Raw genomic sequence first — 144,179 nt, 5'->3', positions numbered from 1 at the left:
AGGCCTCGAGGGTTTAATGCGGGGGAGGAAGAAGTGTTCTCATAATGACACCTTAAAAATCCAGAGGTCTGCTAATGCCTAGGGATAGAAAAGCATTGTCTGTAATAGTGGGGGTGGGAGTTGGGGGGTGCATTCTGGTCTCCGGACTTCGGTCTCCAAGATCCCAAGGCTGCATCATCGAGAAACTTCTTTCTCCTCATAGGTTTATGATTAGCTACCCAATAAAAGTGGGGCTAATTTTACAACCCAAGTAAAATTTAAGCCAAGAAGGCTTCAACATTAGGATTTATGAAAGTAAACATTTAGAGTGCTTGCAGGATTTTGCAACATTAAAATTTCAGTGTCTTTATGTCAGGTGTATGATATATTCATTTGTACATGTACTTAAAGATTACGATTTTAAGAGCTTTGCACTGCGAACTATTCGGGGGACTACACTGAAGATACTGCTCCCATCTCCACCTTCAAAATGACTGTTTTAGTGAATAGGGAGTAGAAAGCAACTGAAAACCAGTGTCTTTTAAGGATCAGCTCTATCAGATTTTTTCACCTGGCTTCCTATTCTAGTGGGCTTTCTAGACTCCCTCACTGAACCCTCAGGTGTGGAAGTCCAGGGTCACAGCACTGACCGCAGTCGATTTTACAAAGTAGAAGCTTAGTAAATAATTCTCCTTTAAATAAATGTCTTCTTCGGTAACTGTAAGTGCTTTAATAATAATTGTATGTTACCTCAGTGTAGCACTTTTTAAAAGCTTTTACACAACTTGATAGGATCCTCATGACTGTGACTTACAGGGTCGAGAGGTCAGTTATTAGCTTCATCTTATAGATAAGAAAACCATAGCTCAGAGGACTTGGGAGGTTGCCTAAGGATATGCAAATGTTAAATGTAGAAGGAGAATTTTGTTCTCCTGATTTTTACTCTAAAGTACTTTAACTTAGAAGCTAAAGAGGAAAAATGATGCTTTGTTCAGATGATGTGTTGGTTCCAGCCAGGTTAACGGGGGAGGAGCATCCAGGGTAGAAGTCCGCCCATAAACCTGGCAGATAGCCTTCTGCTTGGCTGTGGTCTGCCTTTCAGAAGCAGATTGATATTCTGTACTCTGGTGTCTTGAGCTTATCATAGGCCCTTGTGGAAGGTTTTGGCCTCTGTCCTTTCAAGCTGAACCTGCCATCTTGGGTCCTAATCTCCAGCCTTAGATCTCCAGCCATTTGCCAGACTGTCACTAATCACATCACTTTCTGGTATCCCCTTGTCTTCAGAATAAAATCTCTGCCCTCCCTTTTATTATTGTCATTTGAGGCAGCAAAAATTTTTTAAAGATTATTTTTTTTAAGTTTTAGGGGATTATGAAAGCAAGCATCCATTGGCATTTGCTCTGGATTTCCTGGGATTTAGTGACTCATTTGAAATTGTCCGGTCCGTGGTTTGCCATGGACCTCTCTCTGCAGGGTGGAGAGAATAGGTCTCAAGCAGGAGCCACGTAACTGGACTGCCCTCTGGTTTCTTTCCAGCTGCCCCCAGCTTCTCACCCCGTGGAGTCTCCTAACTGACATATCAGTCCGAGTGTACCTTGGTGATAACGCGTCCACGCCTTTGTAGCAAATGAAGAGGAAATAATCTGTGCTTAAAAAACGAAAAACTGTAGAACATGTGCCCAGATTTCCAACTCATTCCCTCTTTACTCTTACAACTACATCATCTGCCAGCCCACCACCAGCTGCGAAAATAAAAGTGTTTTCTCCCATATTTAAGGATGATTTTGTGCTTCAGGATGATTTTTCTGGGGGTGAAGGAAACTTGACCGACGTGACCAACAGATGTTTTAAACGATGGAGGGAACTGAGGAAAAAGTCGGATTCCTTCGCCCACTCTTTAGGATACTGTGCCCGACTGCGCCCCCTAGTGACTGTCTGGGGCATCGCGCAGTCAGAGCCAACTGCAAGTGTGTACTGCACCCTCTCATGTCTGTGCTCTGTTTTTAGAGATGAGTATGAAGAAGATGGATTCTGTCAGCCGTACAGAGGGATTGCGTGTGCAAGATTTATTGGCAACCGCACTGTCTATATGGAGTCTCTGCATATGCAAGGGGAAATAGAAAATCAGATCACAGGTAGGTAGCAATGAAATTATATTTATACTTTGCATAACAATTTTTCTCGCCAGAAATTTTACTGAGCTCTTCTCTTGACAAAGGATTAGGCTAAGCGTAGGGGTTAGGAGCAGGGCCATAAAAAAGCAGGAGATGCAATCTCTGCTCTGGAATTTACATTAGAATAATTTATTGAGTTTGCCCTTAGAGGAAAAGGAGGCTTTGAGAAGTCTCACATTCATTCAAACACTCAGTAAATATTATTGGGTGCCTTTGGCATACCAGGACCTGGGCTGGGCACTGGGGATGTGATGCTGTGGGGAATAAGCCAGGTACGTTTCTGCCCTCACAGAGCTTACTGTTTGGAAGCAACGTTGTGTCGACTGAAAGCAGATGAATTTAGAGTCCATAATTCTGGATGCTAATCCCAATATTGCCATTACTGTGACTTTGGGGAAAGACTCTTACTCTCCATGGAAATCTCTTTCTTTCCCTGTGAAGTGAGCGAGGAGGCAGGATGATCATAGGTCTCTTCCTGCTCTAGCTTTCTCTATTTTACCCTTCACTTTCCTGAATTGAAAGTATCTTTTTCATGGAAATCTAATAGTGAAGCACTACCTAGCACACGTGAGGTACGTAGTGTCGGCCACCTTGCACGATTTCGTACACCTAGTTCTGGTGGTTGCGGCCGCCTGTGCCTCTCCCATTAGTGTAGTTATTATGCCTCTGTGCCCCGTACCCTGGCAACACATTAAAATGGCCTTTCTGAAATTCTAATAAGGTTGCCAGCTTTAGCACTGAAAAATACAAGACACCCAGTTACATTTGATAATTTTTTAGTATATGTCCCAAATGTTTATCTGAAGTTCACGTGTAACTGGGTCCTTTGTAGTTTATCTGGCAACTCTAGGATCTAAGAGAGGCAAGAACAAACCCAAGACAGGCACACAGAATAGCCAACAGTCCAGAAACTATGTCCCGTGAGGACTTTGAAGGAGCTAAGAGAGGGCCAGGGGAGCTATTTAACCTGAAGAAGCAACTGTAGGAAGATGTATTTGCCCATTGCGGAAGCCCTCAGGCTTTCAAGCGGAAAGACTGTGAAATTCCAGAGCGGAGGCAGGACTGTGGGGGAGGGGCTATTGAAGAAACCTTTCAACCTAGTAAAAGAACATTTGAACATACTTTTTACTAAGTATTCACAAAAATAAATGGGAGTTCTGATATAAATATTGGGTCACCCAATTATATTAATCCTCTCTTGGACATTTTCCAGCTTACTGGAAAGTATTAACATTTTTTTTTAATCCATTTAACTTTTTTAACAAGCATTTCCCAAACTTGTTTGCTTATGGAACCCCAACTTCTCAAACACTTTTAACATTCTACAGAATTAATGTTCTGAGGAACATACTTTGGGAAACAGTGTACTAACAGCCTCTTAGGCTGCCTTGTGAGTATAAGCTCCTTGTCAGTAGAGTTATGCAAAGGCTAGTGCTCTTTTTGTACAGGGATAAGAGGTTAGGCTAAGTGACCACTAATATCCTATAATACACACTGGAACAACTGAGTTGTGCTCTTCGAGAACTTCCAGATGAGTTGCCGCATTTTCAGAAGATGGAATAGAAAGTATTCAAGCCACAAAGAAGTTAAACAAGTCACCCAGAGTCATCCAGCAGCTCAGAGGCAAGACACAGAACTAGATCCTGTGATCGGGCTCAGTCACTGCATAAAGCAAGTTCTGCCCTGCAGCTGTCAAATGTTTTAGAAGCCTCACAAAACTAATAAAAAGTACCGGATGAAACGCAAAGTTCTGTTGCTTTGTAGTAAAAATGAAAAATATATTGTACTTTAACCTAATTAATTCTTTTTATTAGGAAACGGTACATATGTAACTTAATCCTGTTATTTTAACTTTGTAGTCAAAATTATTTTTTTCAAGCCAGTGAAAGTAAGCTGCTTAGACATCTGAAATGAATCTCCTTCTCTTGGCCTTGTCTGTTTGAGCACAGCAGATTCTTTCCAATGTGTGTTTACATCTGATATCTGTTGACTAGATAACCGGGAGAGATAAACCCTGCCCCTGGGAGTTAATAATTGTGTTTGTTTTCCAGCTGCCTTCACCATGATCGGCACCTCCAGTCACTTGTCTGATAAGTGTTCTCAGTTCGCCATTCCTTCCCTGTGCCACTACGCCTTCCCATACTGTGATGAAACCTCATCCGTCCCAAAGCCCCGGGACTTGTGTCGCGATGAATGTGAAATCCTGGAAAATGTCCTGTGTCAGACGGAATACATTTTTGCGCGATCAAATCCCATGATTCTGATGAGGCTGAAACTGCCGAACTGTGAAGATCTCCCCCAGCCAGAGAGCCCCGAAGCTGCGAATTGTATCCGGATTGGAATTCCCATGGCGGATCCTATAAATAAAAGTAAGTGGTAGCCCCTGACCGTCTGTGCTGCCTCGGGGGCCGGCAGCCGCATGAAAACTGGATCTTGATCCCTAGTGATGATTCGTGTTGATAGTCAGATTACCTTCCAATGGGCCAAATACTGTGTGGGGCTGAGCATTCAGCGGGGGATTAGAGGCAGTGCCTATCTTCAAGAAGTTGCATGAGGATGATAATTTTAAAATATGGTTTCTGGTTCCTTAATAACTTAAAAATAGAATTACCATACGTCCCAGCAATGCCACTCCTGGCTATATACCCGAAAGAATTGAAAACAGGTGTTCAAACAAAAACTTGTACGGAAAGGCTCATGACAGCTCTATTCACCACAGCTAAAAGGTGGAAACAGCCCAAATGTCCATCAGTAGGAGAGTAGATAAATACATTGTGGTATATCCACATAATGAAATATTATTCATCCATGAAAAGGAGTAAAATCCTGTTACATGGTACAACATGGCATGAACCTTGAAGATACTGTCATAGAAAGAAGCCAGACACCATTGTATGAGTCCATTCATATGAGATATCCATAGTAGACAACTCCATAGAGATAGAAAGCAGATTAATGGTTGCCAGGGGCCGGGGGAAGGGGAGAGTGGGCAGTGACTGCTTAAGGAGCATAGAGTTTCTTTGGGGGATAATATAAGTGTTCTAGGAGGAGATAGAGGTGAAGGTTGCACAATATTTTGAATGTTCTAAATGCACTAATGGTAAATTGTATGATATGTGCATTGCACCACAATTAAAAAAATATGTATATGGAGGCTTACCTCCATCCTCCTTCGTCTCTCCTCCATGAAACAAAAGACTTTTTCTGTGCATTTCCCATGTGCACTGGCATGGCAATGGCCCTAACCCCTGTCAGAAACCCATAGTGCCCTGCCACTAACTAACACTTTCTGAGAACTAGATTCTTTAGTACAGGACTCATGTGCAGAAATGGAAGAAACAGTCCCTGCACCATTCACTAGGAAATGACTCCAGTGCCCCCAGGTCCCACCCCGGTTCTGATTCTTTTCTGTGTTCAATATCAAAAATACTTGTGGAGGACTGGTTCTCTTCCTGAAGCATAAGCTGTAAATCCTCCCAGGAATGTCACTGCAAGGCCCGCTCTGTGTCCCATCAGGGAAGCCTCGGCCGTGAGGGTAATTGCACGTCCTCCCTCCAGAAACTGCTGGCCGGGAGCTCCAGCACCTCCTCTGCTTCTCTCTCACAGTTTGGGCTCTTCTTCTGTGTTTTTCAGATCACAAGTGCTATAACAGCACAGGTGTGGACTACCGGGGAACTGTCAGTGTGACCAAATCAGGGCGCCAGTGCCAGCCGTGGAATTCCCAGTACCCACACACACACACCTTCACCGCCCTCCGCTTCCCAGAGCTGAACGGAGGGCACTCCTACTGCCGCAACCCAGGGAATCAGAAGGAAGCTCCCTGGTGCTTCACCTTGGATGAAAACTATAAGTCTGACCTGTGCGACATCCCAGCATGTGGTAAATACCGTCATTGCCTTTAAAGGATTCAGTCACTTTAAAAGATCTGCACTCCATGCCCCTTCCCTTAGGAGAATCGTGTGAGGGGGCAAAGGAGATTGATAGTGTTTGTTTGATCTCCGTCTGTTTCTAGGATAGATAAACCTTGCTGCTTTGACATAAAACACGTTTTAGGGTACCAAAGCACACTCTCAAGGAGGAAACTGCTTTTATCCCTGCAGCTATTGTGTTAGTGAGTATAACAGGCACCGTCTCTCTCTTATCACCATCATTCATGTAGTGAAGTGTGTTACCCACGATGGTCTGTGTCCAGGTGTACCTTTTTTAGCACAACAGGTGTATTGGAAGCAGAAAGAGAATTGTTTTCCCTGTGTCCTTGAGAACACCCACAAGGGAGGATGAATCTATAGCCATTACTCAGTGATCCAAGGCAACCTGTGGATAAACTGTGTCCTTCGTCTCATCCTTTTATACTGCAGAAGTATAGAAAGAAAATGAAGTTTCTGAATCAGTTTGTTCCTTTTTCTAGAAAATGTTTGGAAGGTAGGAGAAAGAGAATGGAAATGCTGCTGATACCTGGAGTCTCAGACTTTTTTGGAACTGATTCAACTTCCTTATCCTAGTTCTACTGATAATGTCACCTGGGTTTCCCAGGCATAGTGGGAGAGTCAGGATGTCACAGGAAAGCCACACCAAGTAAAATGGAGCTAATAATGATATACATCCAGGGTTTATTGAGAGAATACATGAGTTGATATCTGGAAAACTCTACAATGTCTGGAAGATAATAAATGTTTAATAAATATTTTCTAATGTAACTATTATATAGTCAATATATAAAGAGGAATTTATTATAATTAGTATGTAGTCTTCACATATAGAGGAATGCTTACTCTCAGTTTAGCAAATATTGTTTGAGCCCACTATGGAGTCAGGAGTGTGAAAAAGGAAGAAAATACGATTCATGTTACAATCGCAATGCGGTGTGTGTGATATAGTAGAAGTTAGCACAAATGCTGTGGAGTAAAGAAGAGGAAGCTAAAACATACTACAGAGGTCATTGGGAAAAAGTAATAAAAATATTAAAAGAACCCTTAGTGATAAAAATTTGGGAAACTATTATACTACAGTTTCATTCTTACATGTTACCTGTTACCACGGTATCTTTTCCTGCAAAATGATTTTATAAATGGTTAAACATACTCAGTTTGAGAAAGAGGTAAGCAGACCCTTTTTGTGTCGCTGGGCTTTAAAATGCCTTCATATGCAGCATAAAGAACAAATTATGAAGTTAACTCTTCCAGAGCCACCATTGGAAACATCAAAGCAAATTATCCTGTATTTTTTAAATGGTTTGCACCTAAAATTTATGACTTTTCCCACATGCTATATTAATAGGAAATTAATTAATAAGAAAGGAATAAAATAAAATGTAGATTTATAATCATTTACTTAGTTGCCTCATCCCTTCTCCTACACCAGGTAAGTGTGAAGATTTGCAAGAGAGCCAGGTATAAAAGCAATACTTACTGAGCATCTCCCATGTGCCAGGCGTCATTCTTAGAGTTTCAGAGGCTTTATTTACGATAAGGGGGTTAAGAGGGTTAAGAATACCCTCACGTTGTGACAGGTATTCTTAACTTTATGCTGCCAAGGAAGAAACAGAGGCTCAGAGAGCAACAGAGTCACCCCGCTAGTCTGACTCCAAACTCATCTTCCTGCTACTTCACTGTGCTATCTCGGGAGACTGATGTATGTCCTTAAGGAAACCAAATGAATTATTTTAAGGAAGAAACACATTGTTTACTCGACTCTGGGTGAACACCGTTGTCCTTTAGGTGACTTCTGACCCTTAATTTCCAACTATAATCCTCGTCAGAAGTAGGGAGATAATCAGACACAGGGAACATACTTGTGGTTGCCGGGGGGAGGGGGAGGGGGGAGGGGAGAACTGGGAGTTTGGGATTAGCAGATGCAAACTAGTATACATAGGGTTGGATAAACAACAAGGTCCTACTCTGTAGCATCGGGAACTATATTCAATACCCTATGAAAAAGAATGTATACCAAGATATGTATATCCGAGTCACTTTGCTATAGAGCAGAAATTAACACATTGTAAATCAACTATGCTTGAAAACAATTTTTAAAAATAATATAAAAATAAAGAAGTAGGGAGATAATTTGCTCATAAACTGGAAGATTTGTTGATAATCAGATTCAAGCTTTATTACAATTAGTTTAAGTCAACATTCGAAATGATACCTAAAAAATGTATTGCTTTCCATTTCAACGGTGTTCCTAAAGCAGTCAGACAAACACACTCTCCAAAAGATGAAAGAAACCCTTGAACAGTCTTTCAGACTGTGGACACAGAAAAAACGACCACCTATATTACCTACCATGTGCCTGCACGGTGCTTTGTACTTTACATCTTCATCTCCATTTAAAACTCATCACCACGCTATGGGATAGATGTTATTAACATATTCCACCAAGGTTCAGAAGGGTTAAAGGACTAGTCTAAATGAGACAACTCATGGGATTGGACCTTGAACCCTCGTCTACTTGCACATAGCTCTGACCAAACTCAAAGCTTGCACTCTTTCCCCAGACACTCTGCTGTTCCCCATTTAAAGATTTTTCAGAAATAAGTAAAAGAGTGACAATAGGGTTAACCTCTGGATTTCAGTATACTGAGTCCCGTAACATGATACAACAACTAAACATGTTCCCTTGCTGATGAAGAATTCCATCGTAGTATTGTTAAGTATATTATTATTGTATTAATCAGTACAGTGATGTTGGAAACCCTAAGATATTTCTTTTTGAATATCAATCTGCATAATTCTGAGGACTGGTTAATTCTAGTCATATGAGGGATAAATTTAGATGAAAGTTAAATCTGCAGATAACAAGCCAGTTTTCACCACTTACAATAATACTTTTTTTAAAAAGAAATTTTCATTTCATTTGGAAAGAAAACAGTTCCTTTTGAATTCTTCAGGCCAAACCACAAATACATCCATTAAAGGAACAGGGAATCCTTGACATGTGATCAATAAGAAGCTGCTGAGAGGCCAGCGGCTCCCCAGGGTATGAAATAAAGAGAGCAGGTCGGCATCAACTGTTGCTCCAAGGCAAGCTTTCTTGTAATTGCCCCTTCATAGCCCACCTCTAACAAAATAATCATACTAGAATCCTACTTTTTTTGTGTGTGTGTGTGGTACATGGGCCTCTCACTGCTGTGGCCTCTCCCGTTGTGGAGCACAGGCTCTGGACACGCAGGCTCAGCGGCCACGGCTCACGGGCCCAGTGGCTCCGCGGCACGTGGGATCCTCCCAGACCGGGGCACGAACCCGCGTCCCCTGCATCGGCAGGCGGACTCTCAACCACTGCGCCACCAGGGAAGCCCGTAGAATCCTACTTTTATAACATTTCATTAGAGCGTTTGATTTTTTTCCCATTTCATCCTTACAAAAATCATAAAAGATAAAGCAGGAATTTCCTGCCCTACTTTAACATATGAGACAACCAAGGCCCAGGGAAGTGGTAGGACTGACCCAAGAACACAAGTTAGTTAACAGAAACCAAGTCTCCTATCCCTAGGGCCACTCACTGCTGTTTGTTCTGTACCAGTGGTTCTCAAACAGGGAAAGTTTTGCCTTCCAGGGTGCATTTGGCAATATCTAGAGATATTTTGGTCATCGCAGCTGGGTGGGGTTGGGGGATGCTACTGGCATCTATCGTGTAGAGGCCAGGGATGCTGCTAAACATCCCAGAGTGCACGGAACCGCCCTCACAAAGAATTATCCAGCCCAGAACGCCAGTAGTGCCAGGTTTGGGGAACGCTGAGACTGAATAAGAATTATACAATTTAGACTATAGAATATAGCATATTGTATATACTGTATAAATTATACAATTTAGACTATAGAATAACAATATTAAACAACAGTTAACATTTACTGAGTGCTTACAAAAAACCACTATGCGAAGAGTTTTTTATGCATTGTCTCATATATAATAGTTCTATAACTGTATGAGTTGAGTTTTATTCTACCCAAGAAGAGGAAAATGAGACATAGGTTAAATAACTTGTCCAAGGCCGCATGGTTAATAAGAAGTAGACCCAGGACTCAGAGCTATAGCCAGTCTTGTAAATTCTATGATTTATATATGTGTGTGAGTATTTGTGTGTTTATGTATACAAGTAGGTAGGTAGATGGATGGATTGATAGATGATAAATAGATTGATAGAGATAGGATAAGTTTGCATCTTATAATGAGGTGTAAGCTGTGGGGCATATCTGAAATGAGTTATTTTCCTCCTTCCTCTCAAATGGGATGGAGTCTCATGGGAATGTTCCTGCATTCTTTGTTAAGTCAAAGTTAAGGAGGTTTCAAAATCTCCACGGGGTTTCTCATTTTCCTACTGATATCTTTTGTTTTCATTTCAACTAAGTAAGGCTAAAAGAAGTATAGACCTAATTAAATGCAGAATGTGAGCATTTGTTGTACTTTCTAGAATAAAGGCACTTGAGAACAGTCTGCCCCAGATTGTTTTATCTGTGAACTTTTACTCTAAGACAGAACATAAAATTAAACACAACCAAGTATGTCTGCTGTGAATTCTGGGAATTGGCTCAGCGAGGGCTGTGTGCGTGTGCCCAGGCAGTGCCTGGGAAAAGCTAAAGAACAAAAGATAGTTTGAGCCAGACTTGACCTCTCATATTCCCTGTTTTTTCTTTCCTATCCCAGGCATCCAGCAATTAGAATGGTTATTATTTATTCATTCACTTACTAAAACCAATATGTGTTGAACTTCTACTACACTTCAGATTTTGCTAACAAGCCACGCCCTCGTGTAGCTTACAATCTAGCGGAAGAATCAGATGAAAAAGAATACAAATCACATTAAGCACTGTCTTACAGTTCCCAGCGTTAATGTGTGCTGTTATGTGCTTTTCTGTTTGTGCCATGATGTCTGCTGTTGGTTGAACACTGTGCTAAGTTCTTTACAGCAGCATCTGGCCTACGACTTAGCTGATGCTCAATAAAATGTGCTGAGTTAACCCTCATAATAGCCACATGTTAAAGGTATCGCCTCCATTTTACTGATGGAGAAACTGAGACAATGTTATTTTACTAAAGCCAAGATCAGATCCACGGGACTCAAGGTCCAGCCTCTGTCCACCATGCTACAACTACTTAAAGGACACATTCTAGCTTATTCAGAGGAATAAACATTCCTTTATAATTTTCCTCTTCCCTTTGATCCTTATGAGCTCTCTAGGTCTTTGATTTTCTTATCTGAAGCTGCACAGATGCAGGAATGGAGCCCCCAGCCACAAGACATCTACTCTGAGACCCCAGGGTGCTCTACTTAGCCTCAGCCTGATAGGGACTAGGTCCCCCGGCAGCTCCACCCAGGCCTCACAGCGTTTGTCCTTTTCCCATTAAGCCCTAGATCTCCTCCCTTCCTGGCAGCCCCAGGTCCCCAGTCCTCAGAGTTGGCCATCTTCTGTGAGATCCTGCCTGCAAACCTTCATTCACTACACTCTCACCTCTAGTCACTGTGGCCACCTTCCAAGCCAAATACTGTGGGCTGGGTGGAAACAAAGTTGAAAAAGAAACATTTGCCTCTGGTCTTTCCAGCTGGCACCTAGGCACAACTCCCAGCTTCACAGCTTCACTGTAGCCCTTATCATTGCTTTTCTGTGCAGCCCTGAGTGGAGAACTGTGGGAAATATGTTTCTTTGGGAGCTCCTTTTGCAATGACCTAGCCATTTGCCCTTGTCCGTATTCTACCACATAGCTTATATTCTGTCTGTCTCCCCAGCTAATTGAGATCCCCTATTTGTTTCTTTCTTGAATTGTATGGGGAGGCGGAACCTTGATTACATTCATGTTTTCATATTCAAACCTTGGCCTTTTATTTCACTCTAGATAAGTCCTGAGCCACAGTTCTTCCACTAGCCAGGCCAGCATGTCCGATTCACCTCTAATTAAAGGTTTCTCCATCTACCAAACAACTAGAACTTCCAAACAGCAGTGGAATCTAAGTCCCTTACATACGAACCTTCAGGTTGCGAACTTTCAAAGATGCAAACTCACGTTCCATCAGCGTCAGGCGTGAGTGAACTTGCAGCTTGCCCTCCGTCTCCTATTGCTGACGATCCTTCAGCTCTACCATCTCCCACCTCCTCTCCCTCCTCCAGTCAGTAATTCTTCTTGTCTGTTCACTCGATGCCAGCCCCTGTATGCCTGCTGTTGTACTGTGCTACTGTACTTCTCAAGGTACTGTGCTGTAAGATTAAAAATGTTCTCTTTATTTTCTGTGTTTGTTTTTAATATATTATTTGTGTGAAAAGTATTATAAACCTATTACAGTACGGTACTATATAGCCGATTGTGTTAGTTCGGTACCTAAGCTAACTTTGTTGGACTTACGTACAAATTGGACTTACGAACGTGCTCTCAGAACGGAACACGTTCGTATGTAGGGGACTTACTGTGTTGTTTTTACACCTAAACCAGCTTCACTGACGAGTACCCATTGATAAGAAAGTAGTGAACCATTTGGCTCAATTTGGAGTTTTCATACCTGGCCTGTTGCTTTTGTATTTCCTTTTAAGTCCTTGCCTTGCAACGGTTTGCCAAAGGGCACGTTGCCCAGTTCTGTGCCTGAATAGCCCTGACTTGTCCCATAACCTTACAAACACCCGCCCTGGGTTCTGCTTTGTCACAAACCATTTTCTCCAACGTGGTGGTTTACAGTTTGGGGCAAGGCAGATGCTTTCCAGATTGCGAACATTGCAGTTTTTAACTCACTCTGTCAGCAGCCTTCTCCCATATTTCACAGAAGACCTGTTGTAAGGCAATTTGTCTTTCAGCCATTTCTTCAAACCAAAATTGAACATTACAGTGAATTGGATGGTGGGGAGCGGGGGGACGAGGTAGGAGGAAGGAATAGGGTACTGCTTTGTATAGTCTGAAGTTTTCCGGAAGAGTTATTTTTGTGCTACAGAGATTTTCAAGATGTACTTTGGTCTCCAGTCTTTATATATTTTCGACAAAGTAAAGAACAATAGTTACCGAAAACTTATAACTGAGTCATATTCTATAAACATTTTTCACCAGGAAATAATTTTCTCTCAAAAGTTTTTTTTTTATTGTCCCCAGTATGCATTGAGTCATTTACGCAGTGTGTCAGCTACTCTAGTAATAAGCTTTTGGAAGCCCTTAACCCTTCGGGCCCAGTACCACGCCAACAGGAAATGCTGCTCGTCATCTTGGACTTTTGGTGACAGAATTCTGCTATAACGCCACAATGATTGTTGTTATTGGCTTTGCATCAGTCAAGATTCTGGCAGGAAACAAAAGGCACAGGCAAATAGACTTAAGAATTTTATAAAGAGATTGTTTTTAAAGGTGTTGGCAGAGTTGGGGTAAACCAATGAGGTACAGGACCTGGGGCTAGCAGGAGTGAGAAGCATTACCATTCTAGGCCTGGAGAATCAAGGGAATGATCGGTTACCCCTCCCCATAGAGTACAGCTGAGGCTGAAGAGAGGGCTGTCCAGTGTGTGCTGTGGCCTTTGGTGGAGGGATGCGGAACACACCAACCCTACTCTCTCTTCTTGCCCTGGGGTTCTTCTTATCATACCAATGCCTCCTATCAGTTGGACATAACTGGAAGCCAGAGTCCATTACTCCTGTACATAGAGGTCAGCCTCAGCATAGAGCTGGATAGAAAAGGACTAAGACTGGACCAGAGGACACGCAGGGAAAATATTCATCACTGGCTTGAAAACAATTGCTTCGTAAGAGAGTCTGAAGTTCAGTAGGGGTCTAAATAAGGTATGTCAGTCAACTCAGTTTATAAGATCAGAGAATCTTGAGAGGAACGTAGAAGTCAACCAGCCTCTGCTTGAACATGCCAGAGACCTCCAGAGACAGGGATATCTCTCTACACCAAAGTGATTATGGGGTGGCTCCCCCCGCTCAAAATCTGCCTTTGTATGCCAGAAACTAAAACTCGTATGTGAAATCTCCTGAATTTTTTTTAAAAATGTGAGCCACTAATTCAAACTGGGGTGGGGGCGGGGGGGAAGCCTAGTAAGGAACAAGTGTATTTACTACATCTGGTTTTTAACCTCTTGTGTCATTTCTCATCCAAATGTGAAGACATCTATTGCATCCTTCTTCGATTTTTTTTCTTTGGTCTAAAGAGCATGTAGCTCTTCCCACCTTTCCTTCCCCATCCTCTTCCTCCTCTGGATGTTTCCTGCTCCTTCAAAGTCCTTCTTAAAAACATGACTCTTAGAGTAGAAAACTTTTGATGTCTTTTAACCAGAACCGACCAGAAGAGGACCATGATATTCTTGACCATGACTCAGTCCTGCCAATGAAGGGTGTTTCGTTGCTATAATGCCATCTATGAAAAATTTTTGATCAATTTCATCATGCTGTTGTTGGGTCCAACTGAGCCTTCAAGTCTTCACTAAAACTTATTAGTCTTCTTTTGTTTGTTCATTTGTCTTTAATTTGGTTACCTCCAAAATTATTTAGTAGATTTGCTGAATCATGGACTTCTCTAAGCAAGGTCTTTAACCTAATTCCAAGCTATCATATTTATTTGTAAAATTTCAACTGTTAGTTTAAGGGTCATTATTTTAGCCTGTTGTGTATGAATCTCTAAAATTTTATTTCTATAGTCAATTAGGTATCTTCCCTAGATTCAGGCCATTTTCAAATTTGATAAACATATCACCATCAAGTAGTTGATGACAATGTTGAACAGGAAGGTTCTCTCAAGGACAGCCTTCTATAATTTGATGTTGTTTTGCTGAGTACAGCCATGTGGTGAAGTACAAAACCATCTATTGATATTATTATCTAGCCCTCCATCTTTTGTCCATAAGGATATCATGCATCACCTGATCAAATGCTTTGCTAAAGTTTAACTGTGCTTGGTCTACCACTCCAAAATAATCCTATCAAAGATGAAAGACATTTAATTTTATAAAACTTATTGGATTTTGGAACTTAAAAAATTAGCTCAACTAAAAAGTGGGCAAAGGACTTAAATAGACATTCCTCCAAAGACGATATACAAATGGACAACAAGCATATAAGGATATGCTCAACATCACTTATAAAGATTAAAGTAATTAAAGAAATCAAAGCTACAATAAGATCTCACCTCGTACCCATTAAGATGGCCACTATCAAAAAATAGAACATAGCAAATGTTAGCAAAGATGTGGAGAAATTAGAACCATTTTGCACTGTAGGTAGGAAGCCAAAATGCTGTAGCTACTATAGAAAACAGTATGGATATTTCTCAAAGAGTAAAAAATAGAATTACCATATGATCCAGCAATCCCACTTCTGGGTATACAACTAAAAGAACTGAAAGCAGGATCTCAAAAAGATATTTGCACACCCATGTTCATTGCATTATTCACAATAGCCGAGAGTAGGAAGCAAGCCACATGCCTACCAGTGGACGAATGGATTGAAAAAAATGTGGTGTACACATACAATGGAGCATTATTCAGCCTTAAAAAAGAAGGAAGTCTTGTCACATGTAACAACATGGATGAACCTTGAGATTATACTGAGTGAAACAAGCCGACAAAAAGACAAATACTATGATTCCACTTATATGAAGTATCTAAAGTAGTCAAATTCCTGGAAACAAAAAGTTGAATGGTGGTTGCCAGGGTCTTGGCGGAGGGGGAAATGGAGAGTTGCTGTTCAATGAGTATGGAGTTTCAGTTTTGCAAAATGAAAAAGTTCTGGAGACCTTCTGTACAACAGTGTGACTATACTTCACACTACTGAAATGTACACTTAAAAATGGTTAGGATGGGGGCTTCCCTGGTGGCGCAGTGGTTGAGAGTCCGCCTGCCGATGCAGGGGACACGGGTTCGTGCCCTGGTCGGGGAAGATCCCACATGCCGCGGAGCGGCTGGGCCCGTGAGCCATGGCCGCTGAGCCTGCGCGTCCGGAGCCTGTGCTCCGCAACGGGAGAGGCCACAACAGTGAGAGGCCCGCGTACCGCAAAAAAAAAAAAAAAAAAAAATGGTTAGGGTGGTAAATTTTGTTATGTGTTTTTTACCATAATTAAAGATTTGTTTTTGATTTAAAAGAAAAGTTTAGCCCAACTCTTTCCTTTTATAGAGGAGAAAACTGAGGCCCTGAGATTTAAAGAAACTTTTAGTGAACTCGTGTGGATTCTAGTTGCTAAGATTTTTTCTCAAGTGCTCACAAATGAGTTACTGCCCCTAACTTAATGTGGTTAAAACATTTTCCAAAGAGAAAAATGTTAATCACTGTATATGGGCTATTCAGAGTCTTTTAAAGAATTCGTTTGAGAATACATAAGGCAATAGATCATCTACTTAGTATTTCCATTATCAAGTCAAGAGAGCGAATGGCTGGACCCAGCATGCCAACTGAAGGCCTAATTACCACAGTTTCTCCTTCGGCTTCCAGGTATACGCCTAAATATCACCAATGCAAGCCCCTGTCTGCCACAGACCTGCTTATATTGTAGTTTTCGGATAATAAATGGTGGCTATTCCTGTTTGTTTTCTATGGTTTTAATTTTTTTTCAGACAAGATCATAATTCAACTTGTTTAATTTCATTTGAATTCTAAGGTTCTATAAGACTCCTTCCCACCTTTGCCAGATTTAAGATCTGAGCACTTTCGTGTTTTAACTCAAAGTAATATCCCAGATATGTTTCACTTCATAAAAGTACCTCTTGAATGAGAAATTGTGTTTACCTTGCTTTAAGCCCCAGGAGAAGAAAGAAATATTTTTTCTCCATTATATTTAATTACTAATCAAAGTATTGAATATCATTGTAAAAATAAAATAGGAATGTCAGATGTGAACTGTGATACCAAATGGTTGATTTTTAAAAGGAAATTAATCATGTGGTCTGGACTAAATTGTTCGTTTCAAAAATCCCAAGTATTTAACTTGATGTAACTAAATATGTGCATTTAACTTTTAAACAGTTATTCCAAAGTATTAAAAATCTTCCCCATTTTAATTTTCAGCCAATTTTCTTTGCAGTGCCTCGGAAGTGTCCATTACCCTTTAAAGTGAATAGTAAGAATAATGTCCATTGTTCTTATGTGATTCTTCTGAATAGTATAGTTCCCACTAGATATTAGTCCTTACTGAGAAGGAATCTTGGAATCTTAAGAATGATGAAAAACAATTCCATATAGTATTTTAATTTTTATTAGCCATATAATTTAAAAAGCACAGAGGCATCAAAGACAGACTCGCATTCCAGCCCTGACTCCACCACTTCCTAGCTTTGGCAAATTTATCCTTTCTCAGCCTCAGTTTCTCTGTTTATGAAATCAAGATAACCCAAAGTGCTGGGTTACAATGAAGAATAAAAATGCTAGGATATTAAAAAGGAGTTGGTCAAATGTTAGTTTTCTAATTTTCCATGAGTAAGGTTTAGTTGTTCTGTGGAATGTTTTGTTTTTGGGGGGTTTTTAATATTTTTTAAAATTAATTAATTTATTTATTTTTGGATGCATTGGGTCTTTGTTGCTGCGCGCAGGCTTTCTTTAGTTGCGGCGAGCAGGGGCTACTCTTCATTGCAGTGCGCGGGCTGCTCATTGCAGTGGCCTTGCGTTGCAGAACACAGGCTCTAGGCACGTGGGCTTCAGTAGTTGTGGCACGTGGGCTCAGTAGTTGTGGCTTACGGGCTCTAGAGCTCAGTAGTTGTGACACATGGGCTTAGTTGCTCCGCAGCATGTGGGATCTTCCCGGACCAAGGCTCGAACCCATGTCCCCTGCATTGGCAGGTGGATTCTTAACCACAGCACCACCAGGGAAGCCCCTATGAAATGTTTTTATATGAAGTTTTTTGAGCCAGACACCGACTCCCCTTCTGGCCAAATGCAGAGAGCTGTGTGGGAAAGGAAGCATGTCATCAGTAAGACTTACAATAGGCCTGAATTTGTTTTCTGTCACTTCCAACATGACCACGTAGTGTTCTGCTTGATTATTTCACTTGGCAAGAAGACATTGTGCTAGTTTTGCATATCCTCGCTGTAATCAGAAGGAGCCAAGTCTGACGATGTTTAAAGGATTTAGCTTCTTGAAGTTTGTTCTCCTGCAGACCTACAGGGGGATTTGTCCCAGACCTCCCGTTTACAGTCAAAGGCGTTCTGTGAATAATCTGATACGGACTAAGTACAGAATAGACTCCTTTGTTTGCCAGACAGGTGAGAGCCCTACTTTCTCTTGTTGCTAAAAATGTCGGCCTGAAAAATGACTAGCATTGCATTCGTACTAAATTAGCCTCGTTCCTTTTGTAATCTTACCCTCATAATGATTTCACTGAGAATCCAAGAATAACAAGAAGAGCTTACCCCCCTAGGGTCCTGAGAAATTTGAAAGTATTTTATAATGTTAACGCTAAGCATAACATCCAACAACTATGCAGCAGTTTTAGATTTTCCGAGGTTCTTTTGTGAACATCCTCTCTCACGTGAACTAAACAAGATGGGCAGAGCAGGTACCATTATCCTCCTTGAATGACTGAGGAGATGGAGGTCAGTGAGGTGACTCTTGCTTAAGGTTATTTAGAATTTCCTGCCCCAAACTTTTATTTCCTGAATCTTTTCCTACTCTGAGGGTGGGGGGTAAACGTTGGGTGATTGAGTTGTAACAGGTACTAGAATAGATAGTTTCTATGTTACTTCACTTATGGTTTACAACAGTTCTATGAAATAATCCCATTTTACAGATGAGTTTGCTCAGAGTGGCCAAGTGCCTACTCAAGGTTACATAGATAATGTCAAAGGCAGTCTTCAGAGGTTTCTCACTCTAAAACATAATCTTCCTTTATTCTGCTACATTGTCTATATAGATATAGCAATCTCTCTCTCTCTATCTGTCCACCCACCCACAGACAGGCAGACACAATTGTTACTAAAACACCCGAGACCCAGTTCCTAATGACTAGAATGATTAGAGTAGCCTCCAGAGATGCCTGGGTTATATGTCTACCTGCCACAGCCTACAAAGCGGGGAGTTCAAAAGCAGAGTACCTGGCAAAGCTTTTGTGTTATTCCCCACCTTTCAGACCTCCTTCATTCTTCCTACCTGTGTGAAACAAGAAAAATCCTACCATGAGAAAATAGGTGCAAAACAACAGCCACTCTCAAAGTCTGGCGGTCTAGTGTAGTAGCTGGAACAGGAGGTGTGAAGCAAGACCAACAGGAGAGGAATCCAAGCGTTGAATTACTAGCTGCAGGTCCTTGGGCAAGTAAATTAACCACTCTGCCCCTCAGCTTCCTCACCTGTAAAAATGGGGATGAGGATGGCGCCTACCTCATGGGGTTGCTTGTAAGGATAAAATGAATGAGTTTTGAAAAGTGCTTAGAATAATACTTAGCCCATATTAATAATAACAGCTAACATGATTTTCTGCTGGTAGAAAACACTCAAGAAATATTAAAACGATCATTTTTATTATACTCAGTCAGCAGATTTTACCCTTCCCCAGCCCCTCTGAGGGTTAACCCACAGATCACAGTCCCAGCACCCAGGTTTTGGTGCCCCTTCCTAATTTCTTGTGTTGAGTCTGTTTCTGTGGGGAGTGTGATTAATTACTGCCATATCTCACTGAACAGGTTCCCGAAGAAGGTGTTGTGCGAGTAAAGACTATGTACAAGTATATTCTCACTTACCAAGCTTTGCTGGGTATGCAGCTTTTGACCTCCCCACTTTGTATGCTGTGTCAGGGAAGAGGGACTGTTGGGCTCTCTTCACCACTCTATCCATACTTCCCTTGTAGTATTTCCAATAGCATGTTGTAATTACCTTTTCTCTGTTTTCCTTAGCAGATCACGAGGTCCTTAAGGGCAAAGGACGTGTCTTAATTCATTTTATATTCCCAGTACCTAGTGGAGTGCTTGGCAGTAGTAGCTGTTTGTTTACTGACTGACTGAAACAAATGGGGGGATGAGGGAATGGATGCATGGTTAATTCTTTTAAGTAAATAATCATCTCTGAATTTTGTGTCAATCTGAATTTTCACACTTTGGATTTTCTTAAAGCTAGATAACTGATAAGGTTACTGGTGATCAGGACATGTCATTATGCATCCCCTCTAATTACTGTCCCATAATGCTTGCATTGTTTTACCAGTCAAATCATTCATTCATTTTAGTCTATGCCCAGGGTATTTAGTTTAATGGTCAGACTCAAGCCAAAAAAAAGAAAAGTATGTGTCCTTGTGTCCTTGTATACACGTTATATTCTTTTCCAAGCAATGGTAACAGTGGATGTATAAGATTTCAAAAATGTACTTCAGAGGGTTAGCACTCATAATTATTGAGTTCATATGAAACCATTTAAGAAGAATTCTTGGGTTTCAAAAAAGTGTCAAGTTATACAGTGATGCTGTGCAAGAGGGAATTGTAGACACCATCCCAAACAGATACTTCACTTTTGTGGATGAGAAAAACTGAGACACAAAGAGGTGAATGATTTGTTCAAAGTCATACAGCTCATCAGAGACTGACCTGGCCCTGAGTTCAGGTCCCCATATTCTCAGGCCAGTGGCTTTGTGGACCCTGGGCCAGGATTCTTTGGTGATATTGCTTCTGGAAGATGCAGGACTGGCCCTTTTTGTCCAAGCCAGCCAAGACAAGGGCATGATTTCTGGAACACCACGTTGCGGTGTTTGATTTGGGCTGGCAGCCAGTGGAAGAAGACCCCTGGGGTCCACATTAATGCTCTTAGATGTATACAGTCCATCCATGTGGCGTTTAACTTTTAAGGTGTTGGAGAAATGCAGGTCTGCTGCTGAAGAGAGGCAACATCAGAGGGGGGACCCACACACACACGAAGTCTTCACAGTGTCCCTCTGCAATTTTTAAACGTTTGAACTTTAAACTTTTCAACTTTGATAAACTACACTGAAGGTTTGATGGAAACAAATTGTAATAAGCAAGGGTTCTTTTTTCTCATAGTAGATTTGTGTGTATAGAAGAATAGGAGGACATTTTAAGCTCTGCCATGTAATATTATTCCATGTTATTTGAACTAGTATAACTTTTGCTGTTTTCCATTTTCTACACCCAGATTCAAAGGATTCCAAGGAGAAGAATAAAATGGAAATCCTGTACATACTGGTGCCTAGTGTTGCCATCCCCCTGGCCATTGCTTTGCTCTTCTTCTTCATTTGTGTCTGTCGCAATAACCAGAAGTCATCGTCACCGCCTGTCCAGAGGCAGCCAAAACACGTCAGAGGTCAAAACGTGGAGATGTCAATGTTGAATGCGTATAAGCCCAAGGTAAAACTAGCAGTCCTGAGCTGCGCTTATTCTATAGACTTCAAGTTAAAGCAACATTTATAACCCACCCAAGCTTAGAAATCAAATGATATAGAATCAGAAATTTTATCAGTGCTAGAGTTCATTTTCAGCATAGCCATGCATTTCTAACTTTGTCCAAGGCAGCTTGAGTATACTTTCATCAGTGTGACCAATTCGGTGCTGGGCCCGTCCTAGCACTACCTTACGTAGAGTTTGGGCTGGAAGGAATTCTTATGAGATCATCTCTTCCAGCCCCTGGGGACTCAGAATGTGGACTATTTTTCCACATTTTAAAGAAGGAAATTCCATTCTCTTCCAATCAAACTGAAAGAGATGAACAGAGAGAGAGAAATCAGACATTGTTTACTAACTTCACTTTCACAAAATCCTTTTGCTTGCACAGCAGTGCACAGGCATTAATACTACTGTACTGTACGCTTAAAATGGTCAATTTTGGGCTTCCCTGGTGGCGCAGTGGTTGGGAGTCCGCCTGCCGATGCAGGGGACGCGGGTTCGTGCCCCGGTCCGGGAGGATCCCACGTGCCGCGGAGCGGCTGGGCTCGTGAGCCACGGCTGCTGAGCCTGCGCGTCTGGAGCCTGTGCTCCGCGGCGGGGGAGGCCACGGCAGTGAGAGGCCCGCATACCGCAAAAAAAAAAAAAAAATGGTCAATTTTACGTTATGTGTTTTTTACCACAATTTAAAAAATCCTTTTCATGCCTAACCTAAATCCCTTTCTCTTTGGTTTAAACATATTTTAAGAGAAGTGTTGTCCTTCCCACAATCTTTGAATGCTGTTTTATAATAGCCCACCTTAGCCTTCTCCTCTCTTTGCTAAATCAATCCACTTCCTTTTAGTTTTTCCTCAATGTCTTTCAACATTTGGGTCGCTCAGGGTCCTGGCAAGGAACCCAGGGTCACTGGCCCTTTCCTTAAATGGAGCACACACATCTTGAGGCTGAAATACAACAGAGGCTTTCTCTCCGGAAAGCCAGCACCCCAATCCCAGGCCTCTCAGGAAAGAGATTTCATTTAAATAACTTAGGATTCTTGCATCCACAGAAGCCTGCCTTTTCATTGTGTTCCAACTCCATAGGAACATTCATTCAACAAATATTTATCTTCTCTGTGGGTTAGTGACCATATTATTCTTTTGACCCTCATAAAGAGGAGATGCATCACTTTTTATACAATTTTAGGAAAAGAAATTGCCTTCACACTCAAATCAATCCTTTTACCCAATAAAAAAAAGTAGCATAATTGGGCCTGACACACAGTCCTCGTTTGATTTTATTTTGCTTTGCTGTTGAATTTTTTTTTTTAATTTAAAAAGTCTTAAAATATTTTTCTATTGCAAAGTCATACTTGTTGGTAAGGTTTTGGGGTTTCTTAAATGCTAAAAGAACTCATTTTTTAAGTATTCTGTTCCAAGCAACACCACTGTTCTCTCTCTTTTTTTTTTAAATTTATTTATTTTATTTATTTATTTTTGGCTGTGTTGGGTCTTCGTTGCTGCGCGCGGGCTTTCTCTAATTGTGGCGAGCAGGGGCTACTCTTCGTTGCGGTGCGCGGGCTTCTCATCGCGGTGGCTTCTCTTCTTGCGGAGCATGGGCTCTAGGCACACGGGCTTCAGTAGTTGTGGCTCGCGGGCTCTAGAGCGCAGGCTCAGTAGTTGTGGCACGTGGGCTCAGTAGTTGTGATGCATGGACTTCGTTGCTCCGCGGCATATGGGAACTTCCTGGACCAGGGCTCAAACCCGTGTCCCCTGCATTGGCAGGTGGATTCTTAACCACTGAGTTCACTCGGTGGCTTGGGGAATGGGTGGCAGTGGAGGTTTAACTCGTGATATCCTAGCTGCTAGCTAGCCAACTTACATACGTTACAGCGTGTTACATAATAGCATGGTTAATCCCTATAAATGTAATAGGAGAAAACAGAAGGGTTAACATTATTGCACATTCATGTAGTCACACCTAGTTGACCGTTTACATATCCCATGACTTCAAATTTCTAGTGCAATAGTCTTTGTTCTGTGAGAATCTTTCCCTGTCATTTCTGTTATTAAGTTCTGAGAAGCCTTACAAATGCTGGAGCTCTGGGTGGGAGAGAGGGCCAGATCAGTTTGGTTCTAGTAGTCACTGTGCTGCAGCCACCATCCTGGGGAGGTGGGCTCCTCGTTGCTGTGGCAGGAATTATAGGAAGAATCATTTCCATTCGGAAAAATTACCCATGTTGTAGGTCAGCCTCAATCTGCAATTCAGTTCCATTCTAAGTGGAGGTTTATTTTGCAACACATGATATGTCCAACAGGCACGGTGTTTTGGATTTATGTTGTCTTTCAAATAAAGATCTCAGAGGGCTCCGTGGCACAAATAGAGAAAACTAATATATACTGAATGATACACATCATCAGGAACTATGCCAGGAGCTTTTACATTCATTATCTCATTTAATCCTCACACCTATTATATAAGGTAGGTATTATTATCACTCTCATACAACCAGGGTAACTGAGACTCCAAACCAGTTAAGTAACTTGCCTAAGGTCAAAGAGCTAGTAGTTGGAACAGATAAAATGTGAATAGAGATTTTTCAGCTCTAGGGAGAGCCCTTGAACTTGCCCATGCCATGATAACTTTTTCACAGGACAAATCATGCTGGGAAGGGGCTATGGGGGCAGGCAAATGATTAAATATGACCCTCCATTTGTCAGTCTGGGCTGAACACTAACCACAGGATTCACCTGGCTCTGACAGACCTCCTGAAGAGGCCTGGATAACAGTTGTAAGCTTGAGTTACATAGCCCCGGTCCTGCCAGGGACATGTGAAATTTGGCCAGAGCAACAATAGTCCTCCATCCTCCATGGTCATGGAGACAAATGTAAAATATACGGGGATAAATTTTTCCTAAGACTTGGTGAAGCAAAACATTGTTTTCATCATTTCTGGACCGTCTCCGAAATGTGCCTTGCGAAATCTCCCAGTGTCAAGATTTCTCCAACACAGGGCTTAGAGTTTAGCCTTAAACAGCTCACAAGCAATTCTGAATCAGACTAGAAGTAGGAATGGCTCAAGAATATGTGACTGGGTTGAGGAGGGGAAAGGAAACAACAAAAACAAATGCTAACTTTTTTTTCTTACCCTCCTAAGAAGTTTGGCTCCAATCAAATTTGACTTATTCAGCTGTTTGTTTTGGTTCTTACTGAGTGCCTTTCCTGGAAAAAGCACAAAGAACTTTGTAGACCTTAAAGAAAATTCCCAAATGTAAACAGTCAATCTCTAAGACTGCTTTGAGAGGTCACTGACACATAAATATTACCCATACCTATAAAATCTAAAAGGAAGGGACACACATAAGAAAGAAAGAGAAAAAAACAAAACAAAAAAAGTCTTGGAAAAAAAACACCCTACCAGAGTAAAATCAAAAGGATATTTGGAGGTTGAGATGAAAAAGGAATGAAGGGTAGAAGCTGGTCTGCCCTGGCCTCATTCTTATTTATCCAAATGAATGTGCCCTTCAGGGTTTAAACTATCTCTGTCCATCTCTCTCCACTTGCTGAGCTGATTTTACCCACCGTCCCCACCCCCTGCTGCCCCACCAACCTCAAGTGTTTGTATTAAGAAGAGGCTCCTCTGGGAGATTAGAAATCCATACCCTTCAGAGGTGACAATAGGCAGCTGCAGACAGACTGGCTGACGGGATCTGGCTTGAGTCCCCAGAGAGGTGAACGGTACAGTTGGAAGTTAAAACTTTTGAGGAGGCATGTGTCTCTTTCTGACCTGTGGGGAAAGGAAGCCAGTGGACCAGACAGGCATCTTACGTCTGAGCCTTGAACAGTCAGGAAATGGAGATGCTCCCCTGGCTCCACCTCTAACTGCCCTGTGACCCTGAGTAGCCACTTAGCCCCTCTGTGTCTCAATTTTCTCGGCTGTTCAGAGAAAGAGGTCGACTGTGTTCATGCAAAGGACGGTTTGTTTATTTTTCTTTTATTTTGCTCAGCAAAAGATTTCAAGCCAGTCAGTTGGATTAGTTAATCTCCTATCTTTTCCATCTTTAAAATCTTCTGACAGTACTCTGGTGATGCAGGAACTACGTAGGGTTTTTCTATCTTGCATTACAAATTTTACAGTCTGAGTAAGGGTTTTTTTTTTTAAGTACTGTGGAAAATGAACCTTCTCCAAGAAGCCTGGAAACTCTAACTTGCCATCTCTCCGATTCTTTCCCTCTGCCTCCCGCCCCACCCCTCCGCCCCCCAAGCTGTCACATCGGAAACACTGAGCAGTCTTGCTGAGGGAGGGAAGCTGTGGAGCTTGCCTCCTGGGGACTTAGAAGGGGAGCAGAGCCTCTCCGTCAAGCACAGGGTGAGCCAGTTCTGTCCTTCCCTATGTGACGCACCTATGTGGGATTTAGACCCTCAAAGAGGTTAAGGGTGGAGGAATTTGAGAATGAGGGTCAGGAAACCTAAATAAGCCTTTGGGTCAAACTCCTGCAGCTCCTGGCTGATGTAAGGAAGATTGGGGGGAAAGCAAAATTGGCCTATAGCTTTCTGAAACTGGTGGCTGTATTTTATTTCTCAACTAACCCTCATCTCTTGCCCGCTTCTCTGTTTCTCCACTTCCAGGCTATTCCTCTCACCTTTTCCTTTCCAGCCAAGGTATTCAACCATTGCTGAATGTACTGACAGTTATGTTCCCTGGGCCTGTCCCTTCTGCTAGCAACATGCTTCCATCTAAAAATCCCTGCTGTGGTCAAGCCACCCCTTTGAAATCCCTGTTCTTATCCACTGTCACTACACTTAGTGCTAAAACGTCCTCAATAACTTTTCCACTCACTCCTTAAAGCCATTGTCTCCAAGGCTTCTGAGCTATCATTCTATTCACATGGCCTCTGGGGAATCACCAGTGATGTAATTTAATCCGATGGCCTTTCCCAAGTCTTCCTCCTCTTTAATTTCTCTGGAGCATTCGATATTCTTAACCACCATGTTGAAACACTTTCTCTTGGCTCTCCTACTATCTCCTCCCCTTTTCTTCACTAGCTCTTCTTCTTTTTAACTCCCCAAATGGGAGCCTCCTCTGATGTTTGTCAGTTCTCTTTCCTCTTTCTCTCTCTCATGCTGATTTCATCCTCTGGCATTGCTTTAGCTCCCACTTGACATAATGATTCCCCAATCTGGAAGGACCAAATCTCAAGTTATAAAATTCTTCCTCCCAGTATATAGGAGTCCACAGTCTCTGGGCCTAAGTTACCTTTCCAGCCACATTTGTTCTTAGTTTATTTCTAAGAGGTAGTATAATATACTTCAGAGATCAAGGATTTAGAGGCAGAGAGATATGATTACAAATCTTGCCTCCATTGTTTACTGGCCATGAGATCTTTGTTTTCTCATTTATAAAACAAGGATACAAATAGTACTTAAAAGAGATTTTTAAATGTATTTTTATTGCAGTATAATTCACACACATTACATTAGTTTCGGGTGTATAACATAATGATTCAATATTTTTATATAGTGCAAAATGATCACGACAATAAGCCTAGCTAACATCTGCCAACATACATCATTACAAAAGTTTTTTTCTTGTGACGAGAAGGCTTAAGATTTATTCTCTTAACAACTTTCAAATATACAATCAGTATTACGAACTATGTTGGCCATGCTGCACATTCCCCATAACTTACTTATTTTATAACTGGAAGTTCGTACCTTTTGACTCCTTTACCTGTTTTGCCTACCCCTTCCCTCCCCACTCTCCACCACTAGCAGCCACCAATCTATTCTAAATGAGCTGTTTCTGACACTTCAAGATAGCGTGTCTGGCACCTCACAGGTCCTCAACAGCTAGAAGTTACTATTATTTTTTTGTTACAGTGATGATATGAACAATCACAAACCTTTTAAATCAACCACCAAATGCTGTGTACCAGGTACTGTGGGCTGGGGAGGAAGCTATAGGATTCAGCAACGCACAGCATTAACTGGGGTGAGGGCAAGGCAATTAGAGCAAAGATTATAGAGGTAGCTCTTTAGATAGCTCTGGTATTCCTGTGCCCATCCAGTGAGCATAAATCCTCCGCCCCACACCCTGTTCACACCCTGGATAAAATCCCTCAGGACAGAGAGGGTCTGATAGTGAAGACTGGGGGACTGTCCAGTACAGAGATCAGCTTACAACTATGTCTTTAGAAGTTTTACTTCTAGGGAGAATTAGTATTATGAATAAGCTGAAGTACTTCACATGCATTATCTCAATACAGTCTTTACAGTAACCCTCTGAAGTTGGTACTAATTTGAGCCTGATTTTGGGCGGTCAGAAAACTGAAGCTTGAGATTAAGAGTCTGCCCAAAGTCACACAGTTAGTGAGTGGGAGAGCCAAAACTCAAAGCCAGGTCTATCCAGGTCCAGAGCCCAAGTGTTCCCTATTTCAGCAGTCCCCAGCCTTTTTGGCGCCAGGGACCGGTTTCGTGGAAGACAATTTTTCCACAAATGGGGAGCGGGGGGATGGTTCAGACGTTCACGTGAGCGATGGGAAGTGGCAGATGAAGCTTCACTTGCTCGCGGACCAGTATCCGTCCGCAGCCCAGTGGTTGGGGACCCCTGCCCTGTTTCACTCTACTGCCTTAATTTTCAGGCTGACTGAAACACACAAGCCCAAGTTATGAGCACACGGTAGCTCACGCTGACATTAAAATTACTGACATCTGTTCTGCCTGTTTCCAGGCAGAATAGAACATCTCCTGTTGACATTATAAAGTAACTCCACCACAGAATCAATCCTGGTCACCACCAAACATTCAAACTAACTATCAGAAAGTTAACATTATAGAGAAAAGGACTGTTTCTGAAGTTAAATCACTTCCAGAGAAGTGCGGCTGAACTCTGAACAAATATGGCAAACTATTGGTTGGAACTCCCTCTAGAATTTGATTGCATAAACCAGAAGGCACTTAGTTCAGCTGTAGTCTTTGAAAATGTTCATAATCTCCCAAAATCAAATGGTCGTGGCCTTTAAGCTTTTAGAATGTAATCATTTCCATTTATGAGTGGAGTCAGTTGTTTCACAATTCTAACACTGTTTACCTAAGAAGCAGTAAGATGCACAGGAAAGGAAAACAGGCTTTAGAGTCAGACAGATTCCTGTCAACAGCCAAGGCCAGATACTAAAAAAATCTCAATTTCACATACTCTCCAGGGCTCTTGTGCCCAACTCAGGTACAGCCTTCTGTTGAATGGTTTCATTCACTTACCCCAGTCAACTAATGGGAGCAACAGAGGATCAGCCAGAGTAAGGTCTAGGTCATCAGAGGCCAGAGAGCAATTACACCTTAACATTCCACTTTTATATCAGTGGGCCTCATGCTTTTAAAATTGTGGAGCCTTCTGAGGATCAAATGAAAACTACCTCTTCTTCCCAGAAAAGTGCTTCATCTTTGGAGCCAGACACAGCTGGAGCTGAATCTTGACATCACTACCTAATAGTTGTGCTTCCGTAGGCAAGCTACTTAACCATTGAAGGCCTTAATTTCTTGATCCATAAAGTGGGGAAATCATAGTATGAATCTCACGGATTTGGGATGAGGGTTAAATGAGTTGATGCATTGAACACTGAGAGACCCCACAAGGGAGTGTAGTGTAGTCATGAGGAAGACAGACCCTGGAGTCTGAATTTACAACCTTCTAGTTGTGGGATCACTTAACCACTGTTCCTCAGGTTCTCCATCTGTAAAATGGGGATAATAGTCACAGTGACCAATTTCATAGCGTTATTGTGAGGATGAAAAGAATTAATATGTATAAAGCACTTATAGCCTAACACATAAAGAGCCCCCCCTCCCCAGATCGTAGCCATTATTATGATCTCAGTGTCTGGTACATGGCAAGTATTCAATACATGGTAGTTATTACTGAGCTCAAATTACAAACATCTAGGATAGGAGTTGTGTTCTCTCTCCTCATGGTTCTTAAATGGTTTCTCATACTCTATTCTGTGTGTATACTCTTTGGTACATAGTATATATAGTATCAATTGACTGACTGAGGTAACCAGCTATGAAAATATATCCCACACAGTTGGCTGCACATGAAAATATAATAAACCGATGACATGGCCCAAGCTACAACGTGATTTCTATTTCAAAACCTTGAATCTCTCTGACAGTAGCCATGTAGAATATAACCCAGTGAAATACCAGTCGATGGCTCTTACATTTTTCTCTAGCTGTCATTTCCAAAGCATCTCCCGAAGCACAGTATAGTCTCTGTCTCGTGTAAGTCAGAATCATTCAGTCAGGTTCTACAGACACACTGTGGTCATTCATTGTGCCGGGAGCAGGGACCAGACACTCAGTAACTGTCTGATCCAGAAAGTTGTATTCTCTTCTCTTTTTTTTTTTTTTTTGAAAGTCATATTCATTTATTCCAGTGGTTCTCTCATTTATTCCAGTCCCAGAGCATCCTTATCACCTGGCAAGTTGTCAGAACTGCAGAATCTGACTTACAGAATTAGAAACTCTCGGAGTGAGGCCTAGCAATCTGTGTTTTAACAGGCCCTCTGGGGGATTCCAGTGCCTGCTCTGGTGTAGACTCTGCTGATCAACTTGAGATTCAGAGAGTAAGTCCACAAGGAATACAGTTCTCAGAGAAAACTGTGCTTTCAAAGAGAAACAGACCTGGTCATGCCCTCCTATTACCCAAACTTACCCCCTAACTTCAATAGGGTCTGCTTCATTATTCCTCTAATAGGGTGAGGACAAATGTCACTGTGTGGGGCCCACTCTTCTCCTACAGATACTTGTATACAGCTAGAATCGGCAAATGTGTATAGCAAAAGAGATTTGTAAAAGGGCAGCAGCCTTGGGACATGAGGAATGGGAAAGGAACAGGTATAGGGGCTGCAAGGACTATAGGAGGAGGTTTGGGTCCATTGTAGGAACATGAACTTCAGTCCTTTTCCAGCACCTGCTGCTGGAGCCAACTTCCTGTCCCAGAGCACCGCCCTGAGCTCTGGTTCCCTCCACCCTCATGTGGCTCTGCTTTTCATCTGTGTGTCTACTTCAAATTGGACACAAAAGTAGAGCGATCAGTCATGCCCTGTTCAGGTTAGAGGTGAAAAGTCACAGAGCGGGATCCGTGCTGCACGCCAAGGTTGATGGCCATCACAGAATACTCATCTCATTTCCTGTGGTAGTCACTTAGGAAAAGTGAGCAGGAAATGGCAGCTTAGTCGCAAGCAGTGTCCTCCAGAGGAGTCGTTTCAAGTGTATTATCACCTAAGGTGTAACTTCCCAGAGGTGGAAAGACATAAAGTCACTGAGTCTGTCTGCCTTATCCATCTGCCATCTACATAATTACAATTTTAAAAAACTACTCATGGTTCATTGCTTTCATACCTAAAGTTAATGGATCTAAAAGGGGCACATGTCCCCACTTAGTATTCATCACTCAGGTGAGAGAAGCCACCAACATCCGCCTGGCCTCTCTAGCAGCTGTTTAGACAGGACTGCAGTACTCACAGCGACTCCCATCTAAGGACTCACATCTAAAATATTCTCCCTTCATTTTCCTCCAGTGAAGAGCTCATTTAAACCTGAATGCAGTTGTTCTTCAAAAACTTCTAGGGGAAGAAGCACAATTGGATTTTAGAATAATGTATCAACTTCTACATCAACTTTGATTTTTCTCCCCCCCAAAAAAATTATATAATTTTTTAAACCGCACTGAGGCAGATGTGTGTTTACTTTGAGAAGTAAAAATGTTAACATTTAAACTGAAAGCCTGTTTCAGTTTTAAGGTACTTAATTGCCTTACAGCATATAATAAACGGAGCCCATCTTGTCATTCAACTAATGGAGGGAGTGATAAAGAGATAGGAGCCCAGGACCCTATTCATTCCAGTTTTCCTTTGTACTTGGTTTACTTTGGCATCGTGCCTCATGTGTATTTTACACTTCTTTACATTTTGTACATCCCTGTATGACAAATACTTGTCAAACAAAAACTAAACAGATTTATAACCCCTTAACTTGAAATGAGCCAAAATTGAACTGCCAAAACTTTATGACTTCATTTTCTTTCATAGTTTTCCACTACATTGGTTCAAGCAGACAAACCCCACTTGAGGTCAAGCAGAGGTCATTTCACTTTCATTACCAAAATATAATTTACAATATGCCAGACCTAAACAAGTTTAGCCTAAAGGGTCTGTATAATGTAAACCATCTGTTCCTCAACAATACAGCTAATTTCCTGCCGTCACCATACAGTCTACTGACTGCTTCTTTAAGGGTTTTTATGATTTTTTAACTAGGTCAGGATTTATGTAAAATTTGAAAATGAGTCTATAGTTAAGACTCATTTGTACCAAATAACTTGAGCATTTAAAAACTGCAAATCACTGTGTAAATTGTTCCCCTGAAACCAAGCTCTGAGCAGTTTTTTCCTGGGTATTTCTATGCTGGCTGCTGCACAGGTGTTCCAAGGAAAGGTTTTGTGAAATTGGTCATTTTGGTTACTTTCCGTGCTTTTTTTCCAAAACAAATCCCCAAATTTGGTTCTGACTAGCTCTGATGAACTATTCCTTCCTTCTGTCAGCTGGAGATGATTTGGGACTCTATGCCGTCTGGCCCACCAGGTGTTGGGGAGCTATGACAAGACACACTTTGGGTCAAAACATACTTTTTCATCTGTCTGGACAGAGAGAAAGAAGAACAATTATCATTCCACAGAGTGACCACACACTGAAGGCTGACCTCACAGCCCTGCAAGGTGTCAGGCCCCAGGCTGAGCCTCCAGAGACATGCTGTGTCCAACTGGGGTTGCCGGCCAGCCAGCTTCTCTGGTTTCAAACAGAAGGCCTTGTACACACAAGGGCAGCAATTTTGGCTCTCCTAAAAATTCTTGATACTTTTCTAAGCCTCTTTCTCCATCTGTAAAATGGCAAGAGTAAGAGTTCTTCTTCCAAAGGTGAATACCAGAGGACTAATTTTCTTACCTCAGTGTATGGGAATGCAGCCGGCTTTCTTAGCCGTGAAGCCCCAGGGGCCATGTGTCAGGCCAGAGCCAAGGTCCCGTCCACCTCCTCTTCTCTTCCAGTCCCTACCAGTTTGGCCTGCTTGCTTCCCTTCCCATCTGCCACCATCCACTCTTCCACATGGGTCTTTGCTCCCTCCACCTCCATCCGCATTTCCCAGAATCCTCAGAGGAGCAGACCACAGGCCACTCAAATTCTTACCCGCCCTCGGGTTCCAAAACAGAGTCTCTGTCATTTTTAAAGAATTTTTGTAAAAACCAGCAACTACAGGAGAACAGAGAAAGATTAACAAGAAGAAATTTAAACATTCGTTTTTTAAACATAGAATTATAGATGACTGTCTAGAGCTATTTAAGGCTGTAAATGGATCTAAATCATTTGCATTGACTCCACTTTCTGGATTACTTCCCTAAGAAGGATAATAAAATTGATTTAAAGAGCACTTATTAGGTGGAAATTACTTTCATACATTGTTGCATTTAATCCCTACTGTAATTATGGAAGCTAGATATTATTTTATTTTATAGATATGGAAATAGAGGTTCAGAAAAGTTAGGAAACTCACCCAAGGTCAGCCACCTAATATATAGGACTTATCCCACGAGGTTGTTATAGTAAATGAGTTAATATTTGTCAAGTGCTCAGAACAGTGTCTGGCGCATAGTAAGTGCTATATAAATATTAACTATTAATAATAGAAAGCGGCAGGTCCAAGATGCAAATTCAGATTTGCATGAGTCCAAAGGTTACATGGTTTGAATTACCCCACACTGCCTATGGGTTAAGCTTCAGCAGGGGAAGGGGGAAGAGTCCTAACGCCTCATTAGATCAGTCTAATATTCCTTAGGTTTAGTTCCTCATTCCCACTTTCCCTCAAAAGTAGTTTATTACTCAGTCCCATACCCTTCTCTATCACCAAAAGCATGGGGGATCCTGTTTAAATCAAAAAGTAAGGGCTTCCCTGGTGGCGCAGTGGTTGAGAGTCTGCCTGCCGATGCAGGGGACACAGGTTCGTGCCCGGGTCTGGGAAGATCCCACATGCCGCGGAGCGGCTGGGCCCGTGAGCCATGGCCACTGGGCCTGCGTGTCTGGACCCCGCGCTCCGCAACGGAAGAGGCCACAACAGTGAGAGGCCCACGTACCACAAAAAAATTTTTAAATAATAAAAAATAAATTAAAAAAAAAAAGTAATACCTACCATGCCATTCAAGGGACTTTCAAATAAATTGGATTCATTTACATCATTAGGTAAAGTTCTGATGGAAATCCCTGTTGTAATGTCATGTGGGAAAAATTCACTTTGGATTACTCTGGCCACGAAAGCACAATCAATCTGAGGGCTGAGGGCTGCAGGAGTTACAAAGTAGGCTTGGTTACTCTTCCCATCACCTACATTCTGTTCTCCCAAAGGAACTCCATAGCAACCACAGAATCCTGACCCTAGAAGCAAAAGGAAAAACAGTGAAGGAATTGTGATTGCAGAATAAATTTCCTGGATTCAGTCAGATAGAAAGATGGGTCATATGTTTTTAAATTATTCATTTTTTTGAATTGATAATATATTCACCTGGTTCATAAATTCAAAAGTATAAAAAAGCAGGGCTTCCCTGGTGGCGCAGTGGTTGAGAGTCTGCCTGCCGACGCAGGGGACACAGGTTCGTGCCCCAGTCCAGGAAGATCCCACATGCCGTGGAGCGGCTGGGCCCGTGAGCCATGGCCGCTGAGCCTGCGCCACCGGAGCCTGTGCTCTGCAACGGGAGAGGCCACAACGGCGAGAGGCCCGTGTACCGCAAAAACGAAACCAAAAAAGTATAAAAAAGCATAAAGTGAAAAATCTCCCACCTCTGCCCCCCTTCCCCCAGTTCCCACAGCAGTAACCACTGCTGTTTCTTGAGTATCCTTCCAGAGTTTCTTTATGCCTATGGACAGAAATATGAATATATTCATTTTTTTTCTCCTCCTCTTTCACACAAAAGCAGCATACAGCATTAACTGTTCTTTTGATTTTTATTTTTAACTTAGTAGTAGGATTTTGGATATCAGTACATAGAAAGTGTCCTCATTTGCTCTTACAACTGTATAATAGTCTTACAAATGTATAATACTGTTTTTACTAGCTCCATCACAATTAATCAGTTTCCACTAAGTAGACATTTAGGTTATTTCTAATCTGTTACAAACAATACTATAATTAATAGGACTGTATTAATAAGCTTCAATTGCCTAAATGTTTAAAGCAAGAAGTTGCCATTACTTTCAGCAGAAGTAACTTTACTGTAAGACATTTATAAATACAAACCCCATAAAATCTGCTTTAACAAATTAGTGAGACCTATAGATGATAAGAAATATTATTTGCATGGAGGAATTAATGTTTCAAAATTCTCAGTTCTATTTTGTCCTCTTAAGTGGGTATTTTGCTGCAAGTTTATTTACACTTATAATTAGGTTAATGGGCATTTTGCCCTGCAAAAATTAGCCTAGAACAGAGCTAATCATCATGAATTCTAGATTAGTAGAGTTTGGGTTAGAGAAAATTTTTAGTTAATTTTCTAAACTGTTGATTTAAACTGTGTACAGAGAGCTCTGAATTCCCTATGTATTTGCAAAATTATCAGCTTCAATTGGGATACTCACAGCAGTACTTTTTTCTAAAAAAATAAGGATTTAAAGTGCATTTAAAGGGATTATTTAAAAAATCAGTTTAGGTACAAATGCATTGCTTTTATGACTTTTTCCCTAACAAATTGATTAAATGTCAGGATAGATCAGAGGTAAATTTCAAAAATAGTAAAAACACATGACATAATAGATGTTTACTGTCAAGATCAAATGTCACAATTTAATATTTATTTTCATTGTGAGCTAGATGCTTTCTCCTGTCTGTTTTCAGGTCAATCAGTAAATAACGCACTTGCAAAGCCACAGAGATGATCGGTTGGTTCGAAAGGCAATAGCTCCCTTCAAAAAACTGAAATCTGGGGGACTTCCTGGAGGTCCAGTGGTTAAGACTTCGTGCTCCCAATGCAGGGGGCATGGGTTCAATCCCTGGTCAGGGAACTAAGATACCGCATGCCACACGGTGCAGCCAAAAAAAAAAAAGGAAACTTGAAATATGATTGAGAGGACAAAGTATATTGGTAAAAAGAGCAGCAATAGCAAGGTAATAATAGCTAAAAGTTCAGTAGCCCTTACTATGTGCCAGACATCATGCTGAACACTTGACAGATGTTAACCTACTAAAAGTTCACAAGAACCCTACGAGATAAGTACGATTATCATCCCAGTTTATAGATGAGGGAATTGAAGCACAGAGTGGTTAAATATTGTACCCAGGGTCACACGGCCGGTAAGTGGAGAGGGCAGGATTCCAATATGAACTGTGGCTGTGGAGGTCAGCGTGTAGCCAGTCACCTCACTGCATCCTGCACATAGTGGCATTCAGACGGTAAAGCCAGAGGGATTCCACGGGAGGCAAAGAACAGAGCGGTCAGGGAGAGTTTCAGAGCAAGGATTCGATAGGTAGAGAGAAGCACATTCCAAACCTCCCCCACCTCTACTATGAGCACCTCAGAACAGCCTTTTGTTTTGGTTTCTCTGGCTTTTAGCTCAATATATACCTTAGAAATAGGAGAGCATTGGAAGAACAAAGGTATTAGGCAAGAACATGCATGCCATTTGCATGTGGACAATGAGGAGACCTATTCAGCCTAAGTGATGCCATCATGTGGAGGTGTAGCAAGGGTAAGACCAGGTCACAAATACTCTTAGGTCCCAGGCTAAGGACTAAGGCTGTATCCTCAGCATCAGTGCTTCTCACACTCTAACATTCACCAGAATCACCTGGGGTCTTGTTAAATGCACATCATGATTCAGTAGGTCCGAGGTGGGTCCAAGAGTCTGCATTTGTAGTGAGCTTCAATGTTGCTCTTCCCAAGACCACTCTTTGAGTAGCAAGATTCAAGGTAACAGCAGGAAACCATTGTTGGAGCAGGGGGTGTGCATGGAGGGATAGGGGAGTGATGGACGAAAATCTGCCATGCCAAAGTTGCAGCCAACAATTCTAAGGACTTCTAGATGTACAATGTTGTAATTAATTTGATGTACAGAACCTTTCTCAATATGCCTCACCCCTCCTTTCAGATGCCAGGATGTCTTGCCTTAGAAAATGTTTTAAACCACACTTTGCCTTTCTTTCATACAGAGCAAGGCTAAAGAGCTCCCTCTTTCTGCTGTACGTTTTATGGAAGAATTGGGTGAATGTGCCTTTGGAAAGATCTATAAGGGCCACCTCTATCTCCCAGGCATGGACCATGCTCAGTTAGTTGCTATAAAGACCTTGAAAGACTATAACAACCCCCAGCAATGGACAGAATTTCAACAGGAAGCCTCCCTGATGGCCGAACTACACCACCCCAATATTGTCTGCCTTCTAGGGGCTGTCACTCAGGAACAACCTGTGTGTATGCTTTTTGAGTATATGAATCAGGGGGATCTCCACGAGTTCCTCATCATGCGGTCCCCACATTCAGATGTTGGCTGTAGCAGTGATGAAGATGGGACTGTAAAATCCAGCCTGGATCACGGAGATTTTCTACACATTGCAATTCAGATTGCAGCCGGCATGGAATACCTGTCTAGTCACTTCTTTGTCCATAAGGACCTTGCAGCTCGCAATATTTTAATCGGAGAGCAACTTCACGTAAAGATTTCAGACCTTGGGCTTTCCAGAGAAATATACTCCGCTGATTACTACAGGGTGCAGAGTAAGTCTTTGCTGCCCATTCGCTGGATGCCCCCTGAAGCCATCATGTATGGCAAATTCTCTTCTGATTCAGATATCTGGTCTTTTGGGGTTGTTTTGTGGGAGATATTCAGTTTTGGACTCCAGCCATATTATGGATTTAGTAACCAGGAAGTGATCGAAATGGTGAGAAAACGACAGCTGTTACCATGCTCCGAAGACTGCCCCCCCAGAATGTACAGCCTCATGACAGAGTGTTGGAATGAGATTCCTTCCAGGAGACCAAGATTTAAAGATATTCACGTCCGGCTTCGGTCCTGGGAGGGACTCTCAAGTCATACCAGCTCTACTACTCCTTCCGGCGGAAATGCCACCACGCAGACAACCTCCCTTAGTGCCAGCCCAGTGAGTAATCTCAGTAACCCCAGATATCCCAATTACATGTTCCCGAGCCAGGGTATTACACCACAGGGCCAGATTGCTGGTTTCATCAGCCCACCAATACCTCAGAACCAGCGATTCATTCCCATCAATGGATACCCAATACCTCCTGGATACGCAGCGTTTCCAGCTGCCCACTATCAGCCAGCAGGTCCTCCCAGAGTGATTCAGCACTGCCCACCTCCCAAGAGTCGGTCCCCGAGCAGTGCCAGTGGGTCGACTAGTACTGGTCATGTGACCAGCCTACCTTCATCAGGATCAAATCAGGAAGCAAATATTCCCTTACTACCACACATGTCGATTCCGAATCACCCCGGTGGAATGGGTATCACCGTTTTTGGCAACAAGTCTCAAAAACCCTACAAAATAGACTCAAAGCAACCATCTTTGCTAGGAGACTCCAACATTCATGGACACACCGAATCTATGATTTCTGCAGAACTGTAAAATGCACAGCTTTTGTAAATGTGGTACACAGGAAAAACTAGGAAGTCGTAGAAAAGATTTATATTCAAATGTTTTTATTAAAGTAAGGTTCTCATTTAGCAGACATTGCAACAAGTATCTTCTGTGAAGTTTAACTGTGTCTTACCAACCAGGGCAAACACCAGCCAGAAAAAAAACATTGTGGGATTAACACTCCATCAGGGTGTAGGCCATGCCACTGGGATTGGTACATCTGGTTTCAAGTACTGAAAACTGCAAACCAGTGAAGAGGAAACGAACCTTCTGACTAAGTATCAAACCAAAAAGGAAAGTCAAACGGTGCTTTGTGTATTCACCTTTGGCTGCCATGACTGTTCTCTCCCCAAAATGTATATACCATAGCATTTGTCTACCTGCTGTCTTTTCTTCAGGACAGATGTTCAGGAATTATGTTGATTCAATTTAGACTCTGTGCATGTTTGTATGGAAGTGATGTTCAGAATCAGTGAGGAAACTTTAGGCCAGATTTAAAATCCCAGATGGAAACGAGCCATAAGTGTAAGTTTCCCTGAAGCCTTCTACACAGTGGGGCTTCTTTGGGAACGTGAGAAGTGTGCCTCTTTGTGAGTCTCCTCTGTTGATCATGAAGGCTTTTTCCACAGTGTGTTTACACAAGCCCTTGAAATAACATAGGGCATCAGATCATAAGGCTAGATGTGGATGCTGAAATTGACCGCCGGTTGATAGTTCACTGTGTTGCGTTAGAAATGAGGCACCAAAGGCAGCACAGTCAGGAAAATGGCCCCTTGGCCTTGATCAGCATCCATGGGAAAGGAACAAGGGTTCCCATGGGGACAGCCTCACAGGAGCGTCCCTGGACCAATAACATTGAAGAATAGAGGTGTGGCTACGGACCAGCCCATCCATGCTTGCATCCTCCTGCTTATGAGCTGTCTAAGGTATGGGGGTGCATATGATCAGTGGACTCTGGGGAAGGAGGAAGCTCTCTGACACCAGTATCTAGTTAATTTAAAGTTTCTCTCACTTTTTTTTTTTTTCTGATCTGGAAATGTTCACAGATTTTATTCTAGCACCAAGAGTTATGACAATGTATTCATAGTGTTAGTTGGAATCCAAAGACTATGAATTCTATTTGCAAAATGTTACAGTATTTTTATAAAAATAAGTACTGAGTTCTCACTTCAAAGATAACCATGAACTGAAATTTTTAAGCTGGTAACTAGAAGCAACGTGATCATTTTTGCCTTAGTTAGAGGAAGGAAGGTATCAAATGTGCATCTCATGCCTTACCTGCTAGCCATCTTCTGCCAAGTTTAGAATTCTTATGGGTTTCAAGTTCTACATAGAAAGGAATGTTATGATTGATTTTTCTCTTGTTAAAAGAATAACTCATTTATTCTAAGAGCAATGTCTCAAAGTCTCATTTTTTTATTTTACATCTGAAGAGACTTATAAAGAGACTTACAGGATATAAAGTAATTCCTGGAAATGATATTTGATGAGGAGAATGTAAGAGACTTAGAAGCACGTTGACATTTCAATTTTGTAAAACAAAAAATTCAATTAGGATGAGAAATCAAAGAAATATGTTTACCAAAATGTGTTGCAATTTTCCCAAACACTGAATCTTCAGACAACAAATGTGGACGTATAGGTACTGTGAACACAAAGAATTGGCTATATTCAGATTTATTCAGAAATAAATTAAGACATATTTTTATGGCATAAATAAGCTGATTCAGAAGTTACATTTCTTAACTTTAGGTAGAGGAGAATATTTGTATCCTTTTGTTGCTATGCAACTGTTTAATGACGAAGATTCAAACCACAGTTTTGTATATCATACGACAATCAATTGTTTTCCAAGAATATTTATTATTTTAAGTAAACACAATTTCAGTGAACCTGAGTTTTTCTAGGAGTCCCTTAAAGGGAAAGTAGCATTCCATGAGCCAGTAAGATATCTACTCTGGAAAAACATTACTATGGGTAAAAAATAAATTCAAATTAGTTTTTTATAAAGAACTATAACATTTATTTTAAACATTTTATAATTACTGAAGTCATTAAGGTGAGCAAACTAAATTTCAAAACCACTTGTAATAATGTATTTTATAATAGCACTGTGATACTACATAACACAGTCCCTTTTGTATTAAAATAGTATTTTTTTCACAGACTGAAAAATATCTTTTGCTTTGTGGACAATGTTTTGTAAGATGACTTTATTTTCAGATCTTTTCTCTTTTTTGCACAAAACTATGTTTATGGTTTGTATCACAGAAGTGAAATATATCTCTGCATTTTTATATCTGGTCTGTTTCCTTGTTTCCTTTGTTTGTTTTTAACTCGGTATAGATTTTCTTCAAATATATAATGGCAGTATTCAGATATCTCGCCCTATCATATCTTTCCTTATTTTCACTGCATGCATTTAATCACTGTATTACTTAATGTTTGATTTGTTATTATGGGCATTTCAAATAGACAAGCATGGAATTGTAATGACAAGAAGCTTATTTTATATTGAGGATATATGCATTTGTATTTCACACACCAGAGATGATATTAAACACTGATTATTTTATGCTGCTGTTTATTAAAAATGTTTACCATAAAATATTATTTCCTGAATATTGCTATCATGGAGGTATTTGGGAACTTTAATATTATCTCTCCTAATGTTTGACATTTCATAGAAAGAGGAATCATAATTCGTATTTACTGCTATTTCATTGAAATGATTATTTTTAAGTAAGCTTTTAAAATAGACTTGGACATTCTTTTGCTAGTGACCATAGGTGGAGGGCAGAATCCCAGTGACTTTATGACCATATATCACCCACCTATATCTGGCAAGATTCTAATTTTTAAAATCAAAATAATATATTGAATAATTACTTAACAATCAAATGTAATGTGAAAATCGGTTTTTAAAGTTGCATATTTTTCTGCCTTGATGTTTCCATGTGAACTTAGACATCAAAAATCATCTTAGAATTCTGAAGAAGAAAAAGCTGTGTACATCTTATGTTCAACTTAGACTCCAACCATATTGATAAAATAAAAGAAATGTGGCCATTTAATTGTCACAGCTTATCTTTATGACCTTATTTGCCCAAAAGAAAGAGCTCCCCATCTGGCGATTAATACACACTGTCAAGGAAAATGAGTATCATTATGAAAGTTCAAAGAACTTGTCCATTTCTGCTATTTAATACAGAAGGGGATACAATAAAACCTTCAGGGCCTTATCCATCTGTTTTAGGTACAGCTCTTGTCACCGCCTCAGCGATCAAACTCAATAAAGCAATCACTTCACATGGCAGTGAGATCGGTGTCAGGCTGGCTTTCTCCCTCTCACTCGAATTCCTCAATCTGCCCTTCACTCCCATTTCCTTCTTATGTCTCCAGGCTCTTCCCCTCCCACCATCCCTAACTCAACTCTGTGATTGGGGCCTTACCCTTAATTCCTTAATCACCAACATCTGCAGGCTCACAGCACCACCTCGGATAATACCTCCTACAAACCACTCAATACTGATTAAAGACGGGCTCTTTATCTACACACCTTCAAAGATGGTTACCTATCTCAGGGGTTCTCAAAGTGTGGTCCTCAGACCAGCAGATTTGGAACTTGTTAGACACGCAGATTCTCAGGCCTCACTTCAAAGTACTGAATCAGAAATTCTGGGGTGGGATCCAGCAATAAGTGAGAATTACAGGCCAGCCTAAAGGCCTGGGAGTGGAAGGTGGGAGGATGGTCATTTACATCCTTAGCAATGTGTATATAAACATTTAAGAACATTTCAGCCACTTTAGTCCCCTTAAAGGTAGTCAGGTTTTACTTCATCAAAAATTCAACACTAAAAACTTTTGCATTAACCATTTGGCAATTTGTTATATTTTCTGTAGTTGTTCACTTGGATGGAAAAGTAACAGCACCTAGATTTGCCAAGAATATACTCCTTGTCTAGTTCACTCAAGACCACATTCTTGGAAGGTGACCAAAAGCTTTTTCTTTCATATGGACAAGCACAAAAGAGTTGGTCCTTAGTGTACCTTTTTTTTTTGACTCCTTGCATTGCTGATTAACACAACTAAAGGAACTCTCCTCTGCTTTGCAACTTGAGGTCGAGGATAGGCTAGTCCTTCTTGGGAGGGGGGAAGGCCCAGCTCCCAGTAAACATCAAGCAGAAGCAGCTGCAGAGGCTGCCCGCCTCCCCTGAGCTTCCTGTGACAACCTGACCCAGTCGGCTGCATGCAGTCACCTGTGGCTGGTCCCACTGTGTTCCTTTGCCAGCTGCAGTCTGTCAGTCCCCACTGGCTGGCCTTGAGTACTCCTCTGCTCCGCTGTGCTCCCCTCTGCCTCTGGAGGGCGGAAAGCTCTGGGGGAGGTACGAGAGGTGAAGCTCAGACTCTTCATTTATAGAGCATTTTTTTCAACCAAGAGTTCAAACGCTAAGGAGGAAACGCTATATTAGAGGAGCAGAAGGAACGAGGGAGCACACACATAAGAGGAAAAGTTTTGCAGCTACAGGATGCCTGCACCTGAAGTTTGTTACCATAAATGCCAAGAGTGTTAGGAAGCTGTTAACTCGGAGGAAGGAGAGCCTTACAAACCATCAAAGCACCCAAGGTCAGCGTAATCCTCTGGGAAATTAGGCTGGGAAGGCTTCAAAACATAGAGCCGTCCAGGGAGAAGGTCTGCTTACCTATTTATGACTACTTGAATCCTAGGCACCTATGAACTGGTTATTCACACGAGGACTATGACATTTGCTGACCAGGCCCGACATGACACCGATCCTCACCCAAGTGACCAGGTTAGTAGCTGTTCTTATCCCAAAATGGTTAAATTAGGAGAACGACTCCTAAGATCAGACAGGGCATTACTGTACTTACGTGTACTTACACTTGTTAAAAGGTCAATATCTCAAGAGCTCAACACGCTGAAATAAGGGGATATTCAATTTGCAGGAAAGTGGTTCTAAAGGTCAAGCTTCATGGACCTATGTTCTTGAATGTAAATTCAAAGACACACACGAAACTACAGAACTGGCTGCACAAAGACATAGATTAATGCTCAAGCTCTCCATGGCCGTAGAGGCACATGTAATTTGCAACAGAAATAGGTGGAGATCAGGCTCCATTCTATGACACGTGTTCCTCCGCCACTGCAGCCCTTGGGCATTAGGGATGTAACTCCAGTTATCATTGGGGTCCATCCTAACACAGTTCCCTGAAAGGTTTCTTTTGAGTCTCTGCCCCTTAGAATCACTTGAAAGGAGTTGCAACTCCCCAATGGCATGATCTAGGTAGTTTACTAAGAGTCAACCTGATAAGACTAAAACTAATATTAAGGCAAATGACAGTTTAGGACTGAATTGTACTTCCAGAGTTCACTCTGGAAGTGGAGTGTATTAGTCAGCCTGGCTGCAATAATAACTGCAAAATCTCAGCAGCTTGCCTTGTAGGAGCGAATGTTCATTTCTCACTCATGTCAGTCAGCAGAGGTGGGTCAGCTGCTGTAGCTGCTCCCAGGTCTGCAGGACACACTGTTCTCACGGCACAGGGAAAAGAGCAAGAGGCAGCACTGAAACAGTCACTCATAAAACTTGCGCTCAGACATGCTGTATATCACGTCCACCTCGCACGTTCTCTTGGTCAACACAAATTCTGAGGCCAAAGCTGACCGTAGGACATGGATGAATCTTGCCCTACTGAGAGGCACCGCAAGCCACACCGTCACAGTCAGGGGCAAGGAGGCAGAACCTTCTTCCAGGGAAGGGGGTGAATAGTTGGGAACGATAACACAATCCCCAGCCCAGCTGAAGCCCTGAGTACGTAGAGTCAGTACAGCAAACCCAGGGCACCAGCGCCCTTCTCTCTTGTGTTTGCGGCTAATCACTAACTGGTGCTCTTCCCAGCTGAGCTCAGATTTAGCCTTAACAGTTTCAACATACTGCTCTAGATAACCTACTAATCAGTCAAGAATAGCACCAGGAATGAAACTTATTAGCCAGCCCTACAATAGGGCAATAGTGGCCAAACCTGGTCATTATCACAATTGTCTGGGGAGCTTTTAAAAATTCTAAGTTCTCAAGACCACCCCAGAATATGCCATAAAAGTGACCATAAAATCGATAAATTCCTCAGATATAGCATCTGACATTATATGTCCACAGCCCGCCCCCCCTTCATGGACCCTGGATGAGGAGAATGGCGCAGGCACACGTACTTTTCAACTGCTCCAGCCCGTGATCCGATGACCTCGAGGAAGTAAAGCAATCTCTACTTCCTTATCCGTAAAATGGTATAAATGTAGCATAGAGGTTGACAGTAAAGGTTCTAATGTCAGACAGCCTGGGTTTAAATCCTCCCTTCACCTTTTGGTAACCATGTGAATTTACACAAGTTACTGTGAACTGCTGTTTCTTCATCTGAAAATGTATCCACTTCATAGAATTGAAACTAAGTAAAGTAAATGAGTTGCAGAGAAGAGTGCCTGACACAAAAGTTCTCAAAAACACAGTATATACAATTTTATCCGTTTTCTCTAATACCTGTCTTTCAGAGTGGATATAAGCGTTTAATGAGAACGTATACGAATATATGAGAAGTATCTGGCACATAGGAGGTGCTCAAAAAGTGCCAATGTTGCTATCATGATTCAATGTGTTTTAAACAATTTTTATAAAGCGATGCATTATTTTCTAATGTGGTAAAATATTTAGAGCACAAATATCCTACTTAATTATTTATGCACATGCCATAACGTAGAACACTCCATACTGGTGCCAGTGAAGTGGGAGTGGGCTTAACCCATGAATGTTTCATCATCTCCCTTCAAACCACCCCTAATAAACACACACTAAGTAAAAACAGCTTCAAGACACATCGCTAAGCTATCCGTAAACCATATGTCATCCCTTACACCCCCTCCAAGCTGATTGCCACCTCAAAGCTTCTCCCATGTTGAAATTCTGGAACTCCCCAGGGGGCAACTGAGAGCGCTATGCAAAGGTATATTAAAAGCTTGGTCTGCCTTTGTAGATATATATGTGAAAGAAGCCTAGAATAATTATATCCTTTAACCAGTCCCCCTGCCCCCAACACACACACACACACACACACACACACACACACACACTTAACAGTCACAGTCGTACTTAGATATTATGAAATGCATTATCTCTCAGTGATTGGTGTTCCCATGTTGGGAACAAAGTGAAAGGAGACATGATTCTCCTAAAACACTTCAGCGCAAGTAAAGTACCCAAGCAGGCACTGCATTCCTTCATCATAGGATTGCTAATATCCTCTCCTGATGTAATTCTGGGCATGATGTTTCAGAACGATGATTACGAGGTCTGGGCACCAGCCTGCCGTGAAAAACAAATAGACACAAACCTTTAAACACCAACTCCAAAAACAAACCGCTGTTACCAAATTGTCTATGCAACTCCCACCCTAAAAAGGTTCTTGAAGCCCAAGCTAGGATAGCCAGTGGTGCCAGTTTACCAGGGATTATGCCAGTTTTAGCCCTGAAAGTCCTTTTTCCTATGAATTCCCCCAGTCCCAGGCAAACCTGGACTCCGGGTCGCCTTAGCTAAAGCAAAGAAGGTGAAATAAAAGCCAGCATGTATTGATTTTGAGTCCCCCTCTGTTAGGTAGACACAAATACAGATATAAATAGTGATCAAGGGGCCCCTGCATCTCAGGTACCTGACAGGGAGAGACCAAATTATTTCACAGCTAACAGAAATTTGGGGGAGCCTGCAACTTCAACTTTACAAAGGGGAACCAAGCGTTTCTTTGAGCCTAGACTTTTATAAGCTAAAATAGAATTTTTAAATGAGAAATTTCAGGCATTCAAGTCACTGAACTATGCTGCCTACCTCTTTCTTCCTGTTTGATCTTTGAAGATTAGCATTCAGTATTTTTCATGACATTTATATTGAGGAAGGAATATAAGATTATTAAAAGCAGAGAAACTCAATATTGGGAACACACATCAAAAGGTCTTCAAGACAAAGAAGGGATCATATGATTTGAAACCAGAGTTACTAGAAGCATGTGTGCTGCACTTCATTTTCTAGTTAACAGTGTAACATACGTCAAAATATGATTTAAAACGCTTCTCACAGCTGAGCTGACATTTGGCGATCCTCAGCCTTCTTTTGCTCTTGAGGATGGGGGTTCAAATCCAAATGAGGTTAACACTTTGTACTGGTACATATTCCTGGTGGATGAGAAAAAGTCTTTTAGTTTAAGTAAAACGAAAACATCTGTTCCACTCCTGAGGGAAAGAATTGTTTTTAAAAAGAGGGGGAGGGGATTCTTGGTTGTTAAAGCTGGGGATGGCCTCAGTAACTTGGCAAATGTTTAATAAGATAGACTGTCAGGTGCCTTGCTCACCGAGGATGATGAAAACTTGTGCATGAGCCTTGGTTCACTTCATTTTTCAGGACGCCATACCCATGTTATCCCCTAACCCTGTCTAAAGCCATATGTTAATGTCTATCAACTGGTCCCAAGTTCTTTCCACACTGAATCAGGTAAATCCAGCTCAGTAAGTGACTGACCTTGTGCCACAAAGCTTGTCTTGGTCAGTAGCTGTGCACTCTGGGTAAGAAGTAGTATAAGTTAGCTATTGCTGCATAACAAAATACCACAGACTTAATATCTTAAAACAATACAATTTATTAGCCCACAACTCTCTCGGTCAGACCTCGGTATGGCACGACTGAGGGTCTCACAGGTATTGGCCAGGTTATGTTCTAATTTGAAGTTCAGGTCCTCTTCCAAGCTCATGTGTTTGTCCCACAGTTCAGTTGCTATGGTTGTAGGACTGGGGCTCTGATTCTCTTGCTGGCTGTCAGCCAGCAGCCACTCTCAGCTCCTAGAGGCTGCCCAAATCCCTTGCCTCCTGGCCCCTTCCATTTTCAAAAGTGTCAACAGAGGATCTCCCTCACGTGGAATCCCTTTCATGCTTTCAATTACTCGCCTTAGGAAGAGCCCAGTCCCATTTAAGGGCTCACCAGATTAGGTCAGGCTGACCCAGGATAATCTCCCTTTCTTAAAGTCAACTATGCCACATAAGTCAACTTAATCACAGGAGAAAAATCTATCATATTCACAGTCTTGAGGATTATGCAGGGGGTGGAGCTCTTCGAGGTCATCTTAGAATTCTGCCTACCATAAGAAATATAATGCAACATTTCTCTTTTCAGTCCTTTGTACTGTAGTGCATAGTTTCTTAAGCTTTTTACATCACAGGCTATTATTAAAATGAATGAATTCCATGGCCCCTGTTCTACCAAGAAAAAAGTCTATGTGCACACACATACACATAGATATACAGACACATACAAAGTTGTCCACAATTTCAGCCACCCTACCCACACCCTGAGAAGTCAATCCACGTTTAAAACTCTGTAGATGGAGGCAGAATAAGCTGGAGAGATGAAGGAGATTCCTTGAAGTATTTTAAGCAGAGAATTACACGATCACATGTTTAGTTTAAATAATTACTGTCAAGTTTTATGACAGGAAAGTGTGGAGACAGGGAATACAGTATAAAGATGTTCTGTGTTCTAGCAAGAGATCGCAAGGCTGTGCGCTTGGGCGCTGGTGGTAAGGTGTGAGAAGAAGCTAGAAAAGCAGCAGGCCTTGGTAAAGTGATTAAATGTAAGTCATGAGGAAGAGGAGGAGTCAGAGCGAACTTCAAGTTTCCAGCTTGAGAAACTGGGTAAAACAAACAGGATAGAAGGCTGCTTGAGAGGATGGGAGGTAATTATTTTTGGATATTTTGAGTTTGAAATGTCCTTGAGACAGCCTGGTGAGAACCAGGCAGCTGGGTATACTAGTCTGAAGTCCCAAGGAGAGGGCAAGGCTAGCAATAGATTTGAGGGGTCGTAGGAGAATATACCAGCTTGATTTTCACTGCACTAAAGTACCATATGTATAACAAGTTCTAAAACTTCAGAACAAAGAATGCTTTAATTTTATCTTTCTCTCTTACTTTAACATAATTTCTCCTAGAGTAAAATTTTACACAAAAAAACAAAGGAGTCTGCATTTATTATCACAGTTTTCCCCTATCAGAGTAGAAGGAAAGACCACAGGGCCACCAGGGTATCATCAAGAAACCTAGTTAATATCCCCAAATTGGGCCCATTACTTTCTCACAGAAGCAGCCCTTTCTTCACTTTCACCATACATTGCCAGTCCTACATAAACCCAAGTGAAAATCTGATGGCATCTGAAGGAGAGCCCCCCAAAATTCAATCTCAGGTCCTAGTTGATATTTTAATAGAAAAAAACCCTTTGTATTCAGTTCTATGAAACACAGAATCAAATCATTTTATTGTGCCAGATGTCAGTAAAGTTAAGATGTTGTTGGGAGTGTCTAAGCTACCCTACCTGGACATGAAATTGACCATGGGAGCCTTCTAAATGGTCTCCTGCACAATCCATTCTCCACAAGGCAGCCAGAGTAACTTTGTAAATGTAAAGCAGAGCATGACACTCTCATGCTTAAAGCCATTCAATGATTCCCATTTCTGTTCAAATAAAACCCAAACTTCGCACCGTGTAGGGCTCCATCCTAATCACATCTCCGCCATGTTCTCTCAGGCCCTCCCTGGTTCCCTTTTGAAGCCTAGCTTTTTCCTGACTGAGAACTATTGTGTTTTCCTCTTCCCGGAACTCTTTGCCCTCAACATTTCTTATAGCTGGCTCCTTCTCACCTTATCTTTCATGTATCACCTCAAAGTCTACTCCTGACCAAGGCCTTCCCTGACCACCATTTCTAACCCTTAACTACCTACTCTCTATCACATTACTGTTTTATTGTCTATACACACTTGTGATCTGAAATTATGATTTTTCTTTTGTACACTCGTTTCGGTTTTGTGTATTTACTTACTGAATTCTGGAGCCAAAAGGGCAGTCACTTCATCTTTATTGTTCCATAGCATATGAGAAGTGCTAGATAAATATTTGTGGAATGAATGAACTAATTGAACTCATGTCCTGTTTCCATAAAATTAGTTAAATAAATAGTGAGAAAAAAAAGCACTCTGAGCAAGGATGCCAGTTTCTGTAGTTGACACCGTCAGATTAAATCCTTTAAGTAGCTCACAGTGGGCTGGAGAATGCCATGAGCAATTGTGATACAGCCTGATAAATACTAACAGGGTCCTCTAGGATCACAAGAAAGGAGCCTAATCTTGTCTTAGGGGATTCCATAAGGAATCATAGGCAAAGGGAAATCTGAACGATGAGTGAAGGAAAACTGTGGGGAGGAAGGATGGAAGGAACGTCGTGAGTGTCTAGACAGAAGGGACAGCAGGTGCAAAACTCTCCGGCAAGAGATGGGAATCTGAGAAACTTTAAGTAGTTCCCTGTTGTGGAGCATTCTCCCAGAGTAACTGTAGGATTCGATGACATAATAAGGTATGCGAACATATCGTGAACGCTAACGTGCCATATAAGTTATTATAAATAAGCGCAGACCTGTACTACTGGTCACTTATTACCTGATGGTTTCTGATATTCAAAGAAAAAGAAAACATTATTTCGGAGGACTTCGAGTGAACGCTTCTCTGACTTACAGACTTACATGCTAGATCCTCTGACTTCACCCCTCCTTCCCCCCACCCCAGCTGGGTAGAGTCAAAAAGTTGGTGGACCTCGCTGGCGCACGGGGAGCGGGGGTGGAGGGGGCCTCAACAACGGCTCTCATTGGCCTTTCAAACTGAACCGGTTGGACGATTGGCTGAGGAGGTTTCCAGAGGCCGCCCCACGTCGCTGATTGGATGAGGAGCGGAGAAGCTCCCACCTCCTTCACTCTAGACCCCTTCGGTCCAGTTGCTTGGCAACCGATTGGCATCCTCCGGCCGAGCCGGCACCCAGTTAGTTACACCTGTGAAGCGGAGCCAACAAACGGCTACGACCGCCCTACGCTTACGCCTTTCACGCCCACTTCACGCCCAAGCAGCACGGGTGGTCCCAGAAGCTCATCCAGGTTTGCCTTCAGATGGGCTGTGGGCTGGCCCTGCAGTGACACACCGCAGTTGAGAAAGTGCTCACGTCTTCCTTCTGAAGTCCTCCTTCGGAAGAGTCAGAGGAGAAAAAAAGTCACTGTTATATGTCCAACTTAGAGCCACTTATCTTGGGAGCACACAGCGTTCTGAGGCTCGGTCGAGAAAGCAAGTAACTTATGTCAGTTAACTAGGTGCGGGAAGGTGACCCATAACCTCAGACACCTGCCTCAGAGCGAACCCTAGGAGTGCGGGGACAAGTGCCAGACTCTGCTGCCTTATCATGTACAGCAGAGCCTACATCTTGCTGCAAAGAGAATTCCAAGAGTTGAAGAAAAACAATTATGAGGTGAGTACTGGAGACCTGGAGGGTGTGTTTCATTGGAGTACCAATTTTTAAAAGCAGTTTAGTCTGTGTTTATTCTATAAGGCATAATTTAGTTAAACATAATTTGCCACTACAGACTTGTTTAATGAACCTATTTCAGTATAATTATCTACTTCATAATAATAACAGCTATTTGTACTTCATGATGATAGTTAACAATACTGAGCACACTATGCTGAGTAATTTATGGGCATTTAAGCCCTGAATATCAGGGTCCATCAGGTAGTAAGTGACTAGTAGGTCCAGGGTTGCACTCATTAATTACAATACTACAAAATAAGTTCGTAGTATTTTGTTTTACCTACCAGAAACCTAAGCCTCAGAAAGGGTCAGTAAATATTTGGCTGCAGGATTCCATCACAGGGTTTTCTACTACTTCCTGTCTAGTGCACTTTTTGCCAACTTCTGTCACATATAATACAGAAGCACCTTTCCCTTATAATTTTAACACAGAGGAAGGCTTTGCCCCGAATGCCACCAATGAGGTTTCAGTGTTCATAGGCTGTTCAGTGGTTGCCGTAGGCTGTTTCATCACATACAATATGGAGAATTTAAAAATGGAAGGGGCGAGGGTGTACTTAGAAAGAACAGAAAGCCGTGCATAGAAAGAGGGTGTAGCATGCTTACCAACAGCTGCATAGGGTGTAGTTCAATGGCATTGCTCTCTTTCCACTCCTGCCACAGAAGTATTGCCTTAACAGGAGAGGTCGGGAACAATTATTGAGTTCAACAACAAACATCCGAGAGGTATGAAAGTAACATTTGATGTTGTTTCTGCTCCATCTGGACTTTGTGGCTTTCTGTTGAAAGAAAATCTGTTGAAGGGAGAAGTGTTAGGTAAATATAGATAATGTAGGTAATAGAGACGTAATGGTTATCCAGACTAGCACTTAACATACCTAATAACTATGTGGCTGCTCAGAAGTATTTATCGACTATATTTAAGTGTATTCCTCAGCATAACCAATAACCTTATTCTATGAAATACATTCTTGTCCCTCCATTGGAATAATGCCTCAAGTGTAGGAAAATTTTATTTTTATATATGAGCATAATTTTAGAGTTGTGTTTTTCTTAATGAAAATTTTCTTACTTCATGGCTTATATAGCATCCATATGGTTTTTAAAATCTTTGAAGAAATGCAAGCTTTCCAACTATTTCTTTCATTTTGAATTTGAGTCTTAAATTGTCTGTTGTCTTACATAAGCCACACATTCTAGTCTTGACCTTACTGTCCCACTTGTGATTTGCACACTACACTACTGATTTATTTAAAATTTGCTATTGCATGTTTTTCTGGAATCTATCTTAACTTCTCTGTAATAAGGCAATATATAGCACCTTCCCAAAATCAAAAGAAAATTATCAGAAAAAGAAAGCGTAGAGCTTTTGGAATTCATTGTAATCTAATATCTGATTTTCCAAGCTGCAATAAATATTTAATCTTTTTTCTGCTTTAATTTTTCTTAATTAAAGGGTATTACTGGCTTTCCTGTAAGTGAAGATATGATGCAATGGGAAGTTGATATTGAAGGTCTACAGAATACAGTTTGGCATGGTTTGTGCTTTCAGAACTAATTTACTTTTTTAAAAGTCTTTGTATTCTTAGCCTATTTTCTTTAAGGTTGCATTGTATAAATTTTCTAGAATTCCTAAAGTATTTACATGTGATTTTTTCATTGTATGGTTTAATTTTTTGCCATTTCTCAACATGGATGGAAATTTCAGGTTTGAATTTTTCTTTATGCCCAATCAATGTTATCATGATTTTAAGAAGCACACGCAGGACAGCATATCAATTGAGAATATCATCTGACAGTCTTCCATGAAGTCAGAGAATAGCTAACAAAATGCCTGTTGGCAGAAAAATCCCACAATTATGTCTCATTTTTTTCCTCTATGATTTTCCCACAAATTTCCATAAATCAAATTCTCAAGCAAACTAGGCCACTATAAGCTTTAATGACCACGCCCTCTTACAGTTGCGGATTAACAAGATACATTTGGTTAGTGAGGTAGGGGAGAAAAACATGTACGTGGATAATTGTTCTATAATAACATGTTCTATTATGGATTTTGAATGGAATACCGAGGAGGCAGTGATTAGTTAATTTTGCCTTGGAGAGTCAGGAACGGCTTCCCAAGGAAGTGACCCTTGAGTTGGGTCCTAAAAAATGTGTGAGAATTCACCAGGTTTAGAATCAGAAGGAAATCCAGGCAGAGTAAACAGCCTGACATGAGGTGGCAAGAGAGGGTTCTGGAGCAGTGAGTTCAGTAAAGATGAGATACACAGTGAAGGGGCCGGGTGTAAGGGGGACAGGGTCAGTGGGTAGAAAGGACTAGTGGGAATGTGGCTGAAAACATGGAATTAGATTGTGAGGAGTCTGTTACACCATCTAGAGGAGTCTAGGCATCCTATAATCCAATTTACTTATTAATATAATAAAACTCTAGGGACCTTGGGGAGGCTAAACTGTAGGAATAAACTTCAGTGTTAGGTTACAGTTAATCAGTTCAACATGACACTTTAGTAAAAATGTTTCTTTTTGTATCACAGGATCATTCTTCCAACTGAGAATAAATTTTACATCGGAGTATAATTTTGTCCCTCCAGTTGTGAAATTTAGAACAATTCCTTTTCATCCAAATGGTAAGGAACAAATGAAATTTTTATCATCACGGGTTCTGTCCCCATTAACCTTGTTCTTTGTTAGTGTTTAATAATGTTTTTTTTTAATCACTTTTTTACGATTATAAAAGTAAGCATGCTTATTGGGGAAAATATTAAAAGGCAGAAAAAAATTATCACCTGAATCCTAATTCAGAGAGATACTATTCTCTATATTTAACCAAATTTATTTCCTTCTTCTATGTATGCATTTTATCTACATAGTTGAGTTATTACACAAAGTTTTATATATTTTTACTTAAAATGACATAATACGTTTATTTCTGAAATATTAAACATTCTTCAAAATATAATTTTTAATGACTGAATGATAAACTTAATTCCTGTATTGTTCAGTATTTTAGTTGGACCTAATTTTTTACTATAAAAATAATGCACAGACAAATTAACATTTTAGAAGGAAATAAGTTAGATTGCTACCTCAAGTCATAATGCGAAGTAAATTCTTGATCGATTACAAATGCAAAAAATTTTAATGCTAAAAAGGAAATCTAATAGAACTTTTATGGGTGTGGTGAGAAAGGCTTTTCTAAAAACAACAAATCCTAGAAACCATGAGAAAAGCATGACACATTAAACTACATAAACTTTTTAAGCCTTCTCTATAGCTAATGACATTATAAACAGAGATAAAAATACACTGACTTTTGCAAACTGAGGGAAAATATTTGCAATGCATAAAACAGAATATTTATAATATGTAAAGACCACTTGTGCATCAGTAAGAAAAAACAGAAAGCAACAGAAAAATGGGCAAAGGTTATAAACAAGCGCTTTTTTTTTAGTGTGTTTTTGTTTTGTATTGAAGTATAGTTGATTTACAATGTTGTATTATTTTCAGGTGTACCATAAAGTGATTCTGTTATAAATGTAGTCTTTTTAAGATTCTTTTCCCTTATATGTTATTACAAAATATCGAGTATAGTTCTCTGCACTATACGGTAGGTCCTTGTTACTTATCTGTTTTATATACAGTAGTGTGTATATGTTAATCCCAAATGCCTAATTTGTCCCTCCCCCTGCTTTCCCTTTTGTTAACTGTAAGTTTGTTTTCTATGTCTATGGGTCTATTTCTGTTTTGAATATAAGTTCATTTGTACCGTTTTTTGTTTAAGATTCCACATATAAGTGATATCATATGATATTTGTCTTTCTCTGTCTTGCTTACTTCACTTAGTATGATAATCTCTAGGTCCATCCATGTTGCTGCAAATGGCATTATTTCATTCTTTTTTTAATGGCTGAGTAGTATTCTGTTGTATATGTATGCCACATCTTCTTTATCCATTCATCTCTTTTTTTTTTTTTTTTTTTTTTTTGGCGGTACACGGGCCTCTCACTGCTGTGGCCTCTCCCATTGCAGAGCACAGGCTCGGGACGCGCAGGCTCAGCGGCCATTGCTCACGGGCCTAGCCGCTCCGCGGCATGTGGGATCTTCCCGGACCGGGGCACGAACCCGTGTCCCCTGCATCGGCAGGCAGACTCTCAACCACTGCGCCACCAGGGAAGCCCTATCCATTCATCTCTTGATGGACATTTAAGTTACTTCCATGTCTTGGCTATTGTAAATAGTGCTGCAGTGAACATTGGGGTGCATGTATCTTTTTGAATTATAGTTTTCTCTGGGTATATGCCCAGGAGTGGTATTACAGGATCATATGGTAGCCCTATTTTTAGTTTTTTAAAGGAAGCAGCATACATTTCTCCATAGTTGCTGTACCAATGTACATTCCCAACAACAGTGTAGGAGGGTTCCTTTTTCTCCACACCTTCTCCAGCATTTATTGTTTGTACACTTTTTCATGATGGTCATTCTGACTGGTGTGAGGTGATACCTCAACATAGCTTTGATTTGCATTTTTCTAATAATTAGCAATGTGGAGCAGTTTTCATGTCCGTGTTGGCCATATATAAGTCTTCTTTGGAGAACTGTCTATTTAGATCTCATGCCTATTTTTTGATTGGGTTGTTTTTTTTTTTGATGTTGAACTGTAGAGCTGTTTGTATACTTTTACGATTAATCCCTTTTTGCTCACATCATTTGCAAAATTTTCTCCCATTCTGTAGGTTCTCTTTTTGTTTTGCTTATGGCTTCCTTTGCCTTTAAGTTTAATTAGGTCCTATTTGTTTATTTTATTTTATTTTATTTTTGCTGTACGCGGGCCTCTCACTGTTGTGGCCTCTCCCGTTGTGGAGCACAGGCTCCGGACGCGCAGGCTCAGTGGCTATGGCTCATGGGCCTAGCTGCCCTGTGGCATGTGGGATCTTCCCAGACCAGGGCACGAACCCATGTCCCCTGCATCAGCAGGTGGACTCTCAACCACTGCGCCACCAGGGAAGCCCCCATTTGTTTATTTTTGTTTTTATTTCCATTACTCTAGAAGACAGATCCAAAAAGATATTGCTGTGATTTATGTCAGAGTATTCTGCCTATGTTTTCCTCTAGGAGTTTTAGAGTATCCAGTTTTACATTAGGTCTTTAATCCATTTTGACTTTTTTTTTGTGTATGGTGTTAGAGAGTGTTCTAATCTGATTCTTTTACATGTAGCTGTCCAGTTTTCCAAGCAGCACTTATCGAAGAGACTATCTTTTCTCCATTGTATATTCGTGACTCCTTTGTCATAGATTAATTGACCATATGTGTGTGGGTTTATTTCTGGGCTTTCTATCCTGTTCCACTGATCTGTATTTCTGTTTTTGTGCCAGTCTGATACTGTTTTGATGATTGTAGCTTTGTAGTATAGTCTGAAATCAGGGAGCCTGATTCCTCCACCTCTGTTTTTCTTTCTCAAGATTACTTTGGCTATTTCGGGTCTCTTGTGTTTCCATACAAATTAAAATTTTTTTTGTTCTAGTTCTGTGAAAAATGCCATTAGTAATTTGATAGGGATTGCATTAAATCTGTAGACTGCCTTGGGTACTATAGTCATTTTGACAGTATTGATTCTTCCAGTCCAAGAACACATCTGTTTGTGTCATCTTCAATTTCTTTCATCAGCGTCTTATAGTTTTCAGAGTACAGGTCTTTTGCCTCCTTAGGTAGGTTTATTCCTAGGTATTTTATCCTTTTTGATGTGATGGTAAATGGGATTATTTCCTTAGTTTCTCTCTGATTTTTCATTGTTAGTGAATAGAAATGCAACATATTTCTGTGTATACATTTTGTATCCTGCAACTTTACTGAATGCATTGATGAGCTCTAGTAGTTTTCTGGTAGTGTCTTTAGGATTTTTTATGTATAGCATCATGTCATCTGCAAATAGTGAAAGTTTTACTTCTTCTTTTCCAATTTGTATTCCTTTTTTTTTGTGGTACGCGGGCCTCTCACTGTTGTGGCCTCTCCCATTGTGGAGCACAGGCTCCGGACGCGCAGGCTCAGCGGCCATGGCTCACGGGTCCAGCTGCTCCGCGGCATGTGGGATCTTCCCAGACCGGGGCACAAACCCGTGTCCCCTGCATCGGCAGGCAGACTCTCAACCACTGCGCCACCAGGGAAGCCGATCCAATTTGTATTCCTTTTATTTCTTTTTCTTCTCTGATTGTCATGGCTAGAACTTCCAAAACTATGTTGACTAAAAGTGGCGAGAGGGGACATCCTTGTCTTGTTCCTGATCTTAGAGGAAATGCTTTCAGCTTTTCACCGCTGAGTATGATGTTGTTAGCTGTGGGTTTGTTATATATGGCCATTATTATGTTGAGGTAGGTTTCCTCTATGCCCACTTTATGGAGAGTTTTTATCATAATTCGATGTTGAATTTTATCAAAAGCTTTTTCTGCATCTATTGATATGATTATATGGTTTTTATTCTTCAATTTGTTGATGTGGTGTATCACACTGAATGATTTGTGGATATTGAAAAATCCTTGCATCCCTGGGATAAATCCCACTTGATCTGGTGTTTGATCTTTTTAATGTATTGTTGGATTCAATTTGCCAATATTTTGTTAAGGAGTTTTGCGTCTAGGTTCATCAGTGATATTGGCCTGTAATTTTCTTTTTTTGTGAAATCTTTGCCTGGTTTTGGTGTCACAGTGATGGTGACCTCATAGAATGAGTTTGGAAGTGTTCCTTCCTCTACAGTTTTTGGAATAGTTTCAAAAGGAAAGGTGTTAACTCTGCTGTAAGTGTTTAATAGACTTCGCCTGTGAAACCATCTGGTCCTAGACTCTTGTTTGTTGGGAGTTTTTAAGTCACAGTTTCAATTTCAGTACTTGTAATTGGTCTGTTAATATTTTCTATTTCTTCCTGGTTCAGTCTTGGGAGATTGTACCTTCCTAAGGTTTGTTCATTTCTTCTAAGTTGTCCATTTTATTGGCGTATTGTTTCTTGTAGTAGTCTCTTATGGTCCTTTGTATTGCTGTGGTGTCGGTTGTAACTTCTCCTTTTTCATTTCTGATTTTACTGATTTGGGCCCTCTCCCTTTTTTCTTGATGAGTCTGACTAAAGGTTTATCCATTTTGTTTATCTTTTCAAAGAAGCAGATTTTAGTTTCATTGATCTTTTCTATTGTTTTCTTAGTTACTATTCCATTTGTTTCTGCTCTGATCTTTATGATTTCTTTCCTTCTGCTAACTTCGGGTTTTGTTTGTTCTTCTTTCTTTAGTTGCTTTAGGTGTAAGGTTAGGTTGTTTATTTGAGATTTTTCTTGTTTCCTGAGCTCAGGTTGTATCACTGTAAATTTCCCTCTTAGAACTGTTTTTGCTACATTCCATAGGTTTTGGATCATTGTGTTTTCATTTTCATTTGTCTCTAGGTACTTTTTTGATTTCCTCTTTGGTTTCTTCAGTGATCCATTGGTTGTTTAGTAGAATACTGTTTAGCCTCCACATGTTTATGTTTTTTTGAAGTTATTTTCTTGTAGTTGATTTCTAATCTCATAGTCTTGTGGTTGAAAACGATGCTTGATATGATTCCAGTTTTCTTAAATTTACCAAGACTTGCTTTGTGCCCCAGCAAGTGATCTATCCTGGAGATGGTTCCATGTGTACTTGAAAAGACTGTGTATTCTGCTGCTTTCAGATGGAATGCTCTATAAATATCAATTAAGTCCATCTGGTCTAATGTGTCATTTAAGACCTGTGTTTCCTTATTGATTTTCTATCTGGATGATCTGTCCATTTATGTAAGTGGGGTGTTAAGCTCTCCCACTATTATTATGTTACTGTCAAGTTCTCCCTTTATGTCTGTTAATGTTTGCCTTATATATTGAGGTGCTCCTGTGTTGTACTCCAGCTTTCTTTTGATTTCCATTTGCATGGAATACCTTTTTCCATCCCCTCATTATCAGTCTGTATGAGTCTCTAGATCTGAAGTGAGTCTCTTATAGACAGCATATATTTGAGTCTTAATTTTTGTACCCATTCAGCCAGTCTGTGTCTTTTGGCTGGAGCATTTAATCTATTTACATTTAAGGTAATTATCAGTATGTATGTTCTTATTGTCATTTTGTTAATTGTTTTGCATTTGTTTTTATAGGTCTTCTTTCTTCCTTTCCTCTTTTTTTAAATATTTTATTGAAGTATAGTTGATTTAAATGTTGTTAATTTCTGCTGTACAGCAAAGTTATTCAGTTATGCATTTATATATTCTTTTGCTTACTGTATGATTATTTTAAGTTGCTGATCTCTTAATTTCAAATGCATTCAAATGTCTTGCATTTGTACTCTTTTTCTCTCATGATTACTAGTTTAGATATCATATTTGTGTGTGGATGACTTCCTGTCTTTACTGTATGCTTGCCTTTATGGGTGAGCTTTCCCATTTTGTAATTTTCTTGTTTCTAGTTGTGGTCTTTTCTTTTCCACCTAGAGAAGTTTCTTTAGGATTTGTTTTAAACCTGGTTTGGTGGTACTGAATTCTTTTAGCTTTTGCTTGTCTGTAAAGCTTTTGATTTCTCAGTCAAATCAGAACAAGAGCCTTGCTGGGTAGAGTATTCTTGGTTGTAGGTTTTCCCCTTTCATCACTTTAAATATATTGTGCCACTCTCTTCTGGCCTGCAGAGTTTCTGCTGAAAAGTCACCTCATAACCTTATGGGGATTCCCTTGTTGCTTTTAATATTTTCTCTTTATCTTTAATTTTGGTCAATTTGATTACTATGTGTCTTGGTGTATTTCTCCTTGAGTTAATCCTGTATGGGCCTCTGTGCTTCCTGGACTTGGGTGCTGTTTCCTTTCCCATATTAGGGAAGTTTTCAGTTGTTACCTCCTCAAATATTTTCTCAGTCCCTTATTCTGTCTCTTCTTCTGGGACCCCTATAATGCAAATGTTGGTGCATTTGACATTGTCCCAGAGGTCTCTTAAACTGTCCTCACTTCTTTTCATTCTTTTTTCTTTATTCTGTTCTGCGGCAGCAATTTCCACCACTCTGTCTTCCAGCTCACTTATCTGTTCTTCTGCCTCATTTATTCTGCTATTGACTCCTTCTAGTGTATTTTCCATTTCAGTTATTGTATTCTTCAATACAATATTGTATTCTTCTTGGTTGTTCTTTATATTTTCTAATTCTTTGTTAACACCTTCCTGTAACTTCTCACTCTGTGCATCCATTCTTTTCCTGAGCTCTTGGATCGTCTTTGTGATCATTACTCTGAACTCTTCCTTGTGTAGATTGCCTATCTCCTTGTCACTTAATTCTTCTTCTGGGGTTTTATCTTTTGCTTTCGTCTGGAACCGCTTTCTCTGCTGTCTCATTTTGTCTAAATTTCTATTTCTATTTTTATGTATGTGGAAGGTTGGTTATGTTTCTCAACCTTGGAGAAGTGACCTTCTGTAAGGGATGTCCTTTGTGTCCCAGAAGTACACTCCCCTCTTGTCTTCCAAGGGTCAGGGACCAGCTGGTCCCATGGTAGTTTCTGACTTGCGTTTGTGGACTTACTTCCGCAGACTGCTGGATCATTGTTTTCTTGTTTCTGGTGTCCACCCCCTGGTGGGTGAGGCTGTTGATGGACACTTGGATTGCTTCTTGGCTATCGTAAATAGTGCTGCTGTGAATATTGGGGTGCGTGTATCTTTTTAAATTAGTGTTTTCATTTTTTCTGGATATATACCCAGGAGTAGAATTGCTGGAACATATGGTAGCTCTGCTTTTAGTTTTGTGACGAACCTTCGTACTGTTTTCCATAGTGGCTGTACCAATTTACATTCCCACCCACAGTGTATAAGGGTTCCCTTTTCTCCACATCCTTGCCAACATTTGTGATTTTTAAACTTGATGATAACCATTCTGACAGATGTGAGGTGATACCTCATTGTTTTGATTTGCATTTCTCTAATAATTAGTGATTTGAACATCTTTTCATGTGCCTGTTAGCCATTTGTATGTCTTCTTTGAAAAGGTGTCTGTTCAGGTCTTCTTCCCATTTTTTGATTGGTTTGTTTGTTTTTGATATTGAACCGTGTGAACTGTTTGTATATTGTAGGTATTAACCCCTTGTTGGTAGCATCATTTGCAAATATTTTCTCTGATTCCGTAGGTTGTCTTTTCATTTTGTCAGTGGTTTCCTTTGCTATGCAAAAGCTTTTATGTTTAATTAGGTCCCATTTGTTTATTTTTGCTCTTATTTCTTTTGCCTTAGGAGACTGATCCAAGAAAATATTGCTATAATTTATTTCAAAGAGTATTCCACCTATGTTTTCTTCTAGGAGTTTTATGGTTTCTGGTCTTACATTTAGCTCTTTAAACCATCTTGAATTTAATTTGTATGTGGTGTGAGGGAATGTTCTAATCTCACTGTTTTGCATGTGGCTACCCAGTTTTCCCAGCACCACTTGTTGAAGAAACTGTCTTTTCTCCATTGTATATTCTTGCCTCCTTTGTTGTAGATGAATTGACCATAGTGCACTGATTTATTTTTGGGCTCTCTGTTCTGTTCCATTGATTTATGTGTCTGTTTTTGTGTCAATACCATGATGTTTTGATTACTGTAGCTTTCTAGTATAGTCTAAAGTCTGGGAGGGTTATACTTCCAACTTTGTTCTTTTTTCTCAAGATTGCTTTGTGGCTCCATATGAATTTTATGATTATTTGTTCTAGTTCTGTGAAAAGTGTCCAGGGTATTTTGATAGGGATTGCATTAAATCTGTAGATTGCTTTGGGTAGTATGGCCATTTTAACAATGTTAATTCTTCCAATCCAAGGGCATGGGATATTGTTCCATTTCTTTGAATTGTCTTCATTTTCCTTCGTCAGTGTTTCATAGTTTTCAGGGTATTAGTCCTTCACCTCTTTGGTTAAATTTATTTCTAGGGGTTTTTCTTGCTGCTATTTTAAATGGGATTTTTTTTCTTTTTTACTTTCTCTTTCTGATATTTCATCATCAGTGTATAGAAATGCAATAGATTTCTGTATATTAATCTTTTATCCTGCAACCTTGCCGAATTCATTTACTAGTTCTAATAGTTTTAGGGTGGAGACTTTAGGGATCTATATAAAGAATATGCTTAATATTCTTATTAATATTTAATTAATAAAGATTTTGTTTCCAGTAACAATGTTGGAAATAAGGAAAAGAGAAATAACTCCAATGTCCATTAATATAGGAATTGTTAAGTAAAATATCTTACAGCTATATACATTGCTTTTAAACATAGCAAGGAAGATATATGAAGACTTTACTCTTTGGTCATTCTTGTGCCCTGGAATCTTCACTACCTGGCATATTGTTAGTGCTCAAATAATTTTGCATAAACATGTCCAGAAATATGTTGACAATTTACTATTAAATGAAAAAATACTTTGAAGAATAAAATATAAAATATAATTCTATTTAATAAAAAACCCCCAAAACTACACACACACACACACACACACACACACACACGTGTGTCTGGTGTGTGTGTGCATGTGTATTTTTTCCCAAATACTGACTTAGTTAATTAACTGTGTTAGGGCATAGGCCAACCTTTCATATATCTTTCCAATTTATATATTGATGTAATGGAACAAAGCTGGCAGGGAGGTTTTGCCATCCTCAGTGTGTGGGTTCAATTTCTGGACCTAAGACATTTACTCTGTCACTATTTCCAGCCAGTGGTAAAGGGAGAGAAAAAGAGAAGAGGGCAGAACAACTTCCTTAAGAAAATATGATCCAGAAGGTGCACACTTTACTTCTGCCAATGTCTCATGATTAAGACTTAGTCACATGGCCACATCTTGTTAGAGGAAAGGCTGGGAAAATGTGGGCGACTATGTATTCATCTAAAACCACATGGGGGAATGGGGATGGGGCAGGCATCAAGTTTCTTATTATAGAGAGAAGAAATGGAGGAAAGGGAGAGCAAATACTGGAGGACCATGAATAGTGCGCACAAAACTTTTTATGCCATCATCTTTTCTTTCACCACTGAGTCATAATTTCACTTGTAACTTACAACAGTTTTAATACCAACTAGGATTTGTTTCTAAATTCTTTTATCACATTGTTCACTCAAATCTTGTGTCCATTGCGCTGTTACTATTATTGTAGTTTACAATACAGTGTACCAAATCAAACACCCCTCTTTTCACCTTTTCAAAATTTTCTTCCCAGGTCTTACCTTTTTATTGCAAGCTTTTTCTATTGGAATATAAATGTTTTTCTTATTCATTTACAAAAATTATTTATACATTAATAAAAGTATTATTAATAGTGATAGCTATCATTTTTTGAGGATCCATTATGTGCCAGGTACTCTATTAAGGGCTTTATTTTTTAAATTCTTTTCAGTGAAAGTAGGTACTTCAATCATATCCCCATTTCATATACTAAGCAAGTGAGACCTAGAGAGGGAAAGTTAATTGCTCAACGTCACACAGCTGGTAAGTGGAGGGGTCAACTGTCAAATCTGTGTGTCTGACACCAAAGTCCATGCTCTAACAGCTGCTCTGTATTAAGTGTCTGTCACATTCAATGCAAATAATTTTCCTGCTTTGTCATTTGCTTTCTAACTTTGCTATGACCTGTTGATGTTCATAAGTTTTAAATAATAATTTTATGTATTAATATTAATGTCTGATTTTAATACAGTAGACCCGCATACTGGCCGTCCCTGTATAGAATTTTTGGACAACACTCATAAGTGGAATAGAAGCTATACATTGAGCAGCATCTTACTTACCCTCCAGGTAAGAACAGATTAATATAATGCTGTCTTTAATACCTTTAATTACCCCAATTACTCAAAATATAACGAATAAAATGTACAATGCATAGTTAAATGTTTAAAGGATTTGAGTAAGCTTATATAAATCAATAACATTTCTACATCAAGACTGTAAAATGGAACTTGAATTATAAAAACGATTATTTTTAAAGTGAAATCGATAGATTAGGCCCTTCCCAGCCAAAGAATATGTATTTTATAAAAGAAGAAAAGAACTGTTTGGATGGTTTCAACTCTGGAAATACAGTCTTAGGTTTGCTTTTGGCTCCTAACTTCACTTTATAATGTTGAACAGGCCTTTTGGATCTTTCCGCATTCACGAACCTTGCCTTCCTCCAAGAGGTGAATCAAGTGACTACAACGTAGAATGTTCAGCTTTATCCTTTGTTTCTGACAGGACTAGAGACCTGCTTTTATAAGCTTTCATATCAAACCCAGTGAACAATTAAACCAGGAATTTCCTCCTCTCCTCAGTAGATGCCTGTTTCTAGAATGCACCCTTCACCTCCTAGATCCATGGTCTTCAGAAGCATGCCTCAGTGTTGTGTTATTCCCGACCCTCAAAGAGCCTCCCTTCTCATCCTGAAATGCTAAGATAAATGATTTGAGTGGCACTTGCTTTGACCACTTACATCTGGCTCAGTGAGATTCTATCCACTAGAGTCTGTCCACGATATTCTATCTATTTATCATTGATAATACGTGGAGATAAACTATTAAATTTTGATCATCTGGAATACCTGGAGAATAAAGTATTCTGGCTTAATTGAATTTTCTCTGTAACATAGAATTATAACACAAATTTCATCTCTCCCATTTCTTGTTTTTGAAAATAAAATAAAACTAATCATTAACTTTCTGTCTAGTCATCTTAGTATGCTGAGTAAAATTTAATATTTTTAAAAATTCAATGTTCAATTTATTTATTCATTCATTCTACAAATATGTGTTGAGCATATATAGCAGTGCCAGGCCATGTTCTGGGAGAGAGACTGGAGCAAAAACTTTGAGGAAGTAAGTGAGCGTGTTGTGCAGAGATTTGTGATTGATCTTTTGGATTCCTTCAATCTGAGTCATCCTGTCTCTTCCACCTAAATAGGATTGGCCTTAAAAATAGTAAAAATGAATGTTCTCAGGAATGTAATGAGTGTGGGCAAACCAGAATGAAATGGTGAAAAATGTGAATAGCAGAATAATTTAATAAAAGGTACATTGAGGGCTGTAAGTTTAGATAGCTTGGCTTCACATCTTGGTTCTGCCACTTAATACCTTTGCACTGTTGGACAAGTTTCTTCACTTCTCATTGCCTCAGTTTCTTCATCAGTAAAATGGGGCTGCTAGTAGCTACCTCATATAACTTGTGAGGACTAAATGAATAAGTAACATGTAAAGTACTTAGAACCATGAGTTGTCCAATAAAAGAATTCAATAAAATCTAGTTAATATTTTGATTGTTCTTAGTTTTAACCTGTAATACAAAATGACAACAAAGTGTTGCCAAATACATCATGGAAAGCCAGTAGATTACACAGTTGTTTTTATTTTTCAAATAGATTTATAAAACAAATATGCCCACATTAGAGGTTTTTAAGATAGTGGAAAGGAAAAGAAAATCACTGGTAATCATAAAGAAAATTCCTTACCCTATTGTTGTTAGCATTTTCTTCTAATTTTGTCTCTTGTGTTTTGGTTTTAAATCTTCAATTCCACATTTCCTGCAGGGTCAAGCCCAAATTCTGTTGCCTGACAAATGATGATCTACTTCTCACACCTCGGCTTTAACTCTCCCAAACACACTGTGGGATCCAGCTCCTATTGATATATTGATATCTTCTTCTTTTTTTTTTTTTCCACTCACAGTGCTTGGTTCAATTCATGTTAAAAAGCATTTATAGAGTTCTAAACTCTAAAGTTGCAAACCTAAGTCAGTCTTGCGCTTTAAAAAGTGCTCAGTCCAGTTCCGCATCTGACCAGCAGCCCATTTTATTCCCTCTTTCTCAGTCTGTTCAGCAAGCAGCTGCTCACATTGTAAGAGTCAGGTCAGTAGAGCCCTCTTCTGCAATGCCTTTCCTGATTTCCTTTCCTAGGTGAAATTGATGGCTTTGGTTTTGGTGGGAAGGAGGTTTTCTTTGCAAAGTGGTACCCTAAGCAGATCTCTCGCTATAATGCTCTAATGCATATACTGTTTCCTTATCTGTCTTCCCCTGTTGGACTGTAAGCTCCCTGAGGTCAGGAAACAAGTCTAATTTGTGTGATAGGTACTAAGTAACATGATTGAAGCAACAAATCTGAATTTTTACGTCGTTGCAATGATGGTGTATATGTTCAAATTATATAGCCTATTTCTTTTTCACTTAACATTTTATCTCGAGTAATTTCCAGATTGCTAAAATTAATATTTTAATGGCTATTTAATAGTACTTTGAAGGTCAGTGCTGCCCAATAGAACTTTCCGTGCTTACGGAAATGTTCAATATCTGTGCTGTCCGATATAGTAGCCTCTAGTCTCATGTTCTACTGAGCACTTGAAATGTGGCTACTGTAACTGAGGAACTGAGTTTTTCATTTTATTTAATTTAAATTTAGATTGCTTTCTGACTACTACCTTTTGAATAACAGGTGAGACACATTTATAATTATCACATTGTTATACAAGGGGGTGGTACTTGAAATGGTGTTTAAAATATTTTAAAGTCTAAATATGCTAATCATCTCCTCCTAAAATTTTTATAATCTTGATTTCTTTGAAAACTTGTACTTCCACATACAATGAAAAAGTAAGTACCAACACTCATCCACAGGAGAAATTCCAATTTCATGGGCTATAACTAATTGGATATTACAAAATGTACCCACTGGTACAGTTGTTTATTGATGCTTCAGATTTTTGTATTTATCCTCCAGATGGCTTTTTATATTATTTCATACTATCACATGGTGACTTTAAAAGTTGGACTGTTATTCTATTTTTTTACTGTTTTAGCAGGGTGTCTGATTTGTATATTTTAATTATTCCTTACATTCTAGTTCTTAAAAAATCATTAAATATACTTAATAGCTTGTGTATATATTATATGAAAAGGTCTTAGGCACAGTGGTCAATGCAAAGACTATTGAATAAACTTTACCAGATGTGCCTCTCTGAGTAAGATTATCTCTCCAGCCAAAGAGCAAAAGCTCGCTCTTGAAGAAAAGTTTCATCTGCTTCCCACCCACTTTGAAAGATATAGTGCAATCCTTATTTAAGCAATTATAATATTCTGGGAAATATAGCCCAATGTGTTTTCCAAATAGAAAAAAAAAAAAAAGCAGAAAATTCTTGTTGGTTTTGAAATATCAGATGTCAGATTACTGCTTTTATTAGTGAAAGATTGCTATCATTTCCATGACTCTTAAGCCACAGTAATCCACTCTGACCTGTATCTACACTTAAGACATTCTGGTAGTTGTTCTTTTGGCTATATTTTATTATCTAATTTGTATGTTATAACGTAAGATTCAGTATACTGAATTATTGAATAAATTTTTCAAATTTGGGCTAATATTAATTTTGAGATGCCAGATAAACAAGATCATGGTCTAGCAGAACTATTAAGTTTTAGTTACTACTGGTCACCTATTTCGTCCAGATGTGCAAATACTATTGTAGGCAGAATTTTGAAGATGTCCCCCAAGACTCCCATTCTCTGGTTACTCAGTCAAACACTAATCTAGGTGTGAAGGAACTTTGCAGATGGAACTATGGTTACTAATCAGCTCACCTTAAAATAGAAAGGTTATTCCTGAAATATGCAGAGGGCCCAAAGTAATCCCATGAGCTCTTAACAACAGAAAAGGAAGACAGGAGAGTCACTCAGAGAAATACAGTAAAGATGGAGAAAGGATATGACAGGAGGGGAGCAAACACGAGAAGGATTTTTCACACCTTTGCCTCTGACACGTAGGGGTCCAAGTGTAAGGACTGGCGAGAGACATCTCAGGGTTGAGGATAGCCCCCAGTTAATCACCAGGAAAGAAACGGGAAACTCAGTCCTACAAATACTGAAGTCAGGAACTGAATTCAGCTAACAGACAGCCTGAATGAGTTGGGAGGCATGTTCTTCCCAGAGCCTCTGGTAAGAGCCCAGCCAACCGACGACTTGATTTCAGTCTTGTTCAGTCTGGAAAAGAAAAACCAGCCCAATCAACCTTGACTTCCTACTTGTAGAAATGTGAGATAATAAATTTGTGTTGATTTAGTTGCTAAATTTGTGGTAATTTGTTATAGCAGCAATAGAAAACTACTACAGATACCAAGTTAAGCATTCAGTGATCTGGAGGGATATTGAATTGCATGCAAGTTTTTAATACATGTGTTTGTTTATTCACGATCTAAATATGATCTCATGTTAAAATGTAATGTATTTTTTAATGGAAATGTTTCAATGTTTTCTAATGTTTACTTCCCTTTCCATAAAAAATCAATTTAAATTTATGTGATAGGAAGAAATAAGTTACAGGAAGGAACTTGTAACTTGCTTTGATCCTAATGTTTGTCTCATGAATGTACAGTATAAAACCAAGATAGATCAAGTGTTTCTTGAGAGTAGGGACCATGTCTCTTTTGTCTTTGTCTCTATCTCCAGGTGGATACATTGTAGGCATTTAATGAATGCTTCTTGAATGTTGTATGTATTGGTTTGTCTTTTTGCTCTAAGAAAAAAGTTACTTTAAAAACTCTATGTTCTATATGTTTTCCTATAGGTTATGCTTTCTAATCCAGTGCTAGAAAATCCAGTGAATTTGGAAGCAGCCCATATACTGATTAAAGATGAAACTCTGTACAGGCAAATAATTCTAAGACTTTTCCACCAGCCATTACAATGTAAGAAGTGCCTACTTATTGTTATTTGCCAGTTATTAATTATTTATACCAAGTAAATGATCTAGCAAGTAACTTGTATACGGCAATATTTTCTGTATCCATTTTCAGTAATGAAGTCATACTAAGATCTCTCCTACTGTACCTCTTTTTCAGATCCATCAGTGTGATCCCTTTCTTTTCCTAATTGAAGAATAGTTGGTTTACAATGTTGTGTTAGTTTCAGGTGTACAGCAAAGTGATTCAGTTATACATACATATATATCTATTTTATATATCTGTTTTTTCAGATTCTTTTCCCTTATAGGTTATTACAAAATATCGAGTAGGGTTCCCTGTGCTATACAGTAGGTCCTTGTTGTCTGTTTTATATATAGTAGTGTGTACATATTAATCCCAAACTCCTAATTTACCCCTGCCCGCCCCCTTTCCCCTTTGGTAACCATAAGTTTGTTTTCTATGTCTGTGGGTCTATTTCTGTTTTGTATGTAAGTTCATTTCTATCATTTTTTTAGATTCAACATATAAGCAATATCATAAGATATTTGTCTTTCTCTGGCTGGTTTAGTGTGGTCCTTTTTAAAAGATTACCAAAAATCATAGGCTTAGTATCTTTAAAGTAATGGTCGGGCTTCCCTGGTGGCGCAGTGGTTGAGGGTCTGCCTGCCAATGCGGGGGACACGGGTTCGTGCCCCAGTCTGGGGGGATCCCACATGCCGCGGAGCGGCTGGGCCCGTGAGCCATGGCCGCTGAGCCTGCACGTCCGGAGCCTGTGCTCCGCAACGGGAGAGGCCACAACAGTGAGAGGCCCGCGTACTGCAAAAATAAATAAATAAAAGTAATGGTCATATGGGTGAATGGTGCTGATCAAAACTAGTCTACCCATCATAAAGATATGACATCAGTTTTAACTCTCTGATCTGTAATGGATATTTCTCAGACTTCACCTTTAGCACCCCCCAGATCTTACTGGTCTGGGACTCCTTTCCCCTTGATTAGGAAAGCTTTCAGCATTTTTCTTTCTGGAGAATTCTTCCTCCAGGTATTCCTTCAAAGAATCCATGTGGAAGTGACATCTGAGCCTTTTCAGTCTTTCTGCTCTATTGACCAATGTTTTCCTGATACCGTTGGTCTGCTCCGTCTCATCCTGCCAGCAACCTTTTCTTGACTCTTAATTCCATCGCCTCTATTGCTCCTGTGCTCTCTCTGCAGTTAGCAGAGCAATGCTGTTGGCTCTTTATGCCCAGGGGTGTTTGCCACAAGTGAAGTTTGGGATCCTAGTGACATAGCTCTTTCCCTTACATTCTGCCCCTCCTTTCAGCAGTGCACAGCAGCCTCACACAGTAACTGGCACTATTAGCTCCCCAATCAGCAGGACTTGCTGTTCAGACTCACTCTGCCAAACTGATGCCTCTTGTGCTTTTTCTCTCCATTAGATGTCCACTATCTCTTCTTCCATCCCCTTCTAGGACCTGCCAGCCCGTTAGTCAGGTCTGTACAGTTTGTGGCCACGTCAGGTCCTCCTCCACAGGGCATCTGGGTCAGATGCAACATTGATCAGGCATCTTTTCCAGTATCTTCAAATATGTCATGATTGTCGCAGAGTTCCTCGAAATTCCCTGACAGTTTTGAGGCTGGTCTGTCCACAGAGGAATGGTACCGCTTCACTCTGATCATATTTCTGACCAACCAGAATACTGTAGCATCCCCCCCCACCCCCGGGTCCTCTGCACTCAGGAAGTGTTTGTGGAATGAGCAAATGAACGATACGTATCCCTTTTGTCATGCACTACAATACTGTCATTACACAGAAATATTCTGTACAAAGCTATGTCCATATTCTGGTGAATGCAAATTTCAAAACTGGTTTTAAAGAATTCTCTATGGTAAATGACTTTGGTTTTGCCCTGCAGAGAGAAGGATGAGAAGAAACCGCAAGACAAGTTCGCCCTTTCTTTTCTTCTTTTCTCTCAGACTGACATCACCCTTCACTCCTTTCAGTCCTCCTGCTTTGCCAACAGACCAGACAGGAAAGCTGTCCAAGTTGCCAAATCACCCAGCAAATGAGTGACAAAGCAAATAGTGCTTTGGTAGGTTTTCACTATATGCTTTATTTGTGTTGGTGAAATATGTGGGAATCCAAGACAGCAAATAGTTTTCAGCTTGCCTGCCATCACAGCAGGACTGGAGTGGTACCTATAGCGCCAGGAAGAAAATGATTTTCTGTGCTTCATAGGGAAAGAGTGCCGTGATACAGCAGAGGCAGCTGCTGTGGTGGGAAATGAAGTGCAGAAAAATGCGTTCACTCTAAATTAGATGGTAGCATAGTACCATGTGGTTTTCTGTGAAAAACTGCATCCAATGAGAATTCATTTCCTGTAACAACTTTGAAAAGAAAAGGTCTCCACTACAGTGCTGCAAGAATCAACTTTCATGTACGTTTAATATATTAATAAGAAGGTCTGGAAAATGCAAAGGAGAAATTATCCCATTTTTGGATAACACAAAAGTGGAACAGATAGTTACTTGTGTACATGAGAAACTCAAGAGGCAGGTAATTGTATCATATCCGTAGGCATTAATTTTCGGCTACAGCAATATCCTCAGTGCCCAGGTAGCAGTCTCTGGCTATAAGTATTGAATAAAAATTTGTAGATTGAATGAATGAAAAAAATACACATAAAGGGCTTCCCTGGTGGCGCAGTGGTTGAGAGTCCGCCTGCCGATGCAGGGGATACGGGTTCGTGCCCTGGTCCGGGAGGATCCCACATGCCGCGGAGCGGCTGGGCCCGTGAGCCATGGCTGCTGAGCCTGTGTGTACAGAGCCTGTGCTCCGCAACGGGAGAGGCCACAACAGTGAGAGGCCCGTGTACAGAAAAAAAAAAAATACCCCACATAAATTTAGATCCTGATTTTACTTCATAGTTTACAAAATGCTTTCACATACATTTATTCATCTGATCCTTAGCCTCTTCCCCTGAGGCAGCTGAGGATCGGTGATGAAGGGATTAGCCCAAGGCCACACACAGCAAGCTGCAGGGCCAGAGAGCCACCCTGGGCATTCCCCCTGCCCCTCGCCCCCGCCTCCAATTTAATGAGGTGAACATAAAGTCATTCATTTGGGATCAAAGAATTAAAATTTCCAAGTACTGAAGAGAAGAGACCTGACTTCATAGCAGACCTTTAGTCTATGAAAAATTCTTGGGAAGCTATTTGAACACAAGCTTAATGTGAAAAGCAAGTGCCCTTCTACCAAGCATGTGCAAAATGATAACTTGCCCGACTCTGGTTTGGTGGGCCCTTCTCTGGAATACCAGCCTTTTCCTTGGCGTGTTGACAAGAATGCACAAACTCTGAGTTCAAACCCGATTGGTGGGGACTTCCCTAGTGGCACAGTGGTAAAGAATCCACCAGCCAATGCAGGGGACATGGGTTCGATCCCTGGTCTGGGAAGATCCCACATGCGGTGGAGCAACTAAGCCCATGTGACACAACTACTGAGCCTGCACTCTAGAGCCCACGTGCCACAACTACTGAAGCCCACACTCCTAGAGCCCATGCTCCACAACAAGAAAAGCCACCGCAATGAGAAGCCCATGCACCACAACGAAGAATAAGCCCCCGCTCACCACAACTAGAGGAACCCTGTGTGCAGCAGTGAAGACCCGACACAGACAAAAAAGAAAAAAAACGATTGGTGGAGGTCCTGATGACCTTCCCATGTCCTGCAAGCCTCTTCTTCTTGTGGCCTGGACCCTGACTCCCTTACTTATAGTTTGGGTGCTCACACATACCAGACTGCCTGGAACAGTCCTGATACAATTATTTCCCTTTCATTCTGTGTTCCAGTTGACTAAATAAATTGTATAGTCAGTTGGGGTAACTGATCTTTTCTAGAAGCAAATGCCACTGTAGTTGCAGCATCACTAGTGGTGAAGTCCGTCAAGGTCCCAGCTGACCAAACATGAGAAAGGATTTTCCAACAATTCAAGTCGCTTAAGAATGGGCAAGGCCGCATTGACAGGTAGTAAACACCCTATCACTAAAGGTGTGCTTTCATAACTAGTGTTCATTTGGCAGAGCTTAATGACTTGTTCAGGGATGTTGTCAAAGAACTTTTTGCCCAGTGTTGGGAGTTGGACAAGGGGATCTTTCAAGTGCCTTCCAAGTTATACTTCTATCTGTTTATGAAAACTTGGAGGTCTGGGAGGAGACAGTGCATAAGTTTTGCCTCCGAGATTCTGAGTAGTGCTACTTCCTCATTGGTTACAAAGGGATTTCATGTACCCTCTTAACTTCAGTTTTACTTTCCAAGTTTTCAGTTACTTGTGATCAACCATGGTCTGAAAGCATTACGTGGAAAATTCCAGAAATAAACAATTCATGAGTTTTAAGTTGTGCACCATTCTGCGTAGTGTGGTAGAATCGCTTGCCATCCAGCTTCATCCTGCCCGGCATGTGAATCATCTCTTTGTCCAGCATCTCCTGCTTGTTAGTCACTTAGTAGCCATCTGGGTTATCAAATAAACTGTCTGATATCTGAAGTATTGCAGTGCTTGTGTTCAAGTGACCCTTATCTTACTTAATCATGACCCCAAAGCACAAGAGTGGTGCCACTGGCCATTCAGATATGCCAATGAGAAGTCCCAAGTTCTTCCTTTAAGTGAAAAGGTGAAAGTTCTCAACTAAATAAGGAAAGAAAAAAATCATATCTGAGGTTGTAAGAACGAATCTTCTATCCATGAAACTGTGAAGAAAGAAAAAGAAATTTGTGCTTGTTTTGTTTTTGTACCTCAAACTGCAAAAGATATGGCCACAATGCATAAGAGCTTAGTTAAGATGGAAAAGGCATTGAATTTGTACAAGATATTTTGAGAGAGAAAGAGACCACATTCCCATAACTTTTATGACAGTATGTTGTTAAAATTGTTCTATTTTATTATTAGCTATTGTTGTTAATCTCTTAACTGTGCCTAAGTTACAAATTAAACTTCATCATAGGTATGTACGTATAGGAAAAAAACCATAGTATATATAGGGTTTGGTACTCTATGTGGTTTTAGGCACCCACTGGGAGGCTGGGGGAACTACTGTAAACTTATACATCTTTTCTTTTTTCCAGTTTGTCCTCGTGAATTTTTATTTCTATATGGTTATGTGGTCAAATTATATTATTTTCTGTTTATCGTGTTTGTTTTGATATTTAAAACATAGGGTTCACATAATTTTAAAAACTTTGGTTGAAAGAAAATACAAGAATATAAAAATAACGAAACTGAATAATGGTAGCCAAGCCTAAGATAATAATTTTTCTCTTAGCCATGTGTATATTCCTGTATCTTTTGTTACAGGAGAATCATTCTACTAAGTTTCAGATTCTTATCTAAATAAAACTCTAATATAGGGCTTCCCTGGTGGCGCAGTGGTTGAGAGTCCGCCTGCCGATGCAGGGGACACGGGTTCGTGCCCCGGTCCGGGAAGATCCCACATGCCGCGGAGCGGCTGGGCCCGTGAGCCATGGCCACTGAGCCTGCGCGTCCGGAGCCTGTGCTCTGCAACGGGAGAGGCCACAACAGTGAGAGGCCCGTGTACCGCAAAAAAAAAAAAAACAAACTATAATATAATTACTGACAGATATTATGACAGTCAAAATACAAGAATAGAGAAGAATTATAAAAATATTAGGGAGACAACTAATTCACATTAGGTACTTTTAAAAAAACCCTGATGATTGTGCAAATCCATCCCATCCTCCTTGCAATTAGGAAGATGTTGTGATAAGCATTTGATTCTTCTTCAATTTAAGGTCTCAATTTGTTCACTTTTTAAAGTTCTCTTAAGAATAGAACAATTTTAGAGGAACTTGTTTCTACAGTTGAAGCAGGTGATGTCTCGTAGGATTTCAGGTGTTGGGTTTTTTTATCTTAAAGAGAGTACTGGTTGTTAGGTATAGGAATACCCTTTCCTTTGGAAAAGATTCTTTCTTGATGTCAGGAGAAAGAGAAGTTTAGTCCAGTAGCTTCTCATTAAAGAACATGAGCTTTAGCACCATCATTCAGAGCCAGTTTTGTTGTTGATGATTACAGTATTACTCCAGATATTCTGCTGTCTACAGATGTCAGGAGATGTGGAAAACCTGACTTTAACAGGATGGCCTATATGGATCTGTTTGCTGGAGTTACAGACCTCTTTTGTCCTTTTTTGTATTTCACTGCACCAGATGTTCCAGGAACTTTTCAGCAAAGTCTCTACTAAAGATGTTAAGTATTTATTTTCTATCAAAGAAGTATTTGTGCATAGCTTTAAAGGACAGATAACACCAATCGGTTTTTAAGGAAATATAGCAGACCTTGGAAGCCACACCTTCCATGGCTGAGAGCCGTCCCCACCCCACAAGGTACCAACAGCTTTCAACACGTTTATCTGTTTCTTTTGGAATTCACCACTATATTTCTAAATTTATTCTGTACTAAATTTCTGGGGTTTTCAGTTTAGATATTACTTATGAGCTTCTTCTGAGAGATAAAGATTTAGTTTTTATGTGCCATTTCCACTCACATTTTCTCTCCCCCATTCTCCTAGTATTGTTGGTTTACATTGATATGACTTAGTAAATATTCGTCGTAGGTGAGCCACGAATGATTATTTTTCTTGTACAAATGGCCTGTTTTTTCATTCCCTTGTTTTTGTTTTTTGGATTTTTGTTTGTTCTTTTTAAAAATATCTACCGTTTATTTTTCCCCTAAGCTTTCTGACAGAGCTGTAAAGACAAACAAACAAACAAACAAAACACACACACCAGGTATTCAGTCAGTTTCCTTGTTTCCCCTGGAAGACGTCTTTGCTGGGGCACTCATGCGCCTCCTCCTTTTCTGAATTGGCAGTTCTCTCGTAGGGATCCTGGAGTGACCTTTTGGTCTGCCTCTTGGATTGGAGCTCTTGCTTGATCCCTCCTTTTCCTCTTGGTTGGTTTGCTCCTTCATTTTGTTGGAACACTTCCTCCAGGAGCTTCCAAGTACATGAGAGCTAAATCTTTTATTACTTCACATGCCTAAAAGTGTATTTTTCCCACTCTCGTATGTTCATAATTTGGTTAAACTTTAGTCTGAAAATTTTTTTCCTCCTCATTCATCATGTAGGGCATTTCATAGGCTGTTTAAATCTCAAACTCTAATTCTTTAGTTCTGGACTTTTTTCTTATATGATTTCTTTTATAATACCTGTCTCCTCCAGTTTCCCTGTTCTCTCTTCTAAATCTCCAAAGATTTAGACATGGGATCAACTGATCTGTTACTCTGATTTTTTAAAATCTATTTTCTCCTATTATCCATCTCTTTGTTTTTCTGTTCTGTATTCTGGAAAATGTCCAGAAAAGTATGTTCCTAGTTCCTATTTTCTTCCTGCTTATTTGTTTTGGTTGTCATCCTTCATGATAATGACTTTACTCAGATATCTACTGATCTTTGACTATGTATCTGTATGATGGACACACAATGAATGAAAATCATTCATTGAAAAGGTTGGAAATTTTGGATACAGATTGGACTTGTTGATGGTTTTGTTTCGTTATAGGGTTATTCAGTGGGGACCTGACCTTACCTTTAGCTAGGCTTGACTATTTTTTCTGAGACAAATCCTCCAGTCTTATGCCTGAAGAGAGAGATGTTAACTACTTACACTCTAGGAGCTGGACAGAGAGTGAGAATAAGGAATCTTTCTTATCCAATACGATTTATTTGATTTATTCCCTGCCTTCAGTCGCTTACCATACTCTTGTTCTGCTATCTCCTGAATCTCTCTGGTTCAGTTTCTCCAGAATTAGACATACTCCCTTCTGCCTGGGCAGTGGTGGTCTTCTGGTTGCATAGGATGAAGGCTATGTCTTTGGGGTCCATGCTATACCTGTCAGTTTTCAGAGGTATCTGGTACCTCCAATACCTGAGTGCTTCTCAAGTTCTGAAGTGTAAATCTGCTTGCTTTTTATTGGCCTTCCCTCATCAGGTCGTTAGGTTTCAAATTTTTATGGCCTGTTAAGATAGTTACCACTTGACATCTGCTTTCCATCTTGAAAATTTTTCTTGCCATCTTTCTTTTGAGCTCCTTGAGGTTTTATACTTTATTTTTATTCCTTTCTTACCATCTTATTGAGGATTTGGAAAGAATGCACATAAGGCCATATATTCAGTCTTCCGAGTAAACTAGAATCTTTTCATATTTTTCTTTACAGCAAAAGATGACAGTTCTGAGTCACCTAAAGAGCCAGATAAAGTTAACAGGTAAGTTTTTCTTTATACAATTTTTTGCCAATTTATACACTAAAAGAACAATTGATTTAAACTGTGTTTTCTATCATAATTGTATTTTCATTTTTTTAACTTAGAAAAATTATTTTTCATTTAAATATATTTTCCCTTCCAATACCTTTTAAAAATGATGTTTTCAGGAAGAATATGGAGACTCTTGAATTCTTTCTAGTCTATTGAATTAAAATTGATGTAACTATGTTAGTTGCCTATTCTTTTAGTTTTTATTTCTGAAAAGGAAAAAAAATGTTGTCTACATAATAGATCCAACCATTATAGATCACAAAAATCCAAGCAATTTAGGAGATGATAAAGTCCTGGAGGAAAATGGTGAGAGTTAGAGCTAAAGCCATTGTACACTTGGGAGACCACCTGACAATGTGACATCAATTCAGCCTTGAACACCTGGACAAGGTGTAGGTTCTTCAGTATTCAGCTTCTCTAGCATTTCCATCAGCCTTATTCTGATAGTTAATCAGATGCAGAAAACAGCCAGCTTACTAGTGTTGACATAATACTTGATCTATCTTGGTTTTATACTATACATGCTCCAAAACAAGGACCCTCTTAGTGGATTAATAATAGTAAAATGTTCCCAAAGGACTGAAATCAAAAGGAACCCTCAGATCGGGGCTCTGTCCCAGAATGTGAGACAATGTTATGTCAAGGGACTCTGTGCCTGGAAGTGTTAGAAGCTCAGAATTAGAAGACCCAGAAAAACCGACAGAATGATTAATTGGGACCTGACAGGAAGAACGTTGACCTTGTCTGTCCCCTAGCACTCAGATGAAGACCAGCCAGTAGCAGTGGTGGGGTCTGTCTCAGGCAGGAGCAGGAGGAAGGGCAAATCCCATTACAGGGAGAAAACTTTGGCCCTTTGGTTCTTTGTCTGGGGCAATGAGTCCCTCATCAGACAGGCAGCAAGGTAACCAGACGGCAACATAAGGATCCAGCACTGATCACAGGATTATAAAATCTGGGGTCTGGGAGAAAGACTTTAACTATAACTTTAGTCAGAAACAACTCGAGAGGCATGGTGAGATAAACTTGTAAATGGTGTTATCTTGAAAAATCGAGATTCGTGACAATGAAAGGAAGAAAAAGGGGGTGAAAAGTTGGGAGAGAGTGATGTCTTAACAGGTACAGTGAGATTCAGGGCAGAGGGAGTAACTAGGGTATTGATTCTAAATTGGATGTGAGAGTGGTGTGTTAGAGGCTCCGAAAGGCGGCCAATGCAGCTGGAACACAGCAAGGGGGAAAGAAGAGATGGGTAGGAGATAGAGTAAGAGATGTAGACAGGGCCAGATCACTTAGAGCTTTATAAACCAGGTAAGGAATTTGCATTTCATTAACCTTTCAGTAGGAATCGGGACAGAGCTGGACAGCTTTTAAGAAGAGGAAAGACATAATCAGATTTACATTTTATAAGGACTACTTTAACTTCGATGTGGGGAATCAATTGTGAAGGATCTAAGGTGGAAGCAAGGAGAAGAATTATTGGGTTATTTTAGTAGACCAGGGGAGAGGTGGGGTGGTATGAGCTAGGGCTGAGGACATAGATATGGAGAGGGAGATAAGTGGATGAATTGGATGGATTCAAGACTTAGTTTGATTGATGTGGGGAATGAGAGAAAGTGGAACCAAGGGTTATTACTAGATTGTAGTTTGAACTGGATGGGTACTGCGGCGACTTACTGAGATGGGAGAGATTGGAAGATCACACCACTGGCTGAAACTAACAATCCCAGTTACTGATGAGGCTGTGATTGCACTGTAGCTCTCCTACATTGCTGTGTACATTGTTGTACCATTTGACACGCCCACAGCCAGTCTGGAAAACAGTTTAGCAGTTTCTTATAATGTCAAACATTCGCCTGCCCTCTAACCCACTCCTAAAGTATTTATCTTAGAGAAATCAAAGTCTATATTCACCAAAAGACTTGCGCACAACTGTTCATAGGAGCTTTATTCATAATATCCCAAACTGAAAACAGCTAAAATGTCCATCAGCAATCAACATTATATATCCAACAGTTGAATATATAAATAAATTGTGTTATAGTTATAAATTGAATACTCTCAGCAGTAGAACTGTTGATACATGCAACAACGTGGAATAATAATGCAGACATTATGTTGAGAAAAAAAAAAACCCAGAGTTATAAAAGAGTGCGTGCTGTACAATTCAATGTACATGAAGTTCTAGGACAGGCAAAACTAATCTATGGTGATAGAGATTGGATCAGTGATTGCCCAAATTGTCAAGGGAGATTGACTGGGAAGGGGCAGTGGGGAACTTTCAGGACTAATGAAAATATTCTATATCTTGTTTGGGCTTATGGTTATGCAGGGGTCTGCTTTTATTAAAACTCATCAATCTGTACTCAACCTATGCATTTTATTGAATGTAAATTAAACTTTAACAAAGTTGAATTTTGAAGTTATTCAACTAACTTTACAACTCCTTTAGAAATCTAAATTTACTTCAAATGAAATCTTTTTAAAAAAGGCATTCAAACTCTTCCAGTAAATAGAGACAGTGAGTATGCTACCAAACTTCCAAACTCTGATTCTAAAATCAGAGATCATTACAAGAAAGGAAAATTATAGGTCAGTACCTCTTAAATCTGAAATGTATAAATCCTAACCAAAATATTAACAAATTGAACCCACTGATATATAAAAAGGGATAGTACATCATGACTAAGTGGGCTTTATTTCAGGAAAGCCAGGTTGGTTTAAAATTTGAAAATTAATCCTTGTAACTCACCTAGTTAACCAAATAAAGAGAAAAAAAAACATAGACTTATCTAGGTGAATCCAGGAGACACATTTAATACCCATTCATGATAAAAATTCTCAGCAAACTAAGAATCGAAGAGAATTTCCTTATTTCAATAAAAGGAGTCTACAGAAATCCAACAGCTAACCTCACCCTTAAATGTGAAATGTTGAGTGCTTTTCTCCTGTGTTTAGGAACAATGCAAATATGCCCATTATCACCATTTCTATCCGACATTGTACTGGAGTCCTAGCCAGTGCAATGAGGGAAGGAAAAACAACAAGTTATAAAATGTGGAAAGGGTAAAGTAAACCATCTTTATTCACAGACAATACAACTATATACATAGTAAAATCCAAATGAATATACAAAGCTTGAAAGTTTGAAAATTAATCAGTAAATTTAGCAAGGATCCTGGATACAAGATGAATATTTAAAAATCAACTATATTTTTATATACTAGCAATCAACACATAGAAAATGAAATTTAAAAAATACCATTACAACAGCATCAAAATGTAACAAAAGATGAATAAGGTATCCATACTGAAAAATCACAAAATATATCTGAGAGAAATTTTAAAAGACATAAAGAAATAGAGATATACAAAGTTTGTGGCTTGGGAAAGACTCAATATTCCTACAGTGTCAACTCTTCCCAAATTATAGATTCAATTCAGTCTCAGTCAAAATCTCAGCAGCCTTATTTTTTTTCTGAAAACTGACAAGGTGGTCTAAAATGTATCTAGAAATGCAAAGGGTTTAGAATAACAAGGCAATCTTGAAGAAGAACAAAGAGCATCAACACTCTCAGAGATCAAGATGTATTAGAAAGCTAGAATAAGTTTCACTCTGATTGGAGCTATTTAGGTCAGATTCCCGTCCCTAAACTAGTTATCACACAACTGACTTAGAGCCAGGGGTAGGGTCAGTCCCATCAGACCACAGGGCATGTACAGAATGGGAGAAGAATGGAACAGCTATCGGGGAGGCAACCACAATATCCACTGTGACAACCTTCATGTCTGTATTATTTTTATTGTACCTGAACTTTAATAAGTAAGACTTTGACAGGCACAGAGGGCAAAAGACTCTCTAATAGAAGTGCTTGCACAGACATGGAAATGTAATATTTTGGTACACTCAGGATCACCAGGAAGTTCCATGTGATGGAGCCTCTGGATGTGGAGATGAATGATGGAAGAAAAGGTTGGAAATGGCCAGATGATGAACAACCTCAAATTCTATTTAAAAGTTGTTTATATGTCGTCCTACAGAAGTATTTACCAACTGTGGCTTTCAAGCAGAGGCATGATAACCTGGAATAGGGAGAGACTGAGGTAGATGAACAATTAGGAAGCTGTTTAGAGTTTACAGGAGAAAAATGATGAGGTACTTACCCAAGGCAGTTGAGGAGACCAGCTGACACTGAGTGCTGAGGGATGCTGAACGCTTCCTTGGCTGTTTTTATGCATGTTCACAACCACCACTGGAGAAAGTTCTATCTCTGGAAACGTGGAGAGGTTAGGCTACGTGCCCAGAGTTACACAGCTAATAAGAAATGGGGCCAGAGTGTTTTAACCCAGGCCAGCTGATTCCAGAGCCTGTGCTCTTAGTCATGATACTGTTGAATACGTGACTAAATATCCAGAGATATTTAAGAATTTAGTCATCAGGCTTTGGCGATGGTTGGGATATTGCTTCCATGAAATAGCGCTGCCATGATTCTCTTCTTCCCTTAATGATCCTTTTGGTTTCTTTCACAGGCCCCCCCTTAACTGTGAATTGGTTTCTGCTCACTCTTTTCTAAACACTTACTTACTCTTTTGGAGTTTGTTTTCCCTAATGGCGTCATCTATCAACCTTTGTGTTGATTTGACCTACATTTCTTATTTCCAGTCCCAATTTCTCAGTCACACTCCTAAAGGTCATCACCTACAACCCATGTTTAAAATTAAACTCATATTTTACTTCGGTTTCTCTAGACGCTTTCTATTAATAGCAAAGCTAAGTGGTCTTCTGGGTTTTGGGAGAATATTTGACCCTCAAATTCCTTCACTTTTCACACCCTATCAGGCAACTGGTTCAGTCAATTCTTTAGCATTCTCGTAGATTCATCTCCTCCCCTTCCTGATCTTTGCTCCCACCCGAGTTTTAGCTCTCAGAATCTCTTGCCTGCGTTACTGAATTTATTTCCTAACTGGTCCCCCTACATTTAATCTCTCACATAATCCTCTCTGCATGCTAATGCCAGAGAAAACTCTTACTCAATCACTGATTTCATAGTTTACTTGCCTTATTTGAGAACTTCTGATTACTGTCTATCACCTAATAAATCAAGGTTACTGAATCGAGTCTAATCCATTCTCTGCCTAAATTTGAAGACCCAGCATTGCCTAGTTTCACCTATTTTTATCTAATTCCAATTCCTCTGAAATTAGAACTCTCTACTCTAGTCAATTATCTTGTTACTCTCACCTCTTCCCCCAACATCCTCTGTATGTAGGCAAGCACACACCATGCTCCTTGCCATCTAAGCTATTGCTAATACTGATTCCCTGGCCTAAAATGCCTCCTTCCTTTGTCCCAGGTCCATATCCAGGTGACACTTTCCCTAATGGCTCCAAAACAAAGTTACAGCTCCCTCCTCCAATTTTTTTTTGCTTATTGCCACTGCCAAAGAAATATCTGTCATTGTAGTCTCCAAATGTCTATGTTAAATGATGTAACAGTTTATTATGTTAATATATAAAGCTATTCTATTTAATAGTTCAGATATATATCTTATTTTCCCAACAGAATAATAATAAGCTGTGAGGTTCAGTTTAAAATTATGTCTTCTACTTTTTCATATTCATAATGCCAACAATAATACTCAATAAATTCCTGTTATTGGTTGAAACTATAAACACATGTATTTTTTTATGCCGTATACATCCCTTCATAGTTTATCTGAATAATAGTAAATGGTTACTGTTCTCTTATTTTAAGAGGCTATTTCCTTTATAGAATTGAAAGTGCAGATATTCCCAAATGTTTGAGGCATTCTGTTTTGTATATTCAAACTATACTAAAGTTATACCTTTTAGGGTAATATTTTTAATTATTCTAGGGGAATAAAAGAAAGCCCCTGAAGGCTAACAGCTTGAAATTGAACAGGACACCATTGGGAAGGGAGAGGGTCATGGGTCGTCATCAAACAGACAAAAAACAATGGAGACGATTGTGCCTGAAGATGGTGTATTTTTTTTTCACGAGACAGTATGTTGACAGTTTCCTTCCTCTTGGGTCATTGTTGTCTGCTAAGTGATCTGTGACAGCAAATTGATCACAAGCTTTTTCATGCAGGAGATATAATGCAACCTTTCATTTTGTTACCTCCAGTTGCCAAATGCTGAAACATTTCATTGGCAAATTAATGTTAGTTTAGTATATCATTTAGTAGTATAAAGCACGCATGTAGCTCTGGAAGCAATAATAGTAGTGATTAATTTATCTTTACCAAGTTTCAGATTTCTACTTAAGTGTGATTACAAAAGCAATAACACACTTGAAAAATGTTAGTCTTAAAATTAGGTGTCCGTAATTATCATTTAAGTAAATGAATGCATTAACAAATTTAGATATTGCCCCCATTAATTTCAAAATTGAGTCAGCTATTAAGGTACCTATGATTTACCTATAAAAATTAATGCTAATAACCTATTATAACTGAAAATTTGCTTCTTCCTCCAAAGAGCTAAGAATTTAAAATTAAAACAGACATAAAGTCTTTTATATTTGATGTTTAAGCATCTGTTTAAGTCAGTTAATAGATGATTTCACATGTCTGAAAAATATCTGAAAGTAATGTTTTGTTTGTGGAGTGTTGAGAATCTCTGCATTCAAGAAGATTGTAAGAAAAAAATTGGAAATGCAGTTATTTAAGAGTAAGAGACTGTTTCATAGGTCCCGTTTAATACTTTGTAACAGTCTTTGCTCTCCCATTAGGATTTGGTAATATTAGCACAGGGAAGGAAATGTGCTGGCAGTAATATTAGAAAAGAGTTGTTTATTTTCCCTCATTGAAAGTGGCCAGATTCTGTGTAAAGATTAAACTAATCTCAATTCTGGTGTTTCATTTCCCTCATAATAAAAGGAAAATAAAGGTGATTTTACTAAAATTTGGCATAGAAATTTAAGAAAGTTGTTTATCGTAGAAAGAGAAAATGTACAGCTATGATGTTTTATTTAAAGTTCTTTTCAATGTTAGTCATGAAAGGCACAGTTATCTTAAACCTATATTTTTCTTTTTATAATATGCACATGGATGCACATTTACATTTATTATAGAAAACTGGTTTGGTTGGACCTTTTTTAGTGATTTGCATGTATTCATGGAAAATTATGTTAGATTCATTTGTTAGAAATAACTATGTGAGAATTTGCAGATCAGCCTGATGTCTTGTGACAAGGTATCTGAAAGAGTCCACTCTGATAAAAATAATTTTAAAAAGCAAACTTTCATGCTACTCACTGTCTGATCTTATTTTGTATTTTCAGATCAATTAAATCAGTCTCATTTTATGATTACTACAAGACATGGTCTGGAATAGCCACATCAAAAGCCACAGAATATTACAGAACTCCATGTAAGGTGATCTAACCTTGTCGTATTTTTGAGGGGAGGGGGGTTGGTATATTAATCTCAACATTCTCAGCTTGTCTTGCTTTCGAAGACTAGTTGACACATATTTGGAATCTGAGGGTGATAAACTTCTTTGTTGGCTCTATATACTAATCATTCAACAACTGTTCATTTAGTCCCTCTTTTGTAAAGAGTCCTGGACTGAAGTCTGATTAAAAGCCCAAAGGAAAGATAGGCAATTGGACGAATAAAAGACAAAGTTCTCAGTCGTTTGAGCTTTACTTTACACCCTTTACCCCAGAAGGAAACCTTCATAGCAGGAGGAAACTTTTTGGTGCTAAACACAATTATCCCCAAAGCCAGAGATATTATTAAGTAGAAAGACAGCAAGAAAACCTGGGGATGCTCAATTACATCAGTCAAAGGAAAAATCATCTGTTACCATCATACATTAAGAACTAGAAAGATGGAATAGGAGAGCTGGACAACTTTTTGGTCCCATTTAATCTAATCTTTAGGGTACTGTTTCATTATTTGTATCAAAGTAGGTTAGCCAGTCGGCACACATTTACTGAAATATGACTTTGCTTCAGCTATCCTGCAAAATGGTACATTCTGAAGTTATCAGTGGACTTCCAAATTCCCAGATTCAGTGATTACATTTTTTTAGTCTTTATCTTACTTGAAATCCTATTGGCTATGCTCTCCTTGAGTTAGAAGACACCATGTATCCATGGTTTTCCTCTTACCTTCCTAAAGGCTCCTCTGCCTCTTTCCTTAGCAATAACTTCTTCATTCAGTATTCTCTGCCCAGCTCTCTTTGAGAGACCTCATCCATCGCTATGATTTTCATTAGCCCACATGCCAGTAATTCCTAAAGCCTCATCTCTAGCCAGGCTCTCTTCTGAATTCTGAATGCATATTTACAACTGTGTAATAAGGCACCTCATACCCAAGATGTCCCAAAGTGAATTCATTATGTTGCTCCAAAACCTATTCTCCCTCCTTCATTACCTCTCTTGGTTAGTGGTAGATCACCGTTCTAGCATTTACTTGCCAAGCCAGAATCATAGACATTTCCTAGTCCTCTTTATCTCCCTTATTAAGCCTTACTGATTTTATCTCCTGCAACATTACAAATGTTTCCCCTCTACTCCACCTCCATGACCACTGCCTTAATTTGTGGTCTCATCGTGTTTCATCTCATCATTGTGATAGTCTACTAATTGGTTTTAAGAGAACAAAATATCACCCAGGAAAAAAAAATCATATCTAGTTTTAAGACACAAATTAGAGCAAAAAGGAGTACTAAGCTTAATAAATATGAAAATGTGAGGTCAATAATTTCTGAGAAATTACTTGTTCTTTCAGGATGTTGGTTATTAGTAACTTTTTGTGATTACATATTATCTTCCTCACTGACTCGTAAATTAGTGATTAAGAAAAATAACTTGTTCAAGGTGCTTTAAGGAGTAGTCTTTAACAACACTATCAGTGTAAAAGAGTTTTATTGATTTTGATACCAGATTACATGAACGTTTACTTCATTTAAAATATTTTGATTGAGTGCTTCTTAGTCAATTCAGCAAACACATCTTGAGTACTTGCTATGTAAGAGGCTCTGAGGAGCTCAGATGGGTTCCAGGAGGTGATAACCCTTAACAGATGTGGTGTCAAGAGGCAGTTGGCATGCTCCAGGGAATGATTCAGCGTCCAACTCCTTCAACCAAAAAACAAACAGATTGTTATAGGATGGTGCTTTATGGAATAACGTGTAAATGTATGAAGGCTCTTGGAAACTCCAGACTGCTAGGAAAAAAACAGAAGCACATGCCCAAACAAAGAAATTCCGAAATGATTGTCTTATAATAAAGAATAATTTAAAAATGGAAGTAATAATGAAGTATCACTGGCTACAATTTCTTCTTCAAAAGAGTTTGACACCAAAATATTTAAGTTGTTTCTACATCTGTCACTAACCTAGTATGTAATTCATTTCTCTTTATGAAGGCAATAGCTGGTAATGGTTACCTCTAGCCCAGAAGAATTTCAGAGACTTTGATTCTAGCCCTTGGTGCAAGATTTCACAATCGCTCTGCCTCTCTTTCCTACAGAGATTTGTCATAAGAATGTTTCAAAAGCTTTCCTTCAATAATAACCGGCACTTAATTAAAAAAAATTAAATGTAAACCTTACATGTGCTGCTGGCCAATTTTGTCTTTGGATAGTTCAACTGGATGAGATCCAATACTATCTTTTTTAATGGCTTAATTTCCTGGCAATAAGAAAGATGAAGCTGTTAGATTATAGAATGCTTCTTTAACTACTCAGAAATAAAGGGGGAACTTCTAATAACTTCCTTTTCTACAGTTATATTTTTATCACTGGAAAGATTATTAAACTCTTGTGCATATTTTTAAAAGCTTTTCATTTTACGAATAGTGATGAGTAAGGTTATATTATGATTTTTTTTTTTTTTTTTCGGTACGCGGGCCTTTCACTGTTGTGGCCTCTCCCGTTGCGGGATGCGCAGGCTCAGCGGCCATGGCTCCCGGGCCCAGTCGCTCCGTGGCATGTGGGATCTTCCCAGACCGGGGCACAAACCCGTGTCCCCTGCATCGGCAGGCGGACTCTCAACCACTGCGCCACCAGGGAAGCCCTATATTATGCTTTTGAGTATCAACTCTATTGCATATCTTTGTGCCACAAATCTATACATGGTCACGTATGCCATAATACTAGTAAGTTTATTCTTGTATAACACAGTTTACAGAGTATACTCCATATTGTTTTTCTTGTTTATTTTTAATTGAGGTATAGTTGATATACAATCTTATGTAAGTTTCAGGCATACAACTTAGTGATTCACAATTCTTTAAGGTTACGGTCTGCTTATAGTTATTATAAAATATTGGCTATATTCCCTGTGTTGTACAATATATTCTTGTAGCTTATTTATTTTATGTATAGTAGTTTGTACCTCTTAATCTGTATTTTTTTAATCATCCCAATCTTATTGTCCTTTTATTCACTTATCAACCAATATTTATTGAACACCTAGTATATGTCATGCAGAGTTGTATATCAACCCAATGAGCTCGGCATTATTATTACTCTGTTTTACACATGAGAAAACCAAGACCAAAGGAAGCTAAGTAATTTACCTAAGGTCACACATGGACTATCATATATTGGTAAGAGTGTAAATTCTGGATACATATTGCCAGGGTTTAATCCTGGCTCTGCAATTTACTAGCTGTGTGACCTTGGATAAGTTTCTTAACCTCTCTATGTCCCAGTTCTCTCATCTGTAAAATGAGAATAATCACAGAACGTACATCATAACGTTGAAGCGCTATAATGGTGCCTAGTGCATAGTGAGTGCTCAGTAAGTGTGGCTAATATTTATTAGTACAAGTGGGCTGTGGCCCAAAGACTTGAACCAAGTCCTCTGACTCCATATTTGTTCTTCCCTCTATATTATATTGCCTCCATAATATGATATAAAATTGTAATTTCTGTATAACTTGAGATTTAAATTCAAACTCTGAAGTATGTGCAGTACGTTTTCAGTAATTAGAATGATTTGCTCATAATCATAGACAATCATATGGGAAAATGTACTGACGATCCACTATTCTCTGTCCATCACTACAGAATGGCAAATTAAAAGTTTGGCAGAGAACAAACCAATACATCTGGCTGTGGGGCAACAGCAGCTTAATGACAGAATATGATCCCCATAAGGAAATGTTTATGTTATACAAAAAGAATTCCTTCAAATCAGTGTACCCTGTAATAGTGAGCGGAGGCTTCCTGATGTTTCTTTGCTGTCATCAGGACAGACCAAACAGCCTGAAGCATCATGGGAATGCTTGCTTTCACCTTAGGATACTTTCATTCCTTGAGTCTTTGAGCTAGCAGTGAGGGCAAATGTCTCCAGAAATGCATTTAGATGCAAGAAGCAGTATCATCAACTTCTAATGCAGTGGTCTCAGTCTTGACTGCTCCTTAGAACCACCAGAGGAGCTCGTGCACATTCCCCGTGTACAGGGTGCACCCCCAGACCAATTACAGTAGGATCTTTGGGAGCAGGACCAGGGGGTAGTAGTTTTTACAGCTGCCCAGGTGGTTACAGTATGCAAGCCAATGGAAAAGCCCTAGTGGGAAGAACCTGATATCAGAAGTTAGAGACTCCTAGCCTTATACTAGTTTTGCAGACACAGTTAAGTGAATTTAGGTTAGTCATTTAACCTAATTTAGGTTAGTCTTTGTACCTCATTTTTCATTTCTATTCATTGACAAGAATATTCAACTCTATTTTAAGTTCCTCTGTGGTTAGCATAAGATAGTATATGTGAAAATAAAACATGCCAAGGTAAGTTAGTGCTTATATATTTCTTTGGACACAACAGTCCCAGAGTGGAAGAAAATTTTTCAGATCAACCTATACAGATGTTGGACAATAGGTGTGTCATAGAAAAAGCAGAGTAGAAGCAATGTCCAGTAATCCTCAGAAGGAAAGGAAGGAAGAAATGTACTATGGAGGCAATAGAGGATGCTTTTCTACACAGATTACAAAACTGCCCCAAGGGCAAGGTATGATAGTGATGGGGGGGGTGGATTTTAACTTCAAGAAGTTCTGACAAAATTTCACTGGTCCTCATTTCTTCATTATTTCCCTCCCATCAACATCATCCACTGAGCATCTTCTATGTCTATCAATGGGCTTTGTTGAAGACAAGAACATAAGTATTATGATAAGCTTTTTGAGGCATTTACAGTCAGATGGTAGGAGACAGATGAGTGAAAAAATTATGGGGATAAAATAGGAAGTGTTAAAAGTTTGTACAGATACTGTGGCATATTTCATCTCTTGGATAATAGAGAAAGCGTTGGAGAAAATGAGTCAATAATATAAAAGAAATGAGAACACAGTAAGTCCCCTACATACAAACGAGTTCCGTTCCGAGAGCGTGTTCGTAAGTCCAGTTTGTTCATAAGTCCAACAAAGTTAGCCTAGGTACCCAACTAACACGATCAGCTACATACTGCTGCTTTTATGCTTGCCTCCAGATATTCTGGGCTTGAAATAAAGATACTGTATTACTGTACTCTACGCCAAAAGTACACAAAAGCACAACCACTTGTAGAGTATGCACGCATGTGACAGTGTACACCAGACACATGAACTAACTTACATGATTGGACATGCGAATGCATGTTTGCATCTTTGACAGTTCCCAACTTGAAGGTTCGTATGTCGGGGACTTACTGTACTCAGGAAAGATAATCATGCCATTTGGGGTTTCATAATATAGAAGGAAGAGACTGCCATACATATTCAAATAGAAAATGTAGGGACAGCAGTTCCAAAAAATTAAGGAAAGACATGGATTATCCTTGAATAGAAACATTGACCTAGTGGTTAGGATTTGGCTCTTTCACTGCTATGGCCTGGGTTCAATACCTGGTCAGGGAACTTAACATCAAATAAATTTTAAATTTTGTTTAGGTAGTAATGAATAGTACATGTGAGAACACATTACTCAACCTTTCTGTGTCTGTCTGTTCATCTGTGAAGTGGGTATTGTAATGGTAAGCACTGCATATCTACTTTACAAGTACCCCCATATATAGTAAGAATTCTATTAATATTAATTATTATAATCATCTAAAGGAAATAATCCTGCTAAGAACTCTGGGGAGTACAGATTTGCTTCCTTAAAGGAAGGAAGGAATATATTCCAAATAATAATAAAGAGTATTAATGAAGTCTATAAGAATATGTATGTATGTGTGTTTGTTTGAAGAAGATAAAGAATAGATTGGAACATTGCTGGTGAATATCATGTAATATTAATAGAAGAAAAGGAGAATTATTCAGTTTAAATGTTTTCTCTATCAATGACAGTTTCGTCAAGCTGGAAGGGGTTAATTTATCATTGTTAAGAAGTAAGCTCCGGGGCTTCCCTGGTGGCGCAGTGGTTGGGAGTCCGCCTGCCGATGCAGGGGACACGGGTTCGTGCCACGGTCTGGGAAGATCCCACATGCCACGGAGCGGCTGGGCCCGTGAGCCATGGCCGCTGAGCCTGCGCATCCAGAGCCTGTGGCCCGCGTAACGCAAAAAAAAAAAAAAAGAAGCTCCAGATAGAGACAGGACTGGTGGGGAGCATCTGGTTGGTTAAATAGATCAGGACTATAAACCCAGGACAATTAGAGGGAGAAGAGAGAGCGAGACAGAGAGAGAGAAAGCACACAAGTGAACAGGGGAGGGAGTGGGGAGAAAAGGAAGGATATATATGTGCGTGTGTGAATGATCTGGATTAATAGTATTTTGTGTAAAAACTGCCAGTGCTTAAGCATAGTAGGTTTTCCGTAAATTTTATGTGAATTTGATTGAAGGCCTAAGGCTTATAATTAACCACAAACATATGAGCCGGTGGTATAATGTGATTTCCAGAAAATACTAATGCATATCTGAGCTAAATTGAGAGAAGTCCAGCACACAGATGGAGGGAGGTAGCAATCCCACCTGCATCTTGCTATTGATATGAAATCAAGATTCTGAGCCAGTTCGGGATGAAAACTTTAATAGGAATATCAACAAAGTTCACCACCAAGATGAGGATGGTTAGGTCTCTAGAAAATCATGACTTAAGAAAAAGTTGAAGGAACTGAGGCTGCCCTGAGAGCTATCTTCAAATATTAGAGGGATCCTTTCCATAGGGGAGGGATAAATTTACTCAGAATTGCTGAGGAGGTCAGAAGGAGGAGCAGTGGAAACTCAGCCCTCAGATTAAGGAAGGACATTGTGACCTCGGTAACTGTCAATGAAACCGGCAGTCTCCCAATAACAAAGAGACAAGGGGGCTTCCCTGGTGGCGCAGTGGTTGAGAGTCTGCCTGCCGATGCAGGGGACATGGGTTCGTGCCCCGGTCTGGGAAGATCCCACATGCCGCGGAGCGGCTGGGCCCGTGAGCCATGGCCGCTGGGCCTGCGGGTCCGGAGCCTGTGCTCCACAACGGAAGAGGCCACAACAGTGAGAGGCCCGCATACCGCAAAAAAAAGAGAGACAAGGGATTCATTTAGAGGCTGGATGATCATCTGTTGCAGATTCTTGCTTTGTAGAAGATCAAGATCTGTAATGTCACTTTCAAACTCCCTGATTTTATTTTTTCCCTTGAAGTGCTGCATTAGAATTTTGTTAACCTATGGTATCAGTTTCTGTATGAGTTATTTTAAAACTATCCTCGTTTCTATAAATGATATATAAACAAATATCATGATAAGTTACAAAGTCACAATCTGTTTGTTTCAAACAATATCCAGTATCACAAAGTTTAAATTAAAAGAAGAAATTTGGAGAGTGTCTGAGGATTGTAATGTGACTTGAACGATAATAGTATGTGTTATTGCCACATACTAACTTAAGGAGAAATAAATTATTGTAAACTTTAAACTATTATTAAAGAATGTATGCATAGCTCCTTTGAAAAATATTCTAATTTCAGTGCTTGAAGATCCAAATTTCATTGGAGAGTATTACAAATGGAAGAAAAATGAGCTAAGACGACCTAAAGAATGGGGTTTAAAGTAAGTAATTTTAACTGTCTAGAATATTATCCTATGAACTTGAAATATCTATTATTCACTTTCTACTAACTGAACTATCAGAGGAAACCCATTGGATTTCTTTTAAACATAAGAACAAAAATAAGAGGTATCATTTTGTCCTTTCACATGAACCCAGGTGGGAAACAGCTTTGCTATCTCGCGGCTGCCAAAGGTGGGGGATAGAACATGAGCCACAGTGAAGGAATCCCACAATACCTTTCCTATTAATCTTCTTATTTCCATTCTTAACCTTATCAAAATAGAACTTAGAAACAGGAAAAAAGAAAAACCAGCCTGTTTACATATCACCAGTTACTATTTCTTTCTTCTCCTGGTTCCAAACACCTTTTCCTCTTTTCAGAGATGGATTTCTCACTCAGGAACCAAATATATTAAATCTAGTGAGGAAGTCTGTAATTAAATACAAAGATAAATTATTACAATATCTTTTGGAATGATTGACTCTTGGACCACATTAAGGAAGGGACCTTAATCTCATCTTCAGTCTCTTGACTCCTAAAGGCAGTTTTTCTGCTTCATCATGTTAGAGCACAGATTCCATCTCAGCTCTGTGGTACTGGCTGTGTTGCAGTGGTCATCTATTCTGGAGGGCTTATTGCAAAGCATTCAGTGAATGTGCTACCACAAAGCTAGGGGAATTAAAGTTCCTATTTTTTGTATTTACATCATTTTTATTAGCTCCTTGTTAGCATTGTGACCTCTTTTCTAGATGAAAATAATAGGATTAATAAAAACAATGTGCTGTATTTTGAATTTGTGTAGAAATCAAGGCTCTTAAAATAGACTTTCCTATCCTTTAATATCATAGTTCAGATTGGATTTTTTGGTTAGATATTCTTTTTTCAGCTGATTTCTGCAGCAACTTTCCTTCAAGCCAAAGGGGAGGAAAGCTTTTGCATTAGAAACTTTTCTGCTTTCAGAGTAAATTATAAGCAGTAGAAAAGTTTTTATGAAGCAGAAGTTGAAGAAGTGTCAGCATGGTTTTTTTCTTGAAGGCATGTTTCAAGTTTCATTTAAAGAAACCTACTTAGAATATAAGGTTAATTTTGCTGTGACATGACTTCCTTTTTGATTTCCTTTAACAGAACTGCTTTGTTTTATTTGTTTGATTATTGATTCATTATGTAAGGCCAGCATCCCACAGAACCCCAAAATGTAGAAAAAGTAGGACCATGTCATTTTCAACTTATCCACCCACTTCTCCATATGGCTGAAATAATTGTGAACTGTTTGAATGCTAGAACATTTTCCTAAATACATTATTTTGAAGTTATAGGTCAAATTATCATGTGCGTGGTGACCCTGTCAGAATAAAACTCTCACACCTTATGCCATCTGGTGGTTGAAGAGAATATATTTAGATCAGATGATAACAAAACATTAATTTAAACATTATTTAAATAAAGTGTCTAAAAGATATTACATTTATCTACATAATTTTATTACAGCATAAATATTTGAGCATGCAAAAATATAAAGTATGGTGGAATCAACTTCTTTTTAAATAATTATTAAAAGTCTCATGTTCATCAAATACATGAGGTATAGCAAAGTGGTCAATTCAGAGTTTCAAGTAGGAAATGTTTGGGAATCTATGCAAGTGAGTAATTGGTCTATGTGTGCATGCAATATAATACCTTTTGCATCTCTCTGTTTTTAATATTTGAAAACAGAGAAAACTTTCCTCACGCTGAAATGTCCCCTTTAAAAAAACCCAGAAAATGCAAATTGAGAGCCTTTCATCTGCAGAGCCTTCAGGAAAAAGAGAGACATATCTCTCCTGCCTCACACCCCTCCTCCTACTGTCCCATCCCCTCATCAATCAAGACCCGATTCTTAAGCTATCCTAAATTCTTTTTTCTTTCCCCCCACTATTGTTTGGGAACATAAGATCTCACCACGTTGTGCTTTCTGTCTGGGATATCTTTCCCAGCAGAGTCTCAAGTTAGGATTCAGTCTGAGTTAAAAGGTGGAACATGGGGTGCTTAAATGCAGGGACACAGGAGCAAGACTCTTTGCATCTGAATCCTGGCTCTGCCAATTACCAACTCCGTGACCTCCGGCATGTTATCTGACTGCTTTGTCCCTCAGTTTCCTTATCTGTTAAATGGCAGTAATAACTCTACCCACCTCCCAAGGAGATTGTGACAATTAAATACACTATTTTACACATAAATACACTACACTACACATAAATTGCTTCAAACAGTATCTGGTACGTAGGAAGTACTCGAGTTTTGCTATTATTCATGCTTTTCCTACTGTGGCCCTAGTTCAGTTCTCACATGGAAAAATCTTTCTTTGGAGGCAGCATGGGAAAGGGCATGGGCTGTAGTGTCAGATAGATCTTGGAGAAATTCTTACCCTCTCTGAGCTTGTCTCCTTATCTGTTCAAAGGAGATATTACCTACCTTGCAAACTTGTTTTGCATTGGTTCTCTTGAATGAGATCATATGTATATATATAAACCACATAGTGTTGACGCATGGACATTCAATAAATATTAGTTCCCAAGGAGAGGGGGTGACAAAAGCCCATGTCCCCCAACATTTTCAGAGAATAAAAATAGAAGTGTAAAAAAATTGTGAAATTTTCTCAGTCTAGAAAACAGCACCTATCATAACCACATTTATTTTAGCCCCATTATGCCCTTGGTTCTTTTCCCTTCTCCGTCCTGTCATCTTTTCAGCCTGGCAAAGTGCTCCACAAGGATGGCATGAAGATCCAGCTCCACTGTGTCTTGTGGAATGGTCCGTGATTCAGGCTCCCATGTCCCCCCATCCTCTCCTTCTGTAGCAGTCTGTTCCTGTCTCTTTCAGCGCCTGTGGTGGGGAGATTCATCTGTTCGTGCAGAGTGACCAGGGCAGGACTGTTCTTGTAGCTTTGTATCCTCTGCAGTTAGCCTGGTACCTGGCACTCACTTAGTGTTTCTTGAATGATGCATACTTACCCTGTTTCCCCACTTAATAGGAGGATTAAATGTGAAGGCAGTTACTTTTAGGAAAAGTGAAATGAAGGTGCCCATTCTAATGTAGAGATCATGGTTATACTTTGGGTATTCTAAGGGTATAGTCATAGAACAGTGATTGAAAACTGGAAATATAAATGACTGTCATGAATATTTTATGCAAATTCTTAAGTTTTACACATGTTTTTAGTTAGTATTAATAGGAACTCATTGGCATTATAGGCAACTCAAAAATATTCATGAACTGATCATTTGGTTTGGCGTTCATTTCTAAGGCCTTTTTTTTCTTTCCTATTGCCTTGCCGGTCTTTTGGCTATTCCTGCAAATACTTTATTTCTACCAAGACATGGGAAAGAATATGAATCTAGAATCTAATCAATAGTTCATATTTATTTTCTCAGGAGAAAGTGAAAGATACAAAGTCAGAAAGCAGTGGAGGCTATTCTTTTGACTATCCTTACTTAAGCACATATAACACTACTTTTACATCATACTCTATACCCAGTGATTGCTAATATGGTCATGGAAAGAACTATGCCAGTTGTCTAAGCTTTGTCAAGCAGCAAGTTATCTAAATAAAAGTTGTCAATTCTGGAGAAGTTTTACATTCTATGTAGCTTCAGGAAAGAATATTGCCCTTGTCCCTACTTTGAAGTATCTATACAAAGGAAACCAGAACTAATATGGCGAAGCACCTACTGTGTGCCAGGCATTCTCCCTTCATTTCCTAACATAATACTGGCCACACTGTGGAGTGGACAGTTATACTTCTAAGTGTAAGCACACGCCTCTAAATGTAACCCACGAGACTATCTATCAGCCTCCTTCAAAGACACAACAAATCAACCGACACTCAAAGTCAGACCACTTCCCTTATTATACAGACATAGCTTCAAGAGAAGGTTCCTGGCCTCCCTTTTCAACTGGATTGTCACCCCTAGGTTTCTGTACAGAAATTGTGGAAAACTAGAGGTAGCTCTATCTGTAGTTTACTAATGAGAGAAACATGAGGCACAAAGAGATTAACCAACTTGCCCAGTTATTGATAAACATATTGTTTTTGAAAACTAAAACTTTATTTCCTATCTGCCATTAATATGTGCTGATTAAAAGCTTAAGTTTTTCAGGTAAATGTAAAAATATTGCCCACCCAGTTGTTAGCACAAAGTCTGCTTTTGTGGAAACGTTTTGCAGTTTTTCAGTCAATCTTAAATTCTATTATTAAGCAATGTTATTTCCTTTTTCCTTCTATATAAAATAATTAGCATGTGTTATATCAAATACCAACATAAAATATTCTTATATTTATAAAATAAACTCTTAGTTGTACTGTGTTTTAAATTAAGGAGTTAATATATATTATTTCTAAGTTCCTGTAGTGTCTGATTTTTTTTTTTTTTTAGTGTCTGATTTTTGAGTGTATGTTTTAACTCACAAAAATATGTGATCTTCCTCTAGCATAGCTATGTTTGATTCCAATTTCTCCAATTATATAGAAAATATTTACGATGAGTACATTAACTTAATGTATATTTATGCTATCCTTTCAGGGCTATTGAAGTTAAACATTGTTTTTGTAGGTTTACGTAATTATATATTTAATGCATTTTTAAGTAGAAATGCTAGTTTTTTATTCCCCAAAGATTAAACCTTGAATGCCATCTAGTGGTTAAAGAGAGAATTGGCATTAGAATGAGCATGGGAAATGTCCCTTTTAAAATAAAGACCTGCATACAGAGTGAAGTCAGAAAGAGAAAAACAAATACCGTATGCTGACGCAAAAGGAAGGGGATATGAGGATATAGGTATATGTATAGCTGATTCACTTTGTTATAAAGCAGAAACTAACACACCATTGTAAAGCAATTATACTCAAAGATGTTAAAAAAATTAAAATAAATAAATAAAAAATAAAATAAAGACATGGAACAAATTAGACAAAGAGGAAAATTCCTTTTAAAAAATAATTTTGCTTAATCTCTGCTTAGATGTTTTTAGAGACAGGAAGCTCAGTACTTCAGGAACATTCAAATAGCTCTAATCTTCCTTATTTCTAGCTTAAATCCAGCACCTTGTGATATTCAACCATTCCACATTTCTTTCATTCATTTAACAGACTTTCTTGAACACCTACCATGTGCTTTTACATTTGTCTGCAAAACCATCCAGAAAATGAGAAATTATCTCCATTTGATAAAGAATATTTTAACAGAAAAAAATTAAAAAACAAACTCCCTAAGGTCACACACTCAGTAAGTGACAGAGCTGAAATTCAAATCCAGGCCTACCAGATGCTACAATGAATGCTTTGTTTGATTAGATCCAGAATCAGCTCAGACACTGAGGATCCAGGCTTGGCTTTGGATATGGGTAGAAGACATGATTCAAGGGGTGCTGCTGTGGCAGAAAAGAAAGTAAAGCTCTTCTGTTTTGTGGACTTGCCCTCTAAGTCTCAGAAAATAGCCGTCATGTCTTTCTCCCACCTCCTCTTAAGTTTTCTATTTTTAGAATAAACACACCCAGTTCTCTCAACTATTTTTTTCAATGAATTTAATACTCTTTATTGTTTCCCTTTTATGGATATGATTCATTTAATCGGTTTTTCTCTCAGAATGTTGCCCTCACATTTTACCATGGATTTCTGGTTGTAGCACAGAATCTGCTGGATCCTCCTTTATTACCAACAGCATGGCTTAAGGCTGCGTCCCCTTACATCTCTCTTCAGAATGAGGGGTTCTGAGTCAAATACACATACTGGGCTTCCCCCCACCAAGGGAATCTCTTCTTTGGCTCTGCTCCCACGTAGAATACTCTTTTGAGGGAGGGGTCTCTCTGTCTCTTGCTCTCTCTCCCTCTCCCCCTTGCCCACCCCTGCAACAACCTACCCCATTCCCCCCGTTTCCCCTGACACCTCCCACTCCTCGTGGGCACAGAAATGCGATGCATGGATCGGCTTAGGCCTTGGTCTGAGCAGGGCTGAGAGTAAGGAGAGCTAAGGTTCCCTATAGGCATATTAGATTATATTTTACGTGAAGGGAAGAATAAAAAGGAAGCCAAGAAGTTCCCTTAGAACATGTTACCAGAAATCTGATTACTAGATGCAATAAGTTTTATGATGCTTGTTATGTTCATAGAGTGACTTCTCAAGAACGTGTAGCAGTTTACAGAGCCCCCAAAATGATATGAGAATTGAATATGAACAAGCATTAGGGTTTTCTCTTTTACTTTTTTTTTGCGGTATGCGGGCCTCTCACTGTTGTGGCCTCTCCCGTTGCAGAGCACAGGCTCTGGACGTGCAGGCTCAGCAGCCATGGCTCACGGGCCCAGCCGCTCCGCGGCACGTGGGATCTTCCCGGACCGGGGCACGAACCTGCGTCCCCTGCATCGGCAGGCGGACTCTCAACCACTGCGCCACCAGGGAAGCCCCTCTTTTACTTTTAACTTAATAATTATGGCACCTTCCCTTATAGTCATTTTAATTGCAATTTAAAAATGGTGACAATAAACAGTTTTGTTTCTATAATTTATGTTTTCAGTTAGAAAAAGGCAAATGTTTGAATGAAAAAGGAAATATCAATAGTATGTAGTTTTTTGAGGACAAAGAGTTATCATAGGAGAAAAGGTATAGATCAAGTAATATTGTTTTCTAACTAAAGTCATGTTTGCCTCGAGGAAAATAAGATTCTAATGATCTTGTTTGTTTTGGAATTCACACAAGGCTCACAGAGGCTAGAAATAGTTTGCGTTCCTGCTAGTTAGAGTGGCAAAAACTCTTAATACAAAGGGCGTTGGATGGAGACTTCAGAAGGGTCATGCCTTAGGAGTAGGGCTGTATTTGTCTCCAAATAAAGGCTATTTTAGACCCATATGGAAGGCTAAACACAAACCTTGCAGTACTAAACTGATTTGTAAGATACTGAACTTCATGCCAGAACAATGGACAACTATATATAAAGGAAAATAACAAAATTCAGCACCCAGCAACATAAAATTTACATTGTCCATCACCCCATCAAAAATGACAAGTCGTACAAAAAAACAGGAAAATATAATCCATAACCAAAAGAAAATATATCAATATAAATACATTCATAAATAATAGAGATGATAGAATTAGTAGATATGGACCTTAACGCAGCTTTTATACATCTTATAAAATATACTCAAGGATCTAAAGAAAGTCATGAATGTGATGAAAAGTAATGGAAGATATACAAAAGACTGATGGAACAGCTAGAGATAAAATAAATAAAAAATGTTTTAAATACACGGTGTATGGAAAGAACAGCAAGTTAGATACTGAAGAAGAAATGACTCATGAACTTGAAAATGTAGCAATATAAACTCTTGAAAATAAGCGTAGAGAGAAAAAAGACTAAGAAACAAAGCCTCAGTGAGCTATGGGACACAGTTTAGTGGTGTGAGATACATGTAATTGGTGTTCCAAAGAAACTGACAGAAAAAAATAAATGAAATAATTATGGCTGAAAATTTTCCAAATTTGATAAAAAATATAAACTCAGAGACCAAGAAGCTCAATAAGTCCCAAGAAGCAGAAGTACAAAGAAACCATTCCAAGGCACATCGTAATCAAATTGCTGTAACTCAGTGATAAAGAGAAAAATCTCAAAAGCAATAAAGGATAAAAACATACACACATGTAGAGGAACAAAGGTAAGAACAACCAATAACTTCATGTCAGAAAACTTGGAAGCCAAGAGGTAATGCATGGCAACTTTAAAGTGCTTAAAAGAAAGAACAGTTGGGGAATCTGGGTGTAGGGTATGTGGGAGTTGGTAGTATTCTTGCAACATGCTTGTAAGTTTGAAATTATTTCTGAAGAAAATAAAGGCTATCATTCTTTCATGGTTAGACAAATAAATAAAAGAAATGGTTAACCTAGAGTTTTATACACTGTGAAAATCTCTCTAAAAGAAAGATAAAAACTTTTCATACCAATAAATTCAACCACATAGATGAACAAATTTCTTGACATCTACCAATGCTCACTTAAAAAGAAATGGATAACCTAACTAACCCTATGTCTAATAAGGAAATAGAATTGATAGCTAAAAGCCTTCACACAAAGACAAGTCCAAGGCCAGATGGCTTCACTGGAGAATTTTCCAGACATTTAAGGAAAACATAATACCAATGTATACAAACTCTTTCAGAAGATGGAAGAGAAGGGAGTACTTCCCAATACATGTTATAAAGTCAGCATTACCTCAATAACAAAACCAAAGACATTATAAGAAAAGCAAAAACAAATGAAGAAAACTACAAATCAGTACACCCTCTATACATAGATGAAAACAGTTTAGCAAACTGAATATAAATATATACATTTTAAACATGGTTTAAACATTTTAAATATTGATTTTTAAAAAATGTTAAATCAAGGTTACATTTCTGGTGTAAGCCCACTTGGTCACAATTAATTATAATAAATAATTATGATGATTATACATGACCAAGTGAGGTTTATGCTAGGAATGTAACCTTGGTTTAATATTTTTAAAATTCAAACAGTGCAAAATAGAATAAGAAAGAAGAACCATATGATCATCTCAATAGGTGAAGAAAATTTCAACACCAAATCCTGATTTAAAAAAAAAAAACCTCTCAGTAAATTAAGAATAGGAAAGAACTTGCTCAACCTGTTAAAGCACATCTATGAAAATACTACAGCCAACATGCGTAATAATAAAAGACTGAATGTTTTGACCCTCATGTCAGGAGCAATGCAAGGATGTCTGCTTTCAGCACCTCCATACAGCATGTTATTGGAGGTTTTATTTTCATCATGGTACATATCACTGCTGATGTATCTTAATTTTCACATTCGCTTATTTTTTTCTCCTCTCAATGGGGCCAGGGACCTTGTCTGTCTTGTTCTTCCTGTATCATTAGCTCCTAGAACTGTGCCTGGCACAATGTATGTGCTCAATGAATATTTTTCAAATGAATGAACTTTTCAGAAGTATTGTGTGAGTGAGGTACACCTGTGAGACAAAAGCATTTCTATTCCACTTAATTTCAATTACAATAAACAATATTTTCACCAAAAGTTTTCTTGTTATAATATATTTAAAAATTTAGTCATCCCCAAAAGAAATTTTTGTAAAAATTTTCATTTCCATATATGAACTCCTTCTCTAAGGAAATGCTGTTGTAGCTTGACTTGGGCTCCTTGATATCTCCTGCCAGATGGTGGGTTTTTTCCAGGATATGTCATGAATTTTTCTGGTAGAATTTTTCCCTTGTGTAAGGGTTGCAGTGTTCCCCTGAAACTTGTGTCCACCCAGAACCTCAGATTATGACCTTATTTTGAAATAGGATCTTTGGAGATGTAATTAGTTAAGATGATCTATAGCAGATTAAGTTGGGCTCTAAGTCCAGTAACTGGTGTCCTTCTAAGAAGAGGAGGGCAGGGAGACACCAGGAAGAAGGCCATGTGGCAGTGGAGGCCAAGATCAGAGTGACGAAGCTGCAAGCCAAGGGACACCAAGGGTTGCTGGGAGCCAGTAGAAGCCAGGAAGAGGCAAAGAAGGGTTCTCCCCTAAAGCCTCCAGGGGAAGCATGGTCCTGCCAACACCGTGGGTCTAGACTTTAGCCTCCAAAACTGGGAGAGATTAAATTTCTGTTATTTTAAGTCGCCATGTTTGTGGTAATTTGTTACAGCATTCCCAGGAAGCTAACATACCTTGCTCTACCAAATGATGTTTTTATTACTCTTAAAATATTAATCTAACACCATATTTGTTTACTTTTCTAAGTACTATTCTGTTGGAAAACACATATTGGAATAATTTCAGTTTACCATTGAATTAGTCAATACTCAGCATGGCACCATTGTCAAAGCCCATTGCTCTGCTTGTCTGTTTCGTTTGATTTGTCTTATTTTTCTCAAAAGTAATATACACTTCCCAAAATTCATTCTTCTTCTTCCACTTCTCCTTCTCCTCCTTCTTCTTCCTCTTCCTCTTCTTCTTCTTCTTCTTCTTTACTAAGTACAAATGTTTGTAATAGGTGTTTTCTACCTAACTTTCAAGATGGGTCATTCAAACCTTATACATACTCTTTGAGAAAACAGGGAGAAAAACTCACTAACTCATTCAACACATTGACATCAAAACTTAACAATGATGTGATTTTTTTATATTATTTTTCTAAAAATTGTGTTTGGCCTTTCCATTTATATTCATAGGTGATAATTTCTTCTTTTTGTTATTCTAGGTATGCTGCTGCCATGGCTCGGATTGCTAGAGAAAATAAAAAGCCTCACAAAACCAATTATCCAACTGAAAGAAGTTATCTCTGTACAACTCCGGGTAAACTGAGTTCAATCTATTTGTTTTACTTTGTTTTTAGAAGTGAAATACTAGTCATAATAATAAATTTAAATTTTTATTCAGTTCAAATAAGTTTTAGGTATGTGAGACCTAATCTTGTGTCCCCTTTTTAAAGCTGCTTTAACTCCTTCGAACAAAATAAATTCAGTAAGTTACTTACATAAGAATTGGAGCTTTGAAAAAAATGAATTAGTTATACTTTCAAGTTTTGTAGCCTTTGATAGGTGAATACACAATTTGAAAATCTAAGGCTAAGTTTCAAATGTATAAAAGCAGCAAAAATAAGCAAAACACTAAATAAACGGATTCCCAGAACTCATTTTAAATTCAGAGATACATGCAATATGGTTGAAAAGAAAGGAATAATATTAGTTGAGATGTTTCAGGTACTATTTTTAGAATGAAAATTTTTTCAAAGAAACATTTGGTACAGATTGGGGGTAGGTCTTGAGCAGGAAGAGAGAGCTGGTAACTTATGGAAATCAGCTACTATAGAAGGGAGAGCAAAACATTCGGGGTCAGAGAACTTGGGTTTAGATACCACATCTATGTAATTATAGGAGAGTCTCTTAACCTCTGAGCTTCCGTTTCTTCATCCTCAGCTAGTACCGGGTACATGGAAGATGTTCAGTAAATATTTGTTTCTAATATCCTTCCCTATGTCAGAGGATTCTTGTGACTAAATGACTCCATGGAGGTAAATATTCTTTGTGAACTGGGAAGTCCTCTGAACTATTCGTTGCTGCTTTTGCTGTTGCCTGTCCTTGAAACACAACAGCCTACAAACGCCAGACACAGGCAATAACCTTCATTCAGTGATTGTTCAAGGTCCTGCCCCCCATCTCTTTCTTTTCCCCACTCAGTATCTACTTCTCTTGCTCCTACTTGTTTTGGTGTGTCATGCATATTCATCCTCTAAATTACCAGCCTCAGTCTTCTCCATTCAACTGTGCCTTATACCAGATTCACGGTGCCTGGAAGAATTGGTAAGAAGTGTTGCTTTCTCCAGCCTTACTCTCTGCTTCCTCCATGAATTCTCTACTCCTCTCTGCAGTTCTCTCCTCCAACATCCCCCCACCCCCATCTTCACCAGCGGAAGAGGTCATTTCGTTAAGTTGATGATTGCAACAATTTCTGTCCATGCTTTGTCAGACTGCTTTCTATAGCTCAAATCTGCTTATGTTTTAAGCGAATCTAAAATTATTTGTCCTACTTACACCCTAAACACCACACTGACCTAGTAGGTCATGGTTGTTTATTCCCTCCTTCATTTCAAAAAAATTTGAGAGATGCTCTGTGTTTTCTCATATACCCACCAAGCAGTTCCCAACATCATTCCCTCCTTTTTCTTCCTTTCTAGTACCTACTCATTCTGAGATTCAGCTCAGGTATTACCTTCTCTAGGAAACTTTCCCTGTGAGCCATCATAGCACACTATCATGTCTTACCATGCTCTATTAGTTTTCTATTGCTATGTAATAAATTACCACACACTAAATGGCTTAAAACAGCACACACTTGTTATTTCACAGTTTATATGTGCCCACAGTCAAGGCACGATGTAGCAGGATCTTCTGCTTGGGATATCATAAGGCTGTGATCAAGGCGTCAGCTGGGCTGCATTCTCATCTGGCGGCTGGAACAGGGAAGAATTTGCTTGCTGTAAGCTCACTGAAGTTGCTGACAAAATTCACTTCCTTTTGTCTTTAGGACCGAGGGCCCAGCTTCTTGCTGGCTGTATGCTGGAGGCCTCGCTCTGCTCTTAAGGCTTCCGGCAGTTCATCGCCTTGTGGGCTTTCCCAGCGTAGCCTCCTACTTCAGCCAGCCAGCAAGGAAATTCTTTAGAACAAGTCTGATAGTAAGGTAGAAACTTATATAACATAATCATGAGAGTGAGGTTCCATTACCTTTGTCATATTCGATTGATTAGAAGCAAGTAGCAAGTCCTACCCACACTCAAAAGGGAGGAGATTACACAAAGGTGTGAACAGCAGAATGTGGGGATCATGACAGGCCAGCTTAGAGTCTGTCCACCACACGTGCTATGTTATAGTGGTCTCTTTACTGCCAGTCTCCTTTAAAAGAACGTGACCTCCTTGAGGGAAGGGGCTGCTTACCTCTCAGCATGGTGCTTGGCATATAGTAGTCATTCAATGCTCATGAACAAATGAGTGAATGATAGGATGCAGTAGAGTTGTCACTGTTTCAGCAACCCTGTGACTTTGGAAAAAGGGGGGATAAACTCATGATGAATGAGAAAAAGTAAGAAAAGTGAGCTGGAAGAGAACATTTTAAGGAATGTCCAGAAACTCATTTGATTTCTAGTTCTGGGTCATGTCCTCTTTGAAATTGGAATAGACTCTCCTTTGTGTCTAATCTTACTGCTGAGAGAAGAGACTGTACCTAAGAGGTTGTGGCCAATTAGATTAGCGTTCAGAAACATTCACTCCCTATCCTGTTCCACCACCGTGGGCAAAATGTACTCCCTTGACGCTTGACTTGGAGCTTTGCCATGTGACTGTTTTGACCTGTGGAATATTAGTGGGTATGATGTGCTCAGGGTTTGTGCAATTTGGCCTGCTCTTTTTCACTCCTGCCATCATCACAAGAACATGCCTGGACTAGCCCTCTGGTCACCAAGCTTCCCAGCCAAGCTTCCCAGCCATCCGCAACCCACAGAAGCTTACCCACAGCTGACCTGCAGGTGCGTGACCTAAACAAATGCTTGCTGTCCTATGTCACTGAGATCTTGTGATTGTTTATTATATAGCAAGAGTGAACTTGTACAGGATATCAAAGGAAAATATGACTCAGCTGGAAAAGGAATGAACTCCGTGCTTCCCTTTTGCAGAGAGGGTTAGCATGTCACAGTTTGCCAATGTGAAAAAATTCCTCTGAGATTTTGGAGGTGGGAGTGGAGAAAAGGCCGTCATTCTTGAGAAGTGTGTATCATACATGGCAGCTTCCTCAGACACAGAAGTTTCATGCAGCTCTTCACAGACTCTCGCTTTACAGATGTGATGGCTTCACAGAAATCTCCATGAGCTCACAGTGTTTGTCCCACTTGGGATGGCTAGATGTGTGCAGCATCTCGTGCTGGTTTCCCCACTCACAGTGCATCAGGCTAACATAGGCAGTGATGTTCCTCTGGTTCTCCAGCTATGGCCTTCCAGACCTCACTGCTCCAGGTCTTCCCACACGTGTATAATCCTTGTTTCATATATTGAACTTCTCACTCTCGTATTACTTGTGAGGGCTCTGTTTTTCTTTTTTTTTCACATCTTTATTGGAGTATAAATGCCTTAAAATGCTGTGTTACTTTCTACTGTACAACAAAGTGAATCTGCTATATGTATACATATATCCCCATATCCCCTCCCTCTTGAGCCTCCCTCCCACCCTCCCTATCCCACCCCTCTATGTGGTAATTTGATAGGGATTGCATTGAACCTGTAGATTGCTTTGGGTAGTATAGTCATTTTCACAATATTGATTCTTCCAATCCAGGAGCATGGTATATCTCTCCATCTATTTATGTTACCTTTGATTTCTTTCATCAGTGTTTTATAGTTTTCTGAATACAGGTCTTTTGCCTCCTTAGGTAGGTTTATTCCTAGGTATTTTATTATTTTTGTTGCAGTGGTAAATGGGAGTGTTTCCTTAATTTCTCTTTCTGATCTTTAGTTGTTAGTGTATAAGAATGCCAGAGATTTCTGTGCATTAATTTTGTATCCTGCAGCCTTACCAAATTCATTGATTAGTTCTAGTAGCTTTCTGGTGGCATCTTTAGGATTTTCTATGTATCATATCATATCATCTGCAAACAGTGACAGTTTTACTTCTTCTTTTCCAATTTGTATTCCCTTTCTTTTTCTTCTCTGATTGCTATGGCTAGGACTTCCAAAACTATGTTGAATAATAGTGGTGAGGGTGGACATCCTTCTGTTGTTCCTGATCATAGAGGAAATGCTTTCAGTTTTTCACCATTGAGAATGTTGTTTGCTGTGGTTTGTCACATATGGCTTTTATTAGGTAGGTAGGTTCCCTCTCTGCCCACTTTCTGGAAGGTTCTTATCATAAATGGGTGCTGAATTTTGTCAAAAGCTTTTTCTGCATCTAGTGAGATGATCATATGGTTTTTATTCTTCACTTTGTTAATTGTATAATAATTGTATAACAAATTTGTTAATATGGTGTATCACATTGATTGATTTGTGTATATTGAAGAATCTTTGCATCCTGGGATAAATCCCACTTGATCATGGTGTATGATCCTTTTAATGTGTTGTTGGATTCTGTTTGCTGGTATTTTGTAAGGATTTTTGTGTCTATATGTTCATCGGTGATACTAGTCTATAATTTTCTTTTTTTGTGATATCTTTGTCTGGTTTTGGTATCAGGGTGATTGTGGCCTCATAGAACGAGTTTGGGAGTGTTCCTCCCGCCACAGTTTTTTGGAAGAGTTTGAGAAGGTTAGGTGTTAACTCTTCTCTAAATGTTTGATAGAATTTGCCCGTGAGGCCATCTGGTCCTGGACTTTTGTTTGTTGGAAGATTTTTTTTTTTTTAATAAATTTACTTATTTTTTTATTTATTTGTGGCTGTGTTGGGTCTTTGTGGCTGTGTGTGCATGGGCTTTCTCCAGTTGCGGCGAGCGGGGTCCACCCTTTGCTGTGGTGTGCGGGCCTCTCACCGCGGTGGCCTCCCGCTGCTGAGCACAGGCTTCAGGCACACGGGCCTCAGCAGCTGTGGCTTGCGGGCTCAGTAGTTGTGTCACATGGGCTCTGCTGCTCCGTGGCATGTGGGATCCTCCCGGACCAGGGCTCAAACCCGTGTCCCCTGCATTGGCAGGCGGATTCCCAACCACTGCGCTGCCAGGGAAGTCCCATGTTGGAAGATTTTTAATCATAGTTTCAATTTCATTACCTGTGATTTGTTTGTTTATATTTTCTAATTCTTCCTGGTTTAATCTTGGAAACTTGTACTTTTCCAAGAATTTGTCCATTTCTTCCAGGTTGTCCATTTTACTGGCATACAGTTGCTTGTAGTAGTCTCTTATGGCCTTTTGTATATCTGTGGTGTCAGTTGTATTCTCTCCTTTTTCATTGCTAATTTTATTGATATGAGTCCTCTCCCTTTTTATCTTGATGAATCTGGCTAAAGGTTTATCAATTTTGTTTATCTTCTCAAAGAACCAGCTTTTAGTTTTATTGATCTTTGCTATTGTTTTCTTTGTTTCTATTTCATTTATTTCTGCTCTGATCTTTTTTATTTCTTTCCTTCTACTAATTTTGGGTTTTCTTTGTTCTTTTTCTAGTTGCTTTAGGTGTAAGGTTAGTTTGTTTATTTGAGATTTTTCTTCTTTCTTGAGGTGAGCTTGAATTGCTATGAACATCCCTCTTAGAACTGCTTTTGCTGCATCCCGTAGGTTTTGGATCATCATGTTTTTGTTGTCATTTGTTTCTAAGTATTTTTTAATTTCCTCTTTGAGTTCTTCAGTGGTCTCTTGATTATTTAGCAGAGCACTGTTTAGCCTTTATGTATTTGTGATTTTTACTGTTTTTTTCCCTATAATTGATTAGTAATCTCATAACGTTGTGGTTGGAAAAGATGCTTGATACGATTTCATTTTCTTAAATTTTCCAAGGTTTGATCTGTGACCCAAGATGTGCTCTATTCTCGAGAAAGTTCCTTATGCACTTGAGAAGAAAGCTTATTTTTCCACTTTTGGGTGGATTGTCCTAAAAATATCAATTAAGTCTATCAGATCTATTGTGTCATTTAAAGCTTGTGTTTCCTTATTTATTTTCTGTCTGGATTATCTGTCTGTTGGTATAAGTGGGGTGTTAGAGTCCCCCACTATTACTGTGTTTAGAACTGCTTTTGCTGCATCCCGTAGGTTTTGGATCATCATGTTTTTGTTGTCATTTGTTTCTAAGTATTTTTTAATTTCCTCTTTGAGTTCTTCAGTGGTCTCTTGATTATTTAGCAGAGCACTGTTTAGCCTTTATGTATTTGTGATTTTTACTGTTTTTTTCCCTATAATTGATTAGTAATCTCATAACGTTGTGGTTGGAAAAGATGCTTGATACGATTTCATTTTCTTAAATTTTCCAAGGTTTGATCTGTGACCCAAGATGTGCTCTATTCTCGAGAAAGTTCCTTATGCACTTGAGAAGAAAGCTTATTTTTCCACTTTTGGGTGGATTGTCCTAAAAATATCAATTAAGTCTATCAGATCTATTGTGTCATTTAAAGCTTGTGTTTCCTTATTTATTTTCTGTCTGGATTATCTGTCTGTTGGTATAAGTGGGGTGTTAGAGTCCCCCACTATTACTGTGTTACTGTCGACTTCTCCTTTTATGGCTATTAGCATTTGCCTTATGTGTTGAGGTGCTTCTATGTTGGGTGCATAAATATTTACAATTGTCATGTTTTCTTCTTGGATTGATCCCTTGATCGTTATGTAGTGTCCTTCCTTATCTCTTGTAACAGTCTTTATTTTTAAGTCTATTTTATCTGATATGAGTGTTGCTACTCCAGCTTTCTTGTGATTTCCATTTGCATGGAATGGCTTTTTCCATCCCCTCACTTTCAGTCTGTATGTGTGCCTAGGTCTGAAGTGGGTTTTTTGTAGCATACATAAAGGCCTTGTTTTTGTATCCATTCAGCCAGTCTGTGTCTTTTGGTTGGAGCATTTAATCCATTTATATTCAAGGTGATTATTGATATGTATGTTCCTATTACCATTTTCTTAATTGATTTGGGTTTGTTTTTGTGGGTCTTTTTCTACTCTTGTGTTTCCCACTTAGAGAAGTTCCTTTAGCACTTGTTGTAAAGCTGGTTTGGTGGTGCTGAATTCTTATAGCTTTTGCTTGTCTGTAAAGCTTTTGATTTTTCCATCGAATCTGAATAAGATCCTTGCTGGGGAGAGTAATCTTGGTTCTAGGTTTTTCCCTTTCATCATTTTAAATATGTCCTGCCACTCTCTTCTGGCTTGCAGAGTTTCTGCTTAAAGATCAGCTGTTAACCTCATGGGGATTCCCTTGTATGTTATTTCAGCAGCCATGGCTCACGGGCCCAGCCACTCTGCGGCATGTGGGATCTTCCCAGACCGGGGCACGAACCCATGTTCCTTGCATTGGCAGGTGGACTCTCAACCACTGCGCCACCAGGGAAGCCCCTACCTTGCTGCTTTTAATATTTTTTCTTTATATTTAATTTTTGATAGTTTGATTAATATGTGTCTTGGCATGTTTCTCTTTGGGTTTATCCTGTATGGGACTCTCTGCACTTCCTGGACTTGATTGACTATTTCTTCTCCCATGTTTGGGAAGTTTTTAACTATAATCTCTTCAAATATTTTCTCACACCTTTCCTTTTTTCTTCTTCTTTTGGGACCCCTATAATTTGAATGTTGGTGTGTTTAGTGTTGTCCCCAAGGTCTCTGAGACTGTCCTCAATTCTTTTCATTGTTTTTTCTTTATTTTGCTCCCTGGCCGTTATTTCCACCATTTTATCTTCCAGCTTACTTATCCGTTCTTCTGCCTCACTTATTCTGCTGTTGATTCCTTTTAGAGTATTTTTAATTTCAGTTATTGTGTTGTTCATCACTGTTTGTTTGCTCTTTAGTTCTTCTAGATCCTTGTTAAATATTTCTCGTATTTTCTTCATTCTGTTTCCGAGATTTTGGATCGTTTTTAATATCATTACTCTGAATACTTTTTCAGGTAGGTTGCCTATTTTGTCTTCATTTATTTGGTCTTGTAGGTTTTTACCTTGCTCCTTCAGCTGTAACGTATTTTTTTGTCATTTCATTTTTTTTTTGATGGGTGGTGCTGTATTCCTGTCTTACTGGTTGTTTGGCCTGAGGCGTCCAGCAGTGGAGTTTGCAGACAGTTGTACAGAGCCAGGTCTTGGTGCCAAGATGAGGACCTCTGGGAGACCTTACTCCAATTAATATTCCCTGGGGTCTGAGGTTCTCTGTTAGTCCAGCAGTTTGGACTCAGAGCTCCCACCACAGGAGCTCAGGCCCGACCTCCAGCCTGGGAACCATGATCCTGCAAGCTGTGTGGTGAGGCAAAAAAAAAAAAAAAAAGCAAAAAAGGAGCAGTACAATAACAAAGAATAAAAAACAAAATAAAATTAGAAAGATAAAAAATATATTAGGAAAAATAAAAATATAATTGAAACAACTGGTTGTTGGGGGTTCCTCCCATCCTCTTAGGTTTCTGTGGTCCCCCACCAGTGACTGGTAGGTGCCCTAGTTGTGCAGACATGAATTCTGCATCCTCCTAGTCCACCATCTTGACTCCACCCTCCAGGGCTTTGTTTTTCTAACTGAACTGAAACTAATACAGAAGTGAATGGAAATAAACCATTGGGCAATAATCAGAGCCCACCAATCAGAACAGAACTTAGTATCTTCACTAACTAATTTTAGGATTAGAAAAAATTTTAAGAAGCAGGGTTTTGAGGATCCATCCCAAGAAAGGCATACAAACCATAAGGCAATTAGAATTTGTGTTTCTGTAACTTATTTTAACATAGTAACAAAGGTTATTGTTATTGATTCCAATCAGTAAATCCAAGGTTTCTCAGAGCAATTTGTAATGCTTAAGATTTTCTGGAGGAAAAAGGTTCAAAATAATGTTTACTTCTTCTATGTCATGAGGAAACATTTTTATGTTTGTTTTGCATTATGCTCTGCTAATCTAGCTAGGATTTCTTTTTTTGCTTCCTAGGAGTGTTGTTTTGTTTTGTTTTTTTTAGCAGCACAGGAACTAAGAGGGCAAATGGTCAAGGTCATTGACTCCCAACATTCATTCCACTCCAACAACTGACTACCCAATCATGGTAATCCCATTTCCCTTGCCAGTGACTAGTTTAGGAGTAGGGTGTGACACAATCCAGCCTGAGAGGAAATATACTAGGTCCTTCCAGGGGTAGTTTTCCTACTCTTAAAAATGAGACCCTGGAGAAAAGACCCCTTTATTCCTCTGCATGTTGCTGTGTCTGGTATGAGTACTAGAATGGCCACATGTCTCTTGCTGTGACTCTGAAGATGAAGACAATGCCAGAGATGGTAAAGCAGAGTAGTGTAAAGAACTTGTCCTGAATGACATTGTTGAGTCACTGTATCATTCAGTCCTGCCCTACCTCTGATCTCCTTCTGTGAGATAAGACATTTCTCTGTTGTTTAAACTGGTTTGAATTGGGCTCTGTATTTCTTGTGACCAAAAGCATATGCATTTAGAACAGCTCAAACATGGTTAGAAAGAAGTATCATTAGTCCATCAATGATACGTTCATAGAGAAGATTTTCTCAAGGGAAAGACAGAATTTAATTTTAAATTAATAATAGCTAGAAGATATATTATTTTCCCCCTTTCCTCCTTTTGTGAGTTTGTATGTGTATGCTTCTCTGTGAGATTTTGTCTGTATAACTTTGCTTTCACCATTTGTCCTAGGGTTCTGACTGTCTGGGTGTTTTATTCTCCTTTTTTTTTTTTTTTTTTTTTTTTTTTTAGGGGCTACTCTTTGTTGCAGTGTGCAGGCTTCTCACTGCAGTGGCTTCTCTTGTTGTGGAGCATGGGTTTTGGACACTACATAATGATCAAGGGATCGATCCAAGAAGAAGATATAACAATTGTAAATATTTATGCACCCAACATAGGAGCACCTCAATACATAAGGCAAATACTAACAGCCATAAAAGGGGAAATCGACAGTAACACAATCATAGTAGGGGACTTTAACACCCCGCTTTCACCAATGCACAGATCATCCAAAATGAAAATAAATAAGGAAACAGAAGCTTTAAATAATACATTAAACAAGATGGACTCAATTGATATTTATAGGATATTCCATCCAAAAACAACAGAATACACATTTTTCTCAAGTGCTCATGGAACATTCTCCAGGATAGATCCTATCTTGGGTCACAAATCTAGCCTTGGTAAATTTAAGAAAATTGAAATCGTACTAAGTATCTTTTCCGACCACAACACTATGAGACTAGATGTCAATTACAGGAAAAGATCTGTAAAAAATACAAACACATGGATGCTAAACAATACACTACTTAATAACGAAGTGATCACTGAAGAAATCAAAGAGGAAATTAAAAACTACCTAGAAACAAATGACAATGAAGACACGACGACCCAAAACCTATGGGATGCAGCAAAAGCAGTTCTAAGAGGGAAGTTTATAGCAATACAATCCTACCTTTAGAAACAGGAAACATCTCAAATAAACAACTTAACCTTGCACCTAAAGCAATTAGAGAAAGAAGCACAAAAAAAACCTAAATTTAGCAGAAGGAAAGAAATAATAAAGATCAGATCAGAAATAAATGAAAAAGAAATGAAGGAACTGATAGCAAAATTAATAAAACTAAAAGCTGGTTGTTGGAGAAGATAAATGAAATTGATAAACCATTAGCCAGACTCATCAAGAAAAAAAGGAAGAAGAATCAAATCAATAGAATTAGAAATGAAAATGGAGAAGTAACAACTGACACTGGAGAAATACAAAAGATAATGAGAGATTACTACAGGCAACTCTACGCCAGTAAAAAGGATAACCTGGAAGAAATGGACAAATTCTTAGAAATGCACAACCTGCCGATACTGAACCAGGAAGAAATAGAAAATATGAACAGGCCAATCACAAGCACTGAAATTGAAACTGCGATTAAAAATCTTCCAACAGGGCTTCCCTGGTGGCACAGTGGTTGAGAGTCCGCCTGCCAATGCAGGGGACGCGGGTTTGTGCCCTGGTCCAGGAAGATCCCACATGCCGCGGAGTGGCTGGGCCTGTGAGCCATGGCCGCAGAGCCTGCGCGTCCGGAGCCTGTGCTCCGCAACGGGAGAGGCCACAGCGGTGAGAGGCCCGCGTACTGCAAAAAATAAAAGAAAATATCTTCCAACAAACAATAGCCCAGAACCAGATGGCTTCACAGGCGATTTCTACCAAACATTTAGAGGAGAGCTAACGCCTATCCTTCTCAAACTCTTCCAAAATATAGCAGAGGGAAGAACACTCCCAAACTCATTCTGTGAAGCCACCATCACCCTGATACCAAAACCAGACAAAGATGTCACAAAGAAAGAAAACTACAGGCCAATATCACTGATGAACATAGATGCAAAAATCCTCAACAAAATACTAGCAAAAGAATCCAACAGCACATTAAAAGGATCATACAATATGTTCAAGTGGGGTTTATTCCAGGAATGCAATGATTCTTCAATATACGCAAATCAGTCAACGTGATACACCATAATAACAATTGAAGGAGAAAACCCATATGTTCATCTCAATAGATGCAGAGAAAGCTTTCGACAAAATTCAACACCCATTTATAATAAAAATAATAAAGACACAGACCTACTAGAGCATGGACTTGAGGATATGGGGCGGGGGAAGGGTAAGCTGTGCCAAAGTGAGAGAGTGGCATGGACACATATACACTACAAAATGTAAAATGGTTAGCTAGTGGGAAGCAGCTGCATAGTACAGGGAGATCAGCTAGGTGGTTTGTGATCACCTAGACGGGTGGGATAGGAAGGGTGGGAGGGAGGGAGATGCAAGAGGGAAGAGATATGGGAACATATATATATGTATAACTGATTCAGTTTGTTATAAAGCAGAAGCTAACAAAAAAAATAGCTAGAGATTAATATTAAAGTATAAAAATAAGAACTCAATCTTTAGAGACCTCAGACCTCTTATAGGCTGATGGCAGCCGTCTAAACTCAAATCCCTCTATAAATCTTTCCATAAACCAAAGAGACCGAGAGAACAATTCATTCATAACCCTTGTCTGTAGCACAACTGGAAGACAATGGATATTACAAGGTTCATTTGGTACATAATTGGGGAAATAAACATATGAAACCAACAGAATTTGTCCTTGACCGCATGCCGGGCAATGAATTAGGTGGCAATAATTGTGCAGGGAGGGGAGAGTACAGTGGGGTTTTAGGGGTAGCAGAACATAAATAGCACCAACTAGGGTTCACCCCTAGAAAGCAAGTTCCCCTCGCTGAGTGGAAGTATTGAGAAATATAGATACTGTATCTATATTCTTCTTTTAAAATATAATCAATTTATTTCCCTGTTTACAAGACCCATGCAAGAAAGATGAAACTTCTTTGTGTGATATATGAGGCTTTCCTAACCTGGTCTCAGCCTGACTAGCCAGCTCCACTGAACTGTCCACACACTGTAACACAGTGATTTTGGATCCTTTGGACCTAGAATTAACTATTATTAGCTGGACGTCCTTGGGCAAGTTACTGCAGGCCACTCAGTCTCAATTTCCTCATCTTTAAAATAAAGGTAATAATACCTGCCCATCATAAGCATTGTGTCTAAGTTATATTTTACATGTAGCACATGCTTAGCACAGCACCTGGCAGAGCATAAATACTGAAACGTCAACTCTGTTTACCTCCAAAGCTGTCAGGTTCTCTCATGCCTTTGTGCCTTGGTCTGTGCTGTGTCCTTGATCTAAAGCGCTCCCATCTCCCTTCTCTGCCCCTCTCTGTTTAGCAAATTTTTCCTTCCCTGTCAAAGTCCAAGTCTTTTTTCACTTAGACATGGTGATTCCGTCCTTGTGCTGCCGAATCACTCATGGACACCTTTTCCCGTACACATCTACTGGCACTTAGCAGGGGCTCAGTACATGTATGAGCATAGAAAGATTGACCAAAAGGGAAAGAATGATTCATGACAAATAAGTTCATTGCAAAATGTGAAATTTAGAAACTTTAAAAAGGTTACTTGCATTCATTTAGATGATCTTACACATTATGCTACAAATGCAGGGACACTTTCTTTTTATTGTTTTTCCTGCCCATGTCTATTAAATTACTGTTTTTTGTATTTCCCATTATAGTTCAAACTTTTCCTGATTCACAAACTGAAACAGATATCGTCACAAAGACGGATGAAACAAAGGAGCGGTGGAAGAGAAAAGTTTTACCAGTTGATGTTAGCACAAATGAGCCATGGGAAGAAGAAGTGGAAGATCTGGTTGCCTGGACCAACACTCTTGATACAGATGCTTTGGAAGACCAAGCCTAATGCTCGAGGATTTAAAAAATTAACAGCCTCAACCACAGCTCAGCTTCATGGAGCAACTTTGGAAGGCTCTCACAACTTGGATTCCATTTTCTTTTCAAGTTGGTCTCATCCTATCACTGCAAGAACAAATTAGAAATATAAGTGCAAATCAGTGAATATGTTGTTTTAGATTTTTTGAGCTCTCCTTCATTGTTTGACCCTAAGTTAGCCAAGCAGCAGTGTTCATTGTGGTTTTCCAATCAGTGGTGTTATACCCAGCATTGTTAGGCTACTGGACACACATTTTTGCAGGCAGAACTTGGGTGAGGAAGAGGCTGGTATTGGAGGGGAACACTCAGGAGCTTCAGAGGCTGGACATTAACCCAAGTAGGGGATCTATACATTGATCTCGATGTGCCTGGTTTAGTATCTTGTTTCCTCTGGATTCAAGGGACAAGATGTCACCTGTCCAGTCCACCAGTGCTCCTCTTCTGTTTTCTCCCAGAGTCCATGCTCTATTTTCTCTTTGACCTTAACTAACCATCCCCTCCGATTCTCATATCTTTATTTTCTCTCTCTCTTTTTGCTGTGTTACCCCAATCTGCAAATATACTCGGTTCTCTCCTATTCTAAACTGCGTCTCATATTGTATTTTGTCTTGTCTATTTAATCTTTTCTTTCAGGACGAAGAAGTTACATTTGTTGCTGACTTTTCCTGCAACCAGAAGACTGGGAGCAAAAGTGCGTGGTGGGGGGAGGTAGGGAGAGAACAAGTCTTTGGAATGGAGACATTAGTTAACAGAACAGGATAGTTAATTTAGTTACCTTCACTGTATCTCTGGCCGTTCATTGGGGGTCTTCAGTAGGGATTTCCCTTCTACCCCTAGCCCTTAGTGGAAGGTTTTTTGGGCTCTAGTCCAATGCTCTTCTCTACACATTTTTCTGGGGCAGTCCCGCCACCATGAGAGTTGTACCACCCATGTGTATTCTCATTCTCTGACCTTTTTCTACCTGCCTTAAAAGGCATCTTTGCTTCAACTTCCCGATGCATCTGAAACTCAATAAGCCCAGCTTAAACTCATTTCTTTCTTTTCATCCCACCCCAGAAGACCTCCTCCTGCCTCTTGTGCTCCGCTTTTCAGTTAATGGAAGGACCCCAAGATAAAACCTTGGGGATCACTATAGACTTCTCTCTTTCACTTATGGCCAGTTGATCACGAGGACTTACAAAATATTGTAAGCCCTTTAGATGTCTTTTTTTTTTTTTTTTTTTGCTGTGCGCAGGCCTCTCACTGTTGTGGCCTCTCCCGTTGCAGAGCACAGGCTCAGCGGCCATGGCTCACGGGCCCAGCCGCTCCACGGCATGTGGGATCTTCCCGGCATGGGGCACGAACCCGTGTCCCCTGCATCGGCAGGCGGACCCTCAACCACTGCGCCACCAGGGAAGCCCCTTTAGATGTCTTAAATCCATCTTCTCATTCCGGTCCTTACCATCACTGTGTATTACGAAGTCCTTTTCGTCCACAGATGAGATTATTCTTTTCTTCGGTGATATCATTTACCTGCCTAAAATTCTTCAGAGTGCTGAAATTTTCTGCCTGAAAGGTAATGTCCAAATCATAATGTCCATCATGTCAGCCATCACCCACCCTCTCCAACCTGATCCACCACAACTCCCCACCTTGTGCCTAAATTCCTTCTGCTTTCCCATGTGTAACATGCTCTTTCCTGCTTCCTTCCTGTTGCTTATGCCATTTTCTGTACCTGGAATGCCTTTTCCCTTCTTCACTTGGCCAACTCCCATTCATCCCCTGAAACTTAATTCAGGCGCTGTCTCCACAAAGTCTTCTCTGCACACCACATACCCACCCCAGGCCCTCCATAGAGTGTGTGTAGGTGTGTGCAGTTATATTATATTGAAATTGTCCATTTGCACATCTGACTTCTCCCACTAAACCTTCAAAGTATAAGCCAACCAGATAGACTCCATTTCCGGATATGTCATAAGACTCACATAGCAAAAGTTGCCACAGTTTTTCCACCTCAAACAAAAGCTCGTGTTTCACTGTCTTAGAATCTGCTGTAAAAAATAAATTTGGAAAACTTAGCAAATTGGTAATTTAAAACTGACAAAAAGGGAAGCTTTTATTAGCAAGCAGAAATATCTTGAGAGAATTGATTCTGGAAGAAGATGTTAGAGGTTTTTTTGTTTTGTTTTTTAAACAGCTTCAGTAAGGTATGGTTGACATACAATTAATTGAACTATTTATTTAATATTTATTTATTTGGCTAGCTGAGTCTTAGCTGCGGTACGTGGGATCTTCATTGCCGCTTGTGGGATCCTTAGTAGCAGTGTGTGGGATCTATTTTTTTTTTTAGTTGCTGCATGCGGGATCAAGTGTACAGTTTGATAAGTTTTGGTATATGATACAGCCATGTAATCATCACTACTATTCAGATTGTGAATATATCTGTCAACCCCAAAAGTTTCCTCCTTCCTCTTTGTAATGTCTGTCTCCTGTCTGGGCCTTCCTGCCCTTGATTCTCATTCCTGGATGATCCCTGATCTGCTTTCTGTCATTATAGATTAGTGTGTGTTTTTCAGATTTTTATATAAATGGAATCACACTGTAAATACTTGTTTTTTTCTAGCTTCTTTCACTCAGCACAATTATTTTGAGATTGATTCATGTTTTGTGTATATCATTCTTCTATATTGTTGAGTAGTATTCTACTATATAGGTATACCACAATTTGTTTATCCATTCACCTGTTAATGGACATTTGAGTTGTTTCCAACTGGAGACTGTTAACAAATATAAAAACTGCTGTGGAATTTCACCCTAAGATGACACAGTGAGTCATGCTCTTGTATAATCCCTTCTCCTTGAGTGTGAACAGAACCTGTGACTTTTTTCTAGCCAATGGAATATGACAAAGGTGATTGGATAGCCACCTTTGTCAATTATGTTACATTATATAGGACTCCATTTTAGCAGACTGGAGAGAGATTCTCCTGCTGGCTTTGAGGAAGTAAGCTGCCATGTTGTAAGAATAAGAAGGCTGCATGGCCAGGAACTGCTCACTGCTTCTAGGAGCTGAGAGTAGCCTCTGGGTGACAGCCAGCAATAAAATAGTGACCTTGGCCTTATAACCACAAGAAATTGAATCTGCCAACAACCATGTGAGTTAGGAAAAATGCCTGAGTTCCAGAAAGGACTGCAGCATGACCAACACCTTGGTTGCAGCTTTGTGAGATCCTGAGCATCCAGCTAAGCCATGACTGGACTCCTGACTCATGGAAACTGAGATAAGTGTATGTTGTTTTTAAGCTGCTAAAATTTGTGGGCATTTGTCATGCAGCAATGGAAGATTAATATAGCCTGTAGAAACACTTATGTATCCTTGTATGGACACAAGCTTTATTTTCTCTTGGGTAAATACCTCGAATGGAAATGGCTGGGTCATATGGTGTATAAGTTTTTGAGAAATGGCCAACTATTTTTCAAAAGGATTTTACTATTTTACATTCCCACCAGCAGTGTATGAGGGTTCTAGTTCCTCTACGTCCTGGTCAACTCTTGGTATGCCCCGTCTTTCGAATGTTAGTCATTCCAAAAGGTGTGTATTGGTATCTCATTGTTGTTTTAATTTGCATTTCCTTAAAGACTATGATGATAAGCATCTTTGCGTGTGCTTATTTGCCATCCTTATATCTTCTCTGATGAAGTATCTGTTACCCATTTTTTGTTGTTTTTTTTTTCCTGTTATTAAGTTTTGAAAGTTCTTTATGTATTCTGCATACAAATTCTTTATCAGATAAATTACAGATTTATCATTAACAAACTAGTAACTAGTCTGCAACTTGGTTTTTCATTATCTTAACAGGGTCTTCAAACAGCAGACGTTTTTAATTTTGATAAAGTCCAACATATATTTTTTTTCTTTCATAGATTGTGCTTTTGGTGTTGTGTCTAAAAAACTCTTGTCTAACCCAAGGACACAAAGATTTTCTCTTATTATTTCTTGTAGGAATTTTACAGTTTTAGGTTTTACATTTAGGTCTATGATGCATTTTGAGTTAACTTTTGTATATGGTACAAGGAATGGATTAAAGTTGTGTGTGTGTTCCTTCCTCCCTACCTTTTTTCTTCCTTCCTTCCTTCCTTTCCTCCTTCCCTTCTACCTCTTTCTTTCCCTTTCTTTCTTTTTTCTTTCTTTCTTCCTTCCTTTCTTTCTTTCTTTCTTTCTTTCTTTCTTTCTTTCTTTCTTCCTTTCTTCTTTCTTTCTTTCCTTCACCATTTGCTCAAAACACTATCCTTTCTCCACTGAATTATTTTAGTACCTTTGTCAGAAATCAGTTAATCATATATATGTGGGTCTATTTCTGGACTCTGTGATCCACTGACCTGTGTATCTTTACATCAATACCATATTGTCTTGATTATACTATAGTTTTAATTTCTTGTCTTAAAATAAGTTAATGTTCGATAAGAATAAAAATATTCTTATTTTTAGAATAAGCCCATCAATTTCTACCAAAAAAATCATGTGAAGATTTTTATTGGGATTGCAGTGACTCTATGGGTCAATGTGTTGAATATGGAAGTTAGATTTTGTCAGATGATTTTCCTGTGTCTATTGAGATAAGCATATGATTTTTCTTTTTTAGTCTATTAGTATGGTAAAATACATTGATTTATTTTTTAAAATATTGCACCAACTTTGCATTCCTAGGGTAAACTCCACTTGGTCATGGTATGTTATCCTTTTATATGTGGTTACTTTGATTTGTTAACATTTCATTTAGAATATTTATATCTATGTTCATGAGGAAAATCAGCTGTAGTTTCCTTCAAATATCTTTGTCTAGATTTGGTATCAGAGTAATGCTTGCCTCATAGAGTGAACTGGGGAGAATTCCCTTCTTTTTAATTTTCTGGAAGCGTTTTTGAAGATTTGGTATTATTTCTTCCTTGTATGTTTGGTATAATTCACCAGTGTAGCCATTTGGGCCTGTAGTTTTCTTTGTGGGATGCCATTTAATTACAATTAATTTTTGTAATGGCTTTATGGCTCTTTAGGTTATCCATTTCTTCTTGAGTGACCTTTGGTAGTTTGCATCTTTCATGTAATTTATCCATTTCATCAAAGGGGTCTAATTTTTTTAGCATAAAGTAATTAATAATATTCCCTTATTGTCCTTTTAATATCTGTAAACTCTGTAATTATGTCACTTATATCTTCTCTCTTTTTTCCCTATCGGTCTCGCTAGAGAGTTATCAGTTTTATTGATCTCAAAGAACTAGCTTTGGGTCTAATTTATGTACTCTATTGTTTTCTGTTTTCTATTTTACCGATTTCCATTATAATATTTATTATTTCCTGTCTTCTGCTTACTTTGGGTTTAATTTACTCTTTTTTTCCACTTTAATTTGTTAAGATGGAAATGGAGGTCATTGATTTGAGATCTTCTTTTCTAATATAGAAATTTCATATCATGCATTTCCCTCTAAGTACTGCTTTGGCAGCTTCCCATTAGTTTTTATGTGTTACATTTTCATTTTCATTCAATTGAAAATACTTCTAATTTCCTTTTTGATTTTTCTTTGATCCATATATTATTTATAAGTATTTTACTAACTTTCCATATATTTGGAGATTTTCCAGAGATCTTTCTCCTGTTGACTTCTACTGTAATTCCATGTGGAAAGAGAACATGCTTGTGTATGATATGAATCCCTTCAAATTTATTGATACTTGTTTAATGACTCATAGTATGATCTATCTTGGCAAATGTTCCCTGTACATTTGAAAAACATGTATATTCTGCTACTGTTGAGTAGATAGTTCTATGAATGTCAGTTAGGTCAAGTTGGTTGATTGTGTTGTTCAAGTTTTCTATATCTTCACTGATTTTCTGTCTGCTTGTTTTATCATTTATTGAGAGACATGCTGAACCCTCTGACTATAACTGTGGGTTAATCTATTTCTTCCATCAGTTCTATCAGTTGTTGCTTTGTGTATTTTGCAGCTTTGTTATTAGGTTTGTAAACATTTAAGATTATTGTGTCTTCTTGATGAGTGGGCCCATTTATCATTATGAAGTGACCTTTGCTTTGAAATCCCTTTTGTCTGATAATCATATAGCCACTCCAGTTTTCTTGTGATTAGTATTAACATGGTATATCTTTTTCTATTCTATTACTTTTAACCTATCTGTTACAATAGTACCTATCTCTAGAATACTCAAAAAAATTAAATAAATTACTAACAGATGTCCTTTCCCTTCTCCATATCCTATTGGTTAGAAGCAAGTCACTAGATCCAGCCCACACTCAAGGGGAGGGGATAAACATTTTTAAAAATAAATTGCTTACAACAGAACATAAAACATGGTGAATATTCAGTGTATGTTAATTACTATAACCAATTGCTATTTCTCATCACTATATTCAAGGCAATGAGAACAGTCCCTAATATATCAGTATGTTTTCATTACTTGGGTACAGTTGTATTTATATTTTCTATTTTTAGATGCAAATAGAAAAAATATACTAAAATTATGTGAAGGCCAAAATAGAAGTGTTTAAAAAAATCCAAATGAGAATATTTCCTATTATTTAACCTAAGTGAGGCAGCCTGGGATGGTAGTTAGGAGCTCGTATTCCGGAGCCGGAATGCCTGAATGGATCCCCTATGTGCTTACTAGCCATGTGACCTTGGGGAAGTTACTTAACCTCCCTGCATCTTGGTTTTCCCATCATCAGTCAGGGATGGATAATAATAGCACCTAGATTCCTACAGTTGTTGAGAAGACCTCATGCATTGATACATTAATATTTGTAAAGGGCTCAGAACAATGCCAAACCCATAACAAGTGCTCTCTATATAAATGTTTGATAAAATAAGAAAACAAACTTTACTTCCTTCCACTGATCATTCTAATAAAGTATGAAAGAAATTCATATTCAGAAGGCCTAAACTGAAGCCCATGAATCTGTAGTTTTATTAAATACACCAGGTGATTCTGATGGAAATTATCAGTGGATGACACTTTGAGACACGGCATAATTCCAAGATTTATTTCAAATATGACTAACAGGGCACAACAAGTGGTACCAGTTGGTAACGGGAGTGTCACCGTGTGTGATGAAGACCCATGACTGAGTGCAGAGCCTGATTTGGAGAAAGATATCTAGTTTAATGTTGAGGTCCCCTAGCCCCCTTGTGACTGGCACAGGTGCATTCAGAGAAGGAAGGAGAAAAGCAGGAAATTCTCTTAAAATTTTTTCTTCCTAAAAAGAAAAAATTTTTTTTCCTATAATGTTTGGACTTACGGGCATGCATCATTTTATTGTGCTTTGCTTTATTACACTTTACAGATAATTTTTTTTTTAACAAACTGAAGGTTTGTGGCAACCCTGCATTGTCAGATGATGGTTAGTACTTTTTAGCAACAAAGTCTTTTTAAAATCTCTGGGAGTTCTTTCTTTATTAAAATTTTTTTCTTCTAGCTTTATTGAGATATAGTTGACACAGAGCATTGTATAAGTTTAAGGTGTACAGCATAATGATTTGATTTACATACATCATGAAATGATTACCATAATAAGTTTAGTGAACATCCATCATATCATACAGATACAAAATTAAAGAAATAGAAAAAAATTTTTCCTTGTGATGAGAACTCAAGATTTACTCTCTTAACTTTCAGATATAATGTACAGCGGTGTTAATTATCTTTATCGTATTGTACATTATATCCCTAGTACCTATTTCTCTTATAACTAGAAGTTTGTACCATTTGATCACCTTCATCCAGTTCCTCCTCCCCCGACTCCCTGCCTCTGGTAACCACAAATCTGATCTCTTATGAGTGTGCGTGTTTGTTTTTGTGGTATAATTGACCCACAACACTGTGTTAGTTCCTAGTACACAATATAGTGATTCGGTATTTCTGTACATTTCAAAATAATCATCGTGATAAGTCTAGTTACCATAATAAAGTATTTTTAATTAATTATGTACGTTGCTTTCTCAGACATAACGCTATTGCACACTTAATAGGCTACAGTATAAACATAACTTTTATATGCACAGAGAAACCAAAAAATTCATGGGACTTGCTGTATTGCATCACTCGCTTTATTGCGGTGGTCTGGAACCTGCAATATCTCCGAGGTATGTCTCTATGTCATATTTTTAGTTAAGTTTTTCAAATTTTCTTTATTGTTTAGACTCCTCTTTCCCTCCAGATGGCACCAGTTAACTGTTATTTTATGTACTCAAGTCAAGGTGCACTGACATTTTCCCTGGAAGTCAGGCACCCAGCCTTCCTTGAGACTTTAAAGGTTTGCATAGCACATGAACATAATTTGAGAGTGGGAATATTTTGCTTTCCCTCCCCAGGAAGATGTTTACTCAGTACTAGGAAAGGTTTACTAAGAGGAAAGTAATCCAGAGCTTACAAATTATGCGTGTTGATAAAATCATAGAACCATCCTGGAGAAATCAGTCAGTTCTGACCAATACCGTCAGGCAGGACCACACAGACACCACCCTCTCAGAGATGAGACTGAGTGCAGAGAGAGAACTAGAGAAGCTCAGGGTTTTGTTTAATGACTTGAGACACCATTGCATCCACTGAGAGCTGCTTTACCTCCTACCTGAGGAAAGGGGCAGGTCTCTAGGGGCTGGCAGAGAGCCAAAAGGCTTCAAGGCCTGTCTCCCACCTTAGATGGCCTTTGCCTCCTTGCTTCTTACTTACAGACCCTGGGTGTCCCTAAAGAATAAATGCTCAGCATCTTTGCATGTGATGGGGGTCATGGGAGACCCTATCCTATGCATCCCTGTTTACTTGTTTATTAATAAAAGGTATAAGGAGACCCAGAATTTAATTGCTTTTGGTTTTTTTTTTTTGGAGAATCAATTAAATATAAGCCACTATCTCCAGAGAGTAAGATCCAAATCTTATCTAAATATTCAATTCCAGGAGGAATATTCAATATTCACCTTCCAAGAGGGAGTACTTTTTGGCTACTCTGAATTCCAGATGCAAAAACATAAGCCCACTTGATAGGGGGTTTTCATCATAAAAGACAGAGAACAGCTGACTCTCATTTTCTGAACAATATCCCTTAATAGATCTGAAGGTTAATTTTAAGTGTTCCACACTCATCTACTATCTGTACTAACCAACCCCAGCCCTTTTTGCTTTTTGTCATGACCTGAATGTCCAAACCCTGCCTCAGACTCTTCACTTTCCTTTTAAGTTCTAGAGACATGACTAGAATTCAAATGAAAAGTGATCGCTCTAACAACCAAGGATAATTATATTTACAAGTTGAATTCCATTTTAACAAAAACAATGACAACATCCAATCTGATCTCTTGAGGCTTTTTTGCATGTCTCAACAACTAGATCATGTTAATAGTGCATTATTGATAGAGAAAAATGTTTCCTGTAGAGGAGAAAATCATATATAATAGATGTGTTCAAAAGTTGTTATACATGTTGAGGTCAAACTACATAATTAAGGTATTGTTCTGGTTAAGTGTATGTATAATAATTAATTTATAATATGTCTAAAATAAACCTCAGTCTATGTCACCAGTGAGGGCTATTAATAAAATACCACTTTAATGTTCAAATTATAACTGATTCCTAACATTGTGTGACCACTAGAAGTAAAAATTTCCCTATATTCAGCTGCAAATAACAGAAGACCTAACAGAGGATTAAAGGAATAGAGTTCATTTTTCTCACAAAACAAGGAATCCTGAGGTGGAAAGTTGCTGGCAGTGGTCCAGTTAGTTGTGCAATGATGCCATCCAAGACCACGCTTCTTCTATATTTCCTCCCTGCCATTTTTAGTGTTGGCATTTGTCTCCATACTTTTTGTTTCATGATTACAAGATGGCTTCTAATGCTCCAGACTGCATCTCTGTGTTTAAGAGAGAAAGAAGGGGAGGAAAAGAAAGGCGAGTGATGCTGGCTGCTACCTCTGTTCCAGAGCAAAGGGCTACCTCAAGATGACTCAGTGTCTTCAATGCTAGAAAATAAAACTGCTGGCAAATTTACAGTCAGTTCTGTTAATAATACAATTTATCTATACCTTCCCTTTTTCATTCACGGTTGATTCAATAGGTAGTTCACAGTATTTTCTGCCACATTTTAAAATGCATAAATTGATAAGGAAGGAAATGGTTGATTCTATATATCAATTTTTATTTTTATAATTTTGTACTTGGAAAAATGTCCTTCTCACTTTGAAGCAAATGAGAGACTGGCCATTGAGACTGCAGAAAATCTAGGCGTTTATATCTTGGTTGGGTAACCAAATACCCTGGGTGGCCTAGGACAGGAGCTTTTAACATTTTCTGTGAAACCAGCAGATATAAAAAGAGTCCTAATACTGGGTCCTCCTTGAAGTAATTTCTTCTTAGTCATAAAATAGTTTGGAATGAAGGGATCGAGAGATGATTAGGCCCATTCTGTATTTCAGAATTTGTAGGCTACGTTGATGTAGACAGTCCATTGACATCTCATAAACTAGGGTGTGCTTAGAACTTGGCACACTGCAACACATGTAACAGCAGTTAGGGATGGTCAGGTCCAGGATGGCCCCAGAAAGAGGTGACTATATCAGCATCCACTATAAACCGCAGTCTAGAATTCAAGAGACCTAGATAGGGCCCAGGGAGAACAACGTACTGGTGCTCAAGAGCAATTTAGATAGTTATCTAAGAGCAGTAAACTACAACGTCCTGGAGCTGGGGATTGATGGAGGAGTGGAGAGGAGTAGGATTCAGCATTTAAGACATTGACATGCAGAACTGATGTCACTCTATAAATAAAAGCATTCTGACACTTGCATATCCAGCCCCTCCAGCTTTGGGCCTTCAATTGATTACTTTAGTGATCAAATAAGTCCAGTGCCATTGTTCCATATTAAAAAAAAAAAGTCTGATTTGTACAAAGAGAGAACTAGAAGAGCTCAAGAATTCTTCTTTATCTTTAACTTGGAATTGAATATAATTTGGCCAAAAATTAAAAGAGAACTTTATCAAAGAAAATCTAAAGAATGTTCAGACTCTCAAGATAGCTAAATGGAAGTGAACTTTTACTTAACTTACAAAGAAGTAAACTCAAGGAATGTGCTATCTTGTTTTGGTCAGAGCACTTAAAAGATATCCTATCTTTGGCAAAAATAAGTAAATAAACACAATTACTATTAAAGTAAAGGATTTAGGATTGAGAAAAAAAAGGCTGAATTTCATCAAGAAGCTTGGTAAATGTAGATCCAAATAGATACAGTCTTCCAAATTCAATTTGTCTTCCAATTTAAAAAGAGATACGTGAATTTAAAGAAAAATATGAATTTCTGCACTTTAAAACGGCAGCTCATGATTTTGCCAAAATCTGTTAGTTCCATTTGTTCTGAAGTCAAGTTATGAGTACAGTCTATGGACCAGGGTTATCTATTTTTGCATACAGATGGTATCCCCATTGTAGCCATCCTAACATCTGTAAGAATGTGGTAGTTGATTTGTTGCTCACAAGAGGAAGGAACCAAATAGTGTATCAGTTAGCTTCTGCTGTGTAACAAACTACCTTAAAACTCTGTGGCTCAAACCAACAGCCATTTATTTAGCTCACAGTTCTTCATAGCAGTTTGGGTTGGGCTTAGCTTCTCAGTTCTTCTTGTAGCACGGGGGCTCACTCATGTGTATCTGCAGTCAGCATCCAGCTTAGCTGAGGTCTGTCTGATCTACAGGACCCCGGCTGGGATAGCTTGTCTTGTTCTTTTTGGCCTTTCATCCTTAGTTGACTGGCACAGTCTTGTTTACACAGCAGCTGGACAGGTTTCCAGAGTGAGTGGAAATGTTCAAGGTCTCTTGTCACCTGGGTTCAGAACTGGCACACCATTACTTCCACTGAGTTTTATTAGCCAAAACAGGTCACAAGTTCAGCCCAGATCTGAGGGGAGGACAAATTGACTCCATCTCTTAATGGGAAGGGCTGCGAAGCCACATTGAACAGGACGTGAATACAGGGAGGAGTGAGGAATTGTGATCGTTTGTGCAATCTACTACAGAAAGGATAGATAAATCAATACAAGCCTTTCTACTACTAGAAAAAGAAGTCTTCACGTGCCAGGCATCATGCTGTGTAATAGAGATTCTGCAGGAGATGCTCTAGTAGCTATACTATGCATGTGAAATACGGAAGGATAGGCCTGAGCTAGATAAGTGGAAGGTGTTTGCCCGAAGTTTTTATGCCAGGAGCAGTTTCTTTGGTAAAAAGTAAGCACTAGCATGCTATAATGTAAATAGATTGATTTTTTAAAAAATCAATCAGAATAATCAGATCTGGAGATTTACCTTCCCTATATGTTCCATAAAGACTTGGATTTTGTCTGTGTTCTTCCCTGCTGTATCACTCAGGCCTTGACCAGTGCCTGCCACGTAGTAGACACTCAATAAGTGTTTGAATGTTGATTTAAAGTCTCTTGGTAGAGGGAGGAGGTAATGGGGATATAAGTATATGTATAGCTGATTCACTTTGTTATAAAGCAGAAACTAACACACCATTGTAAAGCATTTATACCCCAATAAAGATGTTTAAAAATAAATAAAGTCTCTTGGTAATATAACTATGTGAACAGAAGGACAGAAGAAGGCAGATAACAATGGTGCTTCTGTGCTGGGGACAAAATCATTCTGGGTGTTCTCACTGGTGTACACAGGTATCTCTGGGGTTTTTTTTGTTGCATATTTAACCTTTTCTGTTGGTGTTTAACAGGAGGGAAGTGTAGTAGAGTAGATGTTGCCCACCTGGTGCAGTGATCACCATTCCCAGGTATGGTTGGAAGTGGAGTGGGATTGAGGTGGGAGTTGGGGGTTGACCTCATACTTTTTTGGCATTTGAATCAGTATGTTTGCAGACGAAAGAGAATAGGGCAATCAAAGCAGAGAACTACCAGAAGAGCAGACACTCCATTTTTATTCTACAGCTACTAAAAGTCTAGATCTTACCTTCCCCACTGCTGACCAATGGCAGTGACTTTGGAGGGAGAGAACAAAGGAGTTGCATACAGTTAGCTGGGGACCAGTAGAGAATACTGGGACCATTTGCTCATTCTTTTGTTTATTCATTTATTCATTCATTTATTCACTCACTCATGTATTGTGATGGTTAATTTTATGTGTCAACTTGACTGGGTCACAGGGGGCCCATATATTTAGTCAATCATTCTGGATGTTTCTGTGAGGGTGTTTTTGGATGAGATTAATGTATAAATCAGTAGACTGAGTGAAGTAAAGTAAATCCCTAATGTGGTGGGCCTTACCCAATCAGTTGAAGACCTGAAAAGCTCAAAAAGGCTGACCTTCCCCTGACTAAGAGAATTATTCCCATCTGTGGACTTGTACTGAGATATTATCAGCTCTTCCTGGGTCTTAAGCCTGCTGGCCTTCAACTGGAACCACACCATCAGCTCTCTGGGTTTCCAGCTTGCTGACTCACCCTGTAGATTTGGGGACATGAAAGCCTCCGTAATCATGTAAGCCAGTTCCTCATAATAAATGTATTTCTCTCTATATACATCCTATTGGTTCTGTTTCTCTAGAGAATCCTAATACATGTATATATTCATTCATTCCACAAATGTCTATTGCGTTAAGTACTGGGGATAGTGATGAACCCTGCCGTCGTTGAGCTTTTAATTTAAGGGCAAATATAAACGAATAAATGGACATGGTATGATGGGTGAAGTTCAAGCTAGGTGGGTGTTGCAGGAACCCTTAACTGAGACTTGGGGGGCTAAGCAAAAGCTTCTCAGAGGAAGTAACATCTAAGCTGAGCCCTGAAAAATTAGTGGGGTTAGCCAGGCAATGAGGAGAACTGTGGGAAAGTGCATGGGCAGAGGGAACAGTTTATCTAGCGACCTACATGAGACAGGTGACAGGACACAACATCTGAGAAGACCTCGAAGTGGTTCAGTATAACTGTTTCATAGAGTAGATGGGCAAGAGGTAAGAAAAGAGGCAAGAGAAAGAGGCAGAGGCCAGGTCATGCAGGAGGCAGCAGGCCAGGTGAGAAGGGATGACGACCTGACCAGAGCAGAGAGCAGACAAAGAAGTGGGTGGATTCAGGGGTTACATAGGAGGCTGAATTGACAAGAGTGGATGATGAATTACACTTGAGGATAGAGGGGTCAGGGTTTCTGGGTGGCCTGAGGCATACTGGGGTCATTTACTGAGATGGGGGATTAAGACATTTGGGCTGGGATGTTGCTAATAATCCCCACAGGTTTTCTCACTTTTTTTTTCCTTCCAAGGTCAAACTTAATATCCATTTTGATCTCAAATGGATAAAACTGGGTCCTGGAGGAAGCCAGCCTCGACTCAAACCTGTGCTCCCCTGCCTGTGGGCTAGAGATGTGACCTTGGGCAAATCTCTTAACCTCTTTGAGCCTCATCTCGCTCAGCATATACTGAGAAAATAATAGTGCATATTTCATAGAGTTGCTGTTGAAGTCAAATAATAAATCATATACACAGTGTTTCACACAGTGTTGAGTTCCGTAAACGCTAACGACAATTCTTGTGTTGGAAATGGTAGGAAGAGAAAGGAAGAAATCTAGACCCAGAGGCCCTTCAGAAAATCCGGAGGAGTCAGCTAGGCAGGAGCCTGGAGGAGAGGGAAACACAGGGTCTGAGGAAATGTAGTGGACACAGGCCTAGACCATTGTCTTAATCTCGGCTGACACACTTCATCCCAGTGAGAGGCTGACCATAGATGCCTTTGCTCCCTGCCCCAGAAACACATTCCGACCTGCTTCTTTCTGCCCCTTATTGTTCCTCAGTAGTGGTCTTTCATTTGTTTCCCAAATTCCCAGCACCGCATTAGATGCTAATATTCTGAAATTACATATTAAAAACTTCCTTCGACAAGAAAAAACACAGGTCCTGTGGCACTGCCCTTATGCATCTGGCCCTGAAACCCAACCCGGACCCCCTTCTGATTACCAGCCAACACTGGCTTTGGTCAAGTGACTTAACCCCACTGTGCCCTGGCTTCCTAACCTGTAAGGTAAAGACGAGAGTAGTAACCACCTCAGAGGGGATCTGTGAGGGTTCAAAGTGGGTAGAACAATTGCTGGTCCAAGTACACCTTCAGAAAATGTCAGCCATCATTACAGGGCCAGCAGAAAGACTAGCGAGCCAGGCCGGTGCCTCCCGAGGCCCTTAGGTCCTGAACGGAGCAGTGTCCAAACCCATGGGTACTAAGAGAGGCCAGTTGTCCTGGGTGCCCCGCTGCTGGGGTGATAACAACAGCAATACTTGTCAGTTATTAGGTGTTATTTCATTTCCATTCACAATTCTTGGGGGGTGGGTATCGGAAGTTAAAGAACTCTATTGGGATTAGAACCCAAGACTCCATGAAGGTCTTAGTAACATTTTATTCTGTTGGGGAAAAGCTGCAAGTAGATCACAGGTAAGTTAAAATATAGGTTGGGAGCCCACCAATAGCCACAATCCACAAATGGCACTCCCTAGAAAACCTGGGAATTAAAAAGAGTAATTCTGGCATCCTAGGAGAAGCTGCAGGGGGATTCTTTTATCTGCACGATGACAGCTGCCTCTCCAGCCCCTGCGGTGCCCCCCAGCCCGGCAGGAGGATCCCATCTGCTGGCTTCCTTCTCCTCTCCCAGCCAGGCTTATCTGGCAGGCGGCCAGCCTAAGCCAGGGCATCTGAGGAGGCCTGATTTTAATAAATTTCTATTTCCTGTAGAAAACCGGTTTTTTCAGTGGCTTTGTAACTCAACCATTCTTGATCACATCAGGACTAAAACCGGCAGCCAGCTTGGCAGCTCGTGGGCACCCTGTATACAATGGTGCATTGTTTAGCCTTTATTATAATCCAGAGCAACGTAAGGAAAAGGGAGGAAGGGAAAGCAAAGAAAGAAAAAAGTGAAAGAGAAGAAAAAATATTCAAACCTCTTTTATAATTTCATAGTACAGCAGGGAGGTCCAAATTCTCTTTAAGGAAAATACAGAATCAATTAGCCTGTCTCTCTCTCTCTCTCTCTCTCTGTCTCTCTCTCACACACACACACACATCACCTATAGAACAGACAAGATGGATTCTAAGTTGATGCATTTTTTCCTGTCTTTTTCTTCTTGACCAACACATGTCACATCCAAGGAGAGTTGAAGGAGTGAAAATCAAGACCTGAGAAAAGAGCATGTTTAAAGGATCTTAGAGACAAGGCAGTGAAAAGAGAGTGGGTCTGAGAGGGCCAAGGAGAGGATGAAAAAAACAGACGCATAACAGGTATTGGCATATTGAAATTATTGGGTTGAGGGAGAACGTGAAGTTAGAAATTATATAAACTGAATGGTCAGAAAGTGTCCTATTTCATTCCTATGTTCTCAGAAAAAGTGTTGCACGTGAGCTATGTTTGGGGCCTCCCTTTCCCAGCTTCATCAAATATCTCTGCCCTTTTCTACACCTGTCTTGGGTGGTCACAAATACAAGTATTTCAGGGTGTCTTGTCTGAGTCCCTGCCCTCCAGTGCTAGACAGACCAGCCTTCTCTTCTGCCATCTAGTCACAAAGCTGACTAGACCCATGTTCTGTCCTCATGACCTACTTCTGAAATTACTGGAGAAACTAGTGAGCGTTTATGGATGTTAATATGCTCCATGTTATGTTTACATTGTTCTGAAGGTAAGAACATGTACAGTTGTTCTATTAGAAATTCTAGGCACCCGGGCAGGTCTGTCGGGGAGAATTTTTCTTGGTGAGCAGTCCTCCTCCTATGTCCAATCAGTCCTATCACAGGGAGACCCAGGATTCATTTACAGGAGAATTGAAATTGTTGGGTATGTATCATTACCGAGGGCAGGGTAGAGGTTTGCTGGCAGCCAGGGTACGCTTCAAATGTGATGCAGGGCTTACGTCAATAGTCTGAATAGATCAGAATGTACTGATTGAAAGGATGTAGGATTCTAATGAGGGTAGGTTTTGAAGTCACTTACCATGGATTCCAGTGTAGAGAGATAGCTAAGCAGACAAATGAAAAGACACAAGTAAACCAGGAATAGGTTTGGATACATGGTAGGGTCAAAAGCTAGTTAGGTGGGAAATGGAGTATGGATAAGGGAATGGAACAGACCTTCTAATTCAACTAAACAATTTCCTATGGAACACCCTTATGTCCTTGGCATTGTGTTGGATTCAAAATTATGGGTCACGATACTTACCATTAATATTTTAGTCTCTTTTGGGGTGGGGGGTGAAGGATTGCACATCATAGTGCATAACCCAATGAGAAATGGGTTCTTAACTGAGGCAGGACTTGGAAAGGAAAGCATAGGAATCATCTAAGAAGCTTTTTCAAAACATATTCTAGATTTCATGAATCAGAATCTCTGAGATGGGTGGAGTTGAAAATGGGCTTGCCCGGTGTGAAAAGCTTCCCAAGACATGCAGGTGTGTACCCTGGTTAACAGCCATTGAATTAGACCAGCCCTTCTCAGTCTTACCTGATCATGAAAATCACCTGCTTTGCTTGTTGAGCATAGATTCCCTGGCTCCACCCACCTCCAGAGCGGCTGATTCAGCAGGCCTGGCACAGGGCACAGAAATGTTTCTAACAGTTGCTCCAATTTATGTAAATGTGTAAAGTTGAAGAATACCAAATTAGTTAATACTTACTTATTCAAGAACTGCTCATTGAGCACCTTCTGTTGTGCTGAATGCTGGGAAAACAGAGGAATTCAATCCTTCTGGCCTGCAGGAGCCCACAGAGAAGACAAATACAAGGTAAGTGCAATGAAGTGCTGGGCTAGGGCCGAATGGAGGTTTCAATAGGGACTGTGGTCAAGGGAGATTTGTTGAAAAGGCTGAGAGTTGAACTGGGCTGTGAAGGATTTGGCTCTGTGGAAAGGAAGGAAGAAGAGATCAGACGGACGGGAGGTAGGGATGAGTGTGGCAAAGTTCTGAAACTCTGAGAGCTGTTTCAACTCAGGAGCGCTGCCTGAATGGCTGTCTCTTTGTGACAGCCGCAGAGTGGCGAAAGCGTGGGCTCGAGGACTGGAGCCTGTGCTGGACCCTCAGCTCAGCCACTGTCGCTGTGTCCCTAGGATGGATTAGAACCCATGTGTACCTGGTTATCTTACTGGCAAAGTGGAAATAGTAATAGGCGTCCTAGGTTGTGGGATTTAGTAAGCAAGTACACCACCTAGCATTTCGTTCAAGTGCTCAATAAATATTACTGCTATTATATTTTACAATGTTTGCTGCTTACAGAGGGCTTTCACCAGCACGAATTCATTTGCTCCTCAATAATCTTGAGAGGTAGATATTATTATTAATCCCCCTTTACAAACGAGAAAATTGAAGCTAAAAGAGGTCAAGAAATCCAAACAAGCTAATCAGCTTTAACTTGAACCCGAGTCTCTTAACACAGCATAATCTACTCTTTCTCTTATGGCAAACTGCGGTATTCAGGTTACAGAGGAGTCCTTGAGTGCCAGTTTTAAGAAAGTTAGACTGACTCCTGCACGTAGTAGGAAGCATTTAAGCAGAAGATGGACATGTTGAAAATGTGTTATGAAAAGTTGAATATTCTGGATAAGATGGGAAACTGGGGGCCCTGAGAGAGAAAACTGAGTCATCTGCAGTATTTTAGGAGTAAACTGAACCTTAAGCATAATGAGGTTGGTGAGGAAAGGAAGAATAGGGGGACAGGGACTGAAAAGAAAAGGAAACACACCCTAATAAGCAGTGACAATTGATATACAAAATGCTTGGAAGGGGACGGTCCAACATTCAAAAATTATAGAGGCTGTTTTCACTTCTAATTGCTAGGATCAAGAGCTGGGAGCATTAGATTCTGTTTCTCGTGTTCATTCCGTGTGCTTGAGCATTCTTTCTACAACTTTGCACACAGCTTTATGTTTGCCAAGCGCTGCAGTCATTATTATTTATTGTTTCTCACATCAAGGATCCAAGGTCTCAGCACTTAACTCTAGAAAGTGGTGTTAGAATGCCCTGGGGACCCGACTGTGGAGGGGGAAGATTTTCAGCACCCTAAACATAAATATCTTCCAAGTAAAAGCATCGATTGAGAAGCCTGGATGGGTAAAATTAACTGCTGCAATCTTAAAGACGTCTGGTTCACATCCTGGGTAAAAAGGGGAAGAGCTTTATGGAGCCTGTTAACGTCAATATCCAATGACATGAAACAGCATTATGCTAACCCTCTCCCCAAATCCCATCTAGTCCGTTATCTACTGCTCCTTAGTGTGTGGCTCACTGTCCAAGAAGGTCCCCCTTCGTACAGCCAGGTGGGAGTCATACGCTGTCTGCTTCCTTGTCTAGGAACGGATTTGATTTCTGGAGAGGTTACATTGACTGCTGAAGGTCACAAGCTAGTAAGTTGCAGAGCCAATGTTCAGACAAGTCTTCGTATTTATCTTCATTGCTCCTTTAGGCTTTTCTGGGAAATATGGCACTTGAAAATAATTTTTAAATAAAGCAGGTGTTGATGGAAAAATTCAAATAGCACAGAAGTGCTTGAATCAGGAAGCAAAGTCACCTCCCCACTCCCCCTCAGAGATAGTCACTGCTCCAGTCTGATAACATCCTACCAGGTACCGTCTGATGCATGTAAGCATGCACACATGTAAATCTGCACATGTAAGTCTGCATCATGTCTTCTCTGAAAAAGTAAGAAGGCTCATTCTATTCATACAGTTCTGTAACCTACTATTTTTTCCCTCAACAACACATCCCAGGTAGCTTTAACATATAGATCAGCCTTGCTGACCTTCAAAGCTATGTTCCAAGGCACCGAAATCTATTTAACCAATTCCTTACTAATGAGCATGAAGCTTGTTTTGATTTCTTTTACCTTTTTTTAAATTGAAGTATAGTTGATTTACAATATCATGTCAGTTTCAGGTGTACAGCACAGTGATTCAATTATGCATACACATATATATATTCTTTTTCAGATTCTTTTCCCTTATCGGTTATTACAAAATATTGAGTATAATTCTCCGTGCTATACAGTAGATCCTTGTTGATTATCTATTTTATATATAGTAGTGTGTATCTGTTCATCCCAAACTCCTAATTTATCTCCCCCGCCTTCCTCGTTGGTAACCATCAGTTTGTTTTCTGTGTCTGTGAGTCTATTTCTGTTTTCTAAATAAGTTCATTTGTATATTTTAATTTTTAGATTAGTGGTTAGTACTCTGTGTTGTGATTTATTTTATTCTTTTAAAAAATACTTCTTTAATTATTTTTGGCCATATATCTTTGTGAACTAGTACTGTTATGGGGGAAATTCCTAGAAATTGAGTTGCTGGAGCAAAAGGAATATTTATCTTTTATTTTGATGGGTATTTCCAAGTGCCAAATAGCTCTCTAAAGTGTTTGTCTCAATTTATCCTTCCACCAACAGAGTGTGACGCTATTGCCTCACATCCTCACCACCACTAAGTATTACTAATCTTTTTAAGTTTTCCAGTGTGATAAGTGAGGTGTTCATTCACTGACTCTTCTTCATTCATTCAATCAACACAAATGTACTGAGTGCCTACCAGTGGGCTTTCTCTCTTTGTCATATGCATCGTTTGCATTAGTAGCGAAGTTCAGCTCTGTGTGTATATGGTATGTGTGAGATCATCATACTTTAAGACTGGCCTAGACAATCTTTTGGGTTCCATCTACCTCTAATTATCTGCTTCTAGGAATAAAGCATCTTTGAGTGAAACTTTTTATAATATTACTCTTCTCTTTTAATAAAAGCATAATTCACTTTTTTCAACATTTCAGGCTGTCTTTATTTAGTTGTCTCCTAAGTGACATGGGCAGGTCAGCCTTCCCCAGACAGGGCAAATGCACATATAATATTATTGGACTTAACATTATTTAAAGAGAACTCACTAATGCCCTGCCCTTTCATACTATATAAGAAGAGCAGAGTAATACTGCAAATCAAGTGAAGGACTTGGAGCCTGACTCCTCTTCCTATTTGCCATATGAACTTGGGCTAGTCAACAACTCTGAACCACAATTTCCTCGTCTGTAAAACTGGGATAGTAATCTTCATATACTTCATGGAATTTTTGTGAGATCCAAATGAGATCCAAATGAAAAATCCAAATGAAAAATCATGCCCATAAAGTCCTTTTGTAAGTGGTAAAAGTACAATTCAAATGAAAGTTGCTGTAGTTCCTTAATACACAGTACTCTATAATAGCAGTTTTCATGCAACCCCATATATCAATGTTATTTGTGTATGCTATTTGTCTTTATTATACTACGAGAGCCTAGAAGCATTTATTCATCCTTATGCCCTTATAATGTGTTGCATCTTGTTTGATATTGACTGTGTAGGTACTTAAACAATGTTTATTGAATTGAATTGATGTTGGTGGTCACTTATCTTCCTTGTTGCTAAATTTTATAATGTAACACCTAGAGCCCAGAAGGTAAGTCTAAGTAGTATATACAACAGTTCTCAGATGTTTCCAGGGAAAACGAGTCTTATGCATTTGTTCATTTGGCTTTCTGTTTAGAATTAATTCTCTCCCTCCTATCAAGAACGTATGAGGCATCTTGCACAATTAAACAAAATGTTAAGGGATGATGAACATCAAAAACAAAATTAATCGCATTAAAATGAACAAAGGAATTCAAAGAGTAGAGGAATATTATCAAGCACATGGAATGGGTTAGTTACAGCATTTAAGACCATTAGTGCTGAAAGCATCAGTGTTTCTGTTTTCTTTTTTTTTAATAGATCTTTATTGGAATATAATTGCTTTACAGTGTTGTATTAGTTTCTGCTGTACAACCAAGTGAATCATCCATGTGCATACGTATATCCCCATATCCCCTCCCTCTTGCGCCTCCCTCCCATCCTCCCTATCCCACCCCTCTAGGTGGTCACAAAACACTGAGCTGATCTCCCTGTGCTATGCTGCTTCTTCCCACTAGCCATCCATTTTACATTTGGTAGTGTATATGTGTCGATGCTACTCTCACTTCGCTCCAGCTTCCCCCTCACCCCTGTGTCTTCAAGTCCATTCTCTATGTCTACGTCTTTTTTCCATAGTGGACAGTAGTTTTCAGGGAGGGGAAGAAAGCCGTTGTTTCATCTCACACGCCAGCCCCTCAGATTTGTTTTGTTCCAAGTGCTGATCAGTTTAATCTCCATATTCCACCACAAGTGTGTGGAAAGTGTCTTGGTGAACTTCCTGTCACTGGCCCTTGAAATTGGCATCTCTTTGGTATTGAGCTGTGCTCACTCTTGAGGCAACGGTGCCTTAAAATCATGGTACGTTGCTACAGCACTGCAGAATTCCCTTGGAAAAACATATTACAACCTCATTAAAACCACATTAGTTTATCATAATTTACAGTGAGAGAACTAGAAGATGAATTATTGAGTAACTTCTTATTAATACAAAAGAAGTCTGTTACACTGAATTATAAACTGTAGTTTAAGGCATCAATTACAGGCCTCAGAGGCAGAATATATAAAGATGCTCTTCAAACCAAATGCCCCCACTACCCGAGAATGGTCATAAGGCCTCCTGAATGTCAGTATCTGCAGAAAGAAGATGTGGTTCCTACTAGGCTCTTCACAAATTATTTAAACATAAATGGGACTTAACTACACAAAGTTGTTATGAGATAAATAATGTGTGTAGGGCCTGGTACATTTCTATGGAAGGGAAACAGTGAGGTTCCAGGTTGCTTAACACTTCTAAGAATCAAGTTCCTATTGACAGAACTGGAAAATCCACGGAAAGGAAAACAAGCCAACAGCTATGGAGCACCTACTAGTTGTCAGCACAGCATTTACATCTAACCCACTCTTCACAACTACTTGCTCAGCAACCTGTTTTTGAGATGAAGAAACTGAGGCTCAGGGGGGTAAAGAACTTGCTCAAGTTAGTTAGGGACAGAGTGTGTCTGACCTCAGTCTGACTTCAAAGAACGTCTACTTCACTGTACAGCTTTTATACTGAAATAGCTCTTTTATCCCTCATGCTTGGGAGGAGAGGTATACAAGATAACTAAAGTTTTCCCCTTAGGCACAGAAAATCTTAAATGGAAATGTTTCTAGAATATGTTGTTTTGCTACCTTAAAAATCAGGATATGCTGAATGTAGATTAACCCTTTTTTAAAAATAAAGGACTATTATATAATAATTCACTTATTATGCTGTAGGTGTAGGTTGACTGCAACTTATATGACCCCTTCCCCATGGCTGTGGTGCAGACCCCACAGTGGGCCATTTTGTACCTTATGGACAGGATCAACATCTTAAGGAAGGTCAAGTGACAAGACAGAAAGATTCTGAGCCCCAGAAGACTTCACAGAGCAGAGTTACCATAAGTGCTTACATGTTTACAGAAAAGAAAAATGACTATACCAGGAGTTGGCAAATTTTTTTCTGTAGAGGATCATGCGGTAAATATTTTCAGCTTTGCAAGCCATATTATTGGTGTTGTGACTACTAACTCTGCTGTCATAGCACAAAAGCAGCCATAGATGATTCATAAATAAATGGGTGTGGGTATGTTCTAATAAAACTTTATTTACAAAAACAGGTGGTGGGCCAGATCTGGCCCCAAGGCCATGGTTTTCTCACTCCTGATTTATATAATTGAAAGCATGCTATTTTAGGTCTGTCAGAACAACTGAACCTATATTCTAAGTTATTTAAGTGCTAACCTGAAATTTTTAAACCTGTTTTCCTTACCATCTGGTTGCTACCTAGTCATTTTTCTTTTTTCTGATGAAAATAGAGAGAAACAATTTCAGTTGTGTGACCTCCTAAAAAAAGTAATATGACCATCTTTCTATGAATTTATTCATTGTATGAAAGATCAAAGTAGCTTGTCCCTTCAGTCAAAAGAATCATCATCTTCACAGTTTTTATCAATTTATTTTTTTATTTTGACAGAGCTCAAGCATTATGCTTTTTTCTATATCAGAATCCTCTTTACAGCCTAGTCAGTTTCAACCCATTTTCCTTTATTTATTTTATAAATATTTTCCGATGCACATGTGTCAGGCAATGAGTTAATTCTCTTTCTTTCACTTATTGTTCTGCAAAGTGAGACATTTAATTATGGGTAAAAATTTACTCTTTATGAATTTTTAAAGGATTTGTACTAAAACAGAGCCATTTTTGGTACTATAGCATCAATAGACTTCCCATCTTAGTTTCCATTTATGGGGCTTAGTTTTTTTTTTTTTTTTTGCGGTACGCGGGCCTCTCACTGTTGTGGCCTCTCCCGTTGCGGAGCACAGGCTCCGGATGCGCAGGCTCAGCGGCCACGGCCCACGGGCCCAGCCGCTCCGTGGCATGTGGGATCTTCCCGGACCGGGGTATGAACCCGTGTCCCCTGCATTGGCAGACGGACTCTCAACCACTGTGCCACCAGGGAAGCCCTAGGGCTTAGTTATTTGAGCCTCTGTGGTTATGTCCAAGTTCATTATAATAACCTGAGAATTTAAGATTTTTTTATATGTATAACTGAGGTTTTATTGTAAAGCAGAACTAATATATGACTTTATGAGAAAATATATGATTCCTGTATGTGGAATCTTTTCTACTTTTAAAATTAAATTAACAGTGGCTTTGATAGAGTAACTTGTAGCAGAACAAATAAATAAGCAGAAAAGCTAGATAAAAAAAGAAAGAAAACCCAACCAGATAAGTAGGAAATCTAGATTAAAAACAAAAACAAACAAACAAAAATCTGCAAGAAGCTATGGAGATACAGAGGCAGCTGGGATGTAAGGGGTCAAGGTTCTAGAGGGAAGGAAACATTACTGTTTCATGAATAAGTTCAGTTGTGTCATATTTTAGATACCACATATAAGTGATATCATATGGTATTTGTCTTTCTCTTTCTGACTCACTTTGCTTAGTATGATAATCTCTAGGTCCATCCGTGTTGCTGCAAATGGCATTAATTCATTCATTTTATGGCTAATATTCCATTGTATGTATATATATATATATATATATATATATATATATATATATACCACATCTTATTTATCAATTCATCTGTCAATGGACATTTAGGTTTCTTCCACATCTTGGCTATTGTAAATAGTGCTGCTATGAACATTGGGGTGCATGTATCTTTTTAAATTAGAGTTTTCTCTGGATATATGCCCAGGAGTGGGATTGCTGGATCATATGGCAACTCTATTTTTAGTTTTTTAAGGAACCTCCATACTGTTTTCCACAGTGGCTGCACCAATTTATATTCCCACCAACAGTATGGGAGGGTTTCCTTCTTTCCACACCCTCTCCAGCATTTATTATCTGTAAACATTTTAATAATGGCCATTCTAACTGGTGTGAGGTGGTACCTCATAGTAGTTTTGACTTGCATTTCTCTAATAATTAGTGATGTTGAGCAACTTTTCATGTGCCTATTGGCCATCTGTATTTCTTCTTTGGAGAAATGTCTATTTAGGTCTCCTGCCCATTTTTTGATTGGATTGTTTGGGTTTTTTTGTTATTGAGTTGTATGAGCTGATTGCATCTTTGAGAAATTAATCCCCTTTCAATCACATTGTTTGCTCCCAGTCCATAAGTTGTCTTTTCATTTTTGTTTATGGTTTCCTTTGCTGTGCAGAAGTTTATAACTTTGATTAGGTCCCATTTGTTTATTTTTGTTTTTATTTCTATTACCATGGCAGACTGACCTAAAAACATTGGTATGATTTATGTCAGAGAATGTTTTGCCTATAATCTCTTCAGGCAGTATCAGTTTTGATTTCTCGTCTTTCTTATTTTGCTTATTTGGGTACACTCTCTTTTCTTCTTGGTGAGCCTGGCCAGAGGTTTGTCTGTTTTGTTTACCCTTTCAAAGAATCAGCTCTTGGTGTTTTTTGGTTTTTGGTTTTTTTTGAACAAAGTTGGTTTATTGCTGGATGCAACAAACAGCTCTTGGTTTTATTGATTTTTTTCTATTGTTTGTTTAATCTCAATTTTATTTACTTCCTCTCTGATCTTTATTATTTCCTTCCTTCTGCTGACTCTAGGTTTTGTTCATTCTTCTTTTTCTAATTCTTTTAGGTGGTAAGTTAGATTGTTTATTTGAGATTTTTCTTGTTTTCTTTTTGAGGAAAGCGTGTATCACTATGAACTTCCCTCTAAGAACTGCCTTTGTTTTACCCCATAGATTTTGTGTGGTTGTGTTTTCATTGTCATTTGTCTCAATATATTTTTAAATTTCCTCTTTGATTTCATCATTGACCCATTGGTTTTTAGTAGCCTGTTGTTTAGTCTCCATGTAATCATTTTTTTCTCATTTCTCTTTCTGTGATTGACTTCTAATTTCATGCCATTGTAGTCAGAAAAGATGCTTGAAATGACTTCTATCCTCTTGAATTTGTTGAGACTTCTTTTGTGTCCTAGTATGTGGTCAATCCTAGAGAATGTTCCATGTGTGCTTGAAAAGAATGTGTATTCTGGGGTCTTCCCTGGTGGTGCAGTGTTTAAGAATCTGCCTGCCAATGCAGCGGACATGGGTTTGAGCCCTGCTCTGGGAAGATCCCACATGCCGCAGAGCAACTAAGCCCATGCGCCACAACTACCGAGCCTGCACTCTAGAGCCCACAAGTCACAACTACTGAAGCCTGCGTGCCACAACTACTGAAGCCGCGTGCCTAGAGCCCATGCTCCACAACAAGAGAAGTCACTGCAACGAGAAGCCCGTGCACCACAACAAAGAGTAGCACCCGCTCGCTGCAACTAGAAAATGCCTGCGCGCAGCAACATAGACGCAATACAGCCAAAAATAAAATAAATAAATTTATATAAAAAAAAAAAGAATGTGTATTCTGGTTTTTTGGGGATGTGTTTTCCTGACAATGTCAATCAAATCTAACTCTTCTGTTGTGTCATTTAGGATCTCTGTTGCCTCACTGATTTTCCATCTGGAAGATCTGTCCATTGATGTGAGTGGGGTTTTAAAGTCTCATACTATTATTTTGTTCTCATCAATTTCTCCCTTTATGTCTGTTAGTATTTGTTTTATGTATTAGGTGTTCCTATATTGGGTGCATATATGTTAATGAGTGTTATGTCCTCTTCTTGTATCAATCCTTTTATCATTATATAGTGTCCTTCTTTATCTTTCGTTATGGCCTTTGTTTTAAAGTCTATTTTGTCTGATATGAGTATTGCTACCCCACTTTCTTGTCATCTTTTTCCATCCCCTCACTTTCAATCTATGTGTGTCCTTCACCCTAAAGTGAGTCTCTTGTAGGCAGCATATTGTAAGCTCTTGCTTTTTGCTCAAATCTGCCGCTCTATGTCTTTTGATTGGAGCATTTAGTCCATTGACATTTAAGATAATTACTGATAGATATGTATTTATTGTCATTTTAAACCTTGTTTTTCACTTGATTTTGTATTGCTTCTTTCTTTTTGTTTCTATTTTTCTATTGTATGTTTTTGCTTTATGGTTACCCTGCTTTTCAAGTATGTTAACCTATTACTTACCTATTTGCTTTAGACTGGTCAAACACATTCTGAAAAATAGTCTCCATTTTCTTACTCTTTTCCCCAACATGTTATGATTTTGATGTCCTCTTTTATATTTTCATGTTTATCTTTTTGCTGTTCTTTGTAGTTATCATCACTCTCACAATTAAAAAAATTTTTTTTTTTAATCTATGTACTGGCTTATTTAAGTGATTTACTTTCCAATTATGATTTTCTCTTTCCTATACAGTCTTGCTTCTTTTAGAGAAGACCTTTCAATATTTATTTTAGGATAGGTTTAGTATTGCTGTATTCTTTTAGTTTTTGCTTGTCTGAGAAATTCTTTCTCTCTCCTTCTATTCTAAATGATAATCTTGCTGGGTAGAGTATCCTAGGTTGCAGGTTTTTCCCTTTTAGGACTTTAAATATATCTAGCCACTCCCTTCTGGCCTGCAACATTTCTGTAGAGAAACCAGCTGATATAGCATTATGGGGGTTCCCTTGTAATTAACTCTTTGTTTTTTTTTCTTGATGGCTTTAGAATCATCTCCTTAACTTTTGCCATTATAATTAAAATATGTCTTGGTGTAGGTCTGTTTGGGTTCATCTTGTTTGGAAACTTCTGTGCTTCCCGTATCTGGATATCTGTTTCCTTCTTTAGGTTTGGAAAGTTTTCAGCCATAATTTCTTCACAGACAAAGACATTTACATTGCTAATTATTTTGGTCCAAGAAATTGATGTCAGGATAGAGAATTTCATTTAAAAAATATGTTCGGGTCTTCCCTGGTGGCGCAGTGGTTGAGAGTCTGCCTGCCGATGCAGGGGACACAGGTTCGTGCCCCGGTCCGGGAAGATCCCACATGCCGCGGAACGGCTAGGCCCCTGAGCCATGGCCCCTGAGCCATGGCCGCTGAGCCTGTGCATCCGGAGCCTGTGCTCCGCAACGGGAGAGGCCACAACAGTGAGAGGCCCACGTACCGAAGGAAAAAAAAAATATGTTCGATTTTAAAAATAAAATGGCTTTTCTAGTTCAGGTAAATACAATAAGTGAAATTAAAAACTCAGTGGATGGATTTAACAGCAGATTAGACAGAGCTAAAGAAAGCTAAGTGACTTGGAATATAGGTCAGTAGAAAATATTCAAACTGAAGCATGGAGAGCAAAAAGTGTGGGAAATGCAGAAAAGAACTTAGGAGACATGGTAAAATTTTACTGAGTGGAAAAACAACCCCAACTCAGATGCTAGGACTTGAGGAACAGACACTATAAGTAATGTGATGCCAATATATTTGAAATTGTAAGTAAAACAGCAAAAGTCTTTGAAACACGCAGCTTAACAAACTGATACAAGAGGAAATAAAAAATCCAAATAGTCTTTTTCCTAATAAAGAAGTTAATTTTGTTATTAGAAACCTTCCTACAAGGAAATCTCCAGGCCCACAAACCTTCCTACAAGGAAATCTCCAGGCCCACATGGTTTCACTGATAAATTCTCTAATCATTTTAGGAAGAAATACACCAATCTTGCACAAACTCTCCCATATATATCAGTATATATATATTTTTAATGCTAGCATAGCTTTGAGATAAAAAACTGACAAGAACATTGCACTATAAGATATGAAAATTCAGGCCAATCTCTCCCATTAACATAAATACAAAAAATCTTAAAAG

The 144,179-nt window shown here is 39.3% G+C and overlaps 2 protein-coding genes across 3 annotated transcripts in view; both read left to right on the top strand.

Annotated features, from left to right (window-relative positions):
* ROR1 (receptor tyrosine kinase like orphan receptor 1) overlaps positions 1–41,098 on the top strand; it is a 127,574-nt gene extending 86,476 nt beyond the window's left edge. Inside the window, 5 exon segments of the mRNA XM_024764746.1 lie at positions 1,987–2,114; positions 4,205–4,522; positions 5,787–6,032; positions 21,171–21,382; positions 36,638–41,098. Coding sequence (XP_024620514.1) covers positions 1,987–2,114; positions 4,205–4,522; positions 5,787–6,032; positions 21,171–21,382; positions 36,638–38,065 — 2,332 coding nt within the window. The 3' untranslated portion in view covers positions 38,066–41,098.
* An 8,857-nt stretch (positions 41,099–49,955) lies between these two features.
* Positions 49,956–115,120, top strand: UBE2U (ubiquitin conjugating enzyme E2 U). 2 transcript variants are annotated; one of them, XM_024764770.1, is made up of 10 exons: positions 49,956–50,464; positions 51,981–52,062; positions 53,062–53,154; positions 63,201–63,298; positions 68,080–68,200; positions 76,425–76,473; positions 83,825–83,913; positions 91,424–91,505; positions 101,756–101,850; positions 114,781–115,120. In XM_024764770.1, the coding sequence occupies exons 1-10, from the start codon at positions 50,399–50,401 to the stop codon at positions 114,966–114,968; spliced, it is 963 nt and encodes a 320-aa protein (XP_024620538.1). In that variant the 5' UTR covers positions 49,956–50,398; the 3' UTR covers positions 114,969–115,120. The 2 variants fall into 2 exon arrangements, with proteins under 2 accessions (XP_024620538.1, XP_024620539.1); XM_024764771.1 differs by lacking the exons at positions 101,756–101,850; positions 114,781–115,120 and having other exon boundaries at positions 50,399–50,464; positions 91,424–91,509.
* The last annotated feature ends 29,059 nt before the right edge of the window (positions 115,121–144,179 follow it).

The sequence above is a fragment of the Neophocaena asiaeorientalis genome, unplaced genomic scaffold, assembly GCF_003031525.2.
Source record: "Neophocaena asiaeorientalis asiaeorientalis breed wild unplaced genomic scaffold, Neophocaena_asiaeorientalis_V1.1 scaffold135, whole genome shotgun sequence".
NCBI classification, from domain to species: Eukaryota; Metazoa; Chordata; class Mammalia; order Artiodactyla; family Phocoenidae; genus Neophocaena; species Neophocaena asiaeorientalis.
Note: the sequence above shows the minus strand (reverse complement) of the source record. Positions and strands in the feature narration are given on the sequence as shown.

What these genes read in the sequence shown, in the direction of transcription:
- UBE2U (XM_024764770.1), top strand. Translation starts at nt 50,399, where the DNA reads ATGTACAGCAGAGCCTACATCTTGCTGCAAAGAGAATTCCAAGAGTTG. An exon ending in ACAGAATACAGTTTGGCATG is followed by an intron (nt 52,063 to 53,061) that starts GTTTGTGCTTTC and finishes TTTGTATCACAG; the next exon opens with GATCATTCTTCCAACTGAGA. An exon ending in AGAATATTACAGAACTCCAT is followed by an intron (nt 83,914 to 91,423) that starts GTAAGGTGATCT and finishes TTCTAATTTCAG; the next exon opens with TGCTTGAAGATCCAAATTTC.